At 45.1% G+C, this 144179-nt stretch overlaps 2 pseudogenes; one reads left to right on the top strand and one right to left on the bottom strand.

Moving 5' to 3' along the window:
- Positions 1-45951: 45951 nt before the first annotated feature.
- Positions 45952-49404, bottom strand: LOC136386208 (transcription factor SPT20 homolog pseudogene; annotated as a pseudogene).
- Positions 49405-81127: 31723 nt separating this feature from the next.
- On the top strand, positions 81128-137680 carry LOC136386207 (FUN14 domain-containing protein 1-like; annotated as a pseudogene).
- The last annotated feature ends 6499 nt before the right edge of the window (positions 137681-144179 follow it).

Below are 144179 nucleotides of genomic sequence, written 5' to 3'. Positions count from 1 at the left end.
GTGCCTTGAGAGAGAGCAGGAGAGACCTAATAGATATCGGGGCACTGGGATGTCAAAATGTCTAAAGCAGTGAGTGACCCCTGGAGAAACATCACAGGCGTTAGTGGACTGAGGGTCTAGCCCAAAGCATGTGTTGTTGGCTATTTGGTTAAGAGAATTTTTTTTTTTTACAAGGACAGAGAGAGAGAGTCAGAGAGAGGGACAGACAGGAACGAAGAGAGATGAGAAGCATCAATCATCAGTTTTTGTGACACCCTAGTTGCCCATTGATTGCTTTCTCATATGTGCCTTGACCGTGGGGCTACAGCAGACTGAGTAACCCCCTGCTGGAGCCAGGGACCTTGGGCTCAAGCTGGTGAGCTCCGCTCAAGCCAGATGAGCCCACGCTGAAGCTGGCGACCTCGGGGTCTCGAACCTGGGTCCTCTGCATCCCAGTCCGACGCTCTATCCACTGCGCCACCGCCTGGTCAGGCTGTTGTTGGCTATTTGGATGGAGCATTAGAAGAGCTGGAAGGCCTGACCTGTGGTGGCGCAGTGGCTAAAGCATCGACCTGGAAATGCTGAGGTCGCCGGTTCAAAACCCTGGGCTTGCCTGGTCAAGGCACATATGGGGGTTGATGCTTCCTGCTCCTCCCCACCTTCTCTCTCTGTCTCTCTCTCCTCTCTCTCTCCCTCTCTGTCTCTCTCTCCCCCTTTCTCTCTCCTCTCTAAAATGAATAAATTAAAAAAAAAAAAAAAAGAAGAGCTGGAAGCCAGGCCCTTGCACTTAATTTCCTTTCATGAGCCCTGTGTGTATCCTCCAGGGAGCTCAGCATATCATTTTTAGGAAACGGTATTACTTGACTGCGATATTTATAGTGTTTAAATTGATGATTTAAAAACATAAATAAAATAAATACAACACATGGTTCTAAGCTTATTCTCTCCCCCAGGGAATAAATGACATTTAAGCTTCCTATCAGCTGTCTGTTCCAGCTATCACAGCATAATGATTAAAACCCACGTAGTTTATGTTGCCAGCTGGTAAAATGGCAGGGGGTCCCCTCAGTTTATATTGTTTAAAGGCTGTAAAGCTCCCCTATCTCCTGGTTACAAAATGTTTGCCTTTGGTTGACTAACTGATTTCAAGGCTCACTTGTTATACTGCTTATTCAGGTTGGAAATCATTAAACCAAATGATAGGTCTTGGTGTAAGAAACCACCATCTAAAAACAAAACACTTCTTGCAATTGAGTGCTCATCAATTTCTCACTGCTACTAAAAAAGAATTATTTTCCTGTATGGAGACCAAGCTTTTATCAAACAAGCTTAAAACATTTATCAATCATCACATTGTTATTCCTCACAGACTTCCTTGTTAAACAGGGACAAGTGTCATTACACCAGGCTGGGCCAAGACCAGAAAGAGTGCAGTTTGGTGGGGGATGATAGGTCTTACAGCAGCAAACAGGGTACCGATTCCCACTGATGTATCAAGGTTGAATCAAAGAACAATAGAGTATTAAAACTGGAATTTTCCATAATGAGGGAGAGACAGGGTTTAAGAGCAAGTGCTCTAACTCAAATGGCAGTCTGATTTTTACCACCTTGGATAAAGTTCTAAACCCCTTTAGGCCCAGTTTCCTCATCCATAAAATACAACAAATGAAATCTCTGCTTCATAGTGTGGTTGTAGGGATTAAATGAGAGAACACACGTGCAGCGCTTCGTGGAGTGCTCAATATGTGGTAGATTATTATTAGACTCAAGATCAATTCTCTGGGGATTTTAGAGATGAGGATAGTGAAGTCAGAGAGGTTGCATGATCTGCCCAAAGTCCCAGAGTTACTTAGAAACAAGTTAAGGGAGGGGAGAGGATCTAAACTCACCCTTCCAGTGACAAATTAGCAAAGGGAGTCCAGCAATGATATTTGTGCATACCAACGACTTATTAATTCAAAACCCTTGGCGGACTGGAGTAGACTCACCCCTCCCCACTTTCATGCTCTGTATTAGCCTGAGAGTCAAAAGACCTTACACAAGTCAGATCATCTTGGTAGGCCTCCATTCCTCATCTTGAAAATGAAGGGTTGGCCTGACTCAATAAGTAAGGAAATCTCATAGTCTATTACACATTAAAGACTGTTGGCCTGACCTGTGGTGGCGCAGTGGATAAAGCATCGACCTGGAAATGCTGAAGTTGCCGGTTCGAAACCCTGGGCTTGCCTGGTCAAGGCACATATGGGAGTTGATGCTTCCAGCTCCTCCCCCACTTCTCTCTCTCTCTGTCTCTCCCTCTCCTCTCAAAAAAAAAAAAAAAAAAAAAAAAAAAAAAAGACTGTTGTAAGGTTTTAAAATCCAAATTCATTTGTTCCTTTTTTTTTTTAAGTGACAATGAACTGAGTTGGGTGTCATGGACTCAAAGCTGAGTGGTATATCTAGGGTCCTAAGTACTGAGTCGTGGAGCTCCCTCTAGAACAGTCACATGGATCCATTAGGAGCTTTGTCTGCCTCTCCAGCTGAGCAGCCTTCAAGCCTGGCTCTTCGGCACTCCCCAAGACTGAAAGTTATCTGATATTTTTAATAAACTCCGTAAACTAGTGAGAGTGGATTCTGACGTTGGCGACTAAGAACATTGATGGATTCAGAATAAGATATACAGGGCGGAGCAAAAGTGGGGTTACAGTTGTTCATATGGAAAATAATACAATAATTAATAAGACTATAAACGTATGTTTGCCTCATCTTGTATTTAAAATTCACCCAATACTGCTGCCACAATTCCCAAAAGGTTTAAATCAATGTCTCAGAATATTTTCAAGTAGAAGTAGCAAAATAAGAATGTGTTTGGTTTTTCCACATGTGCATTTACCCCCAAGAAGGTCAATGATCTCTAACTTAAAGAATAGTCATAGGTAAAAAAAAAAAAAAATCATAGGTGAGGAATCCATTGAAATAAAGATTCTGACTCTGCAATGAGATTTTATCAATATGTGTCTGGCTGTTTCTCCCATGGGATGTCTAGAAGTCTTGGGAGAAGACGTCTGGCACTGACCCATGAGATGAACCTGAGTCAGACCTTTTCCTTTACTACTACCACCATCTCTAGATGTGAACTTTGTAACTGTGAGGCTGAAACACCATGTACAATATACTCACTGTAATAAAAAAATATTCAGAAGTCCTAACACACTGTCCTATATTCTTCACTGGAATGATGAAAACTATTTATGGTTATCAGAAATCTCCCTAGAAGGATAAGGGAATAAAAAATGCCATTGAAAACAAAAATGTCACATGCATAAATTATAACAGATTTAATTGACCAAATCTGACCACTTCTTTCCATTATATGATATAATGGACAATGGCAACTATTATACAATTAGTCCACTATTTTTCACCTCAGGGGGAAAGAGATGGTGCCATGAATTTCAGGTCTACTGGAATTTGTCAAACTAGAGTTTGGACAAACTCTCCCTCTAGTGAAGTTTCAACTTACTTTCATAAGGACTGTTTAAAGACTCACAATTTCAGCCATATATTAATATTTTGTTCTTATATTAAAGCTGCCTTTTAAATGCTGTATTTCAAAACCCTAAATATTCTACAAAAAAAAACCCAGAATTGACAAATTCAGCAAAGTTACAGGCTACAAAATGAACACATGAAAATCAGTTGCATTTCTGAAAAAAGAAAGTAAGAAAACAATTCCATTTACAACCATATTGAAAGGAATAAAATACCTAGGAATAAATCTGACCAATGATAGGAGAGACTTGTCGTACACTGAACACTTCAAATCATCACTGAAAGAAATGAAACAAGATAAAAATAAATAGAAAGACATCCTGTGTTCGTGGATTGGAAGACGTAATATTGTTAAGGTGCCAATACTATCCAAAGTGATTTATGGAGTCAATGTAATCCCTACCAAAATCCCAATGACATTTTTTTGCAGGAATAGGAAAAAAGAAGTCTTAGAATTTAGATGAAAGCTCAAGGGATCTCAAATAGCCAAAACCATTTTGTAAAAGGACAGATTTGAAGGAGTCACACTTCCTGATCTCAAAACATATTACAAAACAACAATAATCAAAACAGTCTAGCATAAAGACAGACACATGGATCAATGGACTAGAATAGAGAGCCCAGAAATGAATCCTTACATATATAGTCAAGTAATCTTTGACAAGGGTGCCAAGACCATTCCATAGAGATGGGACAGATTCTTCAACAAATGGTGTTGGGAAAACTGGATATCCACATGCAAAAGAATGAAGTGTGACCCTTACCTTACACTATATACAAAAATTAACTCAAAGTTGACTAAAGATCTAAATAAATGTAAACTCAAAACTATAAAACTTCTAGAAGAAAACATGGGGGAAAGATTCCTGATATTAAATTTGGCAATAATTTCTTGGACATGACACCAAAAGCACAGGCAACACAAGAAAAAAAAATAGACCAATGGGACTACATCAAACTTAAGAATATATTTGAGCCTGACCGGGCGGTGGCACAGTGGATAGAGCGTTGGACTGGGATGTGGAAGGACCCAGGTTCAAGACCCCGAGCTCGCCAGCTTGAGCGCAGGCTCATCTGGCTTGAGCAAAAAGCTCACCAGCTTGAACCCAGGGTCTCTGGCTCGAGCAAGGGGTTACTCGGTCTGCTGAAGGCCCGCGGTCAAGGCACATATGAGAAAGCAATCAATGAACAACTAAGAAGTCACAACGCGCAACGAAAAACTGATGATTGATGCTTCTTATCTGTCTCCATTCCTGTCTGTCTGTCCCTGTCTATCCCTCTGACTCTCTCTCTGTCTCTGTAAAAAAATAAAATAAAATAATAATAATAATAATAATAATAATAAATTAAAAAAAAAAAGAATATATTTGCAAATCACATAGCTGATAAGGGGTCAATATCCAGAATATATAATGAACCTCTATAACACAACAGCAACAAAAATCAAATAACCTGATTTAAAAATGGACAAATAACACAAATGGACATTTTCCCAAAGATGATACACAAATAGCCAACAAGCGTATGAAAAGATGTTCAAAATCACAAATCGTCAGATAAATGCAAATGAAAATCACAATGAGATATCACCTCACCCCCATTAGTATGGGCACTCTCAAAAAGACAGAAAATAACAAGTGTTGGCAAGGATGTGGAGAAGTTGAAACCCTTGTACACTGTTGGTGGGATTGTAAATAGTGCAACTGCTATGAAAGATAGTATGGAGATTCATCAAAAGGTTAAAAATAGTACCACCATATTATCCAGCAATTCCAGGCCTGAGCATAAATCTAAAAGAACTAAAGGCAGGGTCTCAAAGAGATATTTGCACACTCAAGTTCATAGCAGCACTACTCACAATAGCCCAGATGTAGAAGCAATCCAAATGCCCATCGACAGCTGAATGGATAAACAAACGTGGAATACACACACAATAGAATATTAGTCAACCTTAAAAAGGAAGGAAATCCTGTCACAGGCTACAACATGGATGAACCTTGAGGACATTATGATAGGTGGTATAAGCTAGCCAAAAAAACAAACAAACAAAAAAAAAAAAACTGCATGAGTCCACTTACATGAAGTATTTAGAGTAATCAGATTTACAGAGACAGAAAGTAGAATGGTAGTTACCAAGGGCTAGAGGTAATGGCTATAAAGTTTTAGTTTTGCAACATGAAAATGTTCTGGAGACCTGTCTCAAAACAATGTGACTATATTTAACACTATTGAACCATCCATACACTTAAAATGGTTAAAATTGTAAATTTTATGTTATGTCCTTTTTTTTTTTCCTTCTTTTTCCAAGTGAGAAGAGGAGAGATAGAGAGACAGACTCCTACGTGCATCCTGACCGGGAGCCACCTGGTAACCCTCATCTGCAGCCGATGCTCTGCCCATCTGGGGCCATGCTTGCAACTGAGCTATTTTTGGCACCTGAAGCAAAGGCTCCATAGAGCCATCCTCAGCACTTGGGTTCAATGTGCTTGAACCAATCAAGCCATGGTTGCAGGAGAATAGAGAGAGAGAAAGAAGGGAGAGAGGTAGAGAAACAGATGGTCACTTCTCCTGTGTGCCTTGACCTGGAATTGAACCTGGGACATCCACATGCTGGGCCGATGGTCTACCACTAAGCCAATCAGCCAGGGTCATGTTATGTGTCTCTTAACGAAAAAGAAAAATTCTGTACTTCAAAAAATATAGGGCCTTGGCCAGTTATCTCAGTGGTAGAGCGTCGGCCTGGCGTGCAGGAGTCCCAGGTTTGATTCCCGGCCAGGGCACACAGGAGAAGCGCCCATCTGCTTCTCCACCCCTCCCCCTCTCCTTCCTCTCTGTCTCTCTCTTCCCCTCCCGCAGCCAAGGCTCCATTGGAGCAAAGTTGGCCCAGGCGCTGGGAATGGCTCTATGGCCTCTGCCTCAGGCACTAGAATGGCTCTGGTTGCAACAGAGCAATGCCCCGGATGGGCAGAGCATCGCCCCCTGGTGGGCATGCCGGGTGGATCCCAGTTGGGCGCATGTGGGAGTCTGTCTGACTGCCTTCCCGTTTCCAAATTCAGAAAAATAAAAATAAATAAATAAATAAATAAATAATGAAAAATATATAACACAAAGGTGAGTGTCAAATACAGAGATCTCTACCGTAAGAGTATACACCTTTAGCAAAGACATTTCCATATTGATGTATTTTATTGCCCTATATTTACTCTGCAACTGGGGTATAACTTTAGTTTCCAATTCAGGTGAGCCCCCCTCCCAATATTGTCTAGAATGCAATCCTTAAGCCCTTACCTGCCCAGACTTATAGAATCCATCTATTCCCATTCTCCTGCCATCTCCTTATAAGAATTCCATGGGGTTTTCAGTTTTTGATCTGAAAATTCTTGCCTCTATTTGTGGGAATCAGAACTCACAGTACTCTCTTGACCCTGAAGAACACTACGATCACCACCTGTTGGCCACCAGACCATGAGAACATTGCAGCTGTGCACCTGATGGGACTACTTGTCCCACTACAGCTGCCAAAAGGGATGTAGACCAAGAAGCCATACAATGTGCAAAAGAACAAATCCAGGGGCCAGGGCTTTCTGGAACCATCTACCTGGCTACTTTACCAGGCTAATCCAGTCCCTTGGAGAACTGCACTGGACAAGTTCATTGATGTCCCACACTTCAGGTTTAAGAACACCATTTCTGATTCAAAGCTGTGGCCAGCCCGCTGCTCCAATCTTGGCCACCCCTGCATAGTACCTACACTGCAGGACCCTTGTTGCCATTCCCTACCTACCTCTGGTGTTTGCTCTGTGTCACCTAGGGCCACTTCAACAGATTTCATCTCTGAACCTCAGTGAGAAAGCTTGGCATTGACAGTGCTTTCCCTTCCAGAAGGCTCTTGGCCTTCTAATGCTAATTTTCCAATCCATCTGCCAGCAGCTTTCAAACTGTATATCATGAGTTTGCTGAAAAAGAAATAAGAAGGAAATTTTACTAGGCATTGAATAACAACCTTTCTGTTTTCTTCTAGTGTAAAGGGTGGGATGCAGGTAGGGTCAGGCAGAAACACCAAGGTGGGAAGATTCACAGACTCTTTTTCACTCCCATGTCTTGCCCAACCAGTGGGTCCACCACCGCTGAAAAGCCCAGCAACGTTCCTTCACTCCATAGCCCAATCATTCTCACCCCTACATTCCTCTTTGAATCTCCAATTCTGTATGTGAAGATTTCCTGTAAGTGTTCATTGAGTCAAACTGCAAGTGAGGTTGGAGAGACAAGGGTTATTTCAAATTTTCTTGGCTTTGGATCAACTTCCAATGTATTTTAATATGGCACAATTATCCCTAAAAGCAATGGAAAGTGGCTTTATTCCAGACTTGGCAGTGTGGAGCTACCCCAAGCCTTAAAGGCTATTACTGTACCTGCCTCCCCCCAGCCCCAGAATTCCTTGCCTGGGCCTTGGTAGAGAATGTGCTCCGTTTGGGAGAGAAAGGTGTGTGTGTGTGTGTGCTGGGGGTGGAGCCATAGAACCCAGCTCTGGGCATGAAGAAAGAAGCAGAGGCTGATAAACAGGTTAGGTATGGGGAGACCCTTGGGTGGCCTCCAGGTGCAGAGGAACCAGTTCTGGTCTGAGTTTTCCACAGGGTATTCAAGGCCATTTTGACACTGACTGATACCTTAGACCTTCCTGGAATACAGTGGGCATTTTCCTAGAAAAATAGCTTACAGTCTATTACATCGCTAGGGGTTTTGAAGTTACAATCTAAATTTTAAAATGCAGCCAAGATATGATGCTGTGATATTGTGATATGTGATACAATGCTAACATTGTCTTCCAGCCAAAAACATGTATCGAGTGCCTTTGATGTGCTAGGCATCATCTTAGGTGTTAACAACGTTGACCACTTAAACCACAAACCATCCTGTGAGATGTGTAGAATTCTCTCTACTTTGTGAATGAAAGGCAGAGAAGCTTCCCCAAATTGACATGATTAGTTAGCAAATGGCATGAATTTCAAACCCAGGTCTGCCAAACCCGGATGTGCCCACTATGCTGTGACACTGAAGCACCGAGAATTTCTTGCTTTCTCCCCTTATTCCTATTAAAGGAAACATTATTCAGACATCTGTGTTAAAAATGGAAGGGAAGACTGTTCAAGAAGGGAACTGCTTCAATGGGGGTTTTGTAGTACAGACAGAGATTGGGCTCAACTCTGAATACAACAAGGACAAGTGGAGATTTATAGCCAAGAAGCAGCATATGGAAATGACTGAGAGAAAACAGCAGGCTAGTGGGATTCTTGCTAGACTGACAGACTCGACAGGACTCTTGCTGAAGGCAGGCCAGGGTAGTCAAAGATATCAGCAGTGGGGATTGAGAACTTTGATCAGATATCAAGGGTCATCATACAACAAGAATGTGGCTTTTCACTAAACTGACTCAGCAGGATTCTTGCTAAAACCTGAATAAGCAAACTGAAGACTGCAAGGTCAAGGCCTACTCAAAAAGAGAACTCAGACTGCTGATGGGAATGCAGACTGGTGCAGCCACTGTGGAAAACAGTAGGGAAGTTCCTCAAAAAAATTTAAATGGAACTGCCTTATGACCCAGAGATTCTATTTCTGGGTATATATCCAAAGAAACTCAAAACACTAACTCAAAAGAATATATGCACCCCTATGTTTATTGCAGTGTTATTTACAATAGCTAAAATATAGAAGCATCCCAAGTGCCCATCAATAGACATGTAGATAAAAAAGCTGTGGTACATTTACACAATGGAATACTACTTGGCCATAAAAAGAAGGAAATCTTACCATTTGTGACAGCATGGATGCACTTGGAAGGTATTATGCTAAGGGAAATATACCAGTCAGAGAAAGACAAGTACCAGATGATTTCACTCATATGTGGAATCTAAATAACAAAATAAATTAACAAACTTAAAACAGACTCATAGATACAGAGAACAGACTGATGGTTGCCAGACTATGTTCCCTACGCTGGACTTTACATCCTTGTGACTATTCTGTAACTACTGATCTGTGCTTCTCAATCCCTTCACCTTTGTCACCCAGTGCCCCAGCCCCCCTCTCCTCTGGCAACCATCAGTCTGTTCCCTGTGTCTATCAGTCTGTTTCAAATACTAATTTATAGGACAGCTGTTTCTACAAATGCCCATAACTGGAATATTGTGACTGAGAAACTTTAGCTGTTTCTCTTCTTAATGGGTGGCAGTTGAGAACCTAAGTTTCTCCTGCATATTCATGGGTATCTGGAATCTTTCATGATGTAGAGACAACTGTGGTGGGTATAAAAAGGACTGGGCTCAGACCAGTGTTGTACTATAGTAGACTTGAACCAGTCTGCAAGAGCTGATTGATAAATTTTCAGGAATTTGGCAAACTAGTTGTTAAACACAGTCATTATTAAAAATTAAACTGTATAAACTGACACGAACACTGGACCTCACCCTGTACGTCAACCCTAACTTCAGTTCCCAAGGTCCATCCTAGGAGGTGGCCATTGCAGCAGGTCATGGGTCACTCATCACCACCCAAGCCCAGCTCCTGTCATGGGGACTCTTCTTTGGTCCTGTTCTGTTTCTATTTAGAAGACTTGATTGGGGCTGTAATCCTGAGGTCCACCTCAGTCTGGGGCCTTGCTTTGCTCTCTTTTTTAAATGAGAAGAGTAGAGATAGTGAGACAGACTCCTGCATGCACCCTGACCAGGATCCACCAGGCAACCTCTGTCTGGGGCCAATGCTTGAACCAACTGAGCTATTTTTAGCACCTGGGGCCGACGGTCAAACCAACAGAGCCACTGGCTGCAGGAAGGAAAGAGGGAGAGAAAGGGAAGAGGGAAGGGAAGAGAAGGAGATAGTTACTTCTCTTGTGTACCCTGGCCAGGAATCAAACCCAGGACATCCATATGCCAGGCTGATGCTCTGTCCACTGAGCAAACTGGCCAGGGCTTGCTTTGCTCTTAAAAATCATTCCCTCAGATTCCCATGTCTTCTCCAAGACTCCAGCAAGTGGCGAGAGCTTTTAGCCACTCAAAAGAGCTGGATGTTGACTGCCTGACCCTAACACTAACCATAACTCCTAACCCTAATCTCTAACCTCTAACCCTCTCATTTTAATTCCTAACAGCTAACCTTAACCCAAGCCTCTGACACTAACCGAAATCCTAACTAATGGTTGCTCAAACCCTCAATCCTAATCCAAACATCAAACTCTCTCCCCAACCTTCTAACCTCAACTCTAACAGGTAACTCTAACTTCTAACCTTAAGTAACCCTTAACCCTAAGCCAAACCCCCAATCCTTTTCTCCAAGACACAGTGCCCACCTGCCACAAGCACTTCCCCATGCTCTCTTCCAGGGCCAGCAGCTTTTCCCGAGAGCAGCTTGCTATTTCCCAGAACCCTTAAGGCCAGGTTAGGCCAACCAGCTGGAAACCCTTCGGTCTGTGCTTGGGGGTGCCTCCAGATGACTGAACCATTTGGGCCTGACTTTCCCATCTGGCATCTCCCTTCCTAACCCCATCCCGCATTCCCCAGCCCTATCCTGAGACAGGATAGCAAGCTTCAGTTAACTGGGGAACTAATTCTGGAGGGAGAACTCTTTATCTGTCATCTTCTATGTAGTTTTCTTTGTGCCCCTCCTCCTCCCCCTTTCCCTCTCCCTTTCCCCCCTCCCCCCGTAACCACCACATTCTTATCAATGTCTCTTAGTTTCACTTTTATGTCCCACCTACGTATGGAATAATGCAGTTCCTGGTTTTTTCTGATTTACTTATTTCACTTCGTATAATGTTATCAAGATCCCACCATTTTGCTGTAAATGATCCGATGTCATCATTTCTTATGGCTGAGTAGTATTCCATAGTATATATGTGCCATATCTTCTTTATCCAGTCATCTATTGATGGGCTTTTTGGTTGTTTCCATGTCCTGGCCACTGTGAACAATGCTGCAATGAACATGAGAACTCTTCCTTTATAATGCTTATTAAATCAAGCAGCTTGAATTCTGGAGCTAGCTCATTCAGCCACTGAACTCTTGGTGTAACCCTGGCAAGTTACTGAACTTCTCTGTGCCTCAACAGCTTCCTCTAAAAAAATGGGTTTAATAATAGTACCTCTCTCGTGGGGTGGCTGGATTAAATGAGTTAATATATGAAAGCACTCAGAATAGTACCTGGCACCATAGTAACCACCAAATAAGTGTTTGCTTTTGTTAACAGTTATATGAGCACTGCAAAAAAAAAAAAAAAAAAAAATGTATGCATTTGCCTTTTCAGACTCCTCCTTGCTTTTATTAGGGAAAAAAAAACCCTAAACATGCTCATTTTAGAAATTTTACAAAGAACAGGAAAGTATAAAAAAGAAGAAAAATGGCCTGCATCCAGCCTGTTACTTACATTTCCAGGACAAAGGATAATTTGACTTTGCGAACAGTCTGCATTTTAGCAGATTTTCAATGGCTGCCACCCCGCCTGGCCAAGCAGAGCTATACTTTGATTTTATTTTGCTCTTGGCACTCACCCATAATTCCAGGCATAACATGGAGTCCCAGTATGTTTGCCTTTCCCGCCAGGTTGGGAACTCCTGGAGGAGGGAACAGTGGCTCTTTGATCTCTCCGTCCCTCCCTGTCCCCATCAGGGTCCCTGGACCGCCCAGCACAGAGCCAGGCCTGGGAAGACGTCCTGTCAGTGAAGGTTGCCTGACCCCCACACCCCGGAACCCTGCTCCCTGTCTCTCTTTGCTCAGAAATGCAGCTTTCCAGCAGACCTGTCTTTGAAATAAATGGAAGGAGAAAAGACTCCTCCCTTTTGAATCTGGTGGGTTTCTGCACAACCTCTTTTCATGAATCTTAAAACAGCCGCTTTCCTCCATTGGGTAATTTTAAACATTTTTTCCACAGGGTACATGGTTCATTAAAGTGGTGATTTTCCACTTGCGGGTACAAAAACTGAAAAGAGAACCGGCCAAAGCCGTGCCCCAGAGAAACATGGCATCTGTTCGGAGCTTATTATTTCTACTAACTGCTTGCCAAAGACCACAAACCAATGAGGAGTTTCTTTCTCAACACAGATAACTGTCCTTTGATCAACAGTGGCTCCTCTCTTAAAGCTGAGCAAGTGTGTCCCAAGCCGTAAGGAGAAATAGAAGCGTGAGGCTTAATGGAGCACCGAACTGGGTTTTTAAGAAATTTTTTCAAGAACAACTGGGAAGGAGCAGGAGAGAAGATAAAAGCGGTATGTCAATTTCAGAGCTACTCCCGCGCTCCCTCCCAGCCCACTGCGGCCCTCGCTTTTCCCCTTGGCCCTATGCTCACAGCAGAGAGAGCTGATCAGGTCTTTCCCTTCGCAGACAGGCCTTCTGTGGTGTTTCCATGTGAACCGAATATTCTTACTGGAAACGGAAGTCAAGCAGGAGACAGACGCAATAAAAAGGAATGAATATGCAAGCTTACAATACAAAAGAAGAACCAGCTCTTCCCTCCAAATGATGAGCAGCTTCTAAACCACACAGAGCATCATCTGAGGCAGAAAACATATGTGCGTGGACAAAAGAAATGTTTACGTATAAGTCTATGCATCTGCCTTCGAAAACTGACAATTAAGTAGAAGAAAGTAACCAAAGCTTGACTCTGAATACCAAAATCCAGGAAAGGGTCACCGGGCTGTCTCGTCACTGGTGTTTTTTCTCCCCCATAATAGATTCTTTTTCCCTCTTCTACAAGCATTTTTCTAGGCTCTGTTTAGAGTAGACGTCAGAGCAGGGAAGCCAACATGGAAAACAAGGCTTTCCCAAGGGTGTCATCTGGTGGTGTCTCTGTGTATTACAACATGGCTTCCACCTGACGCAGACCCAGCTGGGAGCAAGAGGCCCACAGCTTGGCATCAGTCCTTTCGGGATTGAGAGAGTTGAACCTTTGGGATTTGGCATTGGATCATGTGTAGCAACTGTCGACCACACAGGTGTTGAGAGAAGCGCTGCTACAAGGACGAAATCACATATACATTAGAAAACAGAAAGTCTTGGGTCAGCCTGAACACACAGCTGGTTTCATGAATTAGCACACCCGGTCCTTTTTTTAATTATTATTATTTTATTATTTTTTTTTATTTTATTATTATTATTATTATTATTTTGTGTATCTAGCCATGAAAATGATTACCAAATACCACAGGAGATAGACTTGTAAGGACACAACTTTTAGGGAAAGCACTTAGAATCACTACATTTTAGAGACAGAAGAATCCCATTAGCTATGGGTTTTTTAACTTAGGGGTCATGACTTTGAACATATTCTGAAATTAAGCAGAAAAAAAAGTAGTATGTTGTCACATATGGGTATTTTAATGGAGAAGTTCTATAGTTTTTATCAGCTTCTCAAAGGAGTCCATGGCCTCAAACAGGCTAAGAGCTAATGTTTGAGATCCTAACCGAACCTCGTGCCCTGTAAGAAAGTTCTGCCGACAATGGCCTTGACGTTCAGTTACTCTCGATTTAGACTTCAGTGCGATGCAGACATCATTACTTTGAGGCAGCTGGTAATTGCTTTTAAGCATTCAGAAGTTTCAATATTGAATTGGACGGGGTTTCCCAGGAATGTCAACACACAGGGCTTAGTTCCACTCTCTACTCCAGCAAAGGATAGTCCGGTCCTTTCCCAGAAGAAATCCCTTCCTACACACGGTGTTAGCTTGGATGTGCAGCTTCTAAGTCTCCCCCCCCCCCCACCAGCTAACCCCACGCAGCATCTATGGCTTTCATTTGCCATAATTTTCAGATCCTCCATTTCTCAGGTGCCCTCTCCCTTTTTTTTTTTTTTTTTTTTTTTTTTTTTTGTATTTTTCTGAAGCTGGAAACGGGGAGAGACAGTCAGACAGACTCCCGCATGCGCCCGACCGGGATCCACCCGGCACGCCCACCAGGGGGCGATGCTCTGCCCCTCCGGGGCGTCGCACTGCCGCGACCAGAGCCACTCTAGCGCCTGGGGCAGAGGCCAAGGAGCCATCCCCAGCGCCCAGGCCATCTTTGCTCCAATGGAGCCTTGGCTGCGGGAGGGGAAGAGAGAGACAGAGAGGAAGGGGGGGTGGAGAAGCAAATGGGTGCTTCTCCTATGTGCCCTGGCCGGGAATCGAACCCAGGTCCCCTGCATGCCAGGCCGACACTCTACCGCTGAGCCAACCAGCCAGGGCCTGCCCTCTCCCTTTTAATGAGTAGGTGGTTCCCTGAAAACTTGGTGTACAAAACTGAACGCACTGCCCGCCATGACAGCCTCTTCCACCGACAGACCACCTGACTTGAACTTGTTCGCGACATCCAGGGACTCACATTTCTGCACCTACTTCCAGTTTCATCAGGAGTCTTTTACCCTTTCCAGCGTAAAGAGCACTCCCCTTAGTAAACACTGACAAGGGGAACGCTAATGAGGAATCGTGTGGCTCTTCTCCCTACCGTTTCTCCCTATCACTCCCCCCAGCAGACCTACCCTTTCCTATTTCATCTCCGACTCAAATATAGCAGAAAAGCTTCTTCGCTGTTATCATTAGCATTGTCCTCTGATCTTATTCTAGCCTTTTGATTTCCATTCTGAGACATGCATGACAGGCTTTGCGTTTATTCTTTAATGATGCCTGGTGTCCGATTTTGTGCATTGCCCTTTAAAACCAAAGCTGTTGAAGAGTTCTCTCTGCAGCCTCAATGGCTCCCTTAGAGCTGCCCCATTTTCTCCCTTCTCCAGCTTCCTTTGCTGTTAAATATCACGAACACTTTCCAGCAACTATTTTCTCTTGCTCATTTCTATGTTTTGGACTCTCTGGCCATGAGCTCATGATTAGATTTTTTTTTTTTTTTTTTTTTTTTGCAAATTTTTAATAATCTTCTTTCTTCAACTCTGAGGACATGCCTGGGGATCCCTTTCTAGGCTAGGTCAAATGGTCCTTGTCTTTTTTCCTGTCTCCCATCACTCCCTTTGCCACCTCCTTGAGGATGATCAGGAACAGTGTCTTGGTCCTCTCGCACCTCCATCAGCAGTGGAAGCTAGGAAAAGTAAACAAAGGAGACAGTGGCAAATGATCAAGGCCAGAGGTTAAACCTGAAAGAAACGGATAAAAAGGCAGTTCAAGGAACGCTCCGATAAAATACCCAGAAGCACAGTCCCTTTGTGAAAGTGAGTGGCAGCTATAAATTAAAAGATGACTCTAGCTGGTGGCTCAGTGGATAAACTGTCATATTGATGCGCCAAGGTCACCTGGCTTCGTCCCCAGTCAAGGCACATAGGAGAAGCAATCAATGAGTGCACAACTAGATGGAACTAAGTGGAACAATGAGTCGATGATGCTTCTCTCTCTCTCTTTCCCCCTTCCCCTTCTTCTTCTTCTTCTCTATCTCTCAATCAACGGAAAAACTTAAAAAGTAAGATAAATGAAACAAAATACACATATAATACATTATATGTAAGCCCTTCACTAGCAAACTCTAAGGTTGCCCCTCATAAAAGTTGGAACAACTGATTTTATTAAATACTTTATCTGTAGGATAATATGATCTCCATTTTATACCCAAGGAAGAGAGGCTCAGGAAATTTGAATAACTTCCCCAAGTTTTCACACTTAGAAATATCACAACCAGAATTTAAACCTAAGACAGTCTTCCATCCAGAAATTCTTACCCTCTAAATGTTCTAGAAGGTTCTAAGAGTAAAGGAGAAGTCATTTTAAAGTAGTCCTTTATTATGAATTGTACCAAGCAGTAGAGACAAAAAATAAAAGAAGAAGAAGGAGTGCTAGGGTTGCAGGCTGCATCTCACAGTTCTCCTCCTGGGCTCAGCCAGGAGTGGGGGGGGATTTGCAGAAATCCAGGCATAGCTCCAGGATCTAGCAATGGAACGAATAGAGGATGTACAAAGCAAGCGTAGGTGGCCCTGGCCGGTTGGCTCAGTGGTAGAGCGTCGGCCTGGCGTGCAGAAGTCCCAGGTTCGATTCCCGGCCAGGGCACACAGGAGAAGTGCCCATCTGCTTCTCCACCCCTCCCCCTCTCCTTCCTCTCTGTCTCTCTCTTCCTCTCCCGCAGCTGAGGCTCCATTGGAGCAAAGATGGCCCGGGTGCTGGGGATGGCTCCTTGGCCTCTGCCCCAGGCGCTAGAGTGGCTCTGGTCGTGGCAGAGCAACGCCCCGGAGGGGCAGAGCATCGCCCCCTGGTGGGCAGAGAGTCGCCCCCTGGTGGGCAGAGCGTCGCCCCCTGGTGGGCATGCCGGGTGGATCCCGGTTGGGTGCATGCGGGAGTCTGTCGGACTGTCTCTCCCCGTTTCCAGCTTCAGAAAAATACCAAAAAACAAACAAACAAAAACAACAACAACAAAGCAAGCGTAGGTGGAAGCTCTTACCTCCTTAACTCGGGACACCAGTTCCTGAGCACCAGCAGCACTAGTCTTCTGAAACCTCGTAAACTGGAGGACTTGGGCCTCTTACCATCCTTGGCCGGGATTGTCCTAGAAATCCACTCAGGGCAAGCAGGACGACTGGAGGCATCCGGCCTGCAGCTGAGGGACTGAGGACTGGCCTGTCAGATGCACCTACCATACATCCTGCAGGCAGTGGGCAGTTTAGTGCGGACTGTCCTTGTTTGCAAGATGAACAATTCCCGCCCGCCTTGGCAGACGTGTAGGCATCCTGCGCATGTGGACTCAGCACTCGCCAGTCCTAAACAGGATGACAGCTTTTTCCTGCCAGCATCTGCAACCCTACCTGGGGCTCTCTCCACTGCAGAGTGTAGGACCAGCTGGCCATGCATTTGCAGCTTCTCCCTCGGCCAGGGCACGCCCTGTGTGTACTTGGGTATCGATGGATGGTGTTCTTCACTCATTTGCTCCTGCCCAGTCCATGCTCATCTTTCCTCACCCACCTCCTCTGGCTAAAGGCCCAGGCTTTCTCCTCTTCCTCCTGGTCCATCACCATCACGTGCCATGACCAGTAGGTTGTCTAGATCTTAAATACTATCCAACCAAGTTGTGTGTACACTGGCCCAGTTTTGTGACTACTAGAAAATCAATATAAAACCTATATATCAATAAATCTCTTAGCCCTTTGCCCTAATAAAAATAATACTGCTCACAAAAATTAGGGGATATTTCAAAATGAATATGAAGCAATAAAAAAGCAGCATTTGATTATTTTTATTAAACAAGGACATCAGAAAAGCAAGCAACAAGTCAAAGAAAGTTGTTCAATTACACAAACGAGATGCAAAACCAACTTTTATCTCATTGGTGAAAATGCACTCTCTATACAAAAGGCTGAAAGTACTGGAGTATCTGCACGTTCCCTGATCTCCTAATTTTTGTGAGCAGTGTGTATCTTGAATACTTGGTTGCGTTGTCCAATCTGGTAGCCTCTAGCCACGTGTGCCTTTTAAAATTCAAATTAAATTAAATTAAAACTCAGTTCTTTAGTCCCGCTAGCCACATTTCACGTGCTCAATAGCCACATGTGGCTCATGGCTCCCGGAACGGACAGCACAGATATGGGACATTTCCATCAGCACAGGAAGTCCTCCGTGACAGTGAGTGCTGCTCCCAAGGCCAGCATAACTCCTTTCTCTCTTCAAGGCTAAATGAGTTCTCTTTTGCTTGCTTCTCTAGACTGCTAACGCATCGCTCCTAAAATGTGTCTCTCCTCATTTACAGGGATGCTGTTGTGCTGCCTGGGATGTGAGCTGGAGGATGGGGGTGAAGGTAACCTCTTCCCCAGGCTCCCTGGGTCCCAGAAAACGGTGCTGGCACCCAAAACGCTTTGGGCTGCAGCCTGGCTTCTTCATTTAGAGAAGCTTTCTCATAATGTCAAGCACATTCAAGCACATCTTGTACTGTCCGCCAGCACCCACGTCCCCCGAGTCCTCAGTTCTCAAAGAACATGAGAATGTGAAGGGGTTTAACACAAAACTACACACAACACACCACCTTCTCCCCCATCAACATTGAAATCTCTGGTTAAAACCAACCCGGGGGGGGGGGCTTGTCTGCTTCCACCTTCAGGACCCCAGAGGGACCCACACATTTTCTTTCATATTTTAAATGGGGGTTTTTAGGCCCAACACAGCTGACATTCTTTAACTGTTTGGGTGCATTGTGCCTTTAGGCAGCAAACTCAACAGGAGCAGTTCTGTGGACCCTTAAAATCAATTAAAGTCTCCTAACACTTCAGTAGTCAGTTTCTGCCAACCCACCGTCTCTAGCTGCGCCTCAAAAGAACGTGCTTAAGCGGATCACGCCTTCTAAACTGACCTCTTAAACAGTCCCGGGGAGTTACTAAAAAGTCTCTTGCCAGGTGCAAACTGGCCTATTAAGAGGGGTTTGTTCAGGGCCCCAGAGGGCAGGCAGGGAACTCAGTTCCTAAGGGCACCACACAGCGCGCTCAGGAGAGTCATACCCCCCACGTGCCGCCCCCCCCCCCCCGGCTTTCGTACTCAGCTTTGTTGTCCTTTCTGACCTTGTCATTTCTTTGTGTTGCCCCTACACCTTCAGCAAATGTCTGCTAAATATTATGAGTTTGTCTTTGGGGAATTGCAGGAGTGGCTTGCGTTTACTGCTGGGAGCAAAGCTATAGAGCTATTAGAGCAAAACCCACCGACCACAAAGCAGGGCGGGCCCAGGCCCTGACCTGGGTGGATGAAGGCTTATGGTAGGTGTGTAAGCCTCCAGCAGGGGGCTTGCAGAAATCCAGGGGTGGGCCAAAGTAGCTTTACAAGTTGTAATGCAAATAAAGAACACAATAAGTAATAAATAATACAAGAATGAACTGTGTTTTGCATACTCATAACTGTCAACCTCCTGTCACCTGGGTGTGGAGGGGAAGACGGCAGCTGGTCAGGCAGGGCCCTGCGGGAGAGATGGCACACTCCCAAGTGGGATCGGGATTGTTTAACACAGATGTGCAAAATGAGGGCAGGGGTCAAGGAAATCAACAAGGGTGGTCAGCCCCCTCCCCCCCCCACCTCCCACCCAGGCCTGAAAAGGCAGGCGAGGGGAGGGAGCAGTCCCCTGCTCCCTGGTGGTATCTGTTGCCCCTGCCCTGCCCACCCCGCCTAGCAGGGGCTGAGAGCTTCGGGAATAAGTACCCCCTCCGCCCTCCCCCTGTCTCCAATTTCCTGCTGAAGTCTCCTTTGGCTGGTCCCGAGCAGAAGCAACCTTGAGGGACAAGTGAGGACTCTTGGGCTCAGGGCCTCAAACTATTTTCCAAAGCTATTATCTGGAGACGTGGAAGACAACTGGATCACACAAAGACACATCCGAGCCACTGTCTGGAGCCTGCCTTTGTCCAGGACCTCTGCCTTCCCCGCTTCTGCTAACAGAAGCCCCTTTATCATGAAGAACTGCCTTCCTCCCACTTTGTGTGGTTCTCTACCCCCCCCATGACAAAGGTGGCATGTCATCAAGGTCTGGCCAGTCATAAGGTCTCCCCAGCCATGGGAGGCAGGATCATGAGCCAAGGAGAGCTACTATACATGGGGTTCTTCTCTGCTCTTCTATCTCTCTCTTCTGTCCTTCCTTGCTTCCTTCCTATCGTCTGTTTGTCCATCTATCTGTGGCTGATAGAAGAGAGAAGCTCTCCTCTCTCTGGGGTCAACTAAGCTGGGAGGATGTGCACTGTACTCTCTCCCCACTACACGGAAGAATATCTACGAGGAAAAGAGACCAACACAGAGAAACTCAGAGCTAAGAGGGAGTGGCAGAGAGACCTTAGGGTGTCATTTCACATCTTGGAGTTCCTGCAACAGCTCTACCGCCAGACATGCCAGTTTGCAGAACCTACAAATCCCTCTTTTAGTTTAAACTGGCTTGAATTGGACTTCTCTTTCTTGCACTAGAAATGGTGCAGCACAAAAGCCCTCACTAACAGAAAAACACACAGCCAGGCACACCAACCTCCCTTTCCCTCTCCAGGGCCACTGCCCCATGCTGTTTCGGCCTCCATCCTTATAACCTGCATTCACTGGAAGCTGTCATCTCATCAGCCCCCACAGAAATGCTAGATCATTGTGTTTTCTTGGCGTGGCATATAAGGGGAAGCTACTTGAAATTAAAAAAAAATTAGATCAGTATACTATAAAAGATTTTCTTATAATTTCCATTTTAATATATTCTTTAATAATATTCATAATATATAAAGTTTGGCTCTTTCCTATTTAACAAGTGATGCATGCTGCTTAATTTATTTTAAATTAAGTATACAAGAAAGAGCATGGTTTAGCTAAAAATTCAAATGACATATTAATATTGCATTTGGGGACCAAATATGTATTAATACATAAATTAAAATTTAACTATGTGTTACAACCCTCCAAACTGCTTCCATGACCTGATATTTGGAATTCTTGAATTTTTCACTTTAAAAAAAATCAATTACTTTATTATTATAATTTTCAGGTTGTTTCTAAAAGAGGAGACAGAGCACATTCTGACTGCTATTTGCAAGTACTTCTCCAGAAATAACACACTGTGGGTTTGGATAATTTTATTCCCAATAAAGGAAAAGCCAAATTGAATAAAAATTTTCTCCTTTTAACTTTTGTTGTGAAGAACTAGAGCTATCCTGTTGTATCAAGAAATGATAGTATGAATACACCTTACAGATCTGAGCTCCAAATTCAGAATAACCTTGTTTAGTCCCCCATTAGCTCACTCTTTTTTACCATCCCTTTTTTTAAGTGTACAGCTCATTAGCTCATTCTATTCACTAAATCAGTATTCTTGGTGCCTCCCTCCTTTAATAAACACTTCATTGTGTTCTAAAATTGAATAAAAATAATTCAAAGCTGTAAAATGGTGAAAACCAACACCATCGCAGATGAAGTTGTCAGCCTGGTGATAAAACAATCACCTTCCTGGTTCGCTCTAAGTAGTGCTGTCTGACACTTTCTCTGGTGATAGAAATGTTTTGTAGTCTGCACTAATCTGCACGGTCCAATACAGTAGACACTGGCTACATGAAGCATTTGACGATATACCTAGAGCAACCAGGAAATTGCATTTTACATTTTATTTCATTTTAATCAATTTAGATTTGAATAGACATATGTAGGACATAGTTATACTAAAAACTTATTCATTATTTACTCAAAATTGCAATTTAATTGGGTGCCCCATATATTTATTTGCCAAAACTCAGTTATAGAATCTCAATGACATTAACCTTGTCACCTCCCATGTTAAGTCTGAGTGGAAGTTTCTCTACCAATGAGCACAGGAAGCATATTTGTCCTTATCCTGGCCAGTATGGGCACCTAGCTGATGTTCTTTTTGTTTTTGTGTATGTGTGTTTTTTGTGTTTTTTTTTCTGAAGTTGGAAACGGGGAGGCAGTCAGACAGACTCCTGCACGCACCCAACCGGGATCCACCCGGCATGCCCACCAGGGGGCGATGCTCTGTCCATCTGGGGCATTGCTCTGTTGCAACCAGAGCCATTCTAGCGCCTGAGGCAGAGGCCATAGAGCCATCCTCAGCGCCCGGGCCAACTTTGCTCCAATGGAGCCTTGGCTGCAGGAGGGGAAGAGAGAGAGAGAGAAAGGAGAGGGGGAGGGGTGGAGAAGCAGATGGGCACTTCTCCTGTGTGCCCTGGCCGGGAATTGAACCCAGGACTCCCGCATGCCAGGTCGACGCTCTACCACTGAGCCAACCGGCCAGGGCTTGTTTTTTGTTGTTGTTGTTTTTGTTTTGTTTTTTACAGAGACAGAGAGAGAGTCAGAGAGAGGGACAGTTAGGGATAGACAGTCAGGAACGGAGAGAGATGAGAAACATCAATTCTTTGTTGTAGCACCTTAGTTGTTCACTGATCGCTTTCTCATATGTGCCTTGATGGGGGGGGGGCGCTACGGCAGAGCGAGTGACTCCTTGCTCAAGCCAGCGACCTTGGGCTCAAGCCAGTGACCATGGGGTCATGTCTATGATCCCACGCTCAAGCTGGTGACCCCGCGCTCAAGCTGGCGACCTCGGGGACTTGAACATAGGTTCTCTGCGTCCCAGTCTGACACTCTATCCACTACACCATTGCCTGCAGGCTGCTGATGTTCTTTTTTGAAGACAGTTTTTCAGAGGAATAATGGCTGAGAAAATCAATATAACCAATGACTAAAAAGGCAAACTTGTCCAATCATTCATATAGTCAGACTTATTTCTCTGGAATCTGTCCTCCACAGACAAGTTGCAATATGAAATGGGAGGAAGTCCAGAGAGCCTGATTTGGTCAAGGATAATGTGGGGCTCAAGGCATGGGCCTTGGTACTGGGACTGCAGCAGGGAGAAACGGAATCCGTGAGTCATGCCCAACTGCAGAGCAAACCTTCCCTCCATCATTGCTTAACCCCTTGACCACCTCAGTGACTGACAACCATACTAAAGTCATCATGGGAAATGAAAAAGTAAGACCCGGATTCTTTCCTTATGACTATACTCAACGGTGGGATTCAAATAATTTAACAACCAGTTCTCTGCCCTAATGACTGATTTAAGTATAAAAAAAGATATACCGAAAGGTAATTTATTATTTCATGCATTTAATACTTAAATAAGAATAAAAGAGGTACACAAAACTAGTTTATAAGAGTTTTAAAATATTAATGAAAAATATTAAATAATACCTGACAAAAAAAGAGAAAACTTTTATTTAAGATACTCCCATATTGCTTCTTGATTGGATTAGCATCCTTACTTGCAATTTTTTTCATGTGTGGACGGAATGACCATCACTGTGGGTGCTTAGAACGCACTGTTCCACAGATGAACGTTAAAAAAGAGTAAGGAATGTAAATTTGTGATTTCCACATTGGGCGGCTGCCCAGGCGCCCACCTTAGAAAGAACCCTGATTACAAGGGCCATTTAAACAACCGGTTCGCCCAACTCAACAAAAAATTAGGTAGCGGTTCTGCTGAACCTGTATGAATCTGCTGAATCCCACCACTGACTAGACTTATGCTTCGATTCAAAAACAAACCAAAAAAAAAAAAAAAAAACAACCCAAGAAACAAAAATGTATAGCAACTAGAATAATTGCCAGTTCTCAGGAAGACTCGATAATATTTTTCCAACAACCCTGCAATTTCAAGATGTGATGGGACACAGGTGTGTTTATCCCTCCATTCACTCCAGCCCTCACTCTCCGCCATAACTGTCTCCTCTTTGGCTTTGATAAGAAACCGGTTTTGATGCCTCCAAGCTCACCCTGGATCTAATCAAGTGTTATTTTACAGTTACTTATTAAGTAGATATTTGATAATATCATTTTTAACTAAAGTAAGGGGTTCTGAAATTGGCACTCCTTCCACACATGGTATTTTTATGAAGAAAATGGTGGCCCAGAAGGCAGGTTGGTTCTTACAAAACCCAGGCCCTCATTTCTAAGAATGTCTAGGTAAAATAGTAATGACTGCAGCTCTTCCCTTTCAAAAGGTTTTACTGTAACAAACATAGCCAGGAGGCTTAGAAACAAATCCTAACAACACTGTGTCTAGAGCAGGGTAGTCAACCTTTTTATACCTACCGCCCACTTCTGTATCTCTGTTAGTAGTACAATTTTCTAACCGCCCACCGGTTCCACAGTCATGGTGATTTATAAAATAGGGAAGTAACTTTACATTATAAAATTTATAAAGCAAAGTTACAGCAAGTGAAAGCATATAATAATAATGACTTACCAAGTATTATACTTTGTTGGATTTTCACTGTTTGGCAGAAAAAATCTTTATAAAACAACTTACTATAGTTAAATCTATCTTTTTATTTATACTTTGGTTGCTCTGCTACCGCCCACCATGAAAGCTGGAACACCCACTAGTAGGCAGTAGGGATCAGGTTGACTACCACTGGTCTAGACCATCACCTTTGATATTTTCTTTATTGCTTAAAATACTCACATGGATCTATTTATATATTTAGCTTCGGAGAGCGGGCCACTTGGGACCCAGTGGGTCTCTAGCTAGAGATTATTAGGTGATGCAGGCGCTCTTCTCTCCCAACTGCCCCTCCCACAGCCTGCCCCTCGGTTTTGCCTACCCATTTCACTTAAAAAAAAAAAAAAAAAGGTATTGAGTATGAGAGACAACTGGCATTCAGCCCAGAGAACCCGATTTTTTTGATGAGGCTCCTCTAAAAATAGCTCGAGTTTCCATTTGGAAGAAAGGCTCTATCCGGGAGGGCCGCCCTGTGCCTGACACAGAGTGGGTTGTTAGTATGGGTGGTCCCTGGCCCAGCAGGAGCAATAAGCGTGTTTTAGAAATGCTTATCCTCTGAGCTGACTCCTGTGGACCAATCTGGATGACTTCATTGACCTGAGCACTCTATCCCTTTTTTTATTTTAAACTTTCAGGCTTCTCTTTCTTTCTTCAGAGGCAGAGCACTCTTCCCTTCCCGCGGGCACATTCAGACCTTTCCCCATAGAGTAGAACAGCGGTTCTCAGGGTGTGGTCTCAGAGACCAGAAGCGGCAGCCTCACCTGGGAACTTGTTAGAGCAGCACATTCTCAGCACCGCCCCCCCCCCCAGACCTCCAGAATAAGGAACTGGGCGGGTGGGGCTCGGCCATCTGGGCTTTAACAAGACCGCAGGGATTCTGACGCACACAAGTCTGAGAAACAATGAGATCAGAGAACTCCCTGCTATTGAGCCTACTCTGTGACTCGAAGGCCTACCCCAAAGGCCCTGTGATTTTATTCTCATGGGATTTCACTCCTTTGTCAGTCTGCCTTCTCCTCAATAAATAAATAAATAAATAAGGTATTAAAAATGGTAAATGCTACACTATTACCGGGTTGATATCAATTTGTGTTTCTCAAGAGGGTGCATTTGCGGGACAGTGACACACCAGGCTGTGTGGGATCTGTGGACGGGGAGGCAAACGGAGCGCCATGGGTTTGAAAACGCCCCCTCCCCCCTTGATTTAAGTGGGTGAGGGGGTATTTTTGTTTGTCTGAGTTAGTAGAACAGCCCACCAAGATTTGGGTCTAGTGGAGCATAAAGCCCATTTTTCCAGTCCGCAATAGGAAGTAGCCTATCACTGCGGAGAAATATAAACTCTCAATCTTTACCTTTAAAGGTTAATGTTTATTTGCTTTTCAATCGATTTATACTATGGATGCAAACCTAGGGGCGTGTTTCAAGTACGAGGGGTATGGAAGTGAGGGTTACTGCGCAGGTCTCCCTGTCCAAGGCCCTCTCACTCCTGCGGACAAGCTGTGCCGACCCCCAGCTTCAATCCGAGCATCCCCCAGACGGTGGTTCCCGAACATCTACTGAATTAACTTCCTATCTCTCACCTGGCAGTCCAGACTGAAACTGTAAATATTGAATCGAACCATAGGAAATTGCCATTTTAATTGGGCAATAAAGGTCAGGTAGCAATTTCATATGGCTCAACTTAATATTATCTACCTCACATTTAATTTGTCAAACTTCATGGTTCAACTTAATATTATCTACCTCACATTTAATTTGTCAAACTTCATGGTTCAACTTAATATTATCTACCTCACATTTAATTTGTCAAAGTTCGTGGTTCTCTATATCTTTTTTTCCATGTTATAAGATTTAAACTTATTGGAATTTTAATGCATAAGCTTAAACCTGCCGGCCCCAACTGCCGGTGACAGATCTCAGAAAGATAAAGAGGACATTTTCCTTCTTGCCCTACAGGTACAGAGAAACAGACACTTTTGTGAGGCACAAAGCCAGTTTCGTGACATAAAATTAGAATTGGGAACAGTTACTCAAGTACCCATTGCACTCTGCCGGCCAGGGCAGAGGTTTGAAAGGCCATGATCGTGTTTTGTTTTATGTTCCTATAAAACTGCCCTCAAAAGTGTTATCTGTAAGAAACACATCTTTTCACACAGCTGGATATCCAAGTCTGTTGCTATGTCCTCTAAAATGGAACCTAAACGCCTAAAGGTCTGCAACTCTGATTGGACATCTTACTTAAGAATGTGTTAAATAATACTTAAACTATCAATTATTTTCTGTAAAGCAACAAATATTTCTGTCAGATTTCTTTGTCAAGTGACAGAAGAGTTTTGGGATTTTTTTCTCTCCCTTTCGGCACGGAAGTACAGGCAGTCCCCGGGTTATGAATGAGATAGTTTCTGTAGTTTATTGTTTTTGTTTTTTAAGTGAGAGGAGGGGAGATAGTGAGACAGACTCCCACATGTGCCCCAACCCGGATCCACCTGGCAATCCCTGTCTTGGGCCAGTGCTTGAATCAACCAAGCTATTTTTAGCACCTGAGGCTGACACACTCAGACTAATCGAGTTATCCTCAGCGCCTGGGGCCAACACTCAAAGAAACTGAGCCACTGGCTGCGCAATAAGAAGGAGAGAAGGGGGAAGAGGGAGAAGGAGAGAAGTACATGGTCGCTTCTCATGTGTGTCCTGACAGGTAATCAAACCCAGGATATCCATACTCTATCAGCCACTGAGCCACCAGCCAGGGCCAAGGTTTGTTCTTAAGTTGAATTTGTTTGTAAGTTGGAACAGGTTCATTTAGCTAATAAATGTAACTTAGGCAGATGTTCGTCTTAATATAGTACTTATTTTTGCCTTTCTGTGCATATAAATGTTTAAACATGTTCAAACCTACAGAACCTATCTCATTTATACCCTAGGGACTGCCTGTATTACAAATCCCATTGTGACTCGGTTGAATTCCTTATTGAAAGAGTGGAGTCTTTGTTTCATTTCAATTACCAGGAAGATCCCTGATATGGTCCAACCTATCATTTCCGCCATGTCCCTCACTTCCCACGTACCACGCTATATAGGCAGCTCCTCTTCTGTATACAACATCCTCCACCATTCCTTTGGTAGTACCGTTCCTCTGCTTAGAACATCCTCTTCCCATCTCCAATCAACCTATTGAAGTCTAAGCCAAGATCCGCTCTAAGTTCACCTCCTTTGTGAGGCCTTCCCTTATTCCATCCAATAAGATTGACCTTTAATGGTGTTTGTCATAGTCTACCTGGACTTATAGTCATTTGTGTATTTCCCTTCTCTCCCTGAGTTAACTTTATTTTTTCCCAGCTTTACTGAGATATAACTGACATAACATTGTATTTGCTTTAAGTGTACAACATAATGATTTGACATATGTATGTATTGCTAAATGATCACAATAAATTTAGTTAACATCCATCAGCTCACATAGTTACAATTTTTTTCTCTGAGTAGATTTTAATGTCACTAAGGACAGAGAATGTGCATTATTCCTCCTCCAGGGACCTAGCAAAAGGCCTTGCATGTAAGCATACTCTCAATAATTAAAAGGCGACATTGAAGAAGTCTCCCACAACCAATATTTTATTTATGTAGATATTTATTTTTTCAGGTGTGAAACTGATTTTAGTTGTTCTTTTTAATCAACCTAAATAAGGTACATCTTTTAAGGAGTTTGGTACTGCTGCTCATACAATTATGTGTCCCATATGAAAAAAAGGACATAAATGAGAGATTGTTCTCTTTAATCTTCTAGCACAAAGACCAACATTTGACTACACAGTAGAATTTTATCTCCAGAAGCTCTTAAAATAGCTCTAAGATGTTACACAATTACAGTAAGTGTTTTTGAAATGTTCCACATTCAGGTATACAAGGATAGCTCATCTTATTTTCTGATCCCGGCCTTGTGATCATAGTGATTTTGAAAAACTAATTAGAACCTTGCTTCCCTTAGGTGTGATTTAAATAACACACTGGTTCTTAGTCGCCATCCCTCGGCTTCTGCGGCATGTAGCCTATACATCTTGGCATGTAAGACAGTCCCTTAAGGAGAGAAACAGCTCTCCAAATCAGAGGTGACTTATCAGATGCCCTAGCTGTATGGCTAGAGCTTGGCTCCTCTCCCTGAAGCTGCAAATAGCCCCAGAACCCTTCCCACTCTCGAGGCCTCCGCCGCGTGCTGTAAAAGGCTCCAGGAAGGGCTTAGTGTCCCACAACCAATATTAAGGGACATCTTGATCTAGTTGACACCTAAAACCAAATCACTACTCTTCCCTACCGTGGGAAGTCAACTCCCCAACAAACCTTAAAGATTCTAGGGCCTGACTCATTGTCGCCCTCTCCAACACTATGCCCTAAGAATTAGAATCTTGGTGACTTCAGTGTCCACGTAGATGTTCCTCCCAAAGGCCCAGTCTCTCAGCTCCTCGACCTTCTCTCCTCTCTTCCAATGATTGTGTTCACCACCTATCTCATGCACCAACTCTGGTTTTACTCTAGACTTCATCATTATCAATAACCACAGGCCCCCATAATCTCAACTTCAAACACCCCACTCTCCAAACAATGCCAAAAACTATAGCTTCAAATAACTCTGGGCTCTCAAAGAGTACGAAGAAGATGCATAGTGGCCCTGGCTGGTTGGCTCAGCGGTAGAGCGTCGGCCTGGCGTGCAGGGGACCCGGGTTCGATTCCCGGCCAGGGCACATAGGAGAAGCGCTCATTTGCTTCTCCACCCCCCCCTTCCTCTCTGTCTCTCTCTTCCCCTCCTGCAGCCAAGGCTCCATTGGAGCAAAGATGGCCTGGGCGCTGGGGATGGCTCCTTGGCCTCTGCCCCAGGCGCTAGAGTGGCTCTGGTCGCGACAGAGCGACGCCCCGGAAGGGCAGAGCATCGCCCCCTGGTGGGCAGAGCGTCGCCCCTGGTGGGCGTGCCGGGTGGATCCCGGTCGGGTGCATGCGGGAGTCTGTCTGTCTCTCCCCGTTTCCAGCTTCAGAAAAATACAAAAACAAAAACAAACAAAAAAAAGAAGATGCATAGCCCCAAACAGCACTTCTTAAAACCACCCCCCTTCCTTCTTCACTTCTTCCCATAGAAGCTCCAAGGTTTGGGTACAGGAGCCACTAGATCCCAAGAGTAATCCCGCTGGGTGGGAGCAGGACATGAGAGGATCTGTTTTGAAGATGTATTTGCATAATACTACACAATTCTGAGAGAACATCACTTTTCCGGATCAAAGAATGCCCCCCCACAGCGATTACAGGATTGAAATTTCCCAAACTGTCCCCCACCCTCCCCACTGACTTCTTACTCAAGTCCTACAATGAACTCTTTAGAAAACTCACCCAAAACAGTCCTTCAAAAAACTGTTCCACCAGCCGTAGGCCTCTGCCCTTTTTAATTGACCAGGATGGGAGAAGGCTGGCCAGCATTGTGTGCGCGCGCGCGTGCGTGCGCGCGCGCGCGCATACGATAAGACTTTTCCCGTTATCCCGGAGTTGCTAAAGCCCACAGCTGGAAACAAAAAGCATCAGGTGCTCCCACATCCTGCAGAAAGCCTCCAGCCAGCTAGCAGACACGTCCTCATGGAGAGCACTAACAAATGGCACAGCTGGTCCTACTGTGACTCAGACTGTTCCCTCCACCCATCACCCACTACCCTATGTAAATGCGAGAGGACCGGGCAGGTGCGGGAGGGGAACCGAGTGCTCCTGGTGAGAGGTTGCTTCTCTTGGGGCAGAATGGAAAGAGGGGAGAGGCGGAACGCTCGTGCCCCTTGCTCCCCCAAGCCCAGAGGCATGTAACGGAAAACCGTCAGAGAGCTGTTCAAGAACGGGAAAGTCTGCATGAAGGGCTGGTTGGGTTCCAATTTCCTGCCTGGACTCTCGCGGAGCTGCGATGATCGCAGACCCACCCTGCGCCCTAAGGAGCTGCGGCGAGGAAATTCTTGCGAGAACGTAAAAAATACTCTTCGTGGTCTGTCAACCTGGAGTCTGGTGCCCCCTTGTGGTTGAAAAATATATGAACGAGAGACGCAAAAGTACTGAGACGCCTAAAGAGGGAACATGATTCCCACCTGATCCATGACCTCACTTTTTTTTTTTCTTTTTTTTTTTTTAAAGGGACAGAGAGAGAGTCAGAGAGAGGGATAGATAGGGACAGACAGAAAGGAACAGAGAGAGATGAGAAGCATCAATCATCAGTTTTTCGTTGCTACATCTTAGTTGTTCATTGATTGCTTTCTCATATGTGTCTTGACCACAGGCCTTCAGCAGACCGAGTAACCCCTTGCTTGAGCCAGCGACCTTGGGTCCAAGCTGGTGAGTTTTTGCTCAAGCCAGATGAGCCCACGCTCAAGCTGGCGACGTCGGGGTCTCGAACCTGGATCCTCCGCATCCCAGTCCGACACTCCATCCACTGCTCCACCGCCTGGTCAGGCGACCTCACAACTTTCAAAGCTGGAAAAAGGACATCAGCAATTCCCAAGGCTCCAAATGGAGGAGCACAGGATTTACTAAGGGGTCCTCGGGGTGTGGGAGACAACCTGGAGAAGGGGTGGGAGTCAGTAGGCAGAGTTGCTCTTCTTTTAGCACGGCCCCAGGGAAGGAGGAGCTCAGGTGAAAAACAGACAGACACCTTGTACAGACACCCCCCGCCCCCCGCTCCGCCCCCTCAGCGGATCACAGCATCAGACCCGGAAAAGGACTATGTCCGCAGATCTGTTTCCCTTCTTCCCTGCCCCCAAGACCAGAGGATATATTGAAATTGTAATTAGAATTGATCAGGCTTACCAATCAAGAGACCTTCAAAAGTTATGATAGGCCAAGGTATAAAAAATGGGAAAAGGAGCTTGGTGCCACATTGTTGGAAAAAAATAAAATAGTTTCGTGTACACGGTCCGTCGCTCAGTTAAGAGCTGTCAACACATGAGTTACATGTACCCAGACACAGGCCTGGACTTTTGGAAGGAGAGACAAAATATAGACTGTGCCTCTTAATAGCTTTATTGCCTCAAGCAAGTCGTAGCTGAGCCTGAGTCCCTTCATTTGTAAGAGGGTAATATCTAATGGGCAAGGTTGTTAAAAGACTAGGGGCAGCATATATAAATGAACACAAGCTACTATTTATGCACACGTTCACCCACGTAGGGAGGCATTTTCCCCCCAGCTTCCTTTAACAAAAGATGTGAAGTAGTCTAAGAAAAAAGACAAGTAAAAGGAAGAAATGAGCAAGAAATGCTGAAGCACTACCCATAAATGCAACCTTGGTGAGTTCAGTTTCAAATAGGGTTTTGAGTTTCCTGGCAGCCAAGGCGCAAAGGGAAACCTGAGAACTTGTACAACTCAGCTCTCAGGAGGGAGGACACTACCTTCTCAGGGGAGACCAGTTTTTCCTGGCTCCACATTTCAAAAGCAATGTCTCAGTTTTTCTGCATTGGCTTGTAACTTACCTGAAACCTGGACTATTCTTCACTGTGGATTTTCAAAGTTTTGGAACTAGTAATACAGTGATTGGGACTGGGGCAAATTACTATAGGTGACTGACCCAGATTTCTACACTTCGGATCAGTGGTATTCTACAGCAATTATTACCCCTCGATCCTTCCAATTCTTTCAGATGAGCTTTCCCTACTATATGCCTTCTGAGATCACACAAAGGATATTCAGAATCATCATTTCCACCCACAAGGAAACTTGTTTTTAACTCACGCAGAAGCTTTAGACCAAGGACAGATTTCAGCAAAAGTATCGACATAATTTTAGATGCAGTTGGTCAAGGCTCTCTTTCCAGATCCAGTTCAGGCCTGTGAAGACCACACCGCTCTCCCTTAAGGTAGAGGTCACTTCCAGGAGCATGAGTACAGAAAGTTAACAGCCTTCGCAACCTAGTGCTACAGGTGAGCTTTCGCACCACAAACCCAGAGGCCTCATCTGCATATGCTAACGGGAATTTCTGTGGCAGATGCCAAAATAAGCTCCTGTCCTCCCTCACCTTTAATTCAATCCCCACATAGGTTTTTGCTTTTACCATATGGTAATTATTTCCAAATCACAAGTGCAAACACTCACTCTGATTGGAAAATTAGCAGATTTCAAACTCAGGTAATTTGTCCCTAATGAGGAACTTGTTGAACTGAATTTAACAATTAACTCACGCACCCTTTGCTGCCTGCAGAGATGGGAGTGAAGCAGGGCAGAAGGAAGGGCAGGCCGAGGGCCTGGACCTGGCAGGACTTCGGGCACCAGATGAAAGTTGGGATGGGGCAAGGTGTATGAAGGGGCTGTAGGAACATAGGGAACTTGACTGTTCAAATGGAGACACACACAGCCAATTACAAATACATGTCAAAGTAGAGGGGGTAATATCAAGAGCCTCCATGTACCCATCACCCATCTCCCACATTACCAACTCACGGCTGCTCTGGCTTCTCTGTGCCAAGGGGCCAGAGACTCCGAAAGTGGACAGGGAGGAGTGGAAGAATGAATGAAACAGCAGGCGGTGCGTCTCCTCTCACGGTCCCTCCGGTGCCCAGCTCCTCGGGGTATGGGTGAGTAGCTGAGTTTTCATTCGCTGCTGCGATGGTTCGTTTCCTCTACTTAGGTGTTTTGAATATGGCAGGGCGAGCATGGCAAAGGGCTGACCCCTGTTTTCCAGTCTCTACCACCCTCCTGGCTCTATGCCTAGGGTCACTTGCTGTCTACCTGCAGATCCAGGCCCAGGTGACCACAAGCCATGAGGCTTTCTGGGAGCTCCAGCGTAGCACATGGAGTACTTCATTACACATCCTCATTTCCACCCCAGCTGTGTGCTCTGATCGGCCCTCACCCCATCTCAAGAATTGGTCCCCAGCTCGTGCCTGAGACGCTCTCAGATCTGCTTTGCTCCTTCGTCCCTCTAGAAAGGCATTGTCCAATGCCACGGCCACATGCAGCTCTGGACCACTTGAAGGTGGTTAGCGAGACTGAGGAACTAATTCTTCATTTAAATTTCAAAGCTGGTAGTTGATTCAAATACTAGAAAACATCTAAGAATGTTTGTAAGGTGAATCTACATTTCAACTATAGATTTAATAAAAATCTAAATTTTTTTAAGTGAGAGGAGGGGAGGTAGAGAAACATTGATGCATGTGCCTCACCTGGGATCCACCCAACAATACCCATCTGAGGCCACCGTTTGAACCAGCTGAGCTATCCTCAGCACCTGGGGCCTATGCTCAAACCAGTTGAGCCACTGGCTGTGAGAGAGGAAGAGAGAGAGAAGGGGGAGAGGAAGGTGGAGAGGAGAAATAAATGGTCGCTTCCCTTGTGTGCCCTGACCAGGAATCAAACCCGGGACATTTCATGCTTGGCCAAAGCTCTCTCCACTGAGACAACCAGCCAGGGCCAGAAGTCTAAATTCAGATCAAGTATTTCTGATGAAAATTTCACACCTGAATTAGGACATGCTACAAGTGTCTGGATTTTGAAGATTTAGTCAAATAAAAAGAATGTAAAATGTCTAAGAATTTTAAAATATTAATTACAAACAGAAATGATAATCTTGGGTATACAGACATGCCTGGCTTTATTGCACTGCAATTTACTGCACTTCGCAGGTAATGTAGTTTCATCAACATCAAGGCAAGACCTTCCACCAGCAAAAGATTACAATTTGCTGAAGGGTTAGATGATGGTTAGCATTTTTCAGCAATTAAATATTTTTAATTATGTACATTGTTTAGACATAATGTCATTGTACACTTAATATGCTACAGAATAGTGTAAACCTAACTTGTATATGCACTGGGAAACAAAAATGTTTTGTGTGATTCACTTTATTGTGGCACCTTGAGATACGAACAGACCAATATACGAATTTTTTTTAAGATACGAGCTGCGACTTGGTCTGTATTTTTGTTCGAGATCCAAGCGAAATTCCAAGATACGAGTCGTGATTCAAGAAGCTGCCGCTAGTTGGCACATTGGCGCACAGGTCCAGTATCGGCTGATAATACGAATTGACTGACTTACGAGCTCGGGTACAGAACGAATTAAATTCCTATCTCAAGGTACCACTGTATTTGCTTTACCACAGTGAACTGGAACCAAACCTGCAATATCTCAGAAGTATGCCTGTGTTGGGTTAAATAAATCATTATGGGTAATTTCCCGTTTCCTTTTACTTATTAAAATGTGGCTACAGGAAAAATTTTAAATAATATGTGGGGCTCACATTATATTTCTATTGGACAGCACTGACCTAGAACCAGAGTTCACTTGCAACTATCACCAAGGGATATAATTTTGTTCCCAAATTCCTGCCCTATGAGAGACCACCTTGCTGCCAAGCATGGCCAGCTGTACTGGGCCCACCTGGATTTTCATGGATGATATTTCCTGGACATACTTTTCTGATCACTGTCGGAATATCCTGGGACCACTTGCTTTCACACAACCACCTCACGATGAATGGTCAAACACTTAAGTCGTGAAGACACAGCCCGCACAAAACTAAAGACAAAGAGTATAGATTTGACCAGGGGGAGGGAAAACGCTCATGGTTCTGATATGAATAAAAAGTTTATTTACAAAGTATAGCCAGTTAACAGCCTCATAAGGGACCCTGCATCAAGTAGGAACTTTGGTGGGGACCATGAGAAAGATACAAACAAAGACCACAAAAGGTTCCATGAAACAAAGCTGGATTTATTGGCTTGCCTACAGAAGGAGTGCCGCATCACTCAACCACTACTACAACAGAAGGGAGGAAGTACATCAAACCTGGTGAGAATCTGAGCTCAGGGATCTGGTTCGTCCCCAAGGCCAAGCATAAACTCTTCTTCAGAACTGTTCATTTACGCGGGTGGATTCTTACTGAAATGCAGAAAAGAAAGGCTTTTAGAATAAATAACTTTCAGCAGAACTTACTTTCTCTAAAACAAAGACTTTTAGCAGAACTTAATTTTTCTAAAAGACTCCCTATCCCTGGCCTTGAGGCTGGGTTCCCAGGCTACAGCCTTGGGCTAGTTCTGTGCGGTTACAAATGTTCCTGGAATGTTTCTCCCTGAATTAATTTTATAGATAAACATTGTAAGAGAACTTGTGTCACTGCTTTGTTTTACTGCTAGGCTTCCCCTCCTCCCCATCCCCCAATCAGTGTGTAATTTTGTCTTTAAAAGCTAACCTCACACTGTGTTCAGGCCCCATGATTTTAATGACTTACATCTCTGTGCAGTTGCCAGCTTTGAATCAAGACCCCTTTAAATTTGAACTTTTGTGTGGAGAATGTCTATATACTCTTGCTGGTTTCGCCACAACATAATTTGGAGGTCCCAGAAAGACTGTGTCTTCTAGACACATGTGGTTCGACCACACACGGGCAACCGGCCTCCCTGGTCTGACTACCCCAGCGGAAACCCAGCAGGGGAGGCGCCACCTGAGATATTCCAGGGCCCCACTGGCCTTTTCTGTCTGGCCAACAGTCAGCCACAGACAACCAGCGTGCCCATCCACCCATTTGAAGTCATTGGTAGACCCTCCGGAGGTAAGTAGAGCAATTTGCTCACTCTGTAATTTGTTTATGGCTAGCCAATCTGAAACTATTGTGAACGAGGCTCGGACGCGATTGCACTCGCACAATATGCTCTCCAGGGCCAAGACACTGGCAGAGAGAAATGTGAAGTTTGTTTTGGCAGAAGAGTCCCAGGACACGTTTGGATTTGATCTCTCATATGTTTACCCTCTGCTTGTTTTGTCGCTTTTGTTTCTTTTTACAAGCTATCCTAGAGGACATCTCCTGGTTTGGTCCCTCTTCAGGATCTCCTTCCTGCATTCTTCACTAGATAGGGGACCTTTATTTTCAAGGGTCCCTCTCTGATTTTACTCCTGCCGAGATCTCATTCTCCGCTTTTGCTTTGCTACTCTGTCTCTCCACCAAAAACCCGAGTGAACAGTGCGTAATGAGGAGCTCTGGCGCCTGCACCTGAGTCTCCAGCTTGTGACTCCACAGTGGAAACTAGGGAGTGCGAGTGGGCCCCAACCTGAGGTTCCAGGGCGATCCTCATACGGCTCAGGGCAGTATCAGACGTAGTCTGATCCAAGTCGGGCCTTCATACCAACCTGCCAAATGTCAAGAGGCGTTTAAGTTCCCATGAGGGACACGGCCAGGCGGGCAGCTGAGTGGCTCCTCACGGGCACCCCCTTCCCTTGTACATCAAACTTTGTCTGAAAGCTCTCTGTCCTTTGGTTCTCCAGGGAACAACCCAACAGAGGACATTATAGAAAACTGGCACAAACCTCAGTTCTTAATCCCTTTCGTGATCTTGGGAAGCTCATTTGAGCTAATATTGTTTGTAACAATAGGGGAAGGGCAAAGTAAGAGTCGAACTCCTCTTGAGTATATGCTTAAGAATTTCAAAATTCGCCCTGGCCGGTTGGCTCAGCGGTAGAGCGTCGGCCTGGCGTGCGGGGGACCCGGGTTTGATTCCCGGCCAGGGCACACAGGAGAAGTGCCCACTTGCTTCTCCACCCCTCCGCCGCGCTTTCCTCTCTGTCTCTCTTCCCCTCCCGCAGCCAAGGCTCCATTGGAGCAAAGATGGCCCGGGCGCTGGGGATGGCTCCTTGGCCTCTGCCTCAGGCGCTAGAGTGGCTCTGGTCGCAACATGGCGACGCCCCGGAGGGGCAGAGCATCGCCCCCTGGTGGGCAGAGCGTCGCCCCCTGGTGGGCGTGCCGGGTGGATCCCGGTCAGGCGCATGTGGGAGTCTGTCTGACTGTCTCTCCCTGTTTCCAGCTTCAGAAAAATGAAAAAAAAAAAAAAAAGAATTTCAAATTTCGATTTTCTAATAATTATAATGTAAAAATTGTCTAAAGGTACAGTGAAAACTCTCTGTAAATTAAAGTGGTCAACTTTTAGAGCAGATTGGCTAAGTCAAGAATCGCGAGACCCAAAGAAAGCGTGGGCAGTCTAGAATACTGTCACCGGGCCATTATCCCTGCGGCCCTCGCACACCAACCCACGGGGAGGGGGCAGCCGGGCTGCAGCACAGCACAGCAGCAGCAGCAGCGGAAACGGAAACGGAAACGGAGGAGGCAGCAGCAAGGGCGGGGCCACCTCCATGGTGTTCCGGGCGCATGCCACACTTACTTGGGCTCCATGGCGCAGGGCTGTATGGTGGCTCCTCACACAGCTCTGGCGCCTGCTGCCTCCCCCTCAGGCACTGGGAATCCCAGGCACCCCAACCAATTCCCCTATATTGACCAGCGAGGTGCTCTAATAAAGAACCCTCCTTCTTGGCTCAAGGGCTGAGTCAAGTAATTAGGACAAAGGGTTTTAGTGGCAGGGTTAGCCAGGAACATTTGCATTTCCAAACAGCCTCCTGTTCTGTAAACCAACCTTGGAGGAATCTGGGCTGCCACTCCTTGCTACAGCCCCTCCTACCTCCTTTTCTTTGGCTCCAGGGAATAATCAGGAGGCCACTTTCTCACTGCCTCATACCTAGAGCCAGACCTGAGGGGAAGACTTAGGGAACACTGCCCCTTCTGAACCCGTTTTGCCCCTGGGGGAAGTTCTGTCTGCTGATGGCTTGTTGCAGGGGGAGGCAACCCTTCATGGTTATGTCCCCTTTTCCTCAAGCGACCTATAAAATTAAAAAACTCAGAATCCCCCTTTCTTGGAGAAGCCTCAGGCCCTACCAGGACTGCTAGTGGGGCGATGTGTGCGCCCCACTTGGGACATTGCCAGCAGCTTTTATTCACCTTGTGCACTACTGAGGAGAGAGAAAGAATCAAATAAGAGACAGGAAAGCTGTCGTACTAGGTAGAAACAGCTCTGAGGAGGACAACTGGGACCACCCTGAGAAGGTGTTCCCTATTGTCCAGCCTAAATGGGACCCCAACAGCACAGCGGGATGGGAGGCTTTGAACACTTTTTACCAGTTTCTGTTAGCTGGGATCAGGGGAGATGCTAGGACACCCATGAACTTTTCTAAGGTGTCAGAAGTTGTTCAGGGTCCTCAGGAGACTCCCACAACTTTCTTAGAGAGACTGCAAGAAGCTTACAGGGTCTACACACCTCTAGACCCTGGGGCACCAGAGAATGCTGGGGCAGTTAACTTAGCTTTCGTGTCCCAGTCAGCTCTAAATATTTGAAGGATGCTACAAAAACCAGAAGGCTTCCTGAGGATAGTATTCCCAATTGTTAGAAGTAGCCCAGAAAGTTTATAACAATAGAAACACCCTTGATGATGAGAAACAGACTAAGAAGATGACTAAGGTAGTTAGTTGTAGCTGTTTTAGAACAGCAGAATAAAAAGAAAGGGAACCAAAAAGGAGAAAAGCCTGAGTTAAGCAGAAATCAGTGTGCTTATTATAAAGAAGAAAGACATTAGAGGAAAGACTGTCCAAAGATAAAAGAAAAATCACAGCAGACCCCAAGAGTCCTTAATCAAAAGGAGGACTGACGGGGCCAGGGCTCCATACCTGTTAGCCCTCAGGAGCCCAAGGTAACTTTACAAGTAGGAAGCTACCCTGTAGACTTCCTCATTGACACAGGAGCATCTCACTCTGTTCTCACTGCCCCCTCGGACCGCTCTCAGGGGAGCAAGTACCCATACAAGGTGCTACCAGGAATTCAATTCTTTGTCCATGGACTTAATGGCAGACTGTCAATTTAGGAGACAATACTGTTATGCATTCCTTTTTGGTCATTCCGGACTGTCCTTATCCTTTACTTAGGAGAGACTTGTTAAGAAAACTAAAAGCTACCATCTCTTTTAGTCATAACTGCTGAATTCCATGCTAAGGCTGATAGCCAGGTGCGGCTTATGGTCACCTGCCTTTTGTCAGAGGAGTATCTATTAAATATAGATACCAAGGAAGAACAAGGAGTTTCAAATGAGTATTTAACAGACTTACAGCATAGATTCCCTTCAGTTTAGGGGGAAACCAACCCTCCTGGGCTTGCAAAGCATCAAACCCCAGTAGTTGCTCAGCTTACTGCAGGTGCTGTCCCATACGGGTGAAACAATACCCGAAGTCAAGGGAAGCTAAAAAGGGAATCAAACCCCCCATATTGAGAGACTGTTAAAAGCTGGTATTCTTGTTCCCTGACAATCCCAATGGAATACTCCTTTGTTGCCTGTTCAGAAGTCAGGTACCAAGGACTATCATCTAGTTCAGGACTTACAGGAAGTAAATAAGCAGGTTGAGACAATAAGCCCAACTGTGCCTAACCCCTACATTCTCTTAAGCCTGTTGTCACTGGACTTGAGATTTTACACAGTCTTAGATTTGAAAGATGCTTTCTTCAGCATTCCCTGGGCCCCTATAAGTCAGCCCATCTTTGCCTTCAAGTGTAATGACCCAGAGGCAGGCATTTCAAGACAACTAACATGGACCAGATTGCCACAGGGCTTCAAGAATTCACCGACCCTCTTTGATGAGGCGCTACATCAGGACCTGCTCACCTTCTGCCAGGAACATCCAGAATGCACACTGCTACAGTACGGAGATGATTTGCTTCTAGCTGTGGAAATGGAGGTAAGCTGCCGTATAACCACTGAGAGTCTTCTATGAACACTGCAGATTCTGGGGTACCGAGTGTCAGCTAAAAAGGGCCAACTCTGCACCACTAAGGTGACCTATCTAGGTTACCACATTGAGGTGAGAAAGCATACTCTTTCCTCCAGTCATATAGAGGCAATCCTTCGGATCCCAACCCCCACTAGCAAGAGACAAATCTGAGAATTTCTCGGGGCAATTGGGCACTGCAGGTTTTGAATCCCCAGGTTTGCAGAAATAGCCAAGCCTGCTCACAGATCAGCCTCGCATTAAGTTTGTCCAGATGCAGGCTATCCACCCAGCAAGCCTGATGCCTGACAGGGATCCAAGCATCCCCTTGCATGACTGCTCTGAGGTGCTGGACGCTGTTCAAACTGCAAGACCAGACCTTACTGATGTACCTCTACCTAAAGTGGAAGAACAGCTATTCACAGATGGCAGCAGTTTTGTCCTCGATGGGGTTCAACATGCTGGAGTGACTCCCGATAAGACCATATGGGCCCAAGCCTTGCTCCATGGGACCTTGGCTCAGCATGCAGAAGTCATCAGTCTCACTCAGGCATTGAGGTGGGCCACGGGAAAGAAGGTCACTATCTACACTGCCAGCAGGTATGCTTTAGCTACTGCCCCTGTTCATGCAGCTATCTATAAGGAGAGAAGATTTCTGATGTCTCCTGCTAAGAGCATTAAAAACAAAGAAATTTTAGCCTTACTAGAAACCATCTGGTTACCAGAGACAGTAGCCCTCATTCATTGCCCAGGACACCAGAAAGGGGACTCAATAGAGGAAAAAGGAAATTGGGCAGCTGATCGAGCAGCCAAAGAAGTAGCCCTAAAGCCAGCAGGCCCTTTAGAAATCGTAATGACTTTATCAAAACGCTTGTTGCCAAAGCCACCTTTTTATAAGCAATTAGAGGAGAATTTTGCCAAAAGAAAAGGAATAACTAGAAATAAAGAAGGGTGGTTAGAATTGCCAGGCAAAAGCCCCTTCTTACCTGAAGCCCTGGCAGAGAGATTATCAGCCAGCTACATGAAGCTACTCATCTAGGCCAAACTGACCTAATAGACTTATTTAAGAAAAACTACTATTTGCCAGGCTTAGAATCTATTATAGAAGGCAGAGTCTCCAAGCATTTAGTCTGTGCTCAACTAAATGCTAGACAAAATAGGGAAGTAGTAAAGACAAATAGAGAAAGAGGAGCTTTCCCAGGAGAACACTGGGAGATGAATTTTACTGAAGTAAAGCCACCAGCACAGGGATATAAGAACCTACCAGTTTTTATTGACACCTTTTCAGGATGGGTAGAAGATTTTCCTACTAGAAATGAGACTGCAGTAACAGTCGTTAAGAAATTACTGTATAAAATTATTCCCAGGTTTATCTTGCCCATTAATATTAGGTCTAATAATGAGCCTGTATTTGTGTCTAAGGTCTCACAGCTAGTAGAAAAGGCACTCAATATTAATTAGAAGTTACATTGTGCTTACAGGCCTCAGAGTTTAGGATAAATCAAAAGAATAAACCAAACTCTGAAAGAAGTCCTGAAGAAATTCATTCTAAAAACTAGTGAAAACTGGACCAACTTACTCCCCCTAGTTCTGCTGAAAGCTAAATGTACCGCCTACCAGGCAGGATTCACCTCATATAAAATTGTATTAGGCAGGGCAACACCCCTTCTCCCTAAGCTCCCTTGGAGACCCCCTCATAGACTGTGCAGACGTATCCCACCAACCACAGTAGGGTGACCCTGAGAAAAACAATATGCCCTGCTCCAGCCACAAACCAAAGCTGGCTAGTCAACGTACAACAGAAGCCTGAGGAACCTCACCATTGGGGCTCCTTATAATTAAACTTTGGGAAGGGAGGGAAACTAGGGTCCAAAGAAAGCCAGAACAAATCATCTTAAAGTTTGATGCATGTGCCATTATGAGTCATACAGAAAGGGGGTATAGGTCCCTTGGCTAGGAGAGAAGCTACAAGGTAAATAAAAAGTATGTATATGCTCATAGCTACCCCTGTAGAATAACCTGTGAATACTGGTCATATGTCCAATAGGTCACACAGAAAAAAGATACCTCCAAAAAGAAGTATATCTTAAAAGAGGATTACTTATTACTAACTTAGTCCTCACTAAAGGTTAAGGTTTTTAGATATTCAGAATTCTGATTAATTAGAAAGGAATTGTATAGTTTTAATAATAAAAGGTGTAATGTATAGAGGTACTTTTAAAAGGAAAAAGTAAATTGTAAAAACTAGTTATATCTGAATAGATAAGAAAGTTCATAAAAGTTGAAGGTTTGTATAAGTTTCAGAAAGTTTCTGCAGGTTGTAGATCTGTTCGAGAGAGGATAAATTCTATCAAATTAATGATAACCAGAAGTCAATATACACCTACACAAGAAGATAGCAATGAAAACAAATCACTGATTTGGTTAATATTTAATTAAAACCAGTAGGAAATGAAATGTTGAAAACAAAGGCCCTTAGCATAAATAACTTATAGCAGAACTTACTTTCTCTAAAACAAAGACTTTTAGCAGAACTTAATTTTTCTAAAAGACTCCCTACCCCTGGCCTTGAGGCTGGGTTTCCAGGCTGTAGCCTTGGATAGTTCCGCAAGGTAGCAGATGTTCCCGGAATGTTTCTCCTTGAATTAATCCTGTAGAGAAATATTATAAGAGAGCTTGCTTCACTGCTTTGTTTTACTGCTAGGCTTCCCCTCCTCCCCATTCCCCAATCAGTGTGTAATTTTGTCTTTAAAAGCTAACCTCACACTGTGTGCCAGGTGGCATAATTAGAATGACTTAGGTCTCCGTGCAGTCGCTGGCTTTGAATAAAGACTCCTTTAAATTTGAACTTTTGTGTGGAGAATGTCTATATACTCTCGCTGCTTTCACTACAACACTGCAACTGTGGAGCCATTCCCAGAGATGTCCAGGATGGGATGCAAGAGCTCAAATGGCACAGCATCACTCAGATGGTGTATTCAATGTGTGTGTTTGAAATTGTTCAAAACCCTTTCCTGATTTAAATCAGCAGCACATCAGTACGGCCGACTTCATCTAGAGAGACTCGCGGGTCACCTGTCCCTTCACTCATCGCTTTTGGAACTGTCAGAAAGATCTCCTTTGTTTTCTTAGGATAAAAGGCACAGAAACATACATGTGTACTTAGAAAAACAAATTCTACATGGACAGGCTGCCCTTCAAAGTGGTAACAAAGCGAAATATAAGACACACAAAAAACTGGACACAAATGTTCATAGCGACATTATCTACATAGCTAAGACGTGGAGGTGACCGAAATGCACAGCGATGCGAATGGTGAAACAAACGCGGTCTGACCAAAGAACGGGCTATCACTCAGACAGAAGACGCACCCAGGACTGACACATGTTACCATGTGGATGAACCTCAAAATCGTTACGGGAGGAAAAGAAGCCAGACACAAAGGCCACATGGTGTATGATTCCATTCACAGGAAACATGCAGACCAGGGAAGTCCATCCAGACAGAGAGCTCACTGGGGTCTCCGGGGCCGGGCAGGGCAGGGTGGAAACCGAGTGCTTAGTGGCCAGAGACTCTGGGGGTGACGGAATGTTTTCGAAATAGAGATGGTGGTGGCACAACACTGTAAATTAGTAAATGCCACTGAACCGTACGCTTTACACAGCTCGTTTCTTATGTCAATGACACCGCCATAAAGAAAGGGAAAAAAACCCAGAAAGGTGCAGGGATCCTCTGAGGCCCAGCGGGACAGCCCAGAAGGACAGGAGGGCCACGGGGCAGGGCTGCTGGCCCACTGGTGAGCCCGGGCCGGATGGGGAGAGAGAGGGCGGGGCTGGATCCTGCTTCCGAACAACGCTCCAAAGGCAAACAAATAACTTATTTTCAAAGGTTTAGGCCCTGGCCGGTTGGCTCAGCGGTAGAGCGTCGGCCTGGCGTGCGGGGGACCCGGGTTCGATTCTCGGCCAGGGCACATAGGAGAAGCGCCCATTTGCTTCTCCACCCCCCCCTCCTTCCTCTCTGTCTCTCTCTTCCCCTCCCGCAGCCAAGGCTCCATTGGAGCAAAGATGGCCCGGGCGCTGGGGATGGCTCCTTGGCCTCTGCCCCAGGCGCTAGAGTGGCTCTGATCGCGGCAGAGCGACGCCCAGGATGGGCAGAGCATCGCCCCCTGGTGGGCAGAGCATCGCCCCCTGGTGGGCAGAGCTTCGCCCCCTGGTGGGCAGAGCATCGCCCCCTGGTGGGCAGAGCATCGCCCCCTGGTGGGCAGAGCATCGCCCCCTGGTGGGCGTGCCGGGTAGATCCCGGTCGGGCGCATGCGGGAGTCTGTCTGACTGTCTCTCCCCGTTTCCAGCTTCAGAAAAAAAAACAAAACAAACAAAAAACAATAAAAAAACAAAAGAAAGGTTTAGCTATTCACTTTCCTGCAAATAAGCTGGAGTTCTAAAACTATAAGTGAGCCTGCCCTGGGTGGTGCAGTGAATAGAGCAGCGTCCGGACCACCGAGGTCGCCGGATCAAACCCCGAGAGGGCACGGGCTGGGAGCGCCTGCTTGTCAGCGCGGGCTCGCTGGGTTAAGCGGGGGAGTGTCCACAGGGCCCCAGAGCTCGCCAGCTTGAGCCCGAAAGCTTCCCGGCATGAAAGCCCAAGGTCACTGGCTTGAGCAAGAGGCACCGGCTCGGCTGGAGCCCCAGGCAAGGCGCGTATCAGAAACAACAAAGGACAACTGAAATGAAAGCAACTGCGAGTTGATGGATGCTTCTCACCCTCTCTCTCCCTTCCTGTCTCTCTCTCTCTCTCTGAAAAAAAGTTACCTATAAAATAAAAATAACTATAAAGTTATTAAAAAAGAACATAAAAGAAACCATAAATGACTTGATAAAGAGAACGAGCAAGCCGCCACACGGGTGCCGCTCGCACCGGGGCACCTCGGCCGGCAGGAGGAGAGCTCGGCTCGCGGGGCCGGGGCCACCGTCCCATGCGCGGCCCTGCCCTCGCCCACTGCGCACATCTGGAGGCCCCCAGACCCTCTACAGAGCTGTGACAAGCATCGGGTCCGGTAGTGTTAATATATTTGCCAGACGAATTTGAAAAAATTGCCTCTCATACATTGCACAAAAACCTTTTCGAGATGCTCACCTTCTTTAGTTATTAGAGAAATGCAAATCAAAACTGCAATGAGATACCACCTCACACCTGTTAGATTAGCTATTATTAACAAGACAGGTAATAGCAAATGTTGGAGAGGCTGTGGAGAAAAAGGAACCCTCATACACTGTTGATGGGAATGTAAAGTAGTACAACCATTATGGAGGAAAGTATGGTGGTTCCTCAAAAAACTGAAAATAGAACTACTTTATGACCCAGCAATCCCTCTACTGGGTATATACCCCCAAAACTCAGAAACATTGACTCATAAAGACACATGCAGCCCCATGTTCATTGCAGCATTGTTCACAGTGGCCAGGACATGGAAACAACCAAAAAGCCCGTAAATAGATGACTGGATAAAGAAGATGTGGCACATATACACTATGGAATACTACTCAGCCATAAGAAATGATGACATTGGATCATTTATAGCAAAATGGTGGGATCTTGACAACATTATACGGAGTGAAATAAGTAAATCAGAAAAAAACAGGAACTGCATTATTCCATACGTAGATGGGACATAAAAGTGAGACCAAGAGACATTGATAAGAGTGTGGTGGTTACGGGGGGAGGGGGGAGAAGGAGAGGAAAGGGGGAGGGGGAGGGGCACAAAGAGAACTAGATAGAAGGTGACAGAGGACAATCTGACTTTGGGTGATGGGTATGCAACATAATTGAACGACAAGATAACCTGGACATGTTATCTTTGAATATATGTATCTTGATTTACTGATGTCACCCCATTATAAATAAATAAATAAATAAATAAATAAAAACCTTTTCGGCTAAATATACAAACACCAATGTATGTTCCTCTAAAAGATGTTTCTAACACTTCATTGGTCACATCAGTATATATTACGTTCAATGAAAACATTTAAAAACCTGTGACCTTCCTGTCACATGCTACAACATGGATGAACCTTGAGGATATCATACTTCTTTCATATCATCTATCATGAAAGAAGCCAGCCACAAAAACGACAACTACGTATGACTGCCCCACATGAAGCGTCTCCCGCAGTCGGACTCAGAGATGGAGCCCAGCCCGCCGGTCGCCAGGGTCTGGGCAGAGGGAGACGGGCCCTGGCGCTCCCGCCGGTCCAGGCTCACTGCTGCAGGACGAGAGGCGTTCTAGAGACCTGCTGCACAACATACAACTTCAGAGTAGTTAAGATGGTACAGCGTATGGGATGTGCTTCTTAACTCAGCAAGAGGTTTTTAAAATAACATTTGTCTTGCAAAATTAACATAAGTTTTAAATGTTTAATTTAATGACTTTAGAGAGAAAGGAAGGGAGAGAGAAACAGGAACATCGTTCTGTCCCTGTATGTGCCCTGACCGGAACCGAATGGGCGACAGCAGCACTTCCGGACGATGCTCTAAGCAACCAAGGCCAGGGCTAAATTAACGTAATTTTAACTTTATTGGTTCTGTAGACTGATTGTTTCAGAGAAACAATAGGCTTCAGGAGTTTAAACTGAGCCTAGTGTGATTTGATATACTTTAGAACATTAAATAGAAATCACTATGTCAACAACAGCAACCAAAACAATGACGTAAGCAAAACAACTCCAGGATATTAAATCACCCCATTTCTTTGTAAAAACTACAGGGTTATGCTTCTGTATAAAGTCTGCATATCTAACAATTAAAAATACTAGCCTTGGGTGGTTGGCTCAGTGGTAGAACGTTGGCCTGGCATATGGATGTCCCAGGTTCAATTCCCAGTCAGGGCGCACAGGAGAAGTGACCATCTGCTTCTCCACCCTTTCTCCTTCTCTCTCTCTTTTTCCCCCTCCTGCAGCCATAACTTGATTGGCTCAAGGGAGTTGGCCTTAGGCACTGAGGATGGCTCCATGGCCTCTGCCTCAGGCACTAAAAAAAATGGCTCTGGTTGCAAAGGAGCAACAGCCCCAGATGGGCAGAGCATTGCTTACCGGTCACAGCGTATAAGGCAGTCCGTCTCTCTGCTTCCCTTCTTCTCACTAAAGAAAATAAAATATAAAAATAAATACCAATACATTAAAATAACCCAGAATGAAATAAAAACCTCAGAATTTATCTGGGTCAGAGCTCTTGTCTTTCAAGAGAGAACACGGTGCAAGACTCAGGGTGTGGGAGGGCTGCACGTGTCTCCACTCTACCTTTGCCTGGCTTGCTGTCTGCGGCCTCACCTGGCTGAGCTGTCCCGGCTGCTGCTGTTTGCACAGGAACTGTGATCCGCAAGATTCTCACCAGCACCTGCTGGGGCTGCGGCTGCTGCTGGGAGGCAGAGGGGAGCTGGACCGTCTGCTGGCGAAGGCTTTGCCCACGTCCTGTCTGGGCAGAGCCAGGCTGAGATGACACCGATGTGTGGCTCCGTAGAACACTTCCTGCTCCATCAGGGTTAATGACTGCAGGTGGCCGAGCAGGTAAGATAATTCTTTGATGGGATGAACCACATGCACTTGAATTCCGGGGCACTGACTGCTGAGAACAAAAACTGGGAGGCTGCTGAAGTTGTGGCCGTGGCATATACTGAGAAGGCAGCTGCGGGGTCTCCTGCTGGTTACTGGCAACATTCGAATCCTGTGGAACCCAGAGAACACCTATAGGCTTGAGACCTGTCAAGTTTCCTGAAATACACTGAACATCTCCTTGAGAAGGGGCCTGCGGTGCAGCCAGCCCTACATTTGGCGGCTGGCCCCCTGACGGCAGGCTGCTGGGCTTGACTCCTGCAGGAGCCCCGGCCCCAGGGATAGAGCTCTGCATGGGGCTGGAACCTTGCGCCACAGCTGGAACTACGTGAACAGGGCCCACCCGTTGGACAGCGTTGCGACTGGCAGAGGTGGCCCTGACCTGGCTGGCCCGGGTTTGTGATGAGCTGGCAGTGGACAGCATGGCTGTAGGAAGTGTGTTAGCTCCGTTTACTTCCACAGGGAACATCTGGGGAAGAATTGGCAGCACTGAAGCAGGAGCAGGCAATGGAGATTTACAAGGGTTGCTTGCCTGCAGCGGAATAAAGCTTTCACCCGAGGAAGTGCTTCCTGATCTGGACAGAGGACTGACGGATGGAGGTGTGCATCGAGCTGCCTCCCCCAGAACTGAAGACTGAAGGAACACGGCCTGAGCCCATTCTGCTTCCCTCCCTGCAGAAGGCTGGCTGAGACTGGCTGAGCCACTGGAGCCCTGTGGCACCTGGACTGGACATGGGGTGTTCTCCTGCTCTAATTCCTCAACCCAACTGACTACTTTCCTAGCATTTGTCTTTGGTGCAGACAGGACAGTATAGGAATGGTCATCTAAGATGGAGCAGCATGGAGACATCAGTGTGTCATATCTGAGTTTTTTGCATGGTTGTATTCCAGAGATAAATGGGTCATTAAGAGACTTCATGAAGCGCAGCTTTGCTCTCTGAGACTCATCTAAGGTTTCGTATTCAAATAGAAAATCATCTTCCTTCTGGGCTGACCAGAATGTTGGTTGTGAATCGTCATAATCGAAAGAGCCCTCCTGTATAGCATAATTCTCCATCTCCTCTCCAAAAGGGGTCTCTAAGTCAAAGAGTAGCTGTTCCCATATATCTACAAATCTTGGTGTTCCAGTAATGTTGAGATCATGCTGCTGCCCTGCCTGACTTTCTTGGCTTTTGCTGTGAAAATCCTGTGCCCCTGACTCAGGAGGGAGTGGGCTACAAGACGGCTCCTGCTGCTGATTCAGGGAGGCTGCAGAATACTTCTCTAAGTTTTTTCTCATCAGGGGAGCGTTCATCTTTTGCTTGTTATAGAGCAGTCTGTTTTCAGTGCAAGCTACTGATACAGAAGGATCAAGACACAGGGGTTCAGCTGTAGCTAAGATCAGCTGGCTCTCAAGTTCAAGTTTGTCTTCCTGGGTCCACATCTGGTTATCGCTGGTTATGGAGTGTATATCGCTAGCTAATGTCTGCATCGTGGGGCGTAGGAGAATATGCCTGCTTTGGTAACCAGGGGGCTCCAAATTACTGCACTGCCTATAGTCCCGTATTTCTGCTATGACACACCCACGATGAAAAATGTTAACCTGAGACTTTTCCAAGAGATCCACCAAAACAGGAGGCAATTCTTCTGCATCTAAGTATTCAAGAAATTCCCCTTCTTCATAAGGCAGCTGAATGGTCTCTGTACATATTTCATTTTCTCCCTTTAGCATCAGTGAATATCCCTCTTTTCCTGGATACAAGTTGACCACTAAACAGGGCAAGGACTCCCTCTTAACAAGCTTCTCTAACAAGTTCACATTGCTTGTTAACTCCTCCGCAACCTCGGGCTCTTTTCCACACTCTTCAACGTATATGTCGTACAGCTTATCATGGAGAGACTTTTCCCCGCTAGATATGCGTTTCCTTTTAGGAGGTCTCTGTTGGGCATTTTCAATGATACACTCCGCACTATCCAACGCTTGTTCTAAAGCTTTTTGCATTGCAGTATAAAACGGGGCCCCTAAAAGAAAGAAAACATAAGTGCGCTGATGCACGTGGTTCTGTCTTTTTACTGCTGTATCGTTTTGCAAATGCTGCGACTCCACAGTGGAGCGATCAACCTTACTTAAAATGAACACCAAGAACCCCAGCCCTCCAAAAAGCACTCCACACAGAAGACTTACGATTTTGGGGACCACAGATACGTGCACCAGCCGCCACCTTGCAGTGCCTCGTGGTCTGCAGGCTGGGCCGGAAGTGAGTGTGAGTGCCCCCTTTTCTGCACCGCTGGGGGGCGCAAGCCTCTGTGCGCATGCGCCTGCGCGCTCTTTTTACACACACACTCCGTGGGAAAGCAGCGGGCCTCGAGCTTTATCCCATTGTCGACTGTTGTCACCTCCAGGGGGCGCGGGGCCCAAAGCCGCCATTTCCTGCTTTTGTGCCCCCATTTTAGTTGGACACCCAGACTAGGTGGGACCTTTTCTTTGCGTTTACCATTAAGCATACACAGCAATGCAGAAGCAACCAACAAAAAACATACATACTTTTTGGATACGATTTTAACACCAATTTTTACGGGAATTCAATAGCCGGAAAGCCATAGAAGATGGTCATTTCTTTTACCCGTGAGCACCTCTTCAATGATTGTTCACTGTTCTTGGACTCTCTTGTCATCAGTGGCAAGGCAGTTCCTGTGGTTTACCAACTTAACATACTCCAAAGTGTCCACATCTGGGGCTCTTGCATACATGGAGGCTGTGGTGGAAGCAGCAGAATTCTTCCCTGGCTCTGCCACAATTTCCTGCCTAATTGTTTTCCTAAGGATGTGCCCCTAGCATGGCATTCTTATGCATGAGTACTTACCTTTTAGCTCCCTATGTATTACATAAGGGCATTTTGTAATTTTTTAAATGTGTTAGGTGCCTGACCTGTGGTGGCACAGTGGATAAAGTGTCAACCTGGAACACTGAGGTCACTGGTTCAAAACCCTGGGCTTGCCTCTGCCCCAGGCGCTAGAGTGGCTCTGGTCGCAGCAGAGCGACGCCCCGGAGGGGCAGAGCATCGCCCCCTGGTGGGCAGAGCTTCGCCCCTGGTGGGCGTGCCGGGTGGATCCCGGTCGGGCGCATGCGGGAGTCTGTCTGACTGTCTCTCCCCGTTTCCAGCTTCAGAAAAATACAAAAAAATAAAAATAAATAAATAAACAAAACCCTGGGCTTCCCTGGTCAGGGCACATATGGGAGTTGATGCTTCCTGCTCCCCCCCCCTTTCTAAAATGAATTTTTAAAAAAGTATATGGTAGGTAAGTCACATTGTCTATAAAATAGAGTTCAGGATTAAACTATTTCCTTTAGAAGGTGATTTGCACCTGATAGGGTTGCGAACTATTGCTCCAGTTGCTGGCAGTAATTTACTCTGACTGTAGACCATGGCTACAATCCTAATGATGGATTTGGAGTGATATGGAGTCTGAGATAATTTATGGGACAACTGTTTTCCATCACCTATTGCTTTGAAACCTGCCAAACCTTTTGGACAGGTTTTTGAAAAGCTCTCTTGATGTTCAGATGTAAACATAATGATGCACTGATATTTGTAGTGAAGTCTCACAATGAAAAGAATCCAAGGAAATTTGGTGGAACTCCTGAATCACAGACTACTATGGAATACATGTGCTTTTTTAAGCAAGAGCAGTTATGGTAATTGTACACATAGTAGATATAGTTTATTTTTTATTTATTTATTTTTTGTATTTTTCTGAAGCTGGAAACAGGGAGGCAGTCAGACAGACTCCCGCATGCGCCCGACCAGGATCCACCCAGCGTGCCCACCAGGGGGCGATGCTCTGCCCATCTGGGGCATTGCTCTGTTGCAACCAGGGCCATTCTAGTGCCTGAGGCAGAGGCTATGGAGCCATCCTCAGCGCCAGGGCCAACTTTGCTCCGCTGGAGCCTTGGCTGCGAGAGGGGAAGAGAGACAGAGAGGAAGGAGAGGGGGAGGGGTGGAGAAGCAGATGGGTGCTTCTCCTTTGTGCCCTGGCTGGGAATCGAACCCGGGACTCCTGCACGCCAGGCCGACATTCTACCACTGAGCCAACCGGCCAGGGCCAGATATAGTTTATTGAAATAGGATTAAAAACTTCTTGACTAAGAGTTCCTTAAAGGAGACCCTCATTCAGGACTAGACAAGAATAATGTCCTTCTGGCATATCCATTGTTTCTGAGAAAATGTACACTTGGGGAGTACCTCAAGGGCACTGGAAGTCAGTTTAGCTTCTTAACTCTTTTAAACATCTTTCCCTCTCTTTCTTCCCCTCCACATGCCCCAATTTGGGTGAATCTTAAGACTGGATAGCTAAATCGTATTTTGCTGTCCAATAATCTAAATATCTAACTTTAATAAAGCCTGAATTAATGAGGTCAGCATGAGCTCTGACCCCCATTCAAAGCACTGCCTCATTCTTCCAACTTGAACAGATGAACTTAGCTGCTGACCAGATTCTTGCAGCCTTCTCACCAGCCACGACCCCGTTCACCTTCTGTCCTCGGGAATTTGCTGAGTGTTGGGTTTGAAAGAGGATCAGTCTGTAACAGTATGCCATTCAGGTGGACAAGCTATTCAAAAGGCAAAGCTCTGCTTTCTTGTTGATCTGAACTAGATATTATGTTAGGTTTGAGTCAGGTTATGACCTGTGTTTGAGTCAGGTTTCCTCCTAAAAACTAAAGAGCCCAAGACTTCTGCTGGCTGCTCCTGGCTTACAGAGTAGACCGTCTAGGTTCTTAGCATGGCAGCGGAGGAAGGTTGGGCCTAGGGTGTGGCACGTGGGGGGCCATGGGCACCAGTGTAAAGGAGACACCCAGTCTCTGGGTTGGGACCATCAGGGTCAGTGCCTTAGATGCCTCACTTGCCTCAACTTATCCTGGCCGTGCAATTAGAACCCTCACCACTGGTCCCGGTCCCCTTCCCGGCATCATCTCTCTTCTCTTTTGCTTTTCTTTTTTAGGTGAGAGGAGGGGGATAGGCAGGCTCTCACATGTGTTTTGACTGGGATCCCCTTGGCAATCCCATCTAGGGCCAATGCTCTAGTACCCAGCTATTTTCAGTGCCTGAGGATGTTACACTCTGATGGAGCTATCCTCAGCGCCCTTGGCTACACTCAAAACAATTGAGCCCCTGGCTGCAGGAGGAAAAGAAGGAGAGAAGGGGATGATGGGAGGTGAGAGCAGAGGGTTGCTTCTCCTGTGTGCCCTGACCAAAACTGAACCTGGGACATCCATAGGCCAGGCCAGTGCTCTACCAGTGAGCCACTGGCCAGGGCCATTCTGTTCTCTTTTTCATGTTCCTCTGCCCTGAACATAGTCACCATGCCAGACAGGCCAAATCTTTCAGGGCTCTGTCAACCTTTTAACCCTTGCAAAAGGTTGTTTCCTCTGCTGAGAGGCCCCTCTCTGCTTAGTCACCTGCCAATCCTCACCTATCACTTCAAATGACCCCTCCCGACTTCCAAGAAGTGTACCTCCTTCTCTCTGCTCTTCTGTCACAGCTCACCTCCCATTTGCCTTATTAGAGCCAGGCTTGCATCGGAAAGGCACTGAGTGTCCACACACCTTCTTCATGCACAGGCTCTGGATTCTCTGAGGGCAGAGATTATATCTTTCCACGTTTGTTTGGTCACCAACTAGGTGATTACTTGGCACAAGGTTGGCACTACAAAATGAAGGAATAACTGGTTCCACATTCTATTTACAACTCAAGAGTCAAAAACCTTGTGAAGTAAATAGTTCATCCTCTTCTTAGAGATAAGAAAAGTCCCCAGAGCCAGGTCTGTTGACACTGCTGCTACACCGTGCCAGCATTTCTGAACCATAGCACCAGTGACATTTGCTGTGGAGGCATCCTGTACACTGTAGGATATTTAGCAGCATCCTGGTCTTACCCACCAAATGCCAATAGCACCCATCCCCAGTGCAATGACCAAAATGGCTCCTGATATTGCCAGATACCCCTGGGGGGCAAATTGTCCCCCAGTTGAGAACTGCTCAAATACCCTGTTCTGTACACCATGAGTGTTACAAACGCAGCTCTCATCTGCTGTCCCAGGGTAGGTGCCACTTAGTAGGGAGCTGTATCTGCCCACTGTGCCTCGGGATAGACTAGATCTTCAGTTACTGCGTTGACTGTGTCTGAGGTTGGTTTCCCCAAAAGCACACCGGCAGGGATGTGAGTGCAAGTCGTTTCGGGAGTCATCCGGAGCGGCCCTGCTGAGGGAAAGGGGTGCCACGTCAGGGATGGGAAAGAAGGCAATAAAAGGCATGCTCATGAGCAGAAGACTGCTGTGGACAACTGGGCTCTACTGGGTGCCTCTAGGGGGTGGTACAGAACAAACCTCAGGCTGTTTTACCCCAGAGGCAATGAAGCTCAAGTGTTTATTCATACATTCTTCTCATTGGCTGAGGGCAGTCCTGGGGCATTAGTCCCTATCATTCTATGTCGCCACATACGAGAGCTACCCATGTTGATGTAGCCCGAGAATGCCCTCATGCAGAGAGTCACAAGTGCTTGAAGTAAGACTGTCCATGTGTATAGAATGGCAAGTACACAGGGACATGGTCAGGGACCGGCAGCATCTGCTGCACCTATGACCGAAGATAAGTGGCAGAAGTCGGCCATTCATTCTTAAAGATGTAGAGAAATGTGCCATGTCATGTACCTGGGTGCATGCAGAAGTGAATCATACTCCACCCAAGTGAAATGGACCATTTCACATGATTTGTTTTCTCAGCTATTAAAGCTAATATGGATAACCAGGAGACTGTGACCCACTCCTTACTTCCCACGTAAGCCCAAGAGGACCCTGAGGTCTCCTGGGCTCCAGGTGCCACTGGGCGGGCTGTGACCTGGCTGCGCTCGTTCCAGGGGGCATTCGTTGGCCTGGCAGTGCTCATCATGGCTCAGCCATTCCTCCACTCAGGCTCTCTAATTCCACAACATGAGGACTCAAATAAAAGTCACTCTGTGCACACCATCCTGGGGGCCTTCCAAGCCCATTAATGAGCATGCTAGCTGATTATAAGGATTCCAACTCCGGCCCTTCCCAACAGCAGCTGGACACAGATGCTCATACAGAGAAAACCCACAGCCAGCCTAAGATATGACAGTGAAAGAAGACCACTCGCCCCAAGACTTACTGTGTTTGTCCTGTGATCAGGACCAGCAAATCCCAGGGAACACTGTACAGACATGGTACAGCAAATCCCAGGGAACATTGTAGCTCTGTGAGATTATATGAGTGAAGATTATTCCCACAGCCGTTAACGTCATTCAGTGCTTCCACATCTGCTAGTTATTTATTGGATCTAAGAACTTTTCCAAGACTTTCATTCTACTCCCTGAGATAAATAGCCATTCCCTCAGCCAGAGTTTCTCAACCTCTGCGTTGTTCACATTGTAGGGGTGAGGAGGTGGGGCTGTCCCGTGCCCTGCAGGATGTTTAGTCGCATCCTTGACCTCTGCCTACTAGATGCCAGTAACAGCTCTCTCCCAGTTAAGACAATTAAAAATGTCTCCAGACGTGGCTAAAAGTCCCCTTGGGGGCAAAACTGTCCCTAGCTAAGAACCATCACCTCATGGTATCACAAAACTGGGTCTGGAGAAATGAAGTAGCTATCCCCAAACCACGAAACACTTTACACCGCAATTTCTAGGACAGTTTGAAGGATAGATGTGATTTTTTTAAATTTCATTTTTGTTTTTGCCACAATTACCATTAGAGTTGGCCCCAAATTTCTTGCTAATACTCTGAATTTGCCATTGGACTTCAAAAATTAATAGTTTCTGACCAGTGGGAGAGAGCCAAACAAAAATATCACAAAAATCTTTCTTTTTTTTTAAGTGAGAGAAGGGGCAAAGGCAGATTAAGGTTGGTTGAGGCACTGGACACAGAAGAAAATATTGGGCCCCTTACATTAGATAAAAGTGTAATGTTGGGGTTTTGCAGAGCCCCTCAAAAGTTGGGGTCCAGGCTGTGCACCCAGTGCGTCTGACATTAAATCCGCCTCTGAGGAGGGGAGATAGTAAGACAGACTCCTGCATGCGTCCCAACCAGGATCCACCCAGCAACTCCCATCTGGGGCTGATGCTCGAATCAATACAGCTATTTTTGGCCCTGGCTGGTTGGCTCAGTGGTAGAGCATCGGCCTGGTGTGCAGGAGTCCCGGGTTTGATTCCCGGCCAGGGCACACAGGAGAGGCGCCCATCTGCTTCTCCACCCCTCCCTCTCTCCTTCTTCTCTGTCTCTCTCTTCCCCTCCCACAGCTGAGGGCTCCATTGGAGCAAAGATGGCCCAGGCGCTGGGGATGGCTCTGTGGCCTCTGCCTCAGGCGCTAGAATGGCTCTGGATGCAACAGAGCAATGCCCCGAGGGACAGAGCATCGCCTCCTGGTGGGCATGCCGGGTGGATCCCAGTCAGGCGCATGCGGGAGTCTGTCTGACTGCCTCCCCGTTTCCAGCTTCGGAAAAAAAAAAAAATTAAAAAAAAAATACAACCCTGGCCGGTTGGCTCAGCGGTAGAGCGTCGGCCTAGCGTGCGGAGGACTCGGGTTCGATTCCCGGCCAGGGCACACAGGAGAAGCGCCCATTTGCTTCTCCACCCCTCCGCCACGCTTTCCTCTCTGTCTCTCTCTTCCCCTCCCGCAGCCAAGGCTCCATTGGAGCAAAGATGGCCCGGGCGCGCTGGGGATGGCTCTGTGGTCTCTGCCTCAGGTGCTAGAGTGGCTCTGGTCGCAACATGGCGACGCCCAGGATGGGCAGAGCATCGCCCCCTGGTGGGCAGAGCGTCGCCCCTGGTGGGCGTGCCGGGTGGATCCCGGTCGGGCGCATGCGGGAGTCTGTCTGACTGTCTCTCCCTGTTTCCAGCTTCAGAAAAATGAAAAGAAAAAAAGAAAAAAAAATACAGCTATTTTTAGCACCTGAGGCCAACACTCAGACCAACCAAACTATCCTCAGTGCCTGGGCAGATGTTCAAACCAATCAAGCCACTGACTGCAGGAGGAGGACTGGGAAAGAAGGGGTGGGGGGGAGAGAAGTAGATGGTCACTTCTCCTGTGTGCCCGGACTGAAGACTGAACCCAGGATGTCCATATACCAGGCCGACGCTCTATCCACTGAGCCAGCCAGCCAGGGCTACAAAATCTTTAGAAGGGAGATTTAAAAAAATAAACTAGCAGAGATTTTTCAAAAGTTATCTGCCTAGGCCCTGGCCAGTGGTAGAGCGTCGGCCTGGCATGCAGAAGTCCCGGGTTCGATTCCCGACCAGGGCACACAGGAGAAGCGCCCATCTGCTTCTCCACCCCCCCCTTCCTCTCTGTCTCTCTCTTCCCCTCCCGCAGCCAAGGCTCCATTGGAGCAAAGATGGCCCGGGCGCTGGGGATGGCTCCTTGGCCTCTGCCCCAGGCGCTAGAGTGGCTCTGGTCGCAGCAGAGCGACGCCCTGGAGGGGAAGAGCATCGCCCCCTGGTGGGCATGCCGGGTGGATCCCGGTCGGGCGCATGCGGGAGTCTGTCTGACTGTCTCTCCCCGTTTCCAGCTTCAGAGAAAAAAAAAAAAAAAAAGTTATCTGCCTGATAAATAATCACTAACCATTTCCAAATATTCTAGGTATATTCAACAATTGAGAAAATTTGCTCATTTCAATAATTTTTCTTTGTTCTTCATTCAGTGTATGCTCTCTGCACTTTATTTTCTTTTCTTAATGTTAGGCCATCCCTAGACTCGGTCCTTCTACCACTTTTTTTCTATTTACAGACAGTCATTTATCAAGTCTCGGGGATTTAAGTACCATCAATACACAGATGGTTTCCAAATTTGTCTCCAGCTTGGACCTCTCCCCTGAAGTACAGACTCATGATGTCAAACTTCAAATTCAAAATTTCCACCTGGATGCATAATGGGAATTTTAAATTTAACATGTCTAAACTCCTGATCTTTTACTCAAATTTGTTCCTTTGGCAGTGTATTGGGGGAAGGGGCTGATCAGGGAATTGGAACCACTATGGCAGTGGTTCTCAACCTGTGGGTCGCGACCCCAGCGGGGGTCGAACGAACAAAACACAGGGGTCGCCTAAAGCCATCGGAAAATACATATTTATTATACAATACATTTTAAAATAAAATACATATTTATTATACAATACATTTTTAAATAAAATATGTATTTCTGGAAAATACATATTTATTATACAATACATTTTTAAATAAAATACATATTTATTATACAATACATTTTTAAATAAAATATGTATTTCTGATGGCTTTAGGCGACCCCTGTGTTTTGGTCGTTCGACCCCCGCTGGGGTCGCGACCCACAGGTTGAGAACCGCTGCACTATGGTGATATGGAACAACATGTTTATTTAGAAGGATCAGACCTCACACAATAGTGGGAGAAGCTAGGGAAGTAAAGGGTATAGAAGAGGACAGCTGGGGGACCAGAGGAAACTCACTCATCAGGGATCAGGGAAAAGTCACTACTCAGGGGAAGACGTCTAGGGACGTCTATGCTTCTGCATCTGGGCATGTGCCTGATAGCAGGCAGTCAGGAAGAAAAGCTGGGCCTGAAGCAAGAGAGAGGACAAACTGGAACCCGCAAGGACTGGACTAACTGGGACCAGTGAGGACAAACCCATGTCTGGCTTTCACTGCCTCTAACTTTGATGGTGTGGCTGCCCTCTGCCATGGAGCTGCACTGCATTCGGCCCAGGGCTCAGAGAAGCAGAAGGAAGAGAGCCAGTGGGAGCTGGTAGAACTGTGGGCCCAGCTTCTGCTTATCTTACCCACCTCCAGAAAGGAAAGCCCAAAGGTCAGCAACAGTGTGTGTGAGCTACAGTGATGCCTGGCTCCCTGAACCAACCTTCAGAGTGTAATGGCTGCTGCTTCACTTCTACTCTGCAGATCTCATGAAAATTTCTCCTTTGGTTAGCCCTCACGCAGAACCACACAGGGACAAGAATTCTAGAGAACACAGCCCCAGCCTAGCTAAGTTGACACAGCACAAAACCTCCAGAGCAGCCCTCCCCATCTCAGTTAGTGACAACATCACCCTTTTAGTTGCTCAGGCCAAAAACCTTGGAATCATCCTCAGCTCTTCTCTTTCTCTTTTCCTCCCTCCATCCAATCTCTTAGTGTATCCTACAAGCTCTATTTCAACGTATCTTCAGGATCCAGCCACTTGCTGCCACATCCGCAGCTAGCACCCTGGGCGGAAGTGCCATCATGTTGCATGGACTACTCAGTAGTCCTCCAGTTAGTCTCTCTGCTCCTACCCTCGCTCGCCTCCATTTTATGCTAACACAGCACCTAGAGAAAGCCTGTTACAACACGTCTGGTCATGCCATCTCTCTGCTCAAAATCGTCCAATGACCTCCCATTTCACATGTTTCCCACAATCAACAAGAGCCATATTATCTAGTGCCCATCCCTCTCCCTCTCCATCCTTGTCTCCCCATTATTCACCTCCCCGCTCATTCAACTCTGGTCCAAGTCCTCCTTACTGTTCTCAGACATGGCACCGCCCCTTGAAGCCTTTGCAGTTGCTGTTCCCTCTACCTGTAATGCGTTTCCCTTAGCTATCTATATGGCTTGCTCCCTTACCTCTTTTAGTTTTTGTTCAAATGCTACCTTCTCGGTGATGCCTTCCCCAACCACCTCCACCCAGCAATCTATCCCCCTTTGTTGCTCTGCTGCTCCCTTCCTGACTCCTATCACATTCTAATTTACTTATTTTTTTAACAGGGACGGAAACAGAGTCAGAGAGAGGGATAGATAGGGACAGACAGACAGGAACGGAGAGAGATGAGAAGCATCAATTATCGGTTTTTCGTTGCTGTTGTGACACCTTAGTTGTTCATTGATTGCTTCTCATATGTGCCTTGACCGTGGACCTTCAGCAGACGGAGTAACTCCTTGTTTGAGCCAGTGACCTTGGGTCCAAGCTGGTGAGTTTTTTGCTCAAACCAGATGAGCCCGCGCTCAAGCTGGCAATCTTGAGGTCTCTAACCTGGGTCCTCCGCATCCCAGTTCGATGCTCTATCCTCTGCGCCATCCCCTGGTCAGGCTCTAATTTACTTATTTTATGTATGTCTTCCCCCTTAAATGTAAAGTTCACAAGGTCAGGTCCTCATGCACAGGGATTCCTCACCGTTTTAGTGCCTAGAAACAATGTCTGGCACATAGTATGTGCTCAATAAATATTTACTGAATAAATGGATAGATGAAAATAAAAATGACCTATGAAGAGAAAACACATTCATTTGAAGGGTTGTTTTGGGGGGACAGAGAGAGGAAGCACACAATAGGGTGTATAGACTTCAATCATTGTTCCTGCTTCGTGACACCTATACATTTCCTAGTTAACCTATCAGCTGTGGGTGTAGTTCTTAGGGGTCTCCCTCATTTATCACAGGGAAGTCCCCCAGTAGTCAATTATTCATGCTCTTTAACCCTCATACCCCCCAATTCCTACCTTTTGGTCATTTCACTGCCCACCAGCCCCTCAGACCATGGCCATAGAGAATAGAGGAAAAACTTGGGATGGTGAACACACAATATTTTATATAGATGATGGATTATGGAATTGTACACCTGAAACCTGTATACCTTTCTTAACCAATGCCATCCAAAAAAGTCAATTAAAATTTAAAAAGTGGTGGGGAAATAGAAAGAAAAGAGAGAATACAAGAGATCTTTAAGAGGCCAAAACAACAGAACTTTGTGATGCTCAGATGAGTGGGCAGGGAAGAGGAAAAGAAGGATCTTTTCTTACGTATCTTTGTCTCCCTAACAACTTAACATGCCTGGCACAAAACAGTGCCTAATGTTTAGTGAATAAATGAATTAATTAATGAGTGAATGAAGTGGATGACTTTACATGTTTAGAGTTTCTATCACCTGGTACAGAAGTTTGGGACGCAGCAAGAGATTTTGTGTGTGTACGAACTCAGGACCAGAACACTTAGAAAATGGATCCTTTCACGTGAGAGGAATGGCTATCTCAGGGAAAGAAAGACAATATTAGTATATCCAAAGGTACTCTTCATCTCTCGATTTTGCCTAGGATAAGCCTGATGTGTGACTGCGGTATTTATTTATTTATTAAGAATTATAAAAAGTCAGTGAACTCTAACTTTTCCACCTTAAGGCCTTTGTACCCATCAGCCAAGTAGACAGAATCTATTCCCACAAGTAAGACAGAACACAGCATGCTGTCCATCCAACATGTACTGACCGGGTAAGTATTGTATTGAGGCTCAGCGACTGAGCTACAACTGCCAGAAACCACTTAGATGATTTGTCCCTCAATTCATTTCCCCTGATCAGCCCTGGCTAGCCCTGCGCCACTGTGATCCATCCTTAGATGGCAAAACCGGAAGATCTAGCTTACATATACTAGACCTTAGAGTTGAAAGTTGTGACTTAATTTTCAGATAGAACAGAAGACTCCCCTCAGGAGATGGATTACATGGAGGAGGTGAAGTGTTTGCGTTTGTAATAACACGATGTTTCCACAGAAAACTGCTCTACCCAGTGATTGAAGAACAATTGTTATTTGTAGATTTGGGGAGGGGGGTATTACAGCATTGTCTCATTCTGAGCTACCACCAACCTGTTGGCTATGATGAGGTGACTTCCTATGGACCTCCTTTCCCTGCTTCAGCAAGATAAGCTTGTGGATGAGGAACAGAAACTTCTGTGTTTGCCTGGTATGCAAAGTATTCACAAGGTAGTCATGGGTCTAAGCTCGTGGGCAGTACTTGGGCTTACTTATGGCAAAAGAAAAGAATACAAGTGTCTGGAGTCTCCCTAGGGACCATTTACTGATTAAAGTGATTGGAACCAAATAGGCCAGTTGGGGACATTGTAGAAGAGGTGAGTTATGAACAGGTAAGCCTTATATAGAAGGATCTCTTCTCATGTTCTATCAAATTATCTTGAGTTAAAATAAAGTACCATCAGCAAACTTGGAATGTGATCCAGGGTTTGGATCTGAGGAGTAGGGGAAAATAATTTTGAGTCTTTTCTAGGGCTAAAGTTCTAGTTCATGAACCGTGACCATCTCCAAAGACCCATCTCTCAGTGGGATCATCCTGTCCCTTTTGGGAAACAAAACCCCATCTGGGGTAACTCCACCCTCGTTTGGGCTAGTCACATCTTTGGAGCTCCTGGGATGTCCCTGATGTGACTCAAGCCCTGAGGGCTAGTCTGGAGATATGTTACCACTGAGTGTGATCTCCGGACTCCCAGTGGCTATAGCTCCATACCCAACAGTTCTGAGCTAACGCAATAGATAAAATTGGCAAATCAAACTTGTAAGAATGAGAAATCTTAGCCAGTATCAAGTTGTTGTTTTTTTTACTAATAATTATATAAGGCTACCAGCAATCAGAAGCACAGGGAAAGCAAGGAGAAGTCAGAGACTGCCGATGCAGCTCTCCTGGTCCTTTTCTTGACACATTAAGACCTACACCAGCCCAGATTTAACGTATAAGGCCTCTAAGAAATGCATATAGCCCTCACAGAAAAGAGCTACTATGGTGACGGTATCTCTTCATTTTATACTCTGATTATTACACAGCTTACATTTTCCAGGGAGCCATGTCCCATAAATGCATATATTCCATTTGTTTACCACACATAACTGCAGACAAACCAAGGACATCCTCCTAAAAGCATTCCACAGATAAAGACTCTCCCACTAGCTAAGATGGTTAGTGTGTCTGCCAGGAGGCCTGTCATTAGCATGTGTGCAAGGAGATTTGATTGGCTCACTTTTCTTTCCTTCCCAGGGAGTCTTTCAGTGGAGCCCAGACTGAATTGCAGTCTTCCATTAACCCTCTTCTTCCCGGACTCCAAGCACAGGAAAGGGAGGCAGAGCGCCTTCTGTGTCTGTTTATGCCTGTCCAGATTGTGGAAGTGCTGGAGCATTGAGAGAAACGTGGGTTTTGACGTTGGACATACGGACAAATGATTCAACCAATCGAAGTTCAAATCTCAGTCCTTCCCCTTTCCAAGTTACAATAAAGAAGTCATCACATCTCAGTCTTTTGTGTGAAACTACATCTTAAACTGTAACAAGCTATGTTCAGGTATTGTATTATTGCTGCTATCAGTGATTGTCTGCAGCCCCTTCTATTTGGGTGTTCCTTTGTGACTTGTTCCCAGGTTGGTGGCCCTGGGCTCCAATCACAAGGCCTATTAGTGATTAAAGCCCTGTGTCAGCACATGGCATCCTGGATGGCAGGAATCCTTTGCTTTGAAGACATAACTCTGATCTTGGATCTACTCTTACAGCACCACACTTTTCATTATATTCTTCTTACCATCTGCAATTATATATTTGTTTTGTTTGTTTTCTTAGATTTCATTTATTCATTTTAGAGAGAGAAGACAGATAAAGAGAAAGGGGAAGGAGCAAGAAGCATCAACTCCCATATGGGCCTTGACCAGGCAAGCCCAGGGTTTTGAACTGGCAACCTCAGCATTCCAGGTCAACATTTTACCCACTGCACCACCACAGGTCAGGCTGAAATTATATATTTGTATAAAATAATAACCATTAACACTATTGAGCATTTACTACCTGTTAAGTACTTTTCTACACACTTGAAGTGTCATATCCCATTTAGTGTTCCCAACAATACAATGAGGTTCTTATTCTTATTCTTATTATTATTATTACTATTTTGTGAAAGAGGCAGGGGGAGAGATAGGAACAGACAGGAAGGGAAAGAGATGAGAAGCATCAATTCTTCATTGCAACACTTTAGTTGTTCATTGTTTGCTTTTTCATATGTGCTTTGACCGGCAGGCTCCAGCAGAGTGAATGACCCTTTTGCTCAAGCCAGCATAAGGTCATTATTTTTTTTCTAAATGAGAGGCAGGGAGGCAGAGAGACAGATTCCTGCATCCACACTGAACAGGATCTACCTGGCAACTCCCGTCTGGAGTTGATGCTCTGCTCATCTGGGGCCCCTGCCCCATTGCTTGGCAACCGAGCTCTCTTAGCACCTGAAGAGAAGCCATGGAGCCATCCTCAGCACCCAGGCCCAACTTGCTCAAATTATTTGAGCCATGGCTGCAGGAGGAGAAGAGAGAGACACAAAGAGAAAGAGACAGAGAGAAGGGGAGTGGGAGGGGTGAAGAAGCAGACGGTCACTTCTCCTGTGTGCCCTGACCAAGAATCGAACCTGGGACTTCCACAGGCTGGACTGATGCTCCATCATTGAGTCAACCAGCCAGGGCCATTTTTTAATGATAGATTTTAATTGTTAAAGAAATAAAGTTGGAGTATATGTTCAAAGTGTTATGCTCTGCTCTGTTTCAATCAATTAGTAATAGATTGTGAGAATTTCCCATGTTATAGTCACCATAATTATCTTTTAAAAAATTGTACTTTTGGCTTATCTTTTTCATAAGGATAAATAAAACTATAAAGAATATATTTGTGCATAAATATTCTATTTATCTAAATCTTTTAACTTTTTTCCTGTAGTTTTTTCTCCTAACTATTTTTTTTTAATATTTTTCTGAAGCTAGAAATGGGGAGAGACAGACTCCCGCATGCGCCCGACCGGGATCCACCTGGCACGCCCACCAGGGGGCGATGCTCTGCCCATCAGGGGGAGATGCTCTGCCCCTCCAGGGCGCCACTCTGCCGCGACCAGAGCCACTGTAGCGCCTGGGGCAGAGGCCAAGGAGCCATCCCCAGTGCCTGGGCCATCTTTGCTCCAATGGAGCCTCGGCTGCGGGAGGGGAAGAGAGAGACAGAGAGGAAGGAGAGGGGGAGGGGTGGAGAAGCAGATGGGCACTTCTCCTGTGTGCCCTGGCCGGGAATCAAACCCGGGACTTCTGCACGCCAGGCCGACGCTCTACCACTGAACCAACCAGCCAGGGCTCTCCTAACTTTTTTTTTTTTTTTTTTTTTTTTTTTTTTTTTTTTTTTCCGAAGCTAGAAACAAGGAGAGACAGTCAGACAGCTCCCGCATGCGCCCGACCGGGGTCCACCCGGCACGCCCACCAGGGGGCGATGCTCTGCCCCTCCGGGGCGTCGCTCTGCCGCGACCAGAGCCACTCTAGCACCTGGGGCAGAGGCCAAGGAGCCATCCCCAGCGCCCGGGCCATCTTTGCTCCAATGGAGCCTCGGCTGCGGGAGGGGAAGAACGAGACAGAGAGGAAGGAGAGGGGGAGGGGTGGAAAAGCAGATGTGCGCTTCTCCTGTGTGCCCTGGCCGGGAATCGAACCCGGGACTTCCGCACGCCAGGCCGACGCTCTACCACTGAGCCAACTGGCCAGGGCCTCTCCTAACTTTTAATGGAAATGTTACATACATATACAAAAGCTCATGTGAATGTTCAGCTCAATGAATTTTCACAAAGCTAGCACACTCACATAATCAGCACCCAAATCAAGACATAAAGTATCACCTGTACCCCAAAGCTCCCCTCTTGTCTTCTTCCAGTAATCACAACATTACCTTCTACCAAGGGTAGCTACTATACTTAATTCTGATGCCAGAGATTTCATTTTGCCTGGTTTTGAACTTCATATAAATGGAGTCATACAGTGTGTATGGTAGTGCTTGGCTTTTTTCTTTTCTTTTCTTTTTTTTTTGTGTGTGTGTGTGTGACAGAGACAGAGAGAGGGACAGATAGGGACAGACAGGCAGGAAGGGAGAGAGATGAGAAGCATCAATTCTTTGTTGTGGCACCTTCGTTGTTCATTGATTGCTTTCTCATATGTGCCTTGGGGGGGTTATAGCAGAACAAGTGACCCCTTGCTCAAGCTAGCGACCTTGGGCTCAAGCTGGTGAACCTTGCTCAAACCAGATGAGCCCGCGCTCAAGCTGGCAATCTCAGGGTTTCAAACCTGGGTCCTCTGCATCCCAGTCTGACGCTCTATCTACTGCGCCACTGCCTGGTCAGGTGTGTTTGGCTTTTTTCATTCAATATTTACCTAACTTGTGTGTAGTTAATAGTTCATCTCAAAGAAGATAGATATTATTATTAACCCTACTTAATAGATTAGAAAACTGAGTCACAGAGAGATTAGGGTAACTCTCTCAGAATCACATACTAGCAAGTGGCAGAGCTGGAATTTGAACCCAAACAGTTTGACACTACTCTATTAACCATTTTGCTATACTGCTCCTCATAGTTATTTACTTAACATCCATATCCTCCACTATAGTATAAGCTCCCTTTTTACCTAGCACCTAGCATCTAGCACACACACCAGGTGATCAATAAATATTTCCTGAGTGAATGCGTAATGAATAAATGAATCACAGGCTTGCTTCTACCGTTCAATGTTTTTGTCTAGGTTACTAGAAATGCATCAGAAGGCTCTATATCTTCCTTCTGTTCACCTTGATTATGGCCATCTCCTCAGACTCATTCCCACCACCTGCGGCCACTGCCCCCGTTTCCATTTGGCTTCAGCACCACGTTGATGAAAGATTTGTTTCTGGGTCTAAACCTCAGAGAGTTCCTGGGTCTCATCTTGTCCTCCTACATGAGGGAGACACAAGGGTACTACGATTTGACCACTGTTCTAGGAGTTGGAATGACCCCTCTACAAGTCCCAGAGCAGTTGGAAATGATTACTGCACTTTTAACCCTCAGCTTCCTGTGCAAAATTTTGATTTTCATGGACAGTTGATCTGCTGAACCAAGTAAGAAATCCTGCCATTTGTGACAACATGGATGAACCTTGAGGATACTGTGGTAAATGAAATAAGTCAAAGAAAGACTAATCCTGTATAGTCTCACATGTGGAATCTCAACTCTCCCCGTACACACACACACACACACACACACACACACACACACACACAAACAACAACAACAACAACAACAAAATCAAAACAAATAAAAAAACACACAAACTCCTAGAAAAGGAGATCAGATGTGTGGTTACCAGAGGCAGGGGGCGGCAGGAGAGGGGATTGGAGAAAGGTAGTCACAGGTACAAACATCCAGTGATAAGATGAGTAAGTCCTGGGGATGTGACGTACAGCATGACGGCTATAGCTAACAGGAAGCTAGGCTGTCACACTCCTGTATTTGTCTGTCCCTGACTCACTCTGGCTCTTCAAAGCAGTTCCAATAGCTGAAGAGCAGTTTTATAAAAGAAGCTGCAGATATAGACCATTAGAAGCAAAAGCACACAGAAGCCAGGGGAGGAGCATGTAGAAACCATTCATGGGACCCAAGGGGACCTGGGTGGGGCCCAAAGAGTACCCACCTCAGAGGGTGATCCCTCCTAGCAGAGGCTAGCTTCAGAGGGCAAGGGGTGGGGTTTCCGACGATGGGGTGAAAACTGCATTCTGAACAAAGCTGAAGAAGGGGGTTCCCTGACCAGGTGGTGGCGCAGAGGATAGAGCATCGAACTGGGATGCGGAGGACCCAGGTTCGAGACCCCGAGGTCACCAGCTTGAGTGTGGGCTCATCTGGCTTGAGCAAAAAGCTCACCAGCTTGGACCCAAGGTCGCTGGCTCAAGCAAGGGGTTACTGGGTCTGCTGAAGGCCCGCGGTCAAGGCACATATGAGAAAGCAATCAATGAACAACTAAGGTGTCCTAACGGCAATGAAAAACTAATGATTGATGCTTCTCATCTCTCTCTGTTCCTGTCTGTCTGTCCCTATCTAACCCTCTCTCTGACTCTTTCTTTGTCCCTGTAAAAAAAAAATTTAAAAAAAAGAAGAAGAAGAAGGGGGCTCTCTCTTTCTCTCCGGCAGGGGCAGGAGAATGGGCTTGGAGGCAAGGCTGAGAACTGGGACATGCCTTTAAAAGGACCCCACTCTCCTCAATGGCATGTCTAATGTCCTTAGTTCTGTTCCTTTGGATTATGAAAGGAGTTCTATTTAGCATCCATTTAAAAGTATGTTCTACCTCGTAATGCCATTAAGTTATCCCCACTGGGCAGTAAGTCTTAAACACATTCTCACATGCTGTTGTGGGGGAATGAAAGGTCGGCCACTACAGGGAGTGTGGCCCACCCCTTATCACCCTACACTGCTCCGTGACAGCAGTGTCACGTGGAGAAAGACATGGCTGCAGAAAGTGGTCCAGAGCAGGAGCTCACGAAGCAGAAGTGGAGGTGCCAAGTAGATGACTCTGGAGCAGATAGATGACAAACCCCCTCTTCTACAAGTGCAACAGGAAAAAGGTCACCCTTGATGAGAGCAGAGAGAAGCTAACTCGGGTTACACTGAAAGTGTCACACCAACTGTGAGAAGTTTTTACAACAGATGACACCTTCATACCTTGGCCTTGTAAGAACCTGACTGTTCTCAAAATGACAATGGCACAAGGCACTGACTTTCTGAGACAGATGAACAGATAATGAACGATAGTTCCAGAAAAAAAAAATGTAGGCCAGGAGTCATATCTAGCTTTTATATCTGAAAAAACTAAAATTACAGTAGGGGTTATCATCTTTTCTTAGTCATGTATTTCAACTGTAATTTGCTGTTAGACAGTGTTATATACTTAGTAACATTAGTCAGCCTTATTAAAACAGATCTGATGACACAATTTTTTAAAAAAAATATTTCAAGTTTTTATTCTTTTCAAAATGTAGGATGATTAAATAGGAGGTACTTTGTCTACAGGAACTCCTTTGAGCAAGGTAAAATAGTGAGCTTAAATATACATATGATTTAACATATAAATATATAACTATTAAAATTACCTATACGAAAGCTCACTCTTTTCCCTTATATCATTATATTTACTATGTATATATCTATATATAGCATTTAGACAATGCCTACAAAATGTTTATATAATTATAAACATTTATATAAAATTATAATATATAGCAATATATGTAAGTATAATCTAATTTTTCTGAGCACAAAGCATACTTTTCAGTTTCTGAACATTAGGTAATTCTTATAAAACCATGCAATCTATGGACTGGTTTCGATATCAGAATGTTGTGGATAATGAAAAACTCTTGTTTTAGCTCTTGCTCTTGAAAATTTTTCTAAATGGTAGCATGAGTCTACTTTCGGACCTCAGCAGGCATGGTATAGTGCAGTGGTCGACAGACCACTCATTAGTCAACAGAGCCAAATATCAACAGTACAACGATTGATATTTCTTTTGAGAGCCAATTTTTTCAACTTAAACTATATAGGTAGGTACATTCCTTATCGAGGTAGCTCCCGCACGTGGTGTTAGTGGAAGAGCCGCACTCAAGGGGCCAGAGAGCCGCAGTTTGCTGATGCTCTGCTTCCAGATCCTGATCCTGAATGCTATCTGCATAAGACTCTTGCATATGAATACATTTGGGACCTTTTCATTTTCTTGTGATTTTCCTCTTTCTAGTGTTTTGAGGGTCTGCTAATTGTGGTTCCAATGGACTGTAAGCCTCATCTGCATAATTGCTTTACCCTGGGAATAAACAGGGGGGGGGGGGCAGTAGCTGCGATTCCTAAAGTCCTTGCTAGAATATGCGCTGATTGTTTTTTTTTTTTAATATTTTTTAATTTATTGATTTTTAGAGAGAGAGGAGAGAGGAGAGAGAGAGAGAGAGAGAGAGAGAAGGGGGGAGGAGCAGGAAGCATCAACTCCCATATGTGCCTTGACCAGGCAAGCCCAAGGTTTTGAACCGGCGACCTCAGTGTTCCAGGTCGACGCTTTATCCCACTGCGCCACCACAGGTCAGACAACGCTGATTGTAATATACATGTTCGGAAGCCCACAGGCTTCTAGGCAGTACATTTTAATTGCAAGAAAAGATGAAGCTTGTCTTCTAGGAAGAAAACAAAACCAAGAGGCATATTTTGCTAATGGGGTTGTTTTTGTGTGCCTCTCTTGGGCCACTGCCGATGGGAAGGAGGAGTCTGCGGGGGAATGTTCCGTTTCCGTAGGGCTACTGGCCTGGTCGCTTCCCTAGCACATACACTACACGCTCCTCTCTGCCTTCAGCAATTCCATCTCCCTGCCCTAAATGTAACCAGAGACAGGGATTACTCCATGATGTGAATGGACATCACTTGCTCTTCTATACCATTTAGCTTTATAGAATAACATTGATTGAGTGCTCACTGTGTACAGAGTGTTTCCATGTCTGAATCTCTCAAAATATACTATAGGTTCAATTTTACAGATGAAGAAAGGATTCAGAAAGATTTAAGACTTGTCAATGCTCACATAACTGGAGCAAACCCAGGAATATGAAACAGACCTGTCTGGTGTCAGAGCCTGAGTTCTACCCACTAAATTGTGCTTGTGAGGTTTGTTTTGCATTTCCCAAAGACCCTAAACTTACTTATTTGTTCCTGAGACTTGAGATATAGGAAACAACATATGTTGTACAATTAAGTGAATGAATTATGACACCAGATATTCTAGGAAAGGCTGTCTACATCTTTTGTGCGCATCTTTATTTTTCCTCTTAATTTCAATCAGATATTAGAGAACCAGGTAAGCATTCTTTTGTTCCAGAGGGATGGACTTATGCAACCTTTGATTTGGCAAACTGCAGGCAGCAGAATACAGGGCTTCCCTCATTCTCAGCACCATCCATGACATAAAACATGTATTCATTTTCTAAAGCTGCTATAACAAATTACTGCTAATATAGTGGCTTAAAACAACACAAGTTCAGCCTGACCAGGCAGTGGCACAATGGATAGAGCATCGGACTGGGATGTGGAAGACACAGGTTCGAAAACCGTGAGGTCACCAGCTTGAGCGTGGGCTCATCTGATGTGAGCAAAAAGCTCACCAGCTTGGACCCAAGGTTGCTGGCTCGAGCAAGGGGTTACTCGGTCTGCTGAAGGCCCGCGGTCAAGGCACCTGTGGTGGCGCAGTAGATAAAGCATTGACCTGGAATGCTGAGGTCACCAGTTCAAAACCCTGGGCTTGCCTGGTCAAGGCACATATGGGAGTTGATGCTTCTTGCTCCTTCTCCTTTCTCTCTCTCTCTCTCTCTCCTCTCTAAAATGAATAAATAAAAATTTTTTAAAAAAGAGAAAGCAGTCAATGAACAACTAAGGAGTTGCAACAAAAAACTAATGATTGATGTTTTTCATCTCTCTCCATTCCTGTCTGTCTGTCCCTATCTATCCCTCTCTCTGGCTCTGTATCTGTAAAAAAAAAAAAAAAAAAAAAAAAAAATATTAATAATGGATTGTGTTCCTGTCTCTCACTCTCTCCCTTCCTCTCTGGTTAAAATCAATAAATAAAAATAAAAATAATTAAAAAAAACAACACAAGTTCATAATCCTAAAGTTCTGGAAGTCAGAAGTCTGAGATGGATCTCACTAGGCAATAATTAAGGCACTGACAGGGCTGCATTCCTTATTGAAGGCTCTAGGGAGGCTCTGTCTCCTGGCCTGTTCCAGATTCTAGAGGCTTCTGCATTTCTTGGCTCGTGGGCCTTTTCTCCATCTTCAAGGCCAACAGCGCAGCATCTTCCAATCCCTCTCGGATGATGTCAGAGTAATGGCGCGGTAGGAAGCGATACCGATAAATCTCCCCCAAAACTCAACAAGATCTTCAACCAGAAACAGAAAAACCTATCCTTGGAGCCTCCAGATGTTTTGCAATACACCCGACAATGCCATTAAGGAAGAGAAAATCGAATATCATGGATACTAAAGGGGGTTCTCCAATCAGATACAAAGAACAAAAAAAAACAAAGCCACAAGTAAAAGCTCCAAGAAGAACACAATAAAACCAAATTTAAACTGTGACAACACCAATCCCTCTCTGACAGTCCTGCTTCCTTTCTTCCCTTGTAAGGACCCCAGTGATTATATTGGACCCACCCAGAAAATCAAGGAGAATAGCCTCATCTCACACTCCATAGCTTAATAATGCCTACAAACATATTAAAAAAAATAATACATCATAATCAAGTTGGATTCATCCCAGAATCTCCAGGATGGTTCAAGATACGTAAAACGGTTAACACAATACACCATATCAACAAAACAAAGAACAAAAACCACATGATCTTATCAATAGATGCAGAAAAGGCATTCGATAAAATACAACACAATTTTATGTTTAAGACACTCAACAAAATGGGTATAGAAGGAAAATATCTCAACATGATAAAGGCCATATACGATAAACCATCAGCTAACATCATATTAAATATCACAAAACTGAAGGCTTTCCCCCTTAAATCAGGAACAAGACAGGGTCGTCCATTCTCTCCACTCTTATTTAACGTGGTGCTAGAGGTTCTAGCCAGAGCAATCAGACAAGATAAAGAAATAAAAGGCATTCATATTGGAAAAGAAGTACAGGTATCACTTTTGCAGATGACATGATCCTATACATCAAAAACCCCAAAGAATCTACAGAAAGACTACTAGAAACAATAAGTCAATACAATAAGGTCTCAGGATACAAAATTAATATACAAAATTCCATAGCCTTTCTATATGCCAACAATGAAACATTAGAGAACGAAGTCAAAAAAATAATCCCCTTCATGATTGCAACAAAAAAATAATAAAATACCACCTGACCAGGCGGTGGCGCAGTGGATAGAGCATCAGACTGGGATGCAGAGGACCCAGGTTCAAGACCCCGAGGTCGCCAGCTTGAGTGCAGGCTCATCTGGTTTGAGCAAGAGCCCCCCAGCTTGAACCCAAGGTCGCTGGCTCTAGCAAGGAGTTACTCGGTCAGCTGAAGGCCCATGGTCAAGGTACATATGAGAAAGCAATCAATGAACAACTAAGGTGTTGCAATGCGCAATGAAAAACTAATGATTTATGCTTCTCTTCTCTCTCCATTCCTGTCTGTCTATCCCTCTCTCTGACTCTCTCTCTGTCTCTGTAAAAAAATAAATAAATAAAAATAAAATAAAATACCTAGGAATAAACATAACAAAGAATGTAAAGGACCTATATAATGAAAACTACAAAGCATTCTTAAGGGAAATCGAAAAAGATACGAGATTGAAAAATATTCCTTGTTCTTGGATAGGAAGAATAAATATAATCAAAATGGCCATATTACCCAAAGCAATATACAAATTTAATGCAATTCCCATCAAAATTCCAGTGACATTTTTTAAAGAAATGGAACAAAACATCATCAGATTTATATGGAACTATAAAAAACCCCGAATAGCCAAAGCAATCCTAAAGAAAAAGAATGAAGCTGGGGGCATTACAATACCTGACTTCAAACTATATTATAGAGCCACGACAATCAAAACAGCATGGTATTGGCAGAAAAATAGACACTCAGACCAATGGAACAGAATAGAAAGTCCAGAAATAAAACCACATATATATGGTCAAAAATTTTTGATTAAGGGGCCAACAACACACAATGGAGAAAAGAAAGTCTCTTCAACAAATGGTGCTGGGAAAACTGGAAAGCCACATGCAAAAGAATGAAACTCGACTACAGTTTGTCCCCTTGTTCTAAAATTAATTCAAAGTGGATCAAAGACCTAAATATAAGACCTGAAACAATAAAGTACATAGAAGAAGACATAGGTTCTAAACTCATGGACCTTGGTTTTAAAGAGCATTTTATGAATTTGACTCCAAAGGCAAGAGAAGTGAAGGCAAAGATAAATGAATGGGACTACATCAGACTAAAAAGTTTTTGCTCAGCAAGAGAAACTGACAACAAAATAAACAGCCAGCCAACTAAATGGGAAATGATATTTTCAAACAACAGCTCAGATAAGGGCCTAATATCCAAAATATACAAAGAACTCATAAAACTCAACAACAAACAAACAATCCAATAAAAAAATGAGAAGAGGACATGAACAGACACTTCTCCCAGGAAGAAATACAAATGGCCAACAGATATATGAAAAGATGCTCATCTTCTTTAGTTATTAGAGAAATGCAAATCAAAACTGCAATGAGATACCACCTCACACCTGTTAGATTAGCTATTATTAACAAGACAGGTAATAGCAAATGTTGGAGAGGCTGTGGAGAAAAGGGAACCCTCATTCACTGTTGGTGGGAATGTAAAGTAGTACAACCATTATGGAAGAAAGTATGGTGGTTACTCAAAAAACTGAAAATAGAACTACCTTATGACCCAGCAATCCCTCTACTGGGTATATACCCCCAAAACTCAGAAACATTGATATGTAAAGACACATGCAGCCCCATGTTCATTGCAGCATTGTTCACAGTGGCCAGGACATGGAAACAACCAAAAAGCCCTTCAATAGATGACTGAATAAAGAAGATGTGGCACATATACACTATGGAATACTACTCAGCCATAAGAAATGATGACATCAGATCATTTACAATAAAATGGTGGGATCTTGATAACATTATACGGAGTGAAATAAGTAAATCAGAAAAAAAACAAGAACTGCATTATTCCATACATAGGTGGGACATAAAAACGAGACTAAGAGACATGGACAAGAGTGTGGTGGTTATGGGTGGGGGAGAGGGAGGGAGAGGGGGTGGGGGGAGGGGCACAAAGAAAACTAGACAGAAGGTGACAGAGGACAATCTGACTTTGGGTGATGGGCATGCAACATAATTGATTGACAAGATAACCTGGACATGTTTTCTTTGAACATATGTACCCTGATTTATTGATGTCACCCCATTAAAATTTATAAAAAAAGGCCCTGGCCGGTTGGCTCAGCGGTAGAGCGTCGGCCTGGCTTGTGGGGGACTCGGGTTCGATTCCCGGCCAGGGCACATAGGAGAAGCGCCCATTTGCTTCTCCCCCCCCCCTTCCTTCCTCTCTGTCTCTCTCTTCCCCTCCCGCAGCCAAGGCTCCATTGGAGCAAAGATGGCCCGGGCACTGGGGATGGCTCCTTGGCCTCTGCCCCAGGCACTAAAGTGGCTCTGGTCGTGGCAGAGCGGCCCCCAGAGGGGCAGAGCATCGCCCCTGGTGGGCGTGCCGGGTGGATCTCGGTCGGGCGCATGCGGGAGTCTGTCTGACTGTCTCTCCCCGTTTCCAGCTTCAGAAAAATACAAAAAAAAAAAAATTAAAAAAAAATTTATAAAACAATTTTTAAAAACATGTGACCAGGCAGTGGCGCAGTGGATAGAGTGTCAGACTGGGATGCGGATGACCCAAGTTCGAGACCCTGAGGTTGCCAGCTTGGGCACAGGCTCATCTGGTTTGAGCAAAGCTCACCGGCTTGGACCCAAGGTTGCTGGCTTGAGCAGGGTGTTGCTCGGTCTGCTGTGGCCCCATGGTCAAGGCACATGTGAGAAGCAATCAATGAGCAGCTAGGGTATTGCAACGAAAAAAAAAGGGGGGAGCAGAGGCTGGATAGACACTTCTCCAAAGAAAACATACAGATAGATGGCCAACAGACATATGAAAATATGTTCAATGTTACTAATCATCATAGAAATGCAAATTACAAGCACAATGAGACATTACTTCATACCTGTCAGAACAGCTATCATCAATAAATAAACAAACTACAAGTATTGGGGAGGATATGGAGAAAAAGTAATCCTCATGCAGTGTTGGTGGTATTATAGATTGGTGCAGCACTATAAAAAACAGTGTGGAAGTTTCTCAAAAAATTAAAAATAGAAATACCTTTTGACCCTGCAATCCCACTTCTGGGAATATATCCAAAGAAATCAAAAACACTAATATGAAAGAATGTATGCACCCCTTTGTTCACTGCAGCATTATTTACAATAGAAAAGAGTTGGAAGCAATGTGCCAAATAGATGATTGGATAAAAAAGCGGTGGTGGTACATATATACAATAGAATATTACTTGGCCAAAGAAAAGAATGAAATCTTACCATTTGCGACAACATGGATGCACTTAGTGGGTATTATGCTAAATGAAATAAGTCAGACAGAGAAAGAACAAAATAAACAAAACAGGAAAAGACTCACAGATACAGTGAATAAACAGGGTTGCCAGGGGGAGAGAGTGGGGTGTATGTGTGAAAGATGTGAAGGGAGTAAGAAGCACAAATTGGTAGTTACAAAATGGCCGCGGGATATAAAGCATAGCCTAGGGCAGTGGACCCCAACCTTTTTTGGGCCATGGACCAGTTTAATGTCAGAAAATATTTTCATGGACTGGCCTTTAGGATGGGACGGATAAATGCACAAAATAAAATTATGCGACCAGCGTAAAAACTGTGGTATTTTTAAATATAATTGTCGAACTTACGAGACAAGTGTCAAGAGTGAGTCTTAGATGGATGTAACAGAGGGAATCTGGTCATTTAAAAAAAAATAAAACATCATTCAGACTTAAATATAAATAAAACGAAAATAATGTAAGTTATTTATTCTTTTTCTGCGGACCAGTACCAAATGGCCCACAGACTGGTACCGGTCCACGGCCCGGGGGTTGGGGAACACTGGAATAGGGAATACCATCAATAATATAATAGTTATGGACGGCGCCAGGTTGGTACCAGAATTATCAGGTAAATTATATAACTGTCTACTATGCTGTATACCTGAAACTAATATAAAATTTAAAAAAAATAAAAGCTAGCAATTCTGAGTCAAGTTCACCTCTTTCCTGGTTTTCAGCTCCTATAACCAACTACTTATTGGACAGCAAAATACGATCTAGCTATCCTGTCTTATGCTTCATCTAAATCAGGACATGTGAAGGGGAAGAAAGAGAGATAGGGAAAGATGTTTAAAAGAGGTAAGAATCTGGTCCTGGCCGGTTGGCTCAGCGGTAGAGCGTCGGCCTGGAGTGCGGGGGACCCGGGTTCGATTCCCGGCCAGGGCACATAGGAGAAGCGCCCATTTGCTTCTCCACCCCCCCTCCTTCCTCTCTGTCTCTCTCTTCCCCTCCCGCAGCCAAGGCTCCATTGGAGCAAGGATGGCCCGGGCGCTGGGGATGGCTCCTTGGCCTCTGCCCCAGGCGCTAGAGTGGCTCTGGTCGAGGCAGAGCGACGCCCCCTGGTGGGCAGAGCTTCGCCCCTGGTGGGCGTGCCGGGTGGATCCTGGTCCGGCGCATGTGGGAGTCTGTCTGACTGTCTCTCCCCATTTCCAGCTTAAGAAAAATACAAAAAAAAACCAAAAACATAAATTTAAAAAAAAAAGATAGAATATTCACCCAGAGCATCAGCGTACTTATATTTTCTTTCTTTAAGGGACCCTGTTTTATACCGCAATGCAAAAAATGAGCTTTGGATCATGCGGAGTGTGTCATTGAAAATGCCCAATAGAGACTTCCTAAAAGTAAATACTCATCTGGTGGGGAAGAGTCTCTCCATGAACACTCACATGACATAAATGTTGCAGAGTGTGGAAGAGAGCCTGAGGTGGTGATGGAATTAATAAGCAATGTGAACTTGTTAGAGAAGCTTGTTAAGAGGGAGTCTTTGGCCCTGGCCGGTTGGCTCAATGGTAGAGCGTCGGCCTGGCTTGCAGGAGTCCCGGGTTCGATTCCCAGCCAGGGCACACAGGAGAAGCACCCATCTGCTTCTCCACCCTTCCCCTCTCCTTCCTCTCTGTTTCTCTCTTCCCCTCCTGTAGGCAAGGTTCCATTGGAGCAAAGTTTGCCCGGGTGCTGAGGATGGCTCTGTGGCCTCTACCTCAGGTGCTAGAATGGCTCTGATTGCGGCAGAGCGATGCCCCAGATGGGCAGAGCATCGCCCCCTGGTGGGCATGCTGGGTGGATCCTGGTCGGGAGCATGCGGGAGTCTGTCTGACTGCTTCCCCGTTTCCAACCTCAGAAAAATACATACACACACACAAAAAAAGAGGGAGTCGGCCCTGGCCAGTTGGCGCAGCGGTAGAGCGTCGGCCTGGCGTGCGGGGGACCCGGGTTTGATTCCCGGCCAGGGCACATAGGAGAAGCGCCCATTTGCTTCTCCACCACCCCCTCCTTCCTCTCTGTCTCTCTCTTCCCCTCCCACAGCCAAGGCTCCATTGGAGCAAAGATGGCCCGGGCGCTGGGGATGGCTCCTTGGCCTCTGCCCCAGGCGCTAGAGTGGCTCTGGTCTCCAAGAGCAACGCCCCGGAGGGGCAGAGCATCACCCCCTGGTGGGCAGAGCATCACCCCCTGGTGGGCAGAGCGTGGCCCCTGGTGGGCGTGCCGGGTGAATCCCGGTAGGGCGCATGCGGGAGTCTGTCTGACTGTCTCTCCCCGTTTCCAGCTTCAAGAAAGATAAAAAAGAAAAAAAGAAAAGAAAAAAAAAAAGAGGGAGTCTTTGCCAAAGCACAAGGTAAAGGATGCTTCTGTGTTTGAATGTGATCAGTCTCACCCAACAAAGCTGACCTTCATGCAGTCTTTTAATGAGCCGCTTATCTCTGGACCAATACAGTCATGCAAAAAAGTGAGATAAGACAGACAGATGTCTTCCCACCAGTCCTCCAAAGATGACCATTGCAATATTGTCATGCCTGGGTCAAACACTGATGCTGGGACAGCAGTCAGTTGGGTTGAGGAATTAGAGCAGGAGAACACGCCATGTCCAGTCCAGGTGCCACAGGGCTCCAGTGGCTCAGCCAGTCTCAGCCAGCCTTCTCCAGGGAGGGAAGCAGAATGGGCTCAGGCCGTGTTCCTTCAGTCTTCAGTTCTGGGGGAGGCAGCTCGATACACACCTCCATCCGTCAGTCCTCTGTCCAGATCAGGAAGCACTTCCTCGGGTGAAAGCTTTACTCCGCTGCAGGCAAGCAACCCTTGTAAATCCCCATCGCCTGCTCCTGCTTTGGTGCCGCCAATTCTTCCCCAGATGTTCCCTGTGGAAGTAAACGGAGCTAACACACTTCCTACAGCCATGCTGTCCACTGCCAGCTCATCACAAACCCGGGCCAGCCAGGTCAGGGCCACCTCTGCCAGTCCCAACGCTGTCCAACTGGTGGGCCCTGTTCACGTAGTTCCAGCTGTGGCGAAAAGTTCCAGCCCCATGCAGGGCTCTATCCCTGGGGCCGGGGCTCCTGCAGGAGTCAAGCCCAGCAGCCTGCCGTCAGGGGGCCAGCCGCCAAATGTAGGGCTGGCTGCACCGCAGGCCCCTTCTCAAGATGTTCAAGGTCATTTTAAAAACCCTGCAACTCTCAGGCACATATCTTTTCTCTGGGTTCTATACAGTTTGGACATTTTCAACAACCCATAGCCGGCCCAGCAGGCACAGAAGCTGGTTGGCTGGCTGATTTCATGGCCACAACTTCAGCAACACCCCAATTCTCATCCTCAGCAGTTAGGGTCACAGGGTTCAAGTGCACAAGATTTAGCCAGTCAGCAAATAGCCTTTTATGCTCGGTCACCTGCAGTCATTAACCCTGATGGAGCAGGAAGTGTTCTACGGAGCCACACATCGGTGTCATCTCAGCCTGGCTCTGCCCAGACAGGACGTGGGCAAAGCCTTCGCCAGCAGACGGTCCAGCTCCCCTCTGCCTCCCAGCAGCAGCCGCAGCCCCAGCAGGTGCTGGTGAGAATCTTGCGGATCACAGTTCCTGTGCAAACAGCAGCAGCCGGGACAGCTCAGCCAGGTGAGGCCGCAGACAGCAAGCCAGGCAAAGGTAGAGTGGAGACACGTGCAGCCCTCCCACACCCTGAGTCTTGCACCGTGTTCTCTCTTGAAAGACAAGAGCTCTGACCCAGATAAATTCTGAGGTTTTTATTTCATTCTGGGTTCTTTTTTTTCTTTTTTTTTTTTACAGAGACAGAGAGACAGAGAGAGGGATAGATAGGGACAGACAGACAGGAACGGAGAGATGAGAAGCATCAATCATTAGTTTTTCGTTGTGCGTTGCGACTTCTTAGTTGTTCATTGATTGCTTTCTCATATGTGCCTTGACTGCGGGCCTTTAGCAGACCGAGTAACCCCCTGCTGGAGCCAGCGACCCTGGGTCCAAGCTGGTGAGCTTTTGCTCAAACCAGATGAGCCCGCGCTCAAGATGGAGACCTCGGGATCTCGAACCTGGGTCCTTCCACATCCCAGTCCAACGCTCTATCCACTGTGCCACTGCCTGGTCAGGCATTCTGGGTTATTTTAATGTATTGGTATTTATTTTTATTTTTTATTTTCTTTAGCGAAAGGAAGGGGAGCAGAGAGACGGACTCCCTCATACGCCGTGACTAGTAGCAATGCTCTGCTCATCTGGGGCTGTTGCTCCTTTGCAACTGGAGCCATTTTTTTTAGTGCCTGAGGCAGAGGCCATGGAGCCAACCTAAGTGCCTAAGGCCAACTTGCTTGAGCCAATCGAGTTATGGCTGCGGGAGGGGAAAAAAGAGAGAGAAAGGGAAAGGGTGGAGAAGCAGATGGTCACTTCTCCTGTGCGCCCTGACTGGGAATTGAACCTGGGACATCCATATGCCGGGCCAACGTTCTACCACTGAACCAACCAGCCAGGGCTAGTATTTTTAATTGTTAGATATGCAGACTTTATACAGAAGCATAACCCTGTAGTTTTTACAAAGAAATGGGGTGATTTAATATCCTGGGGTTGTTTTGCTTACGTCATTGTTTTGGTTGCTGTTGTTGACATAGTGATTTCTATTTTAATGTTCTAAAGCAGGGGTAGTCAACCTGGTCCCTACCACCCACTAGTAGGCATTCCAACTTTCATGGTGGGTGGTAGCAGAGCAACCAAAGTATAAATAAAAAGATAAATTTAAGTATAGTAAGTTATTTTATAAAGATTTATTCTGCCAAACTTAGCGAAAATCCAACATAAAGTACTTGGTAAGTAATTATTATTATATGCTTTAACTTGCTGTAATGCTGCTTTATAAATTTTATAAAGTAAAGTTACTTCCCTACTTTATTTGTTGTTTTTTGTTTTTTTCTTTTACTTCCCTACTTTATAAATCACCATTACTGTGGAAGCGGTGGGCAGTAAGAAAATTTTACTACTAACAGAGATAAAAAAGTGGGCAGTAGGTTTAAAAAGGTTGACTACCCCTATTCTAAAGTATGTCAAATCACACTAGGCTCAGTTTAAACTCCTGAAGCCTATTGTTTCTCTGAAACAATCAGTCTACAGAACCAATAAAGTTAAAATTACGTTAATTTAGCCCTGGCCTTGGTTGCTTAGAGCATCGTCCGGAAGTGCTGCTGTCGCCCATTCGGTTCCGGTCAGGGCACATACAGGGACAGAGCGATGTTCCTGTTTCTCTCTCCCTTCCTTTCTCTCTAAAGTCATTAAATTAAACATTTAAAACTTATGTTAATTTTGCAAGACAAATGTTATTTTAAAAACCTCTTGCTGAGTTAAGAAGCACATCCCATACGCTGTACCATCTTAACTACTCTGAAGTTGTATGTTGTGCAGCAGGTCTCTAGAACGCCTCTCGTCCTGCAGCAGTGAGCCTGGACCGGCGGGAGCGCCAGGGCCCGTCTCCCTCTGCCCAGACCCTGGCGACCGGCGGGCTGGGCTCCGTCTCTGAGTCCGACTGCGGGAGACGCTTCATGTGGGGCAGTCATACGTAGTTGTCGTTTTCGTGGCTGGCTTCTTTCATGATAGATGATATGAAAGAAGTATGATATCCTCAAGGTTCATCCATGTTGTAGCATGTGACAGGAAGGTCACAGGTTTTTAAATGTTTTCATTGAACGAAACATATACTGATGTGACCAATGAAGTGTTAGAAACATCTTTTAGAGGAACATACATTGGTGTTTGTATATTTAGCCGAGAAGGTTTTTGTGCAGTGTATGAGAGGCAATTTTTTCAAATTCGTCTGGCAAATATATTAACACTACCGGACACGATGCTTGTCACAGCTCTGTAGAGGGCCTGGGGGCCTCCAGATGTGCGCAGTGGGCGAGGGCAGGGCCGCGCACGGGACGGTGGCCCCGGCCTCGCGGGGCCGAGCTCTCCTCCTGCCGGCCGAGGTGCCCGGTGCGAGCGGCACCCCTGTGGCGGCTTGCTCGTTCTCTTTATCAAGGCATTTATAGTTTCTTTTATTTTCTTTTTTAATAACTTTATAGTTATTTTTATTTCATAGGTAATTTTTTTTTTCAGAGAGAGAGAGACAGGAAGGGAGAGAGAGGGTGAGAAGCATCCATCAACTCGCAGTTGCTTTCATTTCAGTTGTCCTTTGTTGTTTCTGATACGCGCCTTGCCTGGGGCTCCAGCCGAGCCGGTGCCTCTTGCTCAAGCCAGTGACCTTGGGCTTTCATGCCGGGAAGCTTTCGGGCTCAAGCTGGCGAGCTCTGGGGTCCTGTGGACACTCCCCCGCTTAACCCAGCGAGCCCGCGCTGACAAGCAGGCGCTCCCAGCCCGTGCCCTCTCGGGGTTTGATCCGGCGACCTCGGTGGTCCGGACGCTGCTCTATTCACTGCACCGCCCAGGGCAGGCTCACTTATAGTTTTAGAACTCCAGCTTATTTGCGGGAAAGTGAATAGCTAAACCTCTGTTGTTTTTTTATTGGTTTTTTTTTGTTTGTTTTGTTTTGTTTTTCTGAAGCTGGAAACGGGGAGAGACAGTCAGACAGACTCCCGCATGCGCCCGACCGGGATCCACCCGGCACGCCCACCAGGGGGCGACGCTCTGCCCACCAGGGGCGATGCTCTGCCCACCAGGGGGCGATGCTCTGCCCCTCCGGGGCGTCGCTCTGCCGCGACCAGAGCCACTCTAACGCCTGGGGCAGAGGCCAAGGAGCCATCCCCAGCGCCCGGGCCATCTTTGCTCCAATGGAGCCTTGGCTGCAAGAGGGGAAGAGAGAGACAGAGAGGAAGGAGGGGGGGGTGGAGAAGCAAATGGGCGCTTCTCCTATGTGCCCTGGCCGGGAATCGAACCTGAGTCCCCCGCACGCCAGGCCGACGCTCTACCGCTGAGCCAACCAGCCAGGGCCTAAACCTTTGAAAATAAGTTATTTGTTTGCCTTTGGAGCGTTGTTCGGAAGCAGAATCCAGCCCCGCCCTCTCTCTCCCCTCCTGGGCCCGGGCTCACCAGTGGGCCAGCAGCCCTGCCCCGTGGCCCTCCTGTCCTTCTGGGCTGTCCCGCTGGGCCTCAGAGGATCCCTGCACCTTTCTGGGGGGTTTTCCCTTTCTTTATGGCGGTGTCGTTGACATAAGAAACGAGCCGTGTAAAGTGTACAGTTCAGTGGCATTTACTAATTTACAGTGTTGTGCCACCACCATCTCTATTTCGAAAACATTCCGTCACCCCCCCCCCCCGAGTCTCTGGCCACTAAGCACTCGGTTTCCACCCTGCCCTGCCCAGCCCCGGAGACCCCAGTGAGCTCTCTGTCTGGATGGACTTCCCTGGTCTGCATGTTTCCTGTGAATGGAATCATACACCATGTGGCCTTTGTGTCCGGCTTCTTTTCCTCCCGTAACGATTTTGAGGTTCATCCACATGGTAACATGTGTCAGTCCTGGGTCCGTCTTCTGTCTGAGTGATAGCCCGTTCTTTGGTCAGACCACGTTTGTTTAACCATTCGCATCGCTGTGCATTTCGGTCACCTCCACGTCTTAGCTATGTAGATAATGTCGCTATGAACATTTGTGTCCAGTTTTTTGTGTGTCTTATATTTTGCTTTGTTACAACTTTGAAGGGCAGCCTGTCCATGTAGAATTTGTTTTTCTAAGTACACATGTATGTTTCTGTGCCTTTTGTCCTAAGAAAACAAAGGAAATCTTTGACAGTTCCAAAAGAGATGAGTGAAGGGACAGGTGACCGGCGAGACTTTCTTGATGGAGTCCGCTATACTGATGTGGGGCTGATCCAAGTCAGGAAAGATTTTCTTTTTATTTTTTTTTTCTTTTAATTAAGTGAGAGCAGGGGAGGCAGAGAGACAGACTCTCACATGCACCCTACCGGGATCCACCCAGCAAGCCACCTATAGGGTGATGACCTGCCCATCTGGGGCATTGTTCCGTTGCTTGGCAACCAAGCTCTGTTAGAGCCTGAGGCAGAAGCCACCCAGAGTCATCCTCAGCTCCATGACAGGGGCAACTTGCTTGGGCCATTAGAGTCATGGATGTGGGAGGGGGAGAGAGAGAGAAAGAGACTGAAAGGGGCGGGGTGGAGAAGCAGATGGGCGCTTCTCCTGTGTGCCCTGACTGGGAATCAAGCCCAGGACATCCACACGCCAGGCCAACGCTCTATCATTAAGCCAACCAGCCAGCGCCAGGAAAGATTTTTTATGAACTTCAAACACACATGTCGAATACACCATCTGAGTGATGCTGTGCCATTCAAGCTCCTGCATCCCATCCTGGACATCTTTGGGAATGTCTGCACACTTGAGAGAAGTGAACCCGTGCAATGACCAACTGCGAAGAAGTTTATGGTCCTTGAGGACCAACCAGAGCCCTGAATTCAGACTCTCACCAGATCTGATGTACTTCCTCCCTTTGCTGACCTTCTGGTTTAGTAATGCAGCACCCCCTTCCCAAGCAAGCAAATAAATTCAGTTTTATTTCACATAAATGAAGTTTTCAAATAAATTCAGTTTTGTGGTCTTTGTATCCTGTCTATCTTTGAATGATCCCCACCAAGGTTGGTAATATAAGGCAACTGCCATACTAATGAAGAGAAAGAAAATCACCCTTGAAGTAAAATCCCAGAGACTGTCTGATCCAAATAACTGTGCAGAGAGGAGTTCCATGTTCCTGGTACTTCATTAGGCCCTAGGTGGGATGGGGTGATTGCAGATACCAAAGAAAAGTATGATACCTCTTTAGAATATAGCTCTTATAAAAAGTCATGTAATTTTATACTTTAGCAATTTAAGCTAGCTTCCCATTATGATAAAGTCCTAAAGGAATAATGAATGTTACACATACCAAGATGAGTACACAATAGAGAGAATGGAAAATAGAAGGCTCAAGAATTTAGTGGCTGTCACTCTGCCACAGGTCAGAGACAATGGAAAGAAGATTCCAGATAGAACAGTACTGCCAACCCCATGAAGTCCAGGTATGTGACTCTGCATAGAGAATTTGTACTTATTTATAAATGATAAGTTTAAAAATCTTATTTCAGCCTGACCAGACGGTGGCACAGTGGATAGAGCATCAGACTGGGATGCAGAGGACCTAGGTTCGAGACCCCGAGGTCACCAGCTTGAGCGAAGGCTCATCTGGTTTGAGGAATAAAAAGCTCACCAGCTTGGACTCAAGGTCGCTGGCTTGAGCAAGGGGTTACTCGGTCTGCTGAAGGCCCATGGTCAAGGCACATATGAGAAAGCAATCAATGAACAACTAAAGTGCCACAACGAAAAACTGATGATTGATGCTTCTCATCTCTCTCTGTTCCTGTCTGTCCCTACCTATCCCTCTCTCTGACTCTCTCTCTCTGTCTCTGTAAAAATATAAATAATTAAAATAAAAATCTTATTTCAGCCTGACCTGTGATGGCGCAGCTGATAAAGCCTCAACCTGGAATGCTGAGGTTGCTGGTTCGAAACCCTGGGCTTGCCTGGTCAAGGCACATATGAGAGTTGATGCTTCCTGCTCCTCCCCCTTCTCTCTCCCTTTCTTTCTCTCTCTCTAAAAATGAATAATAATAATAAAATCTTATTTCAGTCTAGATTTGTTTTGAAAAAAATTGGAGAGAAACACCTAATTCTCCTAAGAAACTTTTATTCCTTAAAAGTAACAGAAACAAGTTAGATTCCTTGCTGGACAGACTTTTTCCAGGTTCTCATACCCACTTATCCCACCATCCAACTGATACCAGTATCATCTTTGGTTTTTGTTGTGTGCTGCCTCCTGAAAGTCCTATGCCCACCTATTAATTAGAGAAGGCTGAGTTTATTCTTGCTTGTAAGGACCTTGACAGTGGCTTTGTAGTGTTTTAGTTAGTTCAATATCTTTTTCTATAAAATCTAATAAAATAATCCATCTCTAGGACTTCAGGATTTTATCTTCAGGGGAACAATTTAATTGCATTTTGAAAAAATACCTAGACTGGCCCTGGCTGGTTGGCTCAGTGGTAGAATGTTGGCCCAGCATGTGGCTGTCCTGGGTTCGATTCCCAGTCAGGGCACACAGGAGAAGTCAAAATGAGTTTAAAAACCAAACCAAACCCAGCTATATAATTATAAGAGATAGCAGGTCAATGACATTAAAAAATGGCAATATTATTATCAGGAAAGGAGGAATTGATGGTAAGAGAACCTACAAGAGACTGCAGAGGGACGCTGTAGGACAGCAGAAGATACAGTTTAAGAAGCAAATATCAACAGATGGACAACTGTCACAGGGAAAGGGGAAGAAGGGATGCGATCAAAGAACGTGACGGGATTAGGCAAGTCACAGAGACATAACACAGAGATACAGACGACAGGGTAGCAATAGCCAGAGGGAAAGGGGGGTGGAGGTGGGGGCGGGTGGCAAAGGAGGGGACATGGGGGTGGGAAGAGACTTTGCATGGGGCATGGGGGACACGATGCAGAGTGTAGAGGGTGTTATATTGAGTGGGACACTTGAAACATTATCAACACACTAAATTTAATTTTTTTAAAAAAAAAGCAAGTGTCAAAAACTTGGTATGTCTCAAGCAACATGGAACTAAATATAAAAAGAAGAAAGCCTAGGATTGTCTTGAAAGATGCCACCGTGCACAGGTTGGGAAGAGGATAAGCTGGAAAGGATGGCTGAGAGGTGGTCGAGGAAGTAGAGAAAGAGTGGGAAAGTGGATGATGGTAATTTCTGGAAGTCTCAACCAATATACAAGTCAAGGTGACTCCAGCAACAGTGGTCAGACAGACTCTCCAGCCAGGGCCAGTCCGGGGCCAGAGAAGATAGGACCTGGGTTTCCCCGCAGACAGACTCTCCAGCCAGGGCCAGTCCAGGGCCAGAGAAGATAGGGCCTGGGTTTCCCCGCAGACAGACTCTCCAGCCAGGGCCAGTCCAGGGCCAGAGAAGATAGGGCCTGGGTTTCCCCGCAGGCAGGCTGATGGATGTGGCCTTTGTACATACAGCCTTCCTTTCCTCTGCATCAGCAGTTCCTAACACTGTAATTGAGATGCATGGCGCAGAATGAGGTTCTTTTATCTAAACAGGAGTTTTGTAGGCTTGGAGTGACTGCCGGGTGTGTAGGTCACACCAGTATGTGTGGAAGGGTGCCCATTATTTTCCATTAAAGATCCATTTAACTTCCTGAAACCTAAAAAGTCAGTCTATGTTAAAAGAGTTCTGACCCACTAAAAATCCCCTTTTCTATTTACTAATCAGGAATCTTCACTTCTCAAGTTTTAGCAATAATTTTAGGGAATGTTTCTAATATCTACAGGAAATATAGTACAACCGTCACACCCCGTTTCCATGCCATAAGCTGGGCAGAGCTTGTATTGTTCAGTCGTGGTGATCTGTGGCAATTAGGAAGTTTTTGAAACAACCCTCTCGTTCGTTATGCATATTGACTGCCCTTCTGGCCACGCAGGCTGTTTTTCCAGAGCATGCGGTGAATTGTGAAACACAAACAATGCACTGCACAAAATACAGGTATGACCAGGATGCCACTTACCTTGGATTCCTACCTCTCCCTGGCCTTCACAGGAGGCGCTGGCATTTTCAGAGCATAGGGAGTCGGGCTGTGAGGGTTAACTGGGGATGACCGGATTTGAACTGGAGGGAAGTGAAAGGTCCACTGATGTCCCAAACGCCTCTTGCACTGGTGGGAAAATTAAGGAGATGTTATCAGAGGTTATTGCGACTGGAAGATGAGTAAGCCCTAGAGACCTCATTCACAGCATAGTGATTCTAGTCAATAACACTGTATTATAGACTTCAAAATTGCTAAGAAACTCGATCTTAAATCTTTTCACCACACAAAAAAAGAAAAGAAATAAGATAATTATGTGGCATGATAGCGCTGTTAGCTAACACTATGGTGGCAATCCTATTGCATATAAATGCATCAAATCAACACATACACCTTAAATTTACACATTATACATCCATTTTATCTCAATTTTGAAAACAGATTTTGAAAAACTTTCATTGGCTAGAACATTTGAAAATGGCTAACAGCATCTACTCGGAATTTACCTTTTTAAAAAATACAATCAAAATCCACAGTCATGTTACCCAAAGCATGGTTCTGCGACCAGCAACATTGGCAGGTCGTAGGTGCCTAATAGAAATGCAGGCCCTCAGGCCCGTCCCAGATGCACTGAGGCATAATTTGCATGTTGCTGAGATCCCCAGTAAGTTTGCCAAGTGCTGCTACAGGAAACCTCCTGGTGGGCTAATAAAGAGCAGAGCCTCAGGCTATTTATGTGTTAATTTAAATTACTTAAACAAAATTTAAAATTCAGTCACGCTAGCTACATTTCGATGCTCAAGAGGCACACGTGGCTAGTGGCCAGTCTATTGGACAGTGCAGGTATAACATTCCCATCATGGCAGAAAGTTCTCATTGGTTCTCAGTTCTAGCCACACATTGGAATCACTGGCCACAGTTGTTTGGGTTTTTTTTTAACATGAAAAAAATCGAAGTTTCATACATTAAGGTGACCAACTTTTTTACAATGAAAAGGAGGACAAAAATAAATTGAAGAAAACAATATCGTAAATAAAAGAAACATTTTATTCATTGCAACAATAATACACTATAATATGATAAATGCATAATAAAAACATTTGTGATATTTTATATTGTAATTATGCTTATATGCCTATTAATTTTTAATAATAATTGTAAGAAAAAAGTACTCATTTAGATACAAATACGTCACATCACACGCAATGGATCGACTCTGCATCAATAGAATACAGACATTTACAGATTAGTCTTCCAATAGCAAAAAGGAGGACATGTAGGAGGACACTTTTTGAGGGAAGAGGGAACTTATGAAAGAAGAACTATCCTCCCTAAAGGCGGACAATTGGTCATTTTACATGCATACACATGGGAATTCACATAGACATGAAAATTCCTGAGACAGTGAGGCACGTAAGACATTTTGGACAAAGGAGAAAGGGGGTAAGGGCATATTAGATTTCAGAAGTGACAACAAAGGATTTTCAGGTAGTCCAGGAAGAGCAGAACACCCATGGTGGGCCAATCCTTCCTAGGCGACTCAGAAACAATGAGACACAGTGGGGGACAGGATCTAGTTAATAGGTCCCTACCTGAAGCCTTCTTATTTAGTTTTAAATGTTGATACAGAATGCTTTTTTAAGCCCTCATTCTACAAGCATTGAATCTTTATTGGAACCTGACTTAGTGTTTTCTAATAAGATGACCATTAGGAAAACAGAGATCTTGATCTTGATAAAAACCTCTCACATCTTTCACACTCAGATAATCACGTGATATAATGTCATTTAAATTTGTGGAACTCTAGGCTGTGGTGTCAGGTTCTACACAGGTAACTTTGTGGGTGTGATGCTTTCATTTTCCTTTTATTCGTTGAAAAGATTACATTCAAGTGCCTTGGCTGGTGGCGCAGCAGATAGAGCAATGACTGGAGCCCTGAGGTCACTGGTTTGATCCTGGGGTTCCCAGCTCTATCCCAAAGGTACCGACTCCATGCTAAGGGTGCCAGCTCAACCCCTGAGGTCACCGGTTCAAGCTCCATTCAGGGCACATATGCAAAGCAATCAATAGCACAAAAAAGTGGAACAACGAGTCAGTGTTTCTCTCTCCTCCTTCCTCTCTCTCAAAAATAAAAAAAAATTAAAAATATTACATTAAAACACTAAGAAAAACTTTAAAAGATTTTACACAGCCATTATACGATTTCTCTGACACAGTCATTTTTGTTCAGGGTCTTTACACTCTAGTCTTTACATATTTGCATATTTTCACAGGTCACCCCAGCCTGGCTGTTTACAACAATTACAAAACTAGCTCTCTGTACATCAGACCCCAACCTACAGATTATACAGAAATACCATCTCCAAACGCCTGCCTCTGGTTCCTTGGGTAAGGGGTGAGGGGAGGGGGGTTCTGGTTTGTCTCACATACATTGTTATACAAACATAATGCACCTCTTGCAGCCTTTGCTTCTATGAGAACTGTGGTGTCCAAGGGACCCAGGTTGCTATTGTGACGTCTTTTCCATTGATGTCTCTTGCTGATTCTGGCTCATAGACATGACTTTAAGAATCTCCCAGAGTCCCTCAACTAGGTTACATTCATAGAGTGGTTCTTTAGGAAGATTTGCCCGGCAGGGTCCTTTTATTTACTATATCTCCTCGTTCCAACAAGAGCCCCTGGAAGACCTGTTTGACATTGGACTACAGTAGTCCCCCATTATCTACAGAGAATACTTTCCAAGTCGCCCAGTGGGTGCCTGAAACCACTGAGAGTACTAAACCCTATAGAGACTATGTTTTTTCCAAACACACGTACCTTTTCACTTAAAAGAAGCATTTTACGGCTTCTCGTTGGCATGTCCGAACTGCCAGCATCACTACCCTTGCACTTTGAGGCCATTATGAAGTAAAACAGGGGTGACTGCACACAAGCACTAAGATCCTGCTACAGTTGACCTCATAACTGAGGAGCTACTGAGTTCCTGACAAGCATCTATATTGCGGAGATTTGGGCCAAAGGGGTGATTTACATCCTGAGCAGAACAGTGCACAATTAAAAACATGAAATGGTTTTAGAATTTTCCATGTAATGTTTTTGGACTGGGGCTGACTGTGAGTAACTGAATCATCGGGAAGCCAAACCACTGATAAAAGAGGACTTGTCTGTCCGTGGAAACATCTTCCCTAACCCCTGTGTGAATTTGGACTCTCCCTCTTTTGGGGGTCAGTAAGGAGTGACCCGTATTCTTGATGGGGCTCAGTCCTAGAGGTGGGAGCCAGCCGGTGACCCTGCATGGCCAGTCGCTGTCCTCACCGGGGCTAGGACTAGGATGAGGCAAGTGAGGTGCTCACTCTCAGAGGCATGCAAGTGCGGGGTTGAAACTTAACTTCAAATTTTGATGCTGTGCTTGCTCATCATGGATTTTTTTTTTTTTTTGGCCTTAATTCTGATATTTAAAAATATTTTTAATTTTGATTACTGAAGCCGTTTTGTTTGGCATTCCATTTTGTAAAAGTGCCTCACTCACCTTTCCATATTCCCAAGCCCTGGTCCTGGTTTCTTTATCTCTCATTCAAATAGAGCCTACAGCTCATTCCTTGAAGTCATACCTGATATAAATCCCTCCCAGTACCCAGTTTAGGCCTGCAGCTACACATAGATGAGTGTTACCTAGTTGTAATCACACAGGTCACCATTTTTTGTATGATGTTTAACCCTTTGAGTGAGGTTAACCCTTTGAGTGGTACCAACGTTCAGGTACGTCCTCACTCAAAGGGTTAATTTTCATAAACAACTGTTTCATACAGAATTTTCCTTGTTCCTAGGCTTCCTTTATTGCCTCTTTTAACAGCTGCAAGACTACCCACTCGGCTGATGCACTGTACTTAACAAGTCTCCTATTATTAGTGAATTTCCAGTTCTCATTCAGCAAAGAGTCGTTAGATCTGCAAATGAGCTGAGAGAGATCGATTGCTCTGCCTAATAAGGAAGGAAGCTTTTTTTTAATGATGTCTTAGAGTTTGAGGGTTTGAGGAATTTTTGTTTGTTTGTTTTCTGCAGAGAAGAGTTAAGAAACTTGTTGGAAACCTGAAACACAAGTTGGAAGAAATTGCGGAGGGACATTTTAAAAAGAGAGATGTGATTCTGAATTTAAGGTATTGGCTATATGAAGCCACAATGGGGACCCCTGCTGTTACTGCCACATCTTCCGTAACTGGCTGCCACAGTGTGACTGACCCTTGAGACATAAATAGGGAGCTATTAACATGCTGTTTTGCATGTATACAAAAGAAACCACTAACAGGTCAATTCCATCTCCCAAAGGCAAAGACAGGATTTCTGTGTGAAAAAGAGAAGAGAGAAGAGAAAAAGAAATGGCAGACATTTGAAGATGGTGCCATTTGTTTTCTTTTTTTTTTAAAGATTTTATTTATTGGCCTGACCAGGTAGTGTTGCAGTGGATACAGCATCGGACTGGGAAGCTGAGGACCCAGGTTCGAAGCCCTAAGGTCACCAGCTTGAGCACGGGGTTGCTGGCTTGAGCATGGGATCATAGACATAAGCCCATGGTCACTGGATTGAAGCCCAAGGTCACTGGCTTGAACCCAAAGGTCGCTGGCTTGAGCAAGGGGTCACTGGCTCAGCCAGAGCCCCCTGTCAAGGCACATATGAGGAAGCAATTGATGAACAACTAAGATGCTGCAGTGAAGAATTGATGCTTTTCATCTCTCTCCATTCCTGTCTGTCTGTCCGTATCTGTCCCTCTGTCTTGTCTCTGTGTCTCTCATTTAAAAAAAAAAGATTTATTGTTCTAGAGAGAGGAGAGAGAAAGAGAAAGGCATGGGGGGAGGAGTGGGAAATATCAATTTATAGTTGCTTCTTGTACATGCCTTGACCAGGCAAGGCTGGGGTTTCAAACCAGGGACCTCAGGGTTCCAGGTCGACGTTCTATCCACTGCGCCACCACAGGTCAGGCATGGTTGCCATTTGTTTTCTTTTCTTCAGCATCTCTTCTGATTCTAATCAGCTGGCAGTAAGCAAAGATGCCAGTGCAGATGCCTACCATGGGGAGCTACCAGGAACACACCTGTAGTCAAACCACATTAGCTTCTGTTAGCTTGCTGCAGCTAGCAAGAACTCACTCCAGGGACCATGGGGCATTTGAGTAAGATGGACCAGGCAGGAGGGTAATTACAGGATTTAAGCAGGTACTGAGGAAATCTTAAGGAAGAGGGGGCATGTTCTAAATTCCCTGTTATCAAGAAGCAGAACTGGCCCTGGCTGGTTGGCTCAGCAGTAGAGCGTCGGCCTGGCGTGCGGGGGACCCGGGTTCGATTCCCGGCCAGGGCACACAGGAGAAGCGCCCATTTGCTTTTCCACCCCCCCCTTCCTCTCTGTCTCTCTCTTCCCCTCCCGCGGCCAAGGCTCCATTGGAGCAAAGATGGCCCGGGCGCTGGGGATGGCTCTGTGGCCTCTGCCCCAGGCGCTAGAGTGGCTCTGGTCACAGCAGAGCGACACCCCAGAGGGGCAAAGCATCGCCCCCTGGTGGGCAGAGCGTAGCCCCTGGTGGGCGTGCCGGGTGGATCCCGATCAGGCGCATGCGGGAGTCTGTCTGACTGTCTCTCCCCGTTTCCAGCTTCAGAAAAATACAAAAAAAAAAAAGCAGAAGCAATATAACAATTCAGCATTTTCTTTTCTTTGAAAAATGGGGAAATTAAGGAGGAGCTAGAATTGTGATAGGTAAAAGAGCAGCGTGAAACTTATTCATCAAAGGTGGACTATTCATCCATTTCCTTGTTGAGAAGTGGCCTTATTTCTATCTAGTTCCAAACATGGTCACGGAGTGGCCTTCTCTGGACTTTCTTTTCCAAGAGTGCTATTTATCTTCAGGTGGGAACATCAAACCCCACCTACCAGCAAGGCTGTTTCTCACTTCCTCTGTCTTTCCTGACAAGGTCAGCCCCCAGGACATCAATCTGTGTCTAGGTCCACAGCAGTCAGAGCACTCTGCCCTTTAACCCCTGGGTCAGACATCAAGGGGATGATTTTTGTTGTATACAGACAAACCAGGAAGTCCTAGGAGTCTGCTGTCACGTTTGGGACAGGGTGTTCTGCTGTGTCCATTGGTGGCTTTCAATTGCACCCGCCTTTCAGTTAGGCTCTCATTCGGTCTTTCTGAACAGATGCCTATGCAGGGTCTTAGCTGCAGTTCCCTCCCTCCAAATGCAGATGCTGAGGCAGCAGCATGTGTACGGGTTTGACTGTACGAAGTTCTCCCTCTTACCAAGGGTAGCTCACCCCTCCGGGGCCCCCCTGAGGGCCTGTACAAAGTCCACCTCAGAATGGCCCATCCACAACCTGGAGGAGGGGAATCTTTACCCATTTTCACGTGGCTTTGCCAGAATGACTGAACAGCCCCACAGGGGGCCCCTTCCTGCCAGATGTTAAACTTCAATATGTGAGAGATTGATGGATAAATGAAAAAACAATGTTTGCCCCTGAGAGTTTCTTTCTTTCTTTTTTTTTAGCGGGAGAGAGAGAGAGACAGACAGACAGACAGGAAGGGAGAGAGATGAGAAGCATCAACTCATAGTTGCGGCACCTTAGTTGTTCATTGATTGCTTTATCATATGTGCCTTGACGGGGTTGGTGGGGAAGTCCAGCTGAGCCAGTGACCATGGAGTCATATCTATGATCCCACACTCAAGCCAGTGACCCCGCGCTCAAGCTGGTGAGCCTGTGCTCAAGCCGGATGAGCCTGTGCTCTAGCACATGCATTTTCGAACCCGGGTCCTCAGTGTCCCAGGCCCATGCTCTATCCACTGTGCCACCACCTGGTCAGGCTGCTCCCTGGGAGTTTCCTATGATTTCTGTGACTACCATGTTAGCAGGATCAAGTCCCACAGAAGTTGAAAAACCTTACACCCGACTTGGCTGGCCTGGCTTTATGTAGATGATGTCCCTGGCCTCTTAGAGCTTCTGTGAGCAATCAGACAGAGCTCTGCCTGGCTCTCCCATGCCACAGAGAGAAGATTCTGTCTTTTGGGGGTGAAGGCCCTCTCTGGCAAGTGCATTTCCCCATAGGCCCAACCCGCTCTGGGCCCAGTAACGAGAAGAGGAATAAGAGGGAAAGAAGAGAGAGACTAGCTCTATCCGGCCCCTAAGCCACCAGATTGGCAGCACACTTTCTCGGGGAGCTCCAACTTGACAGCATACTCTATTTTTAGCAGTATAACCCCTGCAAAACCCTGGACAGTCACGTTTAAGCATTCAGCAGGTTAAGAATCATTGGCCAGAACTGAAAAGGAGCCCAGAATGTAATGATTGAAACTGGTAATGTACATAAATAGCTGGACCACTTTGTCTCTTGTTCAAAATCCTATTGTATTTGTGAGCAATTTTCTTCCACTTCAAACTCTCTCATTATATACCCTTTCATTCAAAATGTTAATTCTCCCTCCTCTTGTAATGTAACCATGCACTAATCATTTCTGGGATGGGAAGACATATTCCTAAGTGAGACTCTTCTGAAGAGCTGAATTAAACAGTGGGTTTGTTGCTTTAATTTCTTCTCTAACGGTTAATAGAATTGCCAGCAAAGAGTTTTTCCAAAGTCTTAAAAATTATCCATGATAATATTTTTGTGCAAATGAAATTTTGGGGGGCCAGGTGGAGGTTTATATCTCAGCAATTGAAGTTAAAAAAATTAAAAAGACCAAATAACAAAAATATGTTGCCTCCAAACATTTACCCAAAAATGACTTAATAGTTCATAAAAATACAGTGAACTCTTGTTCCAAATAAAAGTAAAACCATGAAGGTATGGGTTCTAGTGTTGGGTTTTCTGGTTACTAGCTTAGTGACCTTGGGCATGTGTCTGTACCTTCCAGCAAGTTTGTAAGTACATTTATACAAAAATGATAGAAATCGGATCAAGAAACACAAAGAAGATAATAGCAAAGAAATTTTATGTAAAGAAGAGAAAAATCAATGTGGTGGGATGAGGAAGAAGTCAGATATTCTCCGGCTGGTTTTGTCTACTATAGCTTCTGTCTGGCTTCCCTCAGACTATCTAAGCGAGTAACTTACGGTCTCCTTAGCAAAACTACCCTCTCAAGGATGTCAGCCATGGGAAAGACCAACCAAGTCTTTTTTTTTTTTTTTTTTTTTTATTTTTCTGAAGCTGGAAACAGGGAGAGAAAGACAGACAGACTCCCGCATGCGCCCGACCGGGATCCACCTGGCACGCCCACCAGGGGCGATGCTCTGCCCACCAGGGGGCGATGCTCTGCCCATCCTGGGCGTCACCATGTTGCGACCAGAGCCACTCTAGCGCCTGAGGCAGAGGCCACAGAGCCATCCCCAGCGCCCGGGCCATCTTTGCTCCAATAGAGCCTTGGCTGCGGGAGGGGAAGAGAGAGACAGAGAGGAAAGCGCGGCGGAGGGGTGGAGAAGCAAATGGGCGCTTCTCCTAAGTGCCCTGGCCGGGAATCAAACCCGGGTCCTCCACACGCTAGGCCGACGCTCTACCGCTGAGCCAACCGGCCAGGGCAGGACCAGCCAAGTCTTAACTGTGTTTGAACTTGAGAGATAAACTAGCAATTGGCTCCAAATTATCTCGTTTACAAATTTTAAACAGAATCTACATATGGTTCCTACTGTGTCCAGTATCACCCTTTATTACTCCTGAGAAGCAATTTTAAAGATCTGAGCATTTTTGAGAGCCTCCACACCCTCAGTCCCCACAAAATAAAAATAAAAAATCCCCAGGCTATACAATGCACGGTGTGATCCACTACACCGAGAGCCCACTCTTCCCCTCCCCCATAGCCACACCCTTTGCCACGGGATTCTGTGGTGCCCTCTGCCACGGTACTCAGCCAGGTGCAGAGCCTGGATTTGTGGGGCCCAGTGTAAAATGAAAAGGAGGGGCTCCTTGTTCAAAAAGAAGCGAGTGACGCATCACCCACTAAAATACAGAGCTGTTTTTCTCTCTTCCACAGACTCTCTCTCTCTCTCCTCTCTCAACTTGTCATGCCAATTTTATTTGCTATTTAATGCCATTGTAAGTAAACAAAAGTTTTAAACGAGTGGCATGAATTTTACCCTTCATCTTTATATTTTGTAAGAAAGGGCACCTGATGCTGGAACGCGATGCGAGGCGCAGGAGGCAGCCCCCCTCCCCGCGCGAAGATAAATACGCCGCGTCTCCCCAGGACCGAAGGCTCCTCCACTCCAGAGGCAGTGGCATGCTGATCTCTGAATCCCCGGGGGTGGGCATGGTGCCTGCTACGTCATAAGCAATAAATATATATTTAAAGGGGAAACGGAGAGAGGAAGAAAACGAGTTTAAAAATCAGTTTTGGGTCCTGGCCGGTTGGCTCAGTGGTAGAGCGTCAGCCCGGCGTGTCGATGTCAGGGCTTCAATTCCCGGTCAGGGCACACAAGAGGAGCAACCACCCCTACCCCTCTTACCTCTCTCTCGTGTGCTCTCTCTCTCTCTCTCTCTTCCCTTCCTGCAGCCATGGCTCGATTGGAGTGAGCTGACCCTATGTGGGCACTGAGGATGGCTCCATGGCCTCCTTCACACTAAGAAGAGCTCCGTTGCTGAGCAACGGAGCTACACCCCAGATGGGCATAGCATCGCCCCCTAGTGGGCATGCCAGGTGGATCCCAGTTGGGCGCATGTGAGAATCTGTCTCTCTGCCTCCCCTCCTCTCACTGAATAAAAAAAAAAAAAAGGAAAGAAACAAAGGATGAAAGAAAATCAGTTTTACTTGTGAGACTGGGGAGAAGTTGGCACACTCACACATCACTGGTGGGAATGTAAAACGATGCACCTGCTTTGGAAAACAAGCTGGCAGTTTCTCAAGAAGTTGAACATTGCCTGACCAGGCAGTGGCACAGTGGATAGAGCGTCGGACTGGGATGCGGAGAACCCAGGCTCAAGACCCTGAGGTCGCCAGCTTGAGCATGGGCTCATCTGGCTTGAGCAAAAAGCTCACCAGCTTGGACCCAAGGTCGCTGGCTCGAGCAAGGGGTTACTCAGTCTGCTGAAGGCTTGCGGTCAAGGCACATATGAGAAAGCAATCAATGAACAACTAAGGTGTTACAACAGCAATGAAAAACTGATGATTGATGCTTCTCATCTCTCTCTGTTCCTGTCTGTCCCTATCTATCCCTCTCTCTGACTCTATCTCTGTCCCTGTATAAAAAATAAAGTTGAACATTGAGTTCCTTTAGGATTCAGCAATCCTGCTGCTAGGTAACTGAAAAGCTACGGTCACACAAAAATTTGTTGGTGAATGGCACTGGCTGGTTGGCCCAGCGGTAAAGCGTCGGCCTGGCATGCAGGGGGGCCCGGGTTCGATTCCCAGCCAGGGCACATAGGAGAAGTGCCCATTTGCTTTTCCACCCCCCTCCCCTCTTTCCTCTCTGTCTCTCTCTTCCCCTCCCGCAGCCAAGGCTCCATTGGAGCAAAGATGGCCCGGGCGCTGGGGATGGCTCCTTGGCCTCTGCCCCAGGCGCTAGAGTGGCTCTGGTTGCAGCAGAGCGATGCCCCAGAGGGGCAGAGCATCGCCCCCTGGTGGGCAGAGCGTTGCCCCTGGTGGGCGTGCCGGGTGGATCCCGGTCAGGCACATGCAGGAGTCTGTGTGACTGTCTCTCCCCGTTTCCAGCTTCAGAAAAATACAAAAAAAACAAACAAACAACAATTTGTTGGTGAATGTTCATAGTAACATTATTCATAATAGCCAAAAAGTAAAAACAACTCAAATGTCCATCAACTAAAAAAGGGATAAATAAAGTAGGGTCTATCCATACAATGAAATATTATTCTGCCCCCCAAAGATGAGGTCTTGATTCATGCTACAACATGGATAACCCCTGAAAACATTATACTAAGTGAAAGAAGTCAGACACAAAGACCACACACTGTATGATTCTATTTATATGAAATGTCCGGAACAGGCAAATCTATAGAGACAGAGAGCAGACCATGGCTGCCAGGAGCCGGGCAGAGGGTGAGATGGGGAGTGACTGGACACAGCGGTCCTTGTGACTGTGACAGAGTGTTTGGGAGTTAGATAGTGATGACATCTGCGCAACTTTGGGAGTATACTAAAACCACTGAATTTTATGGGTTGTGAATTATATCTCAATGACAAGAAAACAGGTCTGCATAGGTCCATTTCTTACTAATGGTGTGACCTTTGAAAAGTATGCAACCTCACTGAGCTTCAGCTTCCTCAACTATAAAGTGGAGAGAAATAGTACTTAAGTCACAGAAGGGTTGGTGAGGGTAAGTTCAATATCAAATGTAAAGGAATTTGCACCAAGCGGTCTTCAAGCCCTCTGCTGCTACTCACAGCCCTCAGGTTCAGGGCCGGCTCCTGGCTGGATTCAGGGCAAACTGACACAACTGGGGGGTAGAATATGGAGGAGCATTCAGCGAGAGACTGGAAGGATCCATGTTCTCGTCCTCCTCCCAAAGTGGATTCTCTCCCTTTCCCTCATCGGGTATTTCGGCGCAGCTGCTGAAACTGCTTCTTTAGAGGGGCTTTCTTCCTCGGAGGGACCAGGTGCGACACAGGGGCAAAGGAGCAAGAAAAACACTGCCTCTCCAGAACTGATTGTGCTCTAGGCTATAAGGGGCAGAATAACAAGGCTTTCTGGACTTCTGCGTGGTCCAGCCTCCCTCAGCACCTAGTGGGCAATAGTGGGTACAGTGTCCATGGTTTCTTGCTGGACTCAAGGCATTCAACAGCAATACAGTTTCAGGGAAGAGAGGGGAGCCCCAATGCCTGGCACAACCAAGGCTAAAGAGATTCGTGTTGCACTCCAGGCAGCAAGGGTCAGATACCTGTTCAAACAGAATGTCCTTGAATTGTATTAGCTTAAAATTATTTAGTGAGGGTGTGCTATATACATAAGGAGTGTTTTCTAATTTCCACCAGAGGGCGCTGTCTTCCTCCTTGGTCACCACACCAATGTTCCACAAGAAGGACTACTGGAGTTAACTGGTACCATGTGACCAAATTATTATAGGAAAGTTTTAACACCATGAATGTGACTCCTCCCAATCTACACTTTTAATCCTAAAATTTCCTCCAAACACTGGTTCCACTTTTCCAACCTTCTGTTTCCTATTTCTGCCTAGATATAGAGCCGACCACTACAGAACTCATGATGCCCCAAATTGAGCTCACTATCTTTCCCCCCCAAACCTAGGTTCTCATCTCAGTATGTATATCTAGGACAGCCGATTCTATTCTGCAGAATGTGAACTGCAAAAGGGTCCCCAGCCACACTGCCTCCCAATTCACACACCCAGAAGAAAGCAGCATCTTTTTCTACTGCGCACAGAGGCACCGTGATGGTTAGCAGCAGTCCTGAGCACCACACTCATCTCAGGTACTCAACTTGGTCAGAATGCATATAGGTGCTTTTCCGTATTCAGCGTCCATCACTATCCCTGAGTGGCCAGGTCATATTTTTTCCCCGACAATCCATCACAAATGTTGCTTCTGACATTAAACCTTCTCTGAACTGCTTCCTCTTCTGTACTCCCCCCCAACTCTGTCAGATCTTTCCCATCTAAATTTTCAAAGCACCTTACCATACTTGTATTGTGGCATTCACCCCCTTCTGCCTGGTACTCAGCTATTTGTGTGTATGTGATTTTTAAAAAACAGCATTAAATTTGCCATCAAAGCCATTATAAGCATTATAGTTCAGTAGTATCGAGTATATTCACACTGTTGTGCAGCAATCTCTAGAACTTTCTCGTCTTGCAATACTAAAACTTTGCATTCATTAACAATCAATTCTTCCAGCTCTTGTTAACTACCTTTTGACTTTCTGTTTCAATTATTTTGACTGCTCTAGATACATCAGATACCATATTCCCCCATGTATGAGATGCACTGTATTTCAAAAACTTTGGGTCTAAAAACTGGGTGCATCTTATACAGTGGTTGCCCCAAAATTAAGGTGCATCTTATACATGGAGAAACATGGTAAGTGGAATCGGACAGTACTTATCTTCTTATAACCGGATTCTTTCACTTAATACGATTTCCTCGAGATTCATCCATGTTCTAGTATGTGTCAGAATTTCCTTCTTTTTTTTTACTATAAAATGAAGACTCGGATGACGTCAGAGTAATGGCGGGGTAGGAAGCGATACCGATAAATCTCCCCCAAAACTCAACAAGATCTTCAACCAGAAACAGAAAAACCTATACTTGGAGCTTCCAGATGCTTCGCAATACACCCAAAGGTATGATTGAGTGAAAAATTGGCTAAATATATAACCAAACCCCGAAGGAAATAGGGAGTAAGAAATGCTCCGCCTTCCTCACTAACCTAAACAGGGCGGCTTTCTCTGGTAACTGTGAATATAGAAACTGAGGCGGGCAAAGGGGGTGAATACATCCAGGCCACGAAACAAACGGCCGAACCAGGCTGTGGCACGGAGATCCAAGCTGAGGAAAATCTGATCCTGTGGCAACCCGGGCAATACAAGAATTTCCTTCTTTTTAAGGCTGTGTAATATTCTATTATTATGTACAGCCTTCATTTTATTTATCCATTCATCTGTCAATAAACATTTGGGTGGATTACCTGCACATCTTTTTTTTTTTAAAGACTTTATTTATTCTATTTTTAGAGAGGAGAGAGAGAGAGAAGGGAAGAGGACCAGGAAACATCAACTCCCATATGTGCCTTGACCAGGCAAGCCCAGGTTTCAAACTGGCAAACCTCAGCATTCCAGGACGACGCTTTATCCCATTGCACCACAACAGGTCAGGCTACCTGCACATCTTTACTATTGTAAATAATGCTGTGATGAACACAGCTGTGCAAATATCTCTTTAAGATCCTGCTTTGAATTCTTTTGGATGTATAGCCAGAAGAGGAATTGCTGGGTCATGTGGTAGTGCTATTTTTAATTTTTTTAGGACTCTCCATACTGTTTTCCATAATGGTTGCACCATTTCACATCTCTACTAATGGTGCACAAACGTCCCAACTTCTCTGCAACCTCAACAGCACTTGTTATTTTCTGTTCTTTTGAAAATGGTACCTAGCTATTCAGAATAAGTGGCTGTATGCATGTCTTAGAACTGCTGTAACAAATAACCACAAACTAAGTGGCTTAGAACAACAGAAATTTATTCTCTCATAGTTTGGGAGGCCAGAAGTTCCAGCCCAGGTGTTGGCAGGGCTGGCTCCTTTAAAGGCTCATGGGAGAATCCGTGCCATGTTTCTCTCCCAGCCCTGCTGGCTGCTGAACTAAGCTTCTTGAGATCAGGATCTATGTCATGTTCATATTTGTTCACCCCCACGTGCCTAGTAGAGTGCCTTAGACATAGAGAGTGCTCAATATGTATGCTGAGTGCATAGGTGCATGGACTGATGGTTGGCCAGGTGATAGATGTTGTCTACTCTATTGGACTGACACCTTCTGCAGTCAGAACTGGGAAGTATGCAGTAGGGACTCATGTACCCCATAGAAACTTGGTCATTCCAGGAATGACTTAAAAATATAGTGCACAGAATTCAATGCAAAAAAAAACCCACTCAGGGCTTCATAGCTATGTAGCTTAAATGGAAAGCTTCTCCTAGTTGTGAACATGCATCCCAGATGAAGCCTGGCCAGCCCTGGGAGATTAAGGTAAACTTGGCTGAAACCCCAAGTTTCACAATGAGAGTCCACAGCCCTACCCACAATTTCTGCATATTCTCAGCTCTCTACTTCAGGGTCCTAATTTGTTGTTCCTGTGTGTGTTCTTGATTCCATTCCTTGCCCAAGGTCAGACCCTTTACCAGATGCTGTACAAGATCACCAAATGCCTCCCACCACAAACATTTTGTATGTTTAGAACTTCACTAAAGGTTTGGGGGTTACGTAGTACTGCCCCCAGTCTTCAGCCATCTTGCCCACTCACTCCACTTCCTCCTTGTTTTACTTTTCTCTTCCCCTGCCCCTCTCTGATTCAAAACATGAATTCCTTTCCTGTCTAGTGCCAGGCAGTTCTGCTCACACTTCCACCCCTTGACATCTCAGCTTCTACTCTAAACAGGCTTCTTTTAAAAATGTAATGAAGGCAGGCAGGCAGGCAGATAAGGGGGAGGGGGAGGAGGAGGGAAGAAGAAGAAAGGAGGGAGGGAGGGAAGGAAAAGAAAGAAGGAAGGAAGGAAAGAGAAAGAGAGAGAGAGAAAGAAAGAGAAAGAGAGAGAGAAAGAAAGATGAACAACTAAGAAAGGAAGCTTTGAAGGAACTGGGATCTTCTAAGAGCAATTCTCATACTAGATATTGAAATAATATTTTCTTTTCTTGTATTCGATAAGTATTAATAAGTTAAAGTTGGAAATTCTTTAAGCAGGGAGAGAAATTTAACAACAGCATTTGCTTCACTTGCTGTAGACTTCCCCTAAACCTTGGCCTTCTTACCAGAATGAAGCAATCCTCTTCTCGGGTTTACATTTAATTATAATTGCAACTGTCATGATGATTAAGCCTCTCCCTTTGTCACTGTCTTTTCTTGGCATCATTTCTTTGGCTCAGCTTGCGTGCTATAGACCACGTATGAATCACAGAGAATCTGTGCTTTTTAACTGTGGTGAAACCATAGGCAGCTTTTTGTTTATTTCCAGACTCAGTTCCAAAACAGCTGTTAAATGTTCATCCTTGGTTTTGTCATCTTATTTCAGAGAATTGTAACGGCAGCATCTTCTGTTTTTAATTCTGCAGAAAGCAAAAAAGAACTCCCCAAAATGGTGTGCTGTGCGTAGGTGCTAGTGAATGACTTGTTTCCTCTCGTTTCCTTAATCAGGAAATTTCATAGTTCAGCAGTGGCAAGGTTCCCATGAACGTGGACCTGGCCGAAGCCAAGCTGTGTGAGACACTCGGCCATGGAAACAGCTTGCTCGGCAAGCCTCCGAGTATTCCAAACTGAGGCCAGCCAGAAGCTTCCATTTGACACAGTGGTGAGGAAAGCTTGTAAATGTTTCGTGGTTAGTGACGGTTCCATCTCAAGTAAAATCAATCAGCTGAAAAGTACTGCACAAGGTCGTCAGTCAACTAATAGATTGGACACAAATCGGCTGGTGGGTTTTACTTTAGAGAGATTTCCTTCGTGAAAACTGCTGGTGAATGATGGACACACTTAATACCTTGTGATATGAAAAAGCACTCAGGAAAATCAAGATAAATTGGGCCTGGGTACAAGATACTGCTTCGTTTCGAATCATTGCTTGAAGGCGAACAGCTTACCAAAATGGCCATTTTTAAATGCCATGGGCCACGTTTAAACTGCTTTTTACCAAAGGTTTTCACAACCATGGCTTACATTGGAATACCTCATGGAGAGCTTTGGGGAAAAAACTGGGCCCTATCCCAAAGATTTTGATTCATTGGTCTGGAGTGAAACGTGGACACTGGTCTTTTTAAAGTGCTCTCTGGGAAATGCTAACGCACAGCTGGGATTAGAGCCACTGCTTTCTGAAAACCACAACTGCAAACCGCCTTTGAAACCTACACATTGTGTACAGTGACCCACATTGCGGTTGTGCACATTGCAATAAGTCAACTCATTTTAGATTTGCCTGTCTTTTAAGTCGAATTTGTTCTCCTATCAGAGATAAATTAGCCTCTGACAAATAATCTTTGGCAAGCCTCACACTCACTTCTGCGTTCTTTCTCCTCTCTCCCCTGCTTTTCTCTGCACAAGTTTTCTTTCTTCTTCCTCTGCAGGTCAGACTCTTTCATTCCTGCCCCTCACAGTTTCTGAGCTTTTCCATCTCCGCTGTCCTAGACCCCCAGCTAGAGTTGAGTCTCATGGAATCGAACCTCCAATTTCCCTGAGAAAGAGAGTCTGATTCTCGTGGCTTGGAAAGCTTGCTCAACCTCGGACAATTGCCGGGAACCAATGAGATGGGAATAACTGTCCAAGCACTGCTCCTGCAGGGGATCACTTTGACCAATGGCGGCGAGGGTGAGGAAATTTAGCGGGACAATTCCTGGTGACAAGGCAAATCACTGGCTTTTTAGCTAGGTAGACACCTCAAAATATATCCACTAGAGAATTCAAGCTACCTCCTGGGGCATGCTCATCCTCACCCTCTGCTGGATATCTTTCCTACTTGCTCCTTTAGATGCATCTACCTCTGGAGGATCCAAGCTTTGGGCTGATTTTTTAATTCCTGGTGGCTTCCAGGCATTGAATGAGCATTATATGGGATAGAAAGGTAGAAGAGAAGTACTTTTATGCCACAGAAAGAGGAGAATTAGATCAAGGAAATAAGAAGTAGATTTTAAGCATCAAAGCATGACAAATTATTTCCAAGAGAACTGGATTAAGAAAAGAATAGTACATATTAAGCATGAAAGCTTGATGGATTGTTTTATGTGGCTGCCTTTGAGTCATTTTTTTCCAACCAGATGACTCAGCCACCAAGAGATTCTTCTGCTATATGATCAATCTTACTTTATCGCTAATATAGCAAGTTCAAATGAGGATGCATTTCTGATTAAATGTTGCATTGGTAAATCGGCCTGTTTTTCTGTCCTTACGCTCACTTTTTATGAAGCATCATCTTCCAACAGTGACGTCTGAATCTATAAAAACAGACTCATCAGGGCCCTGGCCGGTTGGCTCAGCGGTAGAGCGTCGGCCTGGCGTGTGGGGGACCCGGGTTCGATTCCCGGCCAGGGCACATAGGAGAAGCGCCCATTTGCTTCTCCACCCCCGCCCCCCCTCCTTCCTCTCTGTCTCTCTCTTCCCCTCCCGCAGCCAAGGCTCCATTGGAGCAAAGATGGCCTGGGCGCTGGGGATGGCTCCTTGGCCTCTGCCCCAGGCGCTAGAGTGGCTCTGGTCGCGGCAGAGCGACGCCCTGGAGGGGCAGAGCATCGCCCCCTGGTGGGCAGAGCGTCGCCCCTGGTGGGCGTGCCGGGTGGATCCCGGTTGGGCACATGCGGGAGTCTGTCTGACTGTCTCTCCCCGTTTCCAGCTTCAGAAAGAAAAAGAAAAAAAAAACAAAAACAGACTCATCAGTATATTTGAATAAAAAAAGTTAAGTGGTTGAACTTGGGCATAGGATCTTAAGTTTTTATGGAATAATGTTGTGCAAGATAGAACAATAGAGATATTTAGGAAAAGGGCTCTCTTAAAGGCCAGACGTATATTGGTTAATATTTTGGCTTTGTAGCTTAATGATTCAAATCCTGGTTTCTGCCTCTTTACTGGCTGTGCTATCGTCAGCAAAATACTTCATTTCTTATCATAAAACAGGAATTGCAATAGCACTGCCTCTGAAGAGTTGGGTAAGGTTTACTAATGGATTGTATCAGTTAGGGATTGTACTGGACTGCAAACGACAAGAGTCCCTGAGTAAACAGTTTCAGAAGACCAGGGGATTAGTTGTTCTCACTCACCCGGAAGCCCAGAGGTCAGCAGTCACTGGCCTTGGTCAAGAGGCTCAAAGGTTTCAGAGCTGAGGTCTTTGTGGTCCCCATGATCTTCCTCTCAAGATTCCAAGATGGCTGCTGCAGTCTCAGCTGTCATGTCCATATTCCTAATAGTGAGAAAGAGGAAGGGGTGGCGATTCAATCAAGAGAGCTCAACTTTCTCAGGGCCGGTAACAACTTTAAGTCAGGGCAGGCTAAATGCTATAATAACTAAGCCCCACTCATCAGTGGGTTAACACAACAGAAGTTTATTTCTCACTCTTGCCAAGGTCAATTGATAGCAGAGGTGGGGGTTAGGAGGAGAGGATTGGATAAGCTCCACATAGCACAGTCATGCGAGGACCAGTTTAGCATATGGGGCTTCCAGGGCCATGACTATCCCACCAACAGACAACGAAAGAGGGAGCATGGGGAACTGTGTAGGAAGGTTTATGGATCAGGCTAGAATCGAGGTACCATATTTTCATTCATATTTTATTGGCCAGACTTCAGTCAAGTGGGTCCACGTAGATATAAGAGGAGTCAAAATGTATAGTCCCTGAATGGATAATCCTTCCCACCAATGTGTCTATGTCATGGAAGGGAGGATGAATCTTTGGGGGTATGGCTGTGTCTGCCACATTGGACACCCACAGTGACTTCCACATAAATATTACTGCCTAGGAGTATGGCCCTTGATCACACCTGCGTGCAATACAGGCTGGGAAGTGTAACTTTCAGCCAGTATCATTGCAACCCTGGATAGCTCCGGTTCCTGGTAGTAAGGAAGGAGATACTGTGTAGGACAGTAGCAATGTCTGCCACATGTAAGGAAAGTGCTTAGCACAGTGCCGGCTCTTAGTAAATAGTAAATGCTGGCTGTTGTCATTGCTATGACAACTTTCTTAGGGAAAGATGTACTACCTGACATGGCTGTCTCTCCTGCTGTAACTTACTCAGCATTCTGGTTTATTGAGCACTGAACCTGGAATCAGAAGACCTGGGTTTAAATCCTGGCTTTGCCCCTTACTATTTTCTTTGAGCCTCCGTTTCTTTATTGAAAAAAAATGGGAAGATTGAAACCTGCCTCACAAGTTTGTTGTGTGGACTAACAGATGGCTCGAGTAGGCTAAAAGCATTGTTTCGTACATAGTACGTACACAGTATGAAAATGGAATCCCAGGTGGGAACAAGCCAAATGCCCATTGTGTCAGTTTCCTAGGGCCGCCATAACAAAGCACCACAGCCTGGGTGGGTTGAAACACAGCATTTATTCTCTCGCAGTTCTGGAGGCTAGAAGTCTGAAGTCAAGGTGTTGGCAGGGCCAGACTCCCTCTGACGGCTCCAGGGCACAGCGGTTACTCCTCTCTTCCGACTCTATCGGTGGCTGGCAAGCCTTGGTGTTCCTGGCTTTCAGACACATCACCTCTAATCGCTGCTATTCTGTCGTCACATGGTGTTGTCCCTGTGTAGCTCAGGGTCTCTTCTCCTCATCTTATAAGGACATCAGTCAAATTGGATTAAGGGCCCACCCTACTACAATATGACCTCATCTTAACTAATTACATCTGCCATGACCCTATTTCCACCTTAGATCACATTCTGAGGCACTGGGGGTTAGGACTTCAACATAACATTGTGGGGGGGGTGGACACAATTCAACCTATAATGTTCATCAAATGATGGATGGGGCCCTGGCTGGTGCTGGTTGGCTCAACAGATCGAGTGTCAGCCCATCATGCTTAAGTCCCAGGTTCACTCCCCAGTTAGAGCACACATGAGAAGCAACCATCTGCTTCTCTTCCCCTCCCTCTCCCCCTTCTCTTTCCCTCTCGCAGCCAGTGGCTTGATTGGTTCTATCACCAGCTTCAGGTGTTGAGGATAGCCCAGTTGGTCTGAGCGTTGGCCTCAGACAGGGGTTGCCAGGTGGATCCCAGCCAGGCTGCATGTGGGAGTCTATCTCTCTACCTCCCCTCCTCTCATTTAAAAAAATTAAAAAGATAAGTGGATAATTAAATGTAGTATATTTATATAATGAAATAGTATTCGGCAATAAAAAGGAATAAAGTACTGATACATGCTACAATGTGGATGTACCTTGAAAACATTATGGTAACTGAAGGAAACCGACATAGCCTTGGCAGGATTGCTTGGTTGGTTAGAGCAGTGGTCCCCAACCCCCGGGCCGCAGACCGGTACTGGTCCATGGGACATTTGGTACCGGTCTGCAGAGAAAGAATAAATAACTTACATTATTTCTGTTTTATTTATATTTAAGTCTGAACGATGTTTTATTTTTAAAAAATGACCAGATTCCCTCTGTTACATCTGTCTAAGACTCACTCTTGATGCTTGTCTCAGTCACGTGATACATTTATCCATCCCACCCTAAAGGCTGGTCCGTGAAAATATTTTCTGACATTAAACCGGTCCGTGGCCCAAAAAAGGTTGGGGACCACTGGATGAGAGCATCATCCCAATGTGCAGAGGTTGCCATTGCTGGTTTGATCCCTGGTCAAGGCACATACAGGAACAGACTGATGTTTCTCTCTCTCTTACTATCACCCTGTTACATTCTCAATTGATCTAGTTATTGCTCTGAAGGACACCAAGAGAGCATCTTGAGAAAAGTGTCCCAATGATGGTTATAGATTAAAATCAATAAATACATTTTTAAAAAATCCAGACACAAAAGACCACATATTGTATCATTTATACAATGTCCAGAATAGACAAATCTATAGATGGAAAGTAGATTCGTGATTTTTAGGCTGGAAGAGGGGGAGATTGGGGAGTGACCGCCAAAGGGTATGGGCTCCTTCCAGGGGGGACAAAAATGTTCTAAAATTAACTGTGGTGACAGTTGTGCAAAGAAAATAAGGAAATGAAACCATCATTTTAAATAAGTTTAGGCCTCTAAATTTCAATAAATTATATCACCAGGCTCCTGAAAGGAGCTATTCAGGTCATCCTATAAGTGCTGCTGGGAAGCTTAAAGAAATCATGTGTTAGGGAGAAAATAAGACTTCCAGGCCTTCTCCCCAGCCCCTCCCCCACACTCTTCATGGGAGGAGGAGACTTAGCTGACCAAGGGGATTTGTGAGAACTGGCACCCAGTGTCGCGTAATTCCATGCTCTCTGCTCTGCATCTGGAAGTCTCCCTACCCGGGAATGGAATGAGTTCCTCGATCTACAGCAAGGGTATCACCCTGTATCCTGACTTAGCTCAATTTTTAGCCCCGTCATCACAGGCAGGAGTAACAAGGCTGCTTTCACTTCCTTCAAACCTAAATTTGGCCCTGGCTGGTTGGCTCAGTGTTAGAGGATCAGCCCCGTGTGTGGACGTCCCGGGTTCGATTCCCGGTCAGGGCACACAGGAGAAACGCCCAACTGCTTCTCCACCCTTCCTCCTCTCCTTCTTCTCTCTCTCTCACTCTTCCCCTCCTGCAGCCATGGCTCGACTGGTTCTAGCTAGCACACTGAACCTCCACCTCAGGCACTAAAAATAACTTGGTTGTGAGCATGGGCCCAGATAGGAAGGGGGGATTGCCCAGTAGATCCTGGTCAGGGTGCATGCAAGAATCTGTCTATCTCCCCTCCTCTCACTTGGAAAATAAGAAAAAAATAACCCTAACTTTGCACAGAAGGGTCCTATTCATAGCTATTCAAGACCCTATTGTTGGCCCTGGCCGGTTGGCTCAGCGGTAGAGCGTCGGCCTGGTGTGCAGAGGACCCGGGTTCGATTCCCGGCCAGGGCACATAGGAGAAGCACCCATTTGCTTCTCCACCACCCCCCCTCCTTCCTCTCTGTCTCTCTCTTCCCCTCCCGCAGCCAGGGCTCCATTGGAGCAAAGATGGCCCGGGCGCTGGGGATGGCTCCTTGGCCTCTGCCCCAGGCACTAGAGTGGCTCTGGTCGCAGCAGAGCGACGCCCCAGAGGGGCAGAGCATCGCCCCCTGGTGGGCAGAGCATCGCCCCTGGTGGGCGTGCCAGGTGGATCCTGGTCGGGCGCATGCAGGAGTCTGTCTGACTGTCTCTCCCCGTTTCCAGCTTCAGAAAAATACAAAAAAAAAAAAAAAGACCCTATTGTCAAAATTTCCACGAAATGATCCCTGCAGTGGCCCAAAAGAATACAAAAATTTGAGCCATCTCTCCTACTATCACCAGACTGTTAGTTAAACTTATCTCCTATACCTAAATATTCCAACTCCATTTCGTCTTCCACAGAGAAGGGGCAGAATCTTATTTTCACATAGAGAAGGCAACGGAGAGCTGGTGCATCAACCTTGACCACTGCCACGTTCCTGGCCCAGTGCTAGGGGCTGCGTGACATACAGAGAGGAATAAGCCCCAGAACCTGCTCTCAAGGATCTTTGAATCAGGCTGATGACAGTGTGAGCGGTGAATGAGTAGGAAGAAGTAGTGCAACAAAGGCTTGTAACCCGGCCTGACCTGTGGGGGCGCAGTGGATAAAGCGTCAACCTGGATCAGAGTTTGCCTGTTCAAAACCCTGGGTTTGCCTGGTCAAGGCACATATAGAAGTTGATGCTTCCTGCTCCTCCCCCTTCTCTCTCCTCTCTAAAATGAATAAATAAAGTACTTTTTAAAAAAATAAAAAATTTAAATTTAAATTTAAAAAAAGGCTTGTAACCCCAACAGCCTCCAAACTGGCCAGGATTGCTTGCACGTGTTTCTTTCTGCCTATCTCTGGATTTTTGACAATTTCACCACTTTCTCTCAGTGCAGCACTCCCAAGAAAGTTTCTCTGGGCCTCTCTTTTTCCCTCCACCTCTGAAAAAGTAACACTTCTTTTTAAGGTGGCTTCCACCCCCTCATCAACCCCCAAATCAGCAGGCCGTTTCTTGTCTCTGGAAGCCCCAGGGCTCAATGCACATGTCTGTTGCATTAACAGGAAGAAAATGGAACTGAAAGAAAAGTTTGCTTAATTTGTAAAATAGAAATGAGTTTCGATCCCAGTAGCTTATGTATTATTCTCGTAAGGACTGGGTTTACATCGATCATCTTTTCCATGTCAGTCAAGTGTGGAATGTGGTGAAGTTAGAAACGTAATTGTGTAGACATAAAAAATTGCATCTCTATAACTATCATTGGGACACTTTTCTCAAGATGCTCTCTCACTGTCCTTTAAAGCAATAACTATGTCAATTGAGAACGTAACAGAAGCAACTTAAATGCTATGCCTCATTTACTCCTGGTAAAGTTAATGTGCTTCAGAACAAGACTATTGCTTGTGACATAGGTACTGTCAGGGAGGCTGGAAATGCCTCGAGACCATTAAAATAAAATGCCAGCCATTCCTGCTGTTCAAATATTCTTCAACTTCTAATTTAAGGCACTCACACCTAATAATGTAATTGTGTTATTCTCTCTGATAGCTAGAATCTAGCGAAGCCAAATGCCTGGGAATTATGGGCTTTTGGGGTATTGCAGTGTAGAAGACAGATGAGGTAGATAAAACATGTTATTTTGTGCACGTTCAACCTTTGTGCTCAGTTATCATTTATGTGTTAAAATATATTCATAGACAAAAGTACCTGAAGTGTCGTCTCTTGTCTGAATTGAAGAAGTTGGGGAAATGCATAACCCATCTCGAGATCTAAATTCAAAAACCTGAGACAGACCTGACCAGGTGGTGGCACAGTGGATAGAGCGTCAGACTGGGATGCCGAGGACCCAGGTTCGAGACCCCGAGGTCGCCAGCTTAAGCGCGGGCTCATCTGGTTTGAGCAAAGCTCACCAGCTTGGACCCAAGGTCGCTGGCTCCAGCAGGGGGTTACTCGGTCTGCTGAAGGCCCGCGGTCAAGGCACATATGAGAAAGCAATCAATGAACAACTAAGGTGTCACAATGCGCAACAAATACTAATGATTAATGCTTCTCATCTCTCCGTTCCTGTCTGTCTGTCCCTGTCTATCCCTCTCTCTGACTCCTCTATCTCTGTAAAAAAAAAAGAAACGAAAAAAAAACAAAACAAAACAAAACCCCCCCCACAAAAACCAAACCTGAGAGAGACAGAGAGACTCGCATACCTGTGCTCAGAATTATTTTCCACAATAAATTTTCTCTAGGGTTGACTGTCCAGTTTTGAATGGGGAAGTTCTCATCTTGACAAAGCGGTCCTTCCCATCCTATCCCCTCCCCTTCCCTTCCCCCTCCCCATTATGTATAATTCCCTCCGTGATGAGCAAGTGGACCGCAGTTTGAAAAAGGCGTCAGAAAGGGCAATTTGGAAAGCCAGTGCTGTGACAGGTGATGCTTCCCCATCACACAGGGAAATTACTTCTGTTTAATGCCTGCCTTGGGACGGGTACACTTTAGGTTCAGGGACCCATTGGCACATCAGGGCTTTGACTGGGACATGGTGCCAATTCAAACTGTCACACAGTAAAGGGAGGGGGAAAAAAGCCTAAATCAGTTTCTAGTCTTTAATAGAAAGCAATACTGTAGTTTAAATTAGCAAGGCACTGCTGAACCACTATTTAAAATGCGTTTGCACTGACATCCCAAGAAAGGGTTTTTTTTTTCTTGTTTAATTGCACTGTCAGTGTGGAACGCTTTCACTTAAAACCATTCTGAGGTAGACCTTTTAATAGAAAGTGACAACTTAAATTGCCATGATAACAGCGTAAATGGTGCTTAAAGTCATTACTAAACTGATGTCACAGTTGGCTCCAGACCAGTTTGTTAAAGCCAAAGAAAAGGTGTTGGGGGAAGGGAGGAAAGTAACTAAATGGTGAATCATTAATTCCTTTTATATTCATTGTAATAACATTAGCAGTGATGAAGTCATCTGGCTCCCAAAGGATGTAATGTACATTTCTATTGAATTCCACATTATTCCATTCAAACAGTTGCCCTGATGAATGCCTGGTACTGAGGAATTGCTCCAACCACAGGCACTTACTTCTCTGCAGTTACTTTGTTTTCCTGTCTTCACTCCCATGGCCCAGAGAGAAGAGCTGTGGCTTCCGTTTGCTGGTTGGAGTTTCAGAAGTATAAGTACTAGGTCTATTGTCTTTCTTTCCTCTGCCTTAAATAAGTCACATTCTCCTGGAAGCTCTGGGAAATGACTCTTGCTAGCTAGCTCTTTAAAATTTATGTATTAATTTTAGAGACAGAGAGGAAAGGAGAGAGTGAGAAAGACAGAACATCAACCTGTTTCTGTATGTGCCCTGACCTGGGATCGAACCGGCAACCTTAACATATCGGGATGGTGCTCTAACCACTAGCAGCTAGCTTTCAGGGAGCTCTGCCCCCAGAGCTGAAGTTGTCATGTCATGTGAGTTGAGGCCAAGGCCACTTGAATAGTGCCATTGGTCCAGCTTGATTGGTTTAAACAAACTAACTTGTCTCCTGAACCAGAGCGGCCACATCTGGGAGCCCAGTGGGTGGGGCTACCATGAAATCACAGGCAATGTGACTCTGTGAACTTGGAAAGGTATTCACAGGTGTATTAAGGTTGAGTTTGGAGCACTGAGGACAATGGGAGAGATGGGACCAAGACCTGGAAGAAATAGATGAGGAAGAGAAACTTGTGGATTGAGATTCACGCAGTTACCACCTTGACAGTATCTCACTAAAACATCCCCCCTTAAAGTAAATTAATCAGCCTGACCTGTGGTGGTGCAGTGGATAAAGCATCGACCTGGAATGCTGAGGTCACTGGTTTGAATCCCTGGGCTTGCCCGGTCAAGGCACATATGGGAGTTGATGCTTCCTGCTCCTCCCTCCCTTCTCTCTCTATCTCTAAAATGAATAAAGTCTTTAAAAAAGTAAAATAATCATTTGGGGTTTTAGGCACAACAGGTAAACTAGTTTATTATAAAATTATTGTTTTAAAATACAGGGTGGGCCCTGACCTACTGGCAGAGCGGTAGAGCATCGGCCTGGCATGTGGGAGTCCCAGGTTTGATTCCCAGCCAGGGCACAGAGGAGAAGCATCCATCTGCTTTTCCACCCTTCCCCCTCTCCTCTATCTCTCTCTCTTCCCCTCTGGTAGCCAAGGCTACATTGGAGCAAAGTTGGCCTGGGTGCTGAGGATGGCTCCATGGCCTCCGCCTCAGGTGCTAGAATGACTCTGGTTGCAACAGAGCAACGCCCTAGATGGGCGGAGCATCGCCCCCTGGTGCACATGCTGTGTGGATCCTCGTCCAGTGCTTGCAGGAGTCTGTCTCTGCCTCCCCGCCTCTCACTTCAGAAAAATACAAAAATAAATAAATAAATACATACATACATACATACATACATACATACATACATACATACAGGGTGGGACAAAAGTAGGTTTATACAGTGTGTCCGTAAAGTCATGGTGCACTTTTGACTGGTCACAGGAAAGCAACAAAAGACGATAGAAATGTGAAATCTGCACCAAATAAAAGGAAAACTCTCCCAGTTTCATACTTATTCAGGGCAGTTTGATGTGGGCTCCATTTGTTGCTGCAATTTGTACCCTGTAAAACAGAGACGTTTCTTTAACACCTTATGAACTGTAGTCTTGCTTAGGTGTAATTGTCGAGCACACGCACGCACAGATTTTTTAGGACTCCTTAGGTAGCTATCCCGTATAGCCTCTACAGACTCGTCACTGACTGATGGCCTACCAGAACGGGGTTTCTCCACCAAACTGCCGGTTTCCTTCAACTGCTTATCCCACCGAGTCATGTTATTCCTATGTGGTGGCGCTTCGTTATAAACACGCCAATATTCACGTTGCACTTTGGTCACGGATTCGAATTTAGCGAGCCACAGAACACACTGAACTTTCCTCTGTACCGTCCACATCTCAACTGGCATAGCCGTGGGCTGCTCCGCTGTATACTCGGTATTACATCATCCTCTGCGCATGCGCACATGCTGCCACATCATCCTACAGAAACTGGAAGGGTTTTCATTTTATTTGATACAGATTTCACATTTCTATCGTCTTTTGTTGCTTTCCTGTGACCAGTCAAAAGTGCACCATGACTTTACGGATACACTGTAGTTGTGAGTGCCCAAAACACAATTGATTCTTGTATTATTATTTATTAATTATTGTATTATTTTCCATATGCCCAGTCCTGTATGCTACACATTTAATTTTTACTATATAAAAATTACCCCAAGGAATCAACAATTGTAAGTGAGTTCACAATAGAAAAACACACTTCACATTTTAAACTTAAAACATATTTAGGACTGGTTTTCTGGGCTCATACAACTTAAGGGCTCTGGGAACGACTTTATAGTTTTCAAATTTCTCCTAAATTAGGCATTATAATTTTTGGAATTTCCATCACTCAAAATTAGAAGTGACCATGGAGACCTTTGTGATCTGGGGCATGATATTAGGGTCTTCATTTTGGACATGGGGCTGGGTTACGGACAGATCGTGAAAACCACACCCAGATTTTTGTATAGATGTTCATCACTATGGAGAGAGAGTATATTTCTTTCATCAGAATTTGAAAAGAGCTGGCAAACCAAGAAAACAGTTAAGAACTATTAATCCCATCTTACTTTACTGAGAAGCCAGAGGGAAGATAAAGCTCTTGGCTGATCCGCAGAATCCTGGACTCAGAACCCCAGTCCAAAACTGCCTTTTTAATTTTTTAAAATTCTTCTTCGTTTTTCAAAACAATGCATAGTGTAATGCCATGCTTTTCTGAAAACCGCCCTCCTGGCGACCTCATCTCCCTGGAATACAACTGTCCCTGGCAGAGGCCTCGGAGCCACTAGAATGACTGTCATGATGGTCACACACATTGGTCCATGAAAGAAGCACCCAAGTGATCAACTACCGCACTGTTAACTTAACAATGATTGATTGAGATAAACAGTTATTGCTGCTTTCTCTTTTTATTTTTTCAAATTATAAGAGAAAGTTTATTTGGAAAGTCACAGGGGTTCCAGAAGGAAACCAGGTGGGCTGGTTAGGCTCAGGAAACAAGTCACAGAAGCAGAAGAGCCCTTGGACCTTAGAAGAGAGAAAGGCAAAGCAAACAGTGCCGGGGACCAGGGTGCAGGGTGGGCATGCTCCCGAGAGGGAGGGTGCCATCAATGCTTTCTTTATATATAATTCTGACACATACTATTGTGTTTTTTGGCTTCACAGAAATAATAGGAGGTTAGCTGCAAGAGGACTGCAAAAGGCAGGGGCATCGATCCGGCCCCGAATTGTGAGAGATTCGCACACAGCCTAAAGCAAAGGAGAAGTAAGATCTCCACAGCCATAGAGGAAGACTTGGAGCCATGAAGCAGACAGCAAGTAACTTCTCATGGTCCGTCTGGGAACACAGGGTTGGGCAGAGTGCACTTTAGAAAGCTCTTTATTTAAGGGGTTAAAATGCATAGCATGTGATGAAAACCCACATCCACTCCAAAATGTGTACAAGAATGTCTATAGCACCACTATTCAGATGAGCAAGAAGGTGGAAACAATCCAAATGTCCATCAACAAATGAATGGAGATCTATATTCACCAATAGATGCCTGCGGCCAGCCATACAATGGAATATTATTGGGCCTTAAAAAGGAATGAAGTAATGACATATGCTACGATGTGGATTAACCTTCAAAACATACTGAGTAGAAGAAATCAGTCACAAAGGACCATATATTGTATGATTCCATTTATATGAAATGTCCAGAATAGGCAAATCTATAGGCAGAAAGTAGATTAGCTATTGCTTAGGGCTGGAAAGGATGGGGCGAGGGGATGACAACTAAAGGACACTGGGTTTTTTTTTTGAAGTGATTCAAATGTTCTGAAGTTGACTGTGGTATGGTTCTGCCTATCTGTGACTATTCTAAAAACCGCTGAAAAACCTTAGCCACCTTAGGGAAGATAATTCTCAAGACAGGGGCAAGGGAGAGAGGAGGAGCTGTGATGGAAATAAGCTTTCTGCGTTTTGAAAAAAGGAAACTAAGTGTTGGTGTCCAGAAAATGAGACAGTCAATCTTTTGTGTTTAAGGGTCAGAGGAGAGAAACTGTCTCCTGGGGTTGGGTGGAGGTGGTACAGAAGACGATCTAAAAGTCCTGAGAAAGGGTGGGACCCCTCCATCATCTTTGGGGGCACAGGAAGAGCCCTCTGGCGCCATTGAGATCCCCAGGACCGGGGGCAATAATTATGAGTTTCACAAAGCCTGGCCAGCCTGGGCCCAGCACTTCTGAGGTATCAGGGTGCTGGAGGGGACCAACCTGTGTAGCTGTGGGACCAGACACTAAGAACTGGGACCTCTGGAGCCTGTGTGTCATGAGCTAGCACCCTGGGTTGAATAAGTCACTGAGGGGGTACATACAGTGCACCCCTCAGTTCCCAGGATAGGAGCTGGGCCCAGGGAACGTCACAGCAGTGAAGCCAACAGCACGAGGCAGCAGCCACGGAAGACTGAAGTTCTTTGTGACACCAAGAGGGAGCAAGGGCCCCTGCAGCAATGCCAGCACCAGGTGATAGTCAGTGGGATCTTCTGCCTGAACTATGTAAGGCCCACAATCGTCTCAGACCATGTGGAGGGACATGGAGGAGCCCAAAAGGTTGCTGTTGGATTTCCTGTCCAACTGGCACGTGTGGTCCTGAGTCCATCTTAATTGAACTTGGAAAACTAAAAGAGACGTGAGGTGCTCATACCCTGAAGTTAGTGGAAAAGGTCATACTAGTGACAATGAGGATGATAAGCCCTAAAAGTTGCATAGAACCTGGCATTTATGACGTGATTTCACAAGTGTCATCTCGTATGGTCTTTACAAAAGCCCTGTGAGAAGGTAGCTGGTGGATGTTATTCTTCGTGAAGCCAAATGAGTTGCCCATTGCACATAATACGTGCTAAAGCTCTGGCTAGTCAGGAATTTTGACCCATAATCCAATGGGCCTCCTATTATGTTATGATGCCTCTCTCAAAAAAAAAAAAAAAATGGAGGGATACATAGGCCACCAAAAACTTTGGACTTTTCCCTGGCCTGAAAGGAATGATCACTGTCCAGGGCCATATTTTCCCATAGTGTCAGTTTGACCCCAGCTGCTTTTCTTGCTATAGTCCAGGGTCACTCACTAAGAGAAAACTGTCCTCAGTACTCCTGAGTAAGGCCGTGCCTCCTGCCCAGATCATGTGAACCCTAACCAAACCCCACTACCTCCCTTCACCACACCCATGGCTTCTGAACTCACCACGTCATGGAGCAGTGCATACTATACTTCGTTGGGATCTCTCCGACATTGCTGTCTTGCACCATTAATTATCTGAGTCGTTGCTGTAGATTTGTTGTAGGTTCTGTTTTCTTAACTAGAGTAGAAGCTCCTTGAGGTCAGGGGCCTTGTTTCTCCCGCTCTTGATTCCCACCAGTGTCTGGTGCATAGAAGGGGCCAGTAAACCCCCTGGAATGAATGTATGGTCCTTTAGTCCTTTCTCTCAAACACACAGTGAGTGCTCAACAAATACTTGTTAATTGTCTGATTGGCAAATTTACTATCCTCTAAATTAACCTCCGTGTCCAAAATAAAAATAAATCAAGATCCTCTTCACCTCTGCTCACACTAGCAAACCTATTTTCTCAGCCAATGACCCTCTGATGACATCGCCTCTCAGAGTTAAGAGCAGGCACCCTGGGGATAGATTCAATCCTCTCTATCAGTGTGGGCCCTGTGACCTCAGGCAAGCTGTTGGGCTCTGGCTTCCTGCCTGGGAACTGGGGATGGTGAGGATGACAGTCCTTATCACTTAGAGTTTTTATGGGGATTGAGCTAATACGTGCTTAGAACAGTGCCTGAAGCACAGATAAATGGGGCCTGTTAAGATTCCAAGTTTAGGATTACACCTGGCCTCTCCAGATGGGATATCAGTCCACTGACGCCATGCACTTTCTCCCTCCCCTCAGCAAAGTAGATGAAAAGTAAGAGTCTAAAACCACCCCCAAGAAGAGGAAATGAAGGTTTAACAACTGTTTTTCTGGGAGCACTTCCCTCTTCAGGCTGGGACTTTAAAAAGGGAATATTCTGTCACTTAATTGAGCTATTGGAGTCATAGCAGGCCATGACACACTTCATCCAATGGCAGAGAGTCATCTCATCGCAGCAGCAACGTGGGAGTTTTCTCATGTCCCCAAGTTGTCAAAAGCTGTATAGGTTTGAGTAGGTGTCATTTCAGGGGCCACTTCACTATCAGCCATTCATTCATTCAGTCAATCAACAGCATTGATTATTCACTTATTCATTGGTTTAACAAATACAGGTGACCCTTGAACAATGAGGGAGGGTTAGGAGTGCCAACTGCCTGCAGTCGAAAATCCACATGTAACTTAAGTCCCTCCCACCCTCATATGCAGATTTCCAACCATGGATGAAAACATGTACTTACTTAGCACCAACAATGTGGTGGATATTTGATCAAATATATCTATTGTATTTTCATTGTAAACCCTTGACCCTCCCAAATCCCAACTGATATATTTCCTAATAAGTTATACCTCAGTAGCATTTTAGATAGTGATATGTACTGAGACAAGAAAGCAGAAAAGGAAGTATGAAACATTGAAATTCTACATAAACTGGCCCAGGAACCAAAATCTGTACGAGTCAAGGTTCTCCAGAAAAAGAGAACCAACAGGATGGAGAGAAAGGGGGGAAAAGCCCTGGCTGGGTGGCTCAGTGAATAGAGCACTGTCCCAGTACATGGAGGTTGAAGGTTCGATCCCCGGTCAGGGCACGTAGGAGAAGCAATCAATGAGTGCACAACTAAATGGAACAACTAAGTGGAACAATGAGTTGATGCTTCTCTCTCTCTCTGTCCTCTCCTTACCCCCTCCCTCTTCCTCTCTCTCTGTCCCTCTCTCTCAAATCAATGGAAAAAAATTTTTAGTTATTAAAAAATGAGACATGGAGAGATTTTTTTTTTTTGTATTTTTCTGAAGCTGGAAACAGGAGGCAGTCAGACAGACTCCCACATGCACCCGACTGGGATCCACCCGGCACGCCCACCAGGGGGCGATGCTCTGCCCATCTGGGGCGTCGCTCTGTTGCAATCAGAGCCATTCTAGCATCTGAGGCAGAGGCCACAGAGCCATCCTCAGCGCCCGGGCAAACTTTGCTCCAGTGGAGCCTCGGCTGCGGGAGGGGAAGAGAGAGACAGAGAGGAAGGAGAGGGGGAGGAGTGGAGAAGCAGATGGGCGCTTCTCCTGTGTGCCCTGGCCAGGAATCGAACCCAGGACTCCTGCACACCAGGCCAACGCTCCACCACTGAGCCAACTGGCCAGGGCCGAGACATAGAGAGATTTTTAAGGAATTAGCTCACCTGAGTGTAGGGGCTGGCAAGTCTGAAGCCTGCAAGGCAGGCCATGCTGAAGACCCAGGGGAAGGCTGATGCTGCAGCCTCGAGTCCAAGGGCAGTCTGGAGGCAGAAGTCCTTCTTCCTGGGGAGAACCTCAGTCTTTTTCACTTAAGACCTTCAATTGATTGAATGAGGTCCACCATGTTAGAGGTCAATGAGAGGGCATGACCGCCAGTTGACCCTCAAGCTGGATGGGGCCATTAGAGGCTCCTCACCTCCTCCCCTGTCCTTGGAATGTATGTCCTGTTCGCTGTTCCCACACTAGGAACCTGTTTCAAGGACGCAGCCTCAAGATAGTAATGTGTTGCTGAAACCATCTGGGCGGAATATGTGACTGCACCCTGTTAAGGCCTCTGTATAAACTTGTAGGATTCTGGCGGGCCAGTGCAGAGATCTACCAGTCTTGTGGCACCCAAGACAAGTGTCATATAGAAGTTCCCTGGCCTAGGAAACCTGCCACCTACCAGTCTGGAGTGGTCTGCCTCTTCCTTCAGTTTCCCCTTGCCCTCCGTCTACGGGAGCCAGTTTGCGAACCAGCACACGCACATTATGGAGGGTCATCTGCTTTGCTCAAAGTCAACTAAGAAAGAGGCTTTTGAGAAAAAGTTTTTTCAGAAAGTGAGAGAGAGTGAGCCATGCAAATAAGTATCTGGAAAGGAGAAATCCGGGTAGAGTGAGAAGCACTGCAGTGCTGTGGACAGGGGGAGAGGAAGGAGAATGGGGTCGGAATTCGAGGGGGCGAGGCGTGTGGGGCCCTGTATGTCTCCATAAGGACTTGGGTCTTATTCTGAATAAAATGGAGGGGAGGATTCAACAAGGGAATGACATGCTCTGATACGGGTTTTTCACAAGATCACTCACTGGCTGCTGTGTTGAGAATGGACTTCAGGTGGGCAAGAACAGAAGCAAAGGGACCACTTGAGAGGCTATTTCCATAACCCAGGTGAGGGCTAATGCGGGCCTGGGTCAGTGCGGTGGCAGTCAGGGGCAGGGAGGAAGACCAAGGGGAGGTAGCTGAATTCTGATACTGTTTGAAGATGGAGACAAGAAGATTTGCTGACAAACTAGATATAGGTTATGAGGGAAAGAAATGAATCGAGGATGACACTGAGAGTTTTGGCTTGAATCAACAGAGCTGCCATGAACTGCGGTGGTAAGGTTTGCAGGAGGACTTTGGGGTGGGGTCAGTATACATCAAAGACTATTTGGTTCAGGTAAGTGGGGGGATGCTAACACATATCCTTTTTTTTTTTTCAGATGAGAGGAAGGGAGATAGACAGACTCCCACATGCACCCCGACCAGGATCCAACCAGCAACCCCGACTGAGGCTTATGCTCAGACCAGCCAAGCCACCCTCAGCGCCCGGGGCCACTCTCAAACCAATCAAGCCTCTGGCTGTGGAAGGGGAAGAGGGAGAGAGAAAGAATGGGGAGGAGGAGGAAAGGAGAAGCATATGGTTGCTTTTTCTGTGTGCCCTTACCGGGAATCGAACCCAGGACTTCCATATGCCTGGTCAAAGCTCTACCACTGAGCCAACTGGCCAGGGTTGCTCTACAATTGAATATAGTAGAAATGACAACACATGTGTTTACTGATGAGAATGGTTCAGTAAATGGGAGAAAGTTGATGATGCAGTAGAGGGAGGAGGAATGCCGCAGCCACGGCCTTGAGAGGGGACTTCTCTCGGCCAACAGCGTAAACGAGCCACCCACCTTATCGGAGAGGAAGAAGGATGTGTGGGTCCAGCTGCATGGTGCTGGGAACTTGTAGAAGTTTTCTTGTAACTCCATTTTCTTAGTGAAGGAGGAAGCCAAGTCAAGGTCAGCGGAGAGAGTGAAGGTTGGGGGAGGAGAGGTTGAACGTTTGAGGAGAAAGTTTTTCTTAAAATTCCAGTTCTAAATTTTGCTGGGCCTGACCTGCGGTGGCGCAGTGGATAAAGCGTTAACCTGGAAATGCTGAGGTCGCCGGTTTGAAACCCTGGGCTTGCCTGGTCAAGGCACATATGGGAGTTGATGCTTCCAGCTCCTCCCCACCTTCTCTCTCTGTCTCTCTCCTCTCCTCTCTCTCTCCCTCTCTGTCTCTCTCTCTCCCTTTCTCTCTCCTCTCTAAAATGAATTAAAAAAAATTTTTTTTAAATAATAATAATAAAAATAAATAAATTTTGCTGGAATCTCAATGAGTTGGAGGCAAGTTCAGTAGTTAGAGCACAAAACACACAAAGCCTGGAGTGAGCTCACCCAAAGGCTTCGGGTCACAGTGAGATCAGTGTTTATAGGCGGGAGGGAAGAAGAGAGTGCAAAGGACTCCAAGATGCTCCCCGCAAGACAGGACCTGCCTATCCTGTGCACCGGGTGGGAACTGGGGATACCAGTCATTCGCCACCCGGGCCAGTGTAGGGCCCCATTGTGAGGTCTGTCCGTGTCTCCAGAAAGCAACAGTTGAAGAGCACCCCCTCCATCTTGCCTATTTTCTCCCTTCAAATGGGGTCAAGTAGGGCCCCCCCCCCACCTCTGAGGGGCCGGCCCTGCTCCTCTGTGGACACAGGTGAACCTGGCAGTGCGGTGGGCGGGGCCCAGCCAAGGGGAAGGAGAAAAGGCCCTTTCTAACTCCTCTGCTCCACGGGGCGCCGCGTGTGCAAAAGCAGCCGCCTCCCATGCGGTCCCCAAAGCAGCAGTGGCATCTCACCCGGGAAATGGTTAGCAAAGTAAACCCTCAGGCCCCATCCGAGATCTATTACAGCAGAGCCTCCGCGGGACGGCCCAGCAGCCTATGTTTTAACTGGGCCATTCTGTGTACTGCGTAGCTGGAAAATCGCTGTTGGGAGGTCGCCTGGAAAAGTTGCTGTCTCCTCTTATCCAGCAGTGCCACCTATCGGGCAAGTTCCTCACATGCTGGAAGGTTCGTGTAAGCACTAGGGAAACTCTTCATTTTTCTGCCTTTAAACAACTTTACAAACGCAGAACAAAAGGCAACCTTCTGATGGCCCTTCACGCTGTACAAATACTCATTTTACATGGCTGTAATGAATATATTGAGACTCATATTTTTTTCAAAAATATTTTGTACCCAGTTTTCCATATATTCTGCCAGTAGAACCCAGTCATCATTTTCACTGTAAAATTCCATTATAATAAAATTACGTGGTCACAGTGAGCACATTACCCAACTTAAACTGGACACATGATCTGACTGAGCATAACCAAGCGGAGACGATATGATCTAATATTTGGAATTAACACCATCCTGGGAAATCGTAGAGGCTTGTTATTGTGTCACAAATCAGTCCATCATTCTATGGTTTTATATGCTTGAGCTATTTCCAATTTGCAGTAGTTATAAATAATAAAGCAATAAGTACCTTTGTACAATGGGGTTTGGGGTTTGAAGGTTTGGGAGGTTTTTGTTCTTTCTTTGCAATTAAAAGGAATTGCTAAAATAAAATTTCTAGCCTCAAAGGTCTGATAATGCCACAGCATTATTTAAAGTAAGTTAAAAGAGCCTGACCTGTGGTGGTGCAGTGGCTAAAACATTGACCTGGAACACTGAGGTTGCTGGTTCAAATCCCTGGAATTCCCCGGAAAAGGCACATACAGGAAGCAAGTATTATGAATAGATGCTTCCTGCTTCTCCCCCCTCTTTCTCACTCTCCCTCTGTCTCTCTTTCTCTCCTCCCAATTCCAAATAATAAATAAAATCTAAAAGAAATGCTTAAAGTAAGTTAAAATAGGCCTTGGCTGGGTGGCTCAATGCATAAAGTGTTGACCCGGCGTAAGAGGCTGTGGGTTTGAGACCCAGTCAGGGCGTACAGAAGCAATCAGTACACATCTAAATGGAACAACTAAGGGCTACAACATGTTGATGCTTCTCTCTCTCTCATTCCTCCCTCTCTCTCCCATCCCTCCCTCTCAAATCAATGGGAAAATTAATTTAAAAAAAGAAAGGGGGGAAAGATGTCACTATGTGATAAAGTAAGCTAAAAGAAAAACTAAAAATAATCCAGATGTGTTAACAGAAAGAATTGGTAGCTGCGGTACAGTTGTCACAAGTGCTGTTCTGCAGGCCTCCTAAATCATGTTTGCCACGGGCTTAAAGCAGCCTATTGTCAGGAAATGTCCCGATCATAGCTTCCCAGCACCTTCAGAACACCTCCTATGTTGGTCCTGCCTCCACGATAGAAGCCAGAACACTGCTTTGTCAGATAGGTTCACATACGACTAGGGCTCACCCATCAGAAATACCGAAGTGAGGCTCTGATTCCAGAGGAATGTGAAGAAGCAGGAAACACAAGGTACTCACTTTCTGCTGAGGACGGCATTGGCTTCTAACGTTCAGAGGTTCTGGTATCCGGTCTGCAGAATCCAAGGGGCAGGCTGCGCGTCTGTCCGGTGATCTTCACCCGGAGCTGTGGTTCGACCACCACTCCTGGCTGAGGAACCCTTCAGCCCGACACTGGCCCTCTCCGAGATCCATGAACTATCTAAGTTTCTTCCATCGAGTCCTTTTCTGCTTAGAAACTTTTCCTGAGGAACAACTCAGTGGTGATAGCAGAAGACGTAGTTACCTCAAGGAAAGGAGGAGATGAACAGTGACCAGGAAAAGACACAAAGAACTTCTAGAAGGCTGGGGATAATCTATATTTTGATGTGGGTGGTGATTACATGACTGATATATGTGTAAAAGTTAACCAAGGTATATAGTGTATTAATGCCCCTTAAGTCCTTTATTTTACCCCTCAATAAAAAGTAAAAATAGAATTCCTTGTCTGTTTAAAGTAGCTGCCAGATTCTGTCAGTCACAACTAACACCCTCACCTAAGGAAGATGGTGGCTGTCGCTGCTAGAAGGCCAGGGCTCTCCTGCACCTACCACGCTCCTGGGTAGCCGGCCCCTCTGCAAAGTGAACCCACTGGAAACCCATCTCCGCTCCGCATGCACCCAGGACAATCTTCCCACAGGGGAGAAGTCCACAATCAAGCATTGTAACCCTAAAATATGAAAGCACTGAAGAATATAACAATGTGGCTGTTGGTTCTATCAGGGAAGAGCAGACTATACACAGCTGAAGGCTGAATCGAGCTGAAAGGTTACATGGAGTAGCCTTCCCAGAGCACAGCACAGAGATAAACGGAAGGAAAGAATGACGGGAATTGTAAAGCCAGGCGGAGGACAGATGCAGCAGTTACAAGATGCCTCTAAAAGTTATTTTCAAAGGGAGATAAAGCAACATTCATGAAATAGTAACAGCCGAGAGATTTTCCCAGAATTGAACAGAAAAATAAGTCTTAGAGACCTCTGAGTGCTAATCAGTTTTTGAAAAACACACACATACATCTAGACACTGTGACAAATTTTCAGAACAAGAAAGATAATGAGCTACCAGAACAAAAACATCTGAAAAACAAAACGAGACGGGGGTTGGCGTAAGAGGTCCTGTCAGCAAAATGGATGCAACAATATCAGTAACTGCTGAAGTCAAGGGATAACTGCCCAGGGATTCATTATATTATCCCCTCTACTTTTCTGTAAGGTTACTTTTTTTTTTCATAATGAACAGTTTTGTGTTTCTCTTTTTGTATTTTTTTTTTCTGGATGCAAAAAGATAATAGAGTAATGTCTGCAAAGTGCTGAGGGAAAATTGCTTTGAACTTTGAATTTTATATCCATTCACATTGTGGAAGAGTGAGAACAAAATAAAGATACCTTCAAAATTACAAGGACTCGAAAATGTTAACCTACCAGGTGCTCCAAAAGAACGTCAACAGGAGAAAACTGGGGCTAAAGGAAGTGATGGATCTAAGAAGCAACAGTGAGCAAAGAAATCGAGTAAAATATGTGATAAATCTAAATTATTGTTGCTTATCAAAATTATAGTCTTTAATGCCAAATTATGACTAAAATTCAAGCTCTACTAACATGGAAGTGGAAGGAGAGGGAGGAAGGGGTCAAGTTCAGGGAAATAAAAGCTTCTAAGGTTGCCATTTTGCCCAGGTTGTTTCTACAGAAAGTGTCTGGCCTTTAAAGGAGTGTGCTTCTGCCCCTGCTGGGTAACTCAGTTGGTTAGATAGAGCATCTTCTCAATATGCAAAGGTTGTGGGTTCGATCGCCAGTGAGGTCACATACAAGAACAGATTGAGGTTTTTGTCTCTTTCTCTCTGCCTTCCTCTCTCTAAAATCAATAAATAAATTTTAAAAATAAAAGGAGTCTTCCTCAACATGTGCTATGTACACAAATCACCTGGAGATTTTGTTAGAGAGCTGTTTCAGACCTAACAGATCTCGTGGGCCCCAGAGTCTGCATTTAAAACACATACCACAGCCTGACCTGTGGTGACACAGTCGATACAGCATCGACTTGGAATGCTGAGGTTGCCAGTTCAAAACCCCAGGCTTGCCCGGTCAAGGCACTTACGAGAAGCAACTATTATGAGTTGATGCTTCCTGCTCTTCCCCCTCCTCTCTCTAAAATCAGTCAATAATTTTTTTTAAAAAGACTTTAAAAAATAAAAACAAGCCACAGAAGGCACTGGGACTATATTGTAGTTAAGAACTGTGTTGACTCACGGTGAATACATGCTAAATTTCCTTCATTCTGTTTCCAAAATGTAAAAACGATTGATGCAGTGTCTCAGAAAATACTCAGGGACATGATTTTTACATCGTGGACCAGAGAAGGAGTGGAAACCACTGCGGTAATTGCAAGTTTAGCGCATGGGCCCGTGGAGACTGGGAAGGACATGGCCCAGACAGCGAAGTCGGAAATTTCTTTTTTGTTTTGTTCCATTTTTTAAATTTTCATAGTTTTTGGTCTTATTGCAGTATAATTGACATACGGCACCGTATGAGTTTAAGGTGTACAGCATAAAGGCTTGCCTTACACGTATTGTGAAGTGATTACCACAATGAGTGTAGTAACATCCATCATCTTATAGAGATACCGAAAAAAGAAAAAAAATTTTTTTTTCCTTGTGACGAGAACTTTTCAGATCTACTCTCTTAACAGCTTTCAAAGATACCATAGATTATCTTGTCGTTCAATTATGTTGCATACCCCATAATTGAACGACAAGATAACCTGGACATGTTATCTTTGAATATATGTATCCTGATTTATTGATGTCACCCCATTAAAAAAAAATAAAATTAAATTAAAAATAAAAGATACCCTACTCAGTTTGGACTAGAGCCGTCATGCTGGACATCACCTCCTCGAGACTTATTTATCTTATCAGTGAAGTTTGTACCTGTGACCACAAGTCTGGAATTCCAACTCCAACTAAGGAATAAGGAACCACTAACCCCCCCCCTCAAGCCCCACAACCCCTCCCCGGGTTCCCAGTGGAGAAAATGATGTACTGAGCACACGCTCCCCAGCCTTATCTGAAGGCTAAACAAGTCCTACCAATCTGCTCTGGAGCAGAGCTACAAACAAAGGCTTGCCTGCTATATTGTAACGAAGCAGACGCCTGCACAACCAGCCATCACGTACACAAGCAGCGTGGGCTCTGGTTTGGAACTGTGACATGCCCACAGGGCAAGAGCTATGAGCCATCTTGTCTTCAAGAGACAATGATAAAACCTGTTTCCAGGCACAGTGAGTGGGAGAGGGGGGGAAAGCCTCCATGAAGATAAGCATTCAAAAAACAACAATTACAAGGGCCACAGTGAAACTCGACACCACAAAAGGAAGCCAACATGGAAGAGGAGTCACATGGGGGGGGGGGGGAGTAGAAATAATAGAACAATCTGGAAAGGATTTTAAAATAAATGTATTTAAAAATCAACAAACAAAGGCAGGTGGCTACGAATCAAGAACAGATGAAAATCTTGGAAAGTTTTTAAAAAAACACTGAAACAGTTTTTAGATGGTGTATTAGTCAAGGTCCACTCGGGGGAAAAAAAAAATCTCTCTAGATGTTTTCACCAAAAGGAAGTTAAGACAAGGGATTTATCACAAAGGTGATAGAGACGACGAAAAGGGGAGCAGGGATGGGAGGCATCCCAGAGATTTAAAACAGCAGGAAGCTGCTACCACCTCCCCGAGGCGGAAGGCACAACAGAGAGGTGGTTATCAGACTCCGGCATTTAGAGCCATCTGATGGGAGCCAGAGTCGCAGCAGGAGCTGTGACCGTGGAAGGCACAGCTGTCTGGCAGGAGATGAGACACAGGGGAGACACGTAGCTCCCAGAGACATTGCCCAAAGCTAAGACAGAGGGAGATAAATACCCTAGATTCTCCCCTCCCCCTCACGTCTTCTGCCAATACCTCCCTTTGGCCAAACTACCCAGAAGGGGTCATGGGACACATATTTCCTTGCAATATGGAACAGAGTAGGGCAGGAAATAAATCTGAGAATAAACTGACAAATGCCCAATGTAATGAGATAAACGAGAGAATCGGTGCAAAAAGTAAGTTCGTGATTTAGGAAACAGCTTCTGAAATCATTCAGAGGCAGCACAGCCAGAGAAAGGTTTAAAATATGAAAAAGGAGCTAAGGGCTAGAGGGGTAGGTTGAGAGGCACCAAAACACAGTTAATGCAAGTTCCAGAGAGGGAAACCAGAAAGAATCAGGAAGTAGCAATATTTAAGGAGCTGATGTCTAAGAATTTTCCAGAACTGAAGACAGTCTCTAGATTGAAAAAGCTTTTTCCAGGAAAGAAGCTGTATTTTTCTTTCTTTCTTTTTTTTTTTTTTTTTATACAAAGTATCCCACTGAAAACAACTAAAATTATGGAGACTCTTTTTTTAATTTTTAGATCATTAAAAAGCTAATGAAAGAGTAAGAAAACTCCAAGCCAAGAGAAAGCATGAGCCTACAGAACGAAGCAGTTTCAAAGCCCAGAATCGCTTTTATCCCAGGGGATCTGCTAATAAGGAACACTTGTGCTTCGATTTTAGTGGCTTCACGGGGAAATCTGAACATAGAACAATGGCAGCGCCTGCCCAAGGTAGGGAAAGTACAGGCCGACCTCGGAGATACTGCGGTTCCGTTCCAGACCCCCTCAATAAATCATCGCAGTAAAGTGAGCTGTAATCTTTTTGCTGCTGGAGGGTCTTGCCTTCGACTTGTAAAAACACAACATCTGTGAAGCACAATAAAGCAAAACCCAGTAAAACGAAGGCTGCCTGTAATCGGAGCCCTTTCCCATGTTAGGCTGGGACCTTACTGGCCTGGGGATAGTTAGAGCCGGCAAGAGAGGGCAGTGGGGGTGGGGGCGGAAGGGGAGAGGAATCCTTTCCTGCGAAGTTACAACCCGTGAACTTACAGCTCACGTTCACATGGCCTGAGGTGCTCTGGGAAATCAGAGCCGTGCTGTACCTGGATTAAAGGGGTTCCACGCTGGGACTACCCCAAAAGAAAAAGCAAAGGCAAAAAACTCTTTTGGAGAAAGTAATCAATGAACAGCTAAAGAGCCACAACGAAGAATTGATGCTTCTCATCTCTCTCCCTTCCTGTCTGTCCCTCTCTCTGTCTCTGTCACAAAAATATACACACACACACACACACACACACACACACACACACTTTTTTGGAGAAAAGCAACTTCATCCCTGGCTTCAGTGAATCTGCAAAATAAATTTTCAAGTCCAGTCAACAGTATAAAGCAAAAACTAACCAAACATATAGGAGAAGAAGTCACCATGAGTTGAACCAGCTGAAACAACAGAAGGCAGAATCAGACTTACCAAAACTTCAGAGAGAGATGACATGGGGGGAAAGGCTTATGTTATATAAAGAAATAAAATACATGATTTAAAAGATCTACAAGAAGAAAAAAGTATACAAAGTGGCCCTTCTTGGTTTCCAATACCATTCTCCGCTAAAAGGAGTTAGGGCTGGGCCCTGGCTGGATAGCTCGATTGGTCAGAGCGTCATCCCAAGACTCAAAAGTTGCGAGTTCGATCTCCGCTCAGGGCACATAAAGAAAAAAAGCGGGGGAGGTCAGGGCTCCTCGAAGAAAAGGTTCTTTCTAGGACTGGGCAGGAAACATACAAGGTGAACCTAAAAAATGCTCAAAGAACAAAGCTGTGGGAGTTTCACAAAGAAACACAGGGGAAGACAACCTGAAGCAATGGCCAAAGCTGGGAACAATTTGGGCCAGAAAAACAAACTAAAGAATGTAGTGTTGAACTATAACCTAAAGTTATACTTCTAATATAAATATCCATGAGTCCATACTGCTCTCCACGCATAGAATATCCGATATTCAATTATAAAATAAAGATCTGTGAGTTCATGCTGACATAGAAATTGGAAAAAGTTAATTTTGCAACAGAACAAGGTAGGAGAAAATGAAATTTTTTCAGTGTTGAGAGTAAATAACTACTTATCCCGAATTATATATTTAATGAAAATCGCCTTCAAAACAAAGGTGAAAGAGAATATATTTGCAGACACCAGACTCATGAAATTCATCACCAACAGAATTTCCTTAAAGAAAAGACTAAAAAAAAAAAAAAAGGGAAGCCCTAAAGGGTGTTCTTCGGGCAGAGGGAAAATGACCCCAGATGGAACTTTGGATTTGCAGGAAAGAGTGAAGAGCAGAAAGGAAATACGTGGGCAGTTCTAAATGAATATTGACTGCACAATAGGATATTAATGTTCTAAGAGGCCTAATATATATGACTACAATGGGATAGAGGTCAAGACGGGGTATAAATGGAATCTTCTAAGGTCCCTGCGTGGTCCTGGGAGTAGAAAAAATACCAGTTAGCATCAGACTTCAATAAGTCAAAGATGCATGTTTCATCTCTGTTACAATGACAACTCAGCAATTTTCCTCCTGGGTATATGCCCACAGGAAATGCGTGCACCAAACATGTGTAGCAAAAGAGAAACGCAAGAATGTTCCCAGCAGCAGAATTTGAGATAGCCTGAGATGTTGACAGAGAACAGACAAATACATTGATGTATATTCATACAATGGAATGAAACCGGACCCAGGAGTTCCAGAGAGTCTATAACTTAAGAAGTTTGACCATTGTTCCCAGCACAGTCACTGCAATGAATGAATGAATTTGTTTCACTCCATTTAGGATTAAAAGATTAGAAGTTCCAGAAGACTGACTCACCCTCACATACTCTAGGCAACATGCTGACACTTTGGCTCTATTGCAAAGATTAGAGGAAGAATCTGGCAGATGGAGCCTTCGGGGGCCTCTTTAGTTTCTGTAGCAGGAGTTCTGCCAGCTCCTCAATTTATCATTCCCCCACGATTGTGCGCACTCAGGGAATTGCCCAGAAGTAATCACGCTTGCTGTTAGGAAGGGCGAATGACTCTTGGGTGGTACCCCTTTTCTGCCACAAAAGAGTCCATTCCTTTGGTCACTCATTATTCATATAACCCATCTTACAATATAGACAGTTTCCAAAATTCTGTTATCTAAAGTAATGTGATTTTTTTCCCCTTACAACATAAAATGCACTCACATTTCCCAAAAAGAGACACACCAGAGTCTCCTACGTTTCTGTATCCAGCTGCAAGATAGAGATCTTTGGATCAGATCTGTTCCTCTTCAAATTCCATCACAATTCTGTAACCTATGGTCTAAATAACAAGTTTCTCTATCTTCATCTCTATTAAGAAAGGAGCTAGTCAAAGACATGAGAAGTGTCTGAAAGTATTGAAATACAGGCAGTCCCCAGGTGATGAGCAAGATAGGGTTAAAAATGTTTATGTATTTATATGCACAAAAAGGTAAAAACAAATACTATGTTAAGACAAACACCTATGTTGCACTTAATAGGTAAATGTACCTGTTACTATGATATTTACATACAAATTCAGTTTAAAAACAAACCTCCAGAACCTATTTCATTCGTAACCTGGGACTGCCTGTATACATATTTAGCAAGGCAGGGAGTTTGAGGATCCTCTGTGGTGTCTGTTTTTGCAACTAGTTGTGAGGTGTGCCTTCTTCATGACACAGTCTTAATGCCTCTCGCCTTGCTGCGGGAGGTGTCCCAAACTTACTCTCCAAGAGCCTATGCTCTTGTCAGTCCTGCCTGGTTAGATGTCCGGGAGTCTTCCATTCATCTTCCCCCGGGGAGCCACCCTGACTTCCGTCCATCCTCTGCCCTGCATCCACAGGGTGGGCAGTTTGTGTACTGGGAAACCCAGTGGTTCTAGATTACTGTTAAGTTGGCCAACTTTTTTACGATGAAAAGGGGGACAAAAATAAATAGAAGAAAGCAATATTGTAAATAAAAAAAACATTTTATTCATTGCAACAATAATACACTATAATATGATAAATGCATAATAAAAACATTTGTGATATTTTATATTGTAATTATGCTTACATGCCTATTAACTTTTAATAGTAATTGTAAGAAAAAACTACTCATTTAGATACAAATACGTCACATCACACACAGTGGATCGACTCTGCATCGATCAAATGCGGACGTTTACAGATTAGTCTTCCAATAGCAAAAAGGAGGACAGGTAGGAGGACACTTTTCGAGGGAGGACGGAACTTACAAAAGGAATGTCCTTCCTAAAGGAGGACGATTGGTCACCTTACTACTGTCCTTGCTGAAACCAGTGGCTCTTCCTCATTCCAGAGAGAGAAGCAAGAGGCTGCACGGGACCCCAGCTTGTCACAGGCCGTCCTACTGCTCGCAGCAACGGGCAGCTGATGTTGTCAGGACCGGTGTGCAACCCCCCCGGACAGCTGGCATCCAAGCTCAGACCCACGCCTCCCCCACTCCACAGCCCCCCCCCATACACATAAACACGACTGCTCTCAGTGGCGCCCCATAAAAAGGGAGAAAACCTGCCAATAAATACATGAAAAGATTTTCAACCTCACCAATCACCAGGGGAATACAAACTTAAGCAACAGAAATCATTTTTCACCCACCAGACTGGAAAATACGACATTTTGGCAAGGCTTGGGCAAATGGGCACTTTCTGTATTGCGAGAAGGGTCGCTAAGGCTAAAAACGTGCATATTCTGTGACCCAGTGTCTCCCCTGCCCAGGCAGGCAGCTGCCCCAGAAACACACTCCGGCATCGCGTCCACAGACAGCCGGGCGGCTGCTCGCTGCGCCCGGTGTGTGAGTGCAAATCTAGAAACAACCTGTGGGTCGCGTACAAGACAGAGAAGGAAAACATGGGGTTTTCAGTCCGTGGCCAAGAACGAATGAGATCCGCATGTATCAACAGGGATTTCAAAACAGGACGCATTGGCCGAGCAAAAGAAAAAGCAAGGCGTAGTGAAAAGAGCAAATGATATCGCAAGAGGGTATTATTTTTGTAAAAACAAGCACATGCATGTTTATATAATTTCTTTAAGATCTGGAAAGATTTACTCCAAATTCATAATAAAGAGTGGAAAGGTGAGGAGAGGGACCTAGATCAGGTGACTGTCAAAGAGGACTCTGTCTTTAGCTAATGTCTTTATTTTCACCCGGAGAACGTGCTCATGTTCCATTCTTACAACTGAAAATTAATAATAAAAATAATGTATGCTACTGTGGCAAGTAGATGTTCCTTAATATGTTCATGCGCCTGGTTTATGGGAAAGACCTGCCTTTTGTGACATCTTCTTTGAAGGACTATAGGTCGAGTGGCCCCAGAAGCTTCCAGAAGTACACTCCTGGTGACTAAAGATCTAATAGGCTAACCAGACAGGTACAGTGAAAGTCTTTATGAGAGTTATTAAGCCAAAGTCAAATAAGAAGCTTCCAAAGCTTTTGCTGTCCATCAAAATAGTGAGCCAGCACTGGCCCTTGAATTAGTTACCTACTGCTGCCTAACAAATTATCCCAAAACTTAAGAGCTCAAGACAACAAAAGTTATTCTCTCACAATTCCAGTGGGTTTTTGCAGGAACCCTCACAGTGCTGTAATCAAGGCGTCGGCTGGGGCTGTGGTTTCATCTGAAGGCTCCATGGGGAAGGACCGGCTTTCAAGCTCGCTCAGATGTTGTTGGCAGGACTGCGTCTCCCGCGAGCTGCTGGACTGAGGATCTCGGTTCCAGTGAGGGCCTGTTTCTCACTGGTGCTGCCCTCAGGGCCTTGCCATGCAGACCGGACCTCTCCAGGGGGTAACACAGCACGGCAGCTGGCTTCATCACAACGAGCAAGCAAGAGGCACCAGCTACAGACAATCTGCGACCAAGACAGAGGTCACGATCTTTTGTAACCCAACCTCAAAAGGGCCATCCCCTCACTTTGGTTATATTTTCTTTACTAGAAGGAAGTGACCAGTGCCACACACACCCAAGGACAGCCGAGTATTGTTGGGATCTAGTTCAAAAGGTGCCACCACAGCCCCGTGGGGATCTGTGCTCCATTTATGCTGTGTTACAATGGGGCCGGTGGGAGAGGGCGAGGGAGTGCTCCAGGAATGGAGGACCTAGTATCCAAGATCCTGAAAGGGAATCCCTGGTGCTGTTAGAGAATACGGTATCGGTAGCCCAGTAGGTGGCACCCTTCACTGTGAGCCAGGACCTGTTCCCTAGAGAGCCGCACCTTCTCACACAGCCTACCCTGGGAATAAAGGGACAAGCAGCCAGGCAAACAGCCTGTGAACAGGGCATGTTCACATATGCCATATTAATGATTAATTTTCAAAGAGAAATAATACAATTCTAAGTGATTTCTGGGATTTTCTTTTTTAAAATTATTTATTTATTTTAGATAGAGAGGAAGGGGAAAAAAGGGAGAGAGACAGGAACACCAATCTGTCCTGCATGTGCCCTGACCGGGGATCAAACCGACAACTTCCGTGCTTTGGGATGATGCTCTAACCAACCGAGCTACCCCGCCAGGGCATGTGAATTTCTTTTTGAAATTTTGTTGCAGATTTTGACATGTATGGTGGCAAATTATATCATAGCAACATGTGAAATGTTTGCATGGGAGCCAGGATCTGAGTATTACTAAGAGAGCAGGCATTTTAAACTAAGAGCACCTCAAGTCAGCATCACAATGGACAAATTCAACATGTGGCCATTTGTGCCTAACAAAAGTGGCTGTACCATCAATGAACTTTTAAACCTTTCTTCACATGGTTAAACTCTATGGATTGTTATAAATATGAAGGGGCATCCAGCAGTGTTTTGTGTTTTTAACTTATAGTATGTGACTTATTAGTGGACCAGAAGGGACATTCTCATGGGGCTGAGCAATCTTCTGCGTGGTTAACTGGAAGGCTACATGTGGAGTGTGCTCTTTCTCTCTGTCTCTGTCTCTCTCTCTCCTTCATCCTTTTTTCTCCAGGGGCTTGTGCAAAGCAATGGACAGCAGCAACATGTACTTTCTGCCTAAAACTAGTCCAGGAGGCCAGCAATCCTGGCCAGAAAGGCATCCAAACATCCCCCATCCCACTCCAGCCCCGTAATCCTCAAAACCAGCTCCATAATCAGAGGCAGCACTGCAGCCGTACAAGCAGGAAGTTCAAACACAAACACGAGCATGCAAAACACCCGGCATAGCTGAGGAAAATCACTGCCACGAGAGACAGCACCCAGCTCAACCAACGCGAAAAATACCAAAGTTGCCTCTGGTGTTTATGGAGGGATAGTTGTGTGTGTGTCTGTGTGTTTGCGTGTGCCTGTGTGTGTGTGTGTCTCTGTGTGTGTCTGTGTGTATATACATGTGTGTGTCTGTTCCTTTCCATCCCAGCTTGAGGAGTCTGAAACATCACCAGGCTGAGGTAACAGGAAAATGTATTTAAAAACTGAGGAGGAGCCATGAACTCTTTCAGCATAATTAGTTTCAAAATATACACCAACACGAAGCTATCCTCCACAGAAACGTCTGATTCCTTTGTAACTGTTTCTCCCACGGGCCACAGCACGGTGATGAGCTCTCCCACCGACTACTAGCACTTCAGGACCTAAAGCTTCCCCTCCCCCACCCAAGAAGTGAACTGGATGAAGTACAGTAGATCCGACAGCCCATGACGGACGCAATAAAAAGACCAAGGAATATGGGGAAAGGGCAGGGATGTTGGAAATGGTTCGGTTGCTCTCTCTTGACAGAAGGAGTGGACACAGGGGCAAAAGATGAGTTGAATGGGCAAGGACAACCTGCCAAGTTCTTTAGACGACACAGATTATGAAGTAAAGGACCAATGTTATCGGTTTGCTTGGCTGAAGGTTTGAGTCTGCAATATCTTTTTTTTTAATTAATTAATTAAATTTTTTTTTCTTTTTTTTTTTTTACAGAGAGAGAGAGAGTCAGAGAGAGGGATAGACAGGGACAGACAGACAGGAACAGAAAGATGAGAAGCATCAATCATCAGTTTTTCGTTGCGACACCTTAGTTGTTCATTGATTGCTTTCTCATATGTGCCTTGACCGCGGGCCTTCAGCAGACTGAGTAACCCCTTGCTCGAGCCAGCGACCTTGGGTCCAAGCTGGTGAGCTTTGCTCAAACCAGATGAGCCTGTGCTCAAGCTGGCGACCTCGAGGTCTCGAACCTGGGTCCTTGGCATCCCAGTTCGAGGCTCTATGCACTGTGCCACCGCCTGGTCAGGCTGCAATATCTTTTACTTCTCCAATCACACAAAACTTTGCTTTCTCCCCAGTAGAAGACAGAGAGGAAAAGGTCATGCATGGGGTGGTGACTACCATCCTGTCCCTTTCCTGATAAAGCAGGGGACACAGGGCCTGCCTACATTTTTTGGGTACTATTAAGCCATCTTTGGATTTTAAAGAATGATATTTAGCTGGATTTTAGAGTAAAACTTCTGTGTTAAACCTAAACAAGAAAACTACTTCACCATGGATGTCAGACTATTGGAATGATGGGGTTAAAGAACAGGAACTGCCCAGCCCAAGCTGTGGTAGAGCTGCCATTCACTTGGACAGCTCACAAGAGGGACCCTGGGCGCTCAGAAGTCAGGGTGGCAAATTTGGGGAAGAATATGCTTTTAGACCTGTATATATTGGAGAGAAAACCAAATATATGCAGCATTATGTAAGTCTACCAAATTGAAAAAGTCTGAAGTTGTAAATCAGATGTCATTTAAAACATACCCTCCACAGATATCCAGTTCCTTAAGATATTAAAGTTCTTGGATGGGACAGAGGTCTTGTGACCAATATGCCAGCATTCACTCAAGACCTTGGCTCTACCCATGCCATTAGCCCCCTGAGACTTAGCAGCTTCTGTGAGGCTCGCAATAATATAGGCTTTGAAATAGTTGATGTGGCATACTTGCTATCAGAAACATGATCAAGTAGTGAGAACTACCTCTTAAGGTACCAGATCAAAAGAGCTTGATTGATGATTAGAGATGCCAACAGAATAGGACAAGAGTGGAAAGCTCCCTCTTCTCTCTGGTTGGATCAGTGGTAGAGTGTCAGCCTGGCATGTGGAAGTCCTGGGTTCGATTCCTGGTCAGGATACACAGGAGAAGCGACCATCTGCTTTTCCACCCTTCTCCCTTTTCCTTCTCTTTCTCTCTTCCCCTCCCACAGCCATGGCTTGATTGATTCAAGCACCTTGGCCCTGGGTGCTGAGGATAGCTCCATGGGCCCTCTACCTCAGGCACTAAAAATAACTCACTTGTGAGCATGGCCCCAGACTGGGGTTGTCAGGTGGATCCTAGTTAGAGATTGTCTATCTCCTTTCCTCTCACTTGGAAAAAGAAGAAGAAGAAAAAAAGAAGAAACCTCCCTCCTCAAGAATATGAAAGTGATGATGACTCTTACGAAGTGTTGGGTTTAACAGAGTATGCAAGAAGACTCCACTGGTGGAATCATATTTTGGGCCACGGTTCTGGACCTATGGTAGAAAAATACTCAGTAGCCACCCAGATTGTCATGGGTGTAGTGACTGGCTGGTGTGCACAATTTTTGTTTCAGGGAGTTGGAAAACTTGCAGCAACCACAGTAGGTACTGTAGTAGTTTTCTTCTCCTTCAGATTGCTGGTCACAGTGGCTATGTGTAGAGGGATGGAAGAAAGTTGCAAAAGGTGGAAACAAAGCAAAAAGACAGATTAAGAAATTAGCAAAGAAAGCAGTACCTGAAATTAATAGCATAATTGAACAGGCACCAGAACTTGTCAAACAGAACATTGCGCTACCCAGTGGATCGTGGGAGGCTCTTTGCTAGGCCTTGCATCTTAAGGAAATGAGTGTTCTACCACAGCAGAGTCACTTGTGAGAAAGAAGTGGTGGTGACAAGGCGATTCAACATTACACGCCACCGGACTCTCCAGGACAACGAGAAAGAACTAGCTGGACAACATCACACTCACAACTCAGCGTTTGCCAGCTGAAGTTTGGCAAATTAGTGTCTGCTGTAAAACAACCTACATGGTATGTGTACAGCAGTATTCCTGAGCAAAACGTGGCTCTTGTTTATTTAAAGCAGATGTTCTTCACTGCGCTTTATAGCATAGTGCCGATAATTAAAAATTTGGAGTATAGCTTCAACATCAGGGCTGACTTTTTTATTTTTAAGATATGTTTGCAATAAACTGAAGAACTGTCATGACCTTTTGTGGAAGGATTTAGAAATAGAATTATTGAAGATATTAAACAGATTTAATACTAATTTTAGGTTGTTTTTCCTTGCAATTCTTACTTTGCTTATATAGTAAGTTTAGTCAACTGCTTCAAGGAAGCCTCTTCTAAGGAAATAGTATGTGTTTAAAGCTTTTTTTCTTTTTTCTGTGTCTGTAGTTGTAAAAATATATTCTTGTAGGTATGTATATATATATACAAGAATTACATATGCTTACAAAAATTAGGGGATATTTCAAAATGAATATGAAGCGATAAAAAAAGAAGCATTTGATTCTTTTTATGAAAGAACATCAGAAAAGTAAATGACAAGTCAAAAGGAAGTTGTTTGATTATGCAAATGAGATACAAAATCAACTTTTATCTCATTGGTGAAAATGCACTATACAAAAGGCTGAAAGTACTGGAGTATCTGCACATTCCCTGATCCCTTAATTTTTGTGAGCAGTGTGTGTGTGTGTGTGTGTGTATGTGTATATATATGTGTGTATGTGTGTGTGTGTGTGTATATATATATATATATGAAAAGAATGTAGGAGAGATTAAATGACTCCCATGTTAAGGTTGTTCATGGACCCTGAGTCACCACATTGTCTATTTGGTTTTTTGATTGATTTTAGAGAGAGAAACAATTTATTGCTCCTCCTATCCAGGCATTCATTGGTTGATCCTTGCATGCGCCCTGACTGGGGATTGAACCCACAAGCTTGGCATAATAGGACAATACTCTAACCAGCTGAGATACCTGGCCAGGGCCTGTTTGTTTGATTTTGAGAGTGGCCTCATAGCCTAGAGCAGTGGTCCCCAACCCCCGAGCCATGGACCAGTACTGGTCTGTGGGCCATTTGGTACCGGTCCACAGAGAAAGAATAAATAACTTATATTATTTCCATTCTATTTATATTTAAGTCTGAACGATGTATTATTTTTTTTAAATGACCAGATTCCCTCTGTTACATTCGTCTAAGACTCACTCATAACGCTTGTCTCGGTCACATGATACATTTATCCGTCCCACCCTAAAGGCCGGCCCATGAGAATATTTTCTGACATTAAACCGGTCTGTGGCCCAAAAAAGGTTGGGGACCACTGGCCTAGAGAGATTAGCAGACTGGACAATGGCTGCGATTCATAGCCCCATTTATTAGCACATGTTGGTGAGAAGGGGAAGAGGCCACCACCTACTTCACCAGCCCGGAACTACTGTCACAGCAGCATCTCGGGGGGCGGGGGATGGCAATGCTAGACGGACCAGAAGCACCAGAAGCAGAGGTTCTCAACCTTGGCTGCACATTGAGTTGTTTAGGGAACTTTTTAAAAATACTGATGCCTTGGCCCTTCCCTCAGAGATTCAAGTTCAGTTGGCCTGGGCTGAATCCTATGCAAAGGAATTTTAAAAATAATCTCAGGTAAATCTAATGTGCAGCTAGAGTTGGGAACCTCTGACCCAGATGAAGGGTTTGTCATCCTAATTTACAGGCCAGATTTATGAAGCCATTTTAGGCTTCATCACCATCTTCAGAATTCTCATTGTTGAAGCTAATCTGAGGACGAAAGAAAAGTTGCCATATCTGTTCTCCAAAAGCAAGATTAAATAATAAAGTTCTTGTTTTCTCATTACACAGGGCAGGAACTGTGGAGCATGCCACTCCATGGCTCTGAGATTTGGGAGAAGGAATCACGATGAAGTCAGGCTCAGCCTGGCCTGGCTTCCAGGATGCCAAAAAAGTAATTAAACTCATCCGGCAGGAGAAGGATGGAGATGGAACCAGAAAAGAAGTCTCTGGGAACCACTATTAAATCCCGGGATCCTCTTTACAGAAATCTCTAAATACTTCCTTGGGAAAAGTGTAACAGGGACTCAGTATTCACAATCTTCCCTCGTATGCTGTTTCCAAGGGACAGAGATGCTTCCTCATGTTGCAGCTCTTGGGTTTTGCTTTGTTGTGGAGAACCCACAGGTAATGTACATGATATTTTTAAAATGCAAAGAAATATACCCTGACCTGTGGTGGTGCAGTGGATAAAGCATCAATCTGGAATGCTGAGGTTGCTGGTTTGAGACCCTGGGCTTGTCCAGTCAAGGAACATATGACACGCAAGTTGGTGCTTCCTGTTCCTCCTCCACACACCCATCCTTTCTCTCTCTCTCTGTCTCTCTCTCCCCCACCTCTAAAATCAATCAATTAAAAAAATCTTTTTAAAGAAATGTAAAGAATATAGAGACCCCACGTTGGAAAAAGAAGAGCAAAGTGGGGAGGGGAGAAGAAGCTGCATGGACTAGTCAGTAAGGGGAGCTGAGAGGGTTGGGAAGTGATGGTGGGAGGGGTTTCCACAGGCCCGTTACCTCCGTGTTCTGGGGAAGCAGCAGCAGGGACAGGGAAGAGTTAAGATGTTAGATAGGCATTAAAAATGCATTTCCTCTTCGGTTTTTCTCAGGAGACCCAGTAGAGCTGTAAATTACTCATCATGGATGTTGGCTGCTGACCTAGATTTCTTTGGATGAATGCCTTGCAGTAACTGGATCACATAAGGCCCTGACTTAAATTAAAATTATTAAGAGTAGATAGAGCACAGAGAAAATGACTTAAAATTCATTATTAATTTCCGAAGAAAGATTAGAGAGGACATCGCAGTTGGCAATAAGAATTGGCCGTTAAGAAACCAACTAATTAAAGATTGGAAAATAAAAGTTTGGATGTCAAAAGTTCACTGTAGAATGAGTTTTTCTGAGGGGTTTTCCTTGAACACAGTGTGAAAGGGGAACAAAAGGGCTGAAAAATGTGAAGGTTAGGATGATGAAGACACGTCCCGAGGTATCAGCATTGGTCTAATGGAAGTCCAGAGCAGCTCAGGAGAAGGGAGGAGAGACAATGACAAGAAATGAGATGAAAATACCCAGAGGTGAAAGAAAAAAGACACAGTGTTCACAAAGAGTCGATCAGATGCCAAGTAGGATTAATTTAAATTTTTTATCTGAACCAATTATAGTGAAATATCAGAACACCAAGAATAGAGGGGGGGAAAAAACCCTTAAAATTTACAAAGGGGAAAAACATATTGCCTTCAGGAGAACTAGAATAATCTTATTGTCTGAATTCTCATCATGGCCTCTGAATACTGTAAGAAAGGAAAGAACATAGCTTCAGCTCTGAAGTGTGAGAACAGAATGAAGACATATTCAGGCATGCCCAGACTCAAAGTTTACCTTCCCAAACCCTTTTCAGGAATTCAGAGAATGTGTTCCAGCATGTGACCGTGTAAGCCTAGAAAGAGAAAGACAGAATATTAAAGAAACAGTAAATGCCACCAGGAAAAGAGAAGCAGAAATAATTTGAGGATAACAGCTGCACAAACAGACCTGGAGGGATACCAAGCCAGTTAAAACAGGGGAAGGAGGCTCCCTGAGAAAACATTTTGAGAATAAAGTCCAGCCAACCAAACACTGAAGCAAAACAAAGAGCTCAGAAATGGCTGTGCGATCCTGCAATGACTGGCAATGAACGTTGGACCTGTGTAAATTTAGAAGTAACACGAAAACTAAAAAGTGTGGTTATAGACTAGAGTGCACATTTCAAACACCTTGCTGAAGTAAAATAAACAACAAAAAAAATGAAAGGTAGATTTTCTATTTCTGGCAATAGTGGACTAACTTGTTGCATACCAACTCTCAGCAAGTACAACCAGAAAAACTAGGTGAGGTATTTTTTAAAATCTGTTTGAAGGTTGAGAGCCAATTCAATGAGGGCTTTGAGAGCCAAGATTTAGAAAGAAAAAAAAAAGAGATGAGAAACACACAAAGATGAGACCAACATTCATTTTTGGCTGCTTTTCCCTTCAAGGCGTTTACTGATTCTAAAAACGCAGCTGAAAGGCTGAGAAGCTTAGCAGAGGCGGTGACTCATGGGCCAAGGACCTGAGCTGTGCTTCCAACGGCCTCCAAGGGATAAGGGGGAAATGAAAAGTTTAGGGTCCACCAAGGAAAAGAGGCCCTGATAAACATGCCATATTTTCAACTGTAATCTCAGAAGGGCCATATATTAGGAATAAGGATGAATCAGAAATGAATAAGCCCTCAAAAAGACTCCCAGCTTCAAATCAGTTTAATCCCTGATTACATTAAGGAGAACTGCCTCTCTTTCAGCTGCCAGCCTGAAGCTCAAGTCAAACTGTTCTATAAGAAAATAACACTTTGCAGAGAATCAAGTTATCTCTGTGATTCTGCATCCACAACGTCAAACGTTCCATCAGAAATTATTAAGAGGATTATGGCCAAGATAGAGTTAGAGGATCAAATTTACCTTCCCATTGAAACAACCAAAAGATAAAAAAAAAATTATGTGAAACACTGGGTTATAAGACTCTGGACATTAGGCAACAAAAGACAGTGACGGGGAAAGCTGGGAAACAAAGAAGGTGAGCCCTAGGATCACGCCAAGTTCCTGCCTTGGGTTTCTAGGTCACAGTGCAGGGAAGGGGAATCCAGGCGTATAGACTGGCAACCAACCCAAATTAAGGAGACAGCTGAAAATCTGGGGCAATCGAAACAGCTAGAATCTGCAGGAATGAGTTCCAAAGGGGAGAGAACTGCAAAGAGGTAGAGAACTCCAGCTATCTGCAGAGGGTCCCCTTGAGGATTCAGTGGAGTGCTAATCAGCACAAGCATGTTACGAAATGCCCAAGGCCAGAGAAAGAACCACATGAGGAGATTAGAGGGAACGGTACTCAGCGCTTACACAGGGCCAAGAATACTGCCTGTTCCCACTGAACAGACTGGACAACCTCAAAATTCACAGGGAATTTGGCAGAGTGCTCAGAAGAATCTTGGGTCAGTGGTGGAGACAATTAACCCTAGACTAAACATTGTTCTGGTTCTGTCTAACAAATCTTAAAAGCAAGACCTGAAAGGATCAGATTGTTTTTCCAAGTAACCTGTGTCACAGAATAAAGCTCAACAATGTTTATAGAAATACAAAATTATCCATCACTTGACAAGGTAAAATTCACAATGTCTAGTGTCCAATTAAAAATTACTAGGTATACAAAGAAGCGGGAATGTACAACCCAAAATATGTGTGTGTGTGTGGGGGGGGGGGTGTCAATCAATCAATCAAACCAACCTCCAAATAACACAGATGTTAGAATTAGTAGACAAGAGCATTAAAAGAGTAACAAGAGTATTTCATATACTCAGAAAGTTAAGACATGGAAGATATTTTTTAAAAGACCCAAATTGAGCTTCAAGGGATAAAAATTGCAGTGTCTGAGATGAAATCACACTGGATAGGATTAATAGCAGATTAATAACAGCCAACATTTCCCCAAATATAATAGAAACTATAAACTCACAGATCCAAGAATTTCAATGAATCCTAAGTACAAAAAAAAACACACAAAACATGAAAAACAAAACCATAATAAGGCACATCATAACCATATTGTTCAAAAACAGCGATCAAGAGAACTTAAAAGCAGCCAAAAAATAATAATAAAAAAATGACACAACACAGAAACAGCACATTTCTCTTTAGAACAATGCAAGCAAGAAGACAGTGAAGAAACATCTTTAGAGTATTAAAAAAATCAACCTAGAATTCTATTCCAAGTGAAAATGTCTTTCAAAAATAAAAGGAAATAAAGACTTTTTCAAATTTACAAAACCTGATAGAAGTCATCACACAATGAGCAAAGGATAGTCTCTTCAATAAATGGTCTTGGGAAAACTGAATATCCACAAGCAAAAGAATAGAATTGGATATTTTTCTTACACCATACACAAAAATTAACTCAAAATGGATTAAAGAATTAAGTGTAAGACCTGAAACCATAAAACTCCTAGAAGAAAACATAGGAAAAAGCTCTTCAACATTGGCCTTGGCAATGATATTTTGGATATGACATCAAAAGCATAGGCAAAAGAGAGAGAGAGAGAGAGAGAGCAAAAATAAACAAGCGAGACTACATCAACCTAAAATTTAGCTTCTATACAGTAAGGGATACAATCAACAAAATGTTACTACCTATGAAATAAGAGAAAATACCTACAAATTACATATCTGATAAGGAGTTAATAGCCAATATATATAAGGAACTCACATAA

The sequence above is a fragment of the Saccopteryx leptura genome, chromosome X, assembly GCF_036850995.1.
Source record: "Saccopteryx leptura isolate mSacLep1 chromosome X, mSacLep1_pri_phased_curated, whole genome shotgun sequence".
In the NCBI taxonomy this organism is placed as follows: Eukaryota; Metazoa; Chordata; class Mammalia; order Chiroptera; family Emballonuridae; genus Saccopteryx; species Saccopteryx leptura.
The sequence above is the reverse complement of the archived record's forward strand: the minus strand, read 5'-3'. Positions and strand labels throughout refer to the sequence as shown.